Source organism: Plectropomus leopardus, chromosome 21 (genome assembly GCF_008729295.1).
Source record: "Plectropomus leopardus isolate mb chromosome 21, YSFRI_Pleo_2.0, whole genome shotgun sequence".
NCBI lineage: Eukaryota > Metazoa > Chordata > Actinopteri > Perciformes > Serranidae > Plectropomus > Plectropomus leopardus.
The window spans coordinates 18204690-18348868 of NC_056483.1; the positions used below are offsets into that span (position 1 = coordinate 18204690).

At 39.7% G+C, this 144179-nt stretch overlaps 7 protein-coding genes, 1 non-coding gene and 1 pseudogene across 14 annotated transcripts in view; 2 read left to right on the forward strand and 7 right to left on the reverse strand.

Annotated features, from left to right (window-relative positions):
* Positions 1 to 236, reverse strand: part of LOC121960992 (kinesin-like protein KIF20A) — a 9051-nt gene extending 8815 nt beyond the window's left edge. The window contains exon 1 of the mRNA XM_042510892.1: positions 95 to 236. Coding sequence (XP_042366826.1) covers positions 95 to 236 — 142 coding nt within the window. The remainder of the gene's footprint in view (positions 1 to 94) is intronic.
* A 2011-nt stretch (positions 237 to 2247) lies between these two features.
* Positions 2248 to 5615, reverse strand: LOC121960846 (regulator of G-protein signaling 9-binding protein B-like). Its single transcript, XM_042510723.1, has 3 exons — positions 5520 to 5615; positions 3374 to 3680; positions 2248 to 2624 (listed from the first exon to the last, which is right to left on the reverse strand). Exons 1-3 carry the CDS (start codon positions 5613 to 5615, stop codon positions 2248 to 2250), a joined length of 780 nt encoding a protein of 259 aa, XP_042366657.1.
* Positions 5616 to 6518: 903 nt separating this feature from the next.
* LOC121960845 lies at positions 6519 to 14867 on the reverse strand (annotated as a pseudogene).
* A 2258-nt stretch (positions 14868 to 17125) lies between these two features.
* Positions 17126 to 19494, reverse strand: rps20 (ribosomal protein S20). The gene is made up of 4 exons (XM_042510445.1): positions 19387 to 19494; positions 18248 to 18347; positions 17992 to 18065; positions 17126 to 17348 (listed from the first exon to the last, which is right to left on the reverse strand). Exons 1-4 carry the CDS (start codon positions 19387 to 19389, stop codon positions 17166 to 17168), a joined length of 360 nt encoding a protein of 119 aa, XP_042366379.1. The 5' UTR covers positions 19390 to 19494; the 3' UTR covers positions 17126 to 17165.
* Positions 18136 to 18202, reverse strand: LOC121961018. Its single transcript, XR_006107016.1, has one exon. It is a non-coding gene; the product is annotated as a small nucleolar RNA U54 (small nucleolar RNA).
* Positions 19495 to 20152: 658 nt separating the features above from the next.
* On the forward strand, positions 20153 to 33197 carry LOC121960871 (ankyrin repeat and SAM domain-containing protein 6-like). 2 transcript variants are annotated; one of them, XR_006107012.1, is made up of 18 exons: positions 20153 to 20760; positions 21874 to 22092; positions 22212 to 22413; positions 22562 to 22712; positions 24728 to 24772; positions 24905 to 25109; positions 25263 to 25369; positions 26386 to 26537; positions 27111 to 27348; positions 27878 to 27927; positions 28637 to 28831; positions 28914 to 29076; positions 30156 to 30376; positions 30467 to 30659; positions 31095 to 31162; positions 31318 to 31483; positions 31737 to 31833; positions 31956 to 33197. XR_006107012.1 is itself a non-coding variant. In XM_042510756.1 (18 exons), the coding sequence occupies exons 1-18, from the start codon at positions 20432 to 20434 to the stop codon at positions 32003 to 32005; spliced, it is 2802 nt and encodes a 933-aa protein (XP_042366690.1). In that variant the 5' UTR covers positions 20153 to 20431; the 3' UTR covers positions 32006 to 33197. The 2 variants fall into 2 exon arrangements, 1 of the variants encoding a protein (XP_042366690.1); XM_042510756.1 differs by having other exon boundaries at positions 31318 to 31434.
* Positions 33198 to 33859: 662 nt separating this feature from the next.
* ahrra (aryl-hydrocarbon receptor repressor a) lies at positions 33860 to 120997 on the forward strand. Of its 3 annotated transcripts, none has more exons than XM_042510225.1 (9): positions 33860 to 34035; positions 43613 to 43705; positions 45698 to 45879; positions 98972 to 99090; positions 107263 to 107352; positions 113699 to 113837; positions 114163 to 114296; positions 115870 to 116078; positions 118611 to 120997. In XM_042510225.1, exons 1-9 carry the CDS (start codon positions 33896 to 33898, stop codon positions 119752 to 119754), a joined length of 2250 nt encoding a protein of 749 aa, XP_042366159.1. In that variant the 5' UTR covers positions 33860 to 33895; the 3' UTR covers positions 119755 to 120997. The 3 variants fall into 3 exon arrangements, with proteins under 3 accessions (XP_042366159.1, XP_042366161.1, XP_042366160.1); XM_042510227.1 differs by having other exon boundaries at positions 33977 to 34039; XM_042510226.1 differs by lacking the exon at positions 33860 to 34035 and adding an exon at positions 42951 to 43207.
* Positions 120998 to 131887: 10890 nt separating this feature from the next.
* pigm (phosphatidylinositol glycan anchor biosynthesis, class M) lies at positions 131888 to 136190 on the reverse strand. The gene is made up of 8 exons (XM_042510234.1): positions 135797 to 136190; positions 134799 to 134972; positions 134497 to 134617; positions 134093 to 134336; positions 133749 to 133852; positions 133376 to 133530; positions 132727 to 132828; positions 131888 to 132131 (listed from the first exon to the last, which is right to left on the reverse strand). Exons 1-8 carry the CDS (start codon positions 135968 to 135970, stop codon positions 131964 to 131966), a joined length of 1242 nt encoding a protein of 413 aa, XP_042366168.1. The 5' UTR covers positions 135971 to 136190; the 3' UTR covers positions 131888 to 131963.
* A 769-nt stretch (positions 136191 to 136959) lies between these two features.
* Positions 136960 to 144179, reverse strand: part of serpinb1l3 (serpin peptidase inhibitor, clade B (ovalbumin), member 1, like 3) — an 11756-nt gene continuing 4536 nt past the window's right edge. For 3 of the 4 annotated variants that reach the window (XM_042510229.1, XM_042510231.1, XM_042510230.1), the window contains exons 3-10: positions 143958 to 144065; positions 141838 to 141975; positions 141485 to 141602; positions 141218 to 141360; positions 139981 to 140058; positions 139313 to 139402; positions 139037 to 139217; positions 136960 to 137918 (exon numbers count right to left, since the gene is read on the reverse strand). In XM_042510229.1, the coding sequence (XP_042366163.1) occupies positions 137692 to 137918; positions 139037 to 139217; positions 139313 to 139402; positions 139981 to 140058; positions 141218 to 141360; positions 141485 to 141602; positions 141838 to 141975; positions 143958 to 144065 (1083 nt within the window). In that variant the 3' untranslated portion in view covers positions 136960 to 137691. The remainder of the gene's footprint in view (positions 137919 to 139036; positions 139218 to 139312; positions 139403 to 139980; positions 140059 to 141217; positions 141361 to 141484; positions 141603 to 141837; positions 141976 to 143957; positions 144066 to 144179) is intronic. The other variant, XM_042510232.1, reaches the window with a different exon arrangement.

Here is a 144179-nt window from a genome sequence, read left to right on the forward strand (position 1 = left end):
TTATAGCTCACACGGTTTAAAATACAGTTATTTAACGTTTACGGGTAGATGTCGTATTTACGCTTTTGGTTAAGAAATGTAACGTTAACGTTACCTCTCGAGGACGTCTGTGTCACTGCAGAGAGATGCATAAGCTTCCGTCCAGCTCGTGTCTTTCTCCATAGCGGCTTCTCAGAGCTCATACGGGGTGGAGTGATGATACACGGAGATGTGTTGATAGCTGTCAAACTCGACATATTTGGGGAAATGGTCGCTGGCACAAAACTGCTAGCTTTGTCTTGATGAAAAGAAAGGTCATACCACTTTTCTGGACGGTTACCACCAAAACTCTTCAGTCGACACTGTTTAAGCACCATTGTCAAAGTTTGTTTTCCAACAGCTGCAGGGTTGTACTGTCGTCTGAGAGAGCCCTGGACATGTCTCTGTCTCTGTCTGGGACACACGGTAACTTTTCCCCTGGTTAACTATTACCGCCCTGCCATCAGTTACACATCAGAGGCACAAAATGACGTAAAGCTCCCAAACGTCCGGTCAGACGTTTCAAAATAAAGCTCACGCGTGTAACAAATGTTATGGTTAGGCTACATATACCTTCAATGTATAGCGGAAATATATTCATAGTTATTGTATATTAGGAATCGAGAGACAAAGTGTTTCCAAATAACACTGGAATAATTCAAAAATGAAATTTACTGTAAATGGCTCTTTTTCCTCCTCCTCTTTTTACATTAAATATTATTTACATAGGCAGTAACTGTATTGAAGGGGCACATCCCCCCAATGTTCAAATATGCTCAAAATTAGGGGACAGATTGTCGTCCGATTATTGGGGCCAATATTGGACATTTTGCCGATTATCTTTATCGGCATTTTTATTTTAATGATCGCCGATAAAATTAATTAAAAACTGCGAAGAAAGTGTCAACACGGGAGAAGATTTTACTTTGTAAAACCTCAGGGAGCTACTTTTATTTATTCTTTTTTTTTTCACTTTATAAAAAAAAGATTGCAGGAGCTTGCTGTAGTTCAGTGTTCAGTTTTTATTAAGCATTTGCCAAAGGCATTTAAACAAAGTTTTGTGTAGGAGTTTGTAATATACCAAATACTAAATATTGACAAAAATATTTTAATTTTCATTGACAATGCATGTTGGTTCTAAATATTGACTATCTGTCTCATTAACTATTTGTAATGGGTATCAGTAACTGTCCCTGAAAAACCAGTTGGTCAACCCTTACTCAAAATATCCCCAAAAATATCTAAAGAAACAAATCTGTAAAAATAATTGTATTTCCTCCTTCCTTAGACTGGATTTCCTAAACATCACAATAGAATTCTATTTATGTCATCTCATGATAATAAGTTTTGTTTGTTCATAACAAGGCAAAATACAGTTTGATGCACAGTACATATCACAAACTATGCTGATGTTTATAGAGTCCAACTGTATTGGCCTGTTTGAACTAAAAAATAAAAAAAATAATTTAAGAGAAGCCGTGTGATGCCATGTAATTTCAGTACATTTCTATGAATTTTGCATACAACAATTTGGTGCTTTGTGAAGGTTATAATCAGTAAAAATGAATGAAAGAAAAGACAGTGTCATATCAAATTTGATACTTTTATAATGCATAACGATACACTATCATTCTCTACAGTGAACATTATATATACAGTAAGTAACACTGAATCAGAAAGTTATTGGAAATTAATATTCTGCTTATATCAACTACAAAGCATCATCACATATGTCTTCTCAATGGCAACAAGGAATAAAACTTAGGAAGTGTCTTTCTAATATTATCAGGAAAGGAAAATGTACTTTAAGGGACAATGACTGTATATAAAGACCTTTGTATACAATCAATGATATAGAACAAAGGGAAAAATAAGCCCTGTCTTTTTTATTACAAGGTAAAAACCTCCAACTGTCCTTTATTGTAATAGTTGTTTTTATTTTAAACCAGTTAAAACTGGCAACCATGTTTTTTTTTACTGTCACTTTGTTTAACAAAGATAGTTTAAAGTATATGGCAGCTCCGTATTCACTGCAATAAATGGCAAAATGGTTTGCATCCAGATTCAAATCAGTGTATTTTTATACACATTATCTATGCACTAGTGGATAACTAAACTGCTATTTGCAAAAGTAACTTTTTCGGAGTATGTAGAGAGAAAACTGGTGTTTTTGTCAATGTTACCGAGGTTTTACAGAAAAGAAATAGTTTGAGTGTATTAAGGTTTTGCTCATGAGAAAAAGAAAACACAGACAGATAAAGTGGCTGCCACCAAAACAACAGCAAACAGCAATAAGAGCACAAAGATTTGATTGCGCTGGCATAGAGGCTGGTGTCCAGGCTGCTCCTCATCCACTGAGAGCAGAGCCAGAGAGGCGCTGTCGGTGCTGCTGAGTGGGTCTGCATACTGTGGCCCATGGGGCTCCACCATCCAGCGCATCACGTTGACTTTCATCTCCATGTCATCAATCATGTGGTCAATATGGCTGATCTCCTGCTCCATGATGCTGCGCTCCTGGCTCTCTAGTCCAGCAGGGAGGTTTGGGCTCTGAGTTTCATTCAGGTCTGGGAGACTGAGTGCCCGAGCTGCCACCTCACTGCCTCCTCCTGCATGACCAAAATAGAAATAGGTAAAATACTTTCACTTTTCATCCAGTTAAACATGGTTGAACTGGTTCTAACATTGTCAAACACTAATGAGGCCTAATATAACAGTTCTGCAATGAATCCAGCCCAATCCAGTTTTTTAGCAGCTTTTGAGGAATCAAACCAGATGTTTTATAATGACCTGTTGCTCCATCTCCAGCAGCTTTTTAGGAACAGAACATGTGAATATTGCAGTAGCTTAGTGTGTTTCCAGTTAGGCACCAAATGTGGATGTACTGTAGTGTTTTTTAAGGCACAAAACCTGGGTGATCAGTTACAACTTGTTGCTGTGTGTCCAGCAGGTTGTCACAGTTCTTCCTGCAAAGATAGCAGCCAGGAAAGCAATAGTTTTTTGCCAAAACGTTACTAGACTTTTAGCAGGGATTGTAGCAAGAGACAATGTTACTTTTCCCATGGGGTTTGTGCCAAAGAAAATGGGAATTTTATGCCAAAACATAATCTTTTTCTGACCATAACTAAGTGTTTTGGGTTTTTTTTGTTTGTTTCTAATCATGACCACATGCTAACCACATCATTGTTTAAATGTAAAGTTCTAACTTTACCGCTATATAATGCCACGCAAATGCTACATATTATCCATGGTTTGCCAACATTTTTTCTAATGATTCGGTTGCCAAAATCATAACTTAATGATAGTTTTGGTGTTCAAATATTCATATTAATTTCTATTATCTAGGGCTATGATTTACCTTGAAGGCCAGTTTGCACCAGGGTTTTACTGTTGGCCAAAGAGAAGATGTCCCCCATGGTGAAAACTTTGCACATGTCAACATGGAGGAGCTCTAGGCTGGAGGAGAAGGCCACCCAGAGGAGCTCCATCTCCTTACGCTGCTCACCAGGCAGGCTCTTGTTTCGGAGATGTGAGGTCAGATGACTACAGATGGCCACGGCCAACATCTGGGCCTTTTCTCGTGTTTGCCGCAACTCATCCCGTAGCTGCAAGCTGTCCGTGCATCCACCAACACATGAGGCCAAGTGCCGGTAACATGCCACCACCTGAATGAGGGAAAAGATAAAGATTTATTGCTAACATATATGCAAGCCATAGGAAAGAATCTTTTATTAATAGACATAAGCTTAGTCCTGGAGGATCAGCAGCTGTGGTTTCAATGAAAAATATTAAAATTAATCTTATTATCATTGATCTATTATTAGATAAGCCAAAACAACCTTGTGCACTCAGAGCATGGATAGATGAGGAGGGAACATAACCATGATAGTTATATATGCTCTATTATTTGTTTGATTTGTATACTGTATGTGAGGGTTTTTTAAAAAATATTTTTCCATACAGTATTTGTATAAGGCTTCAACCTGCATAGCAAGCAAATATCCATTATTAATTAAAATGTGGTTGAAGACATCCAAAAACCTTTTCTCATTGTGCAAAAACATCATGTTTATAGCAAAAAACATAGTAAATTATGGTTAAAACTGCTGCATGTGCATCGATAACTGAGCCAAAATGCCAGGCATGGCCATGACGTTATCTAACACAGATAGTAGAAGGGTTACAAAGATGCAGTGGACCAAGAAATTCTTTTCAGTGAGAGTGCTTTTTTAGCCACAGGGGGAAAAAAGATGCCAAGATGTCTTGTATACGTTTAGTCTGTGAAATATTAACACAAGGATTAAAACAAGACATAGTAAATACGGTGTAATTGCTGATGCAATACATATAGCTTTGTAAACAGTTTCTTACTCTTTTGCAATATATATATTTTTCATTCATTCAATTCACAATCATTTCCTTATAAGAAGTACAGTGGAAGGTGTTAATATACTCTGACCGGACGGAACTCTAGTTATGAGTTATTGTTATTAGTTTTGTTGTGCTGCTTTCAGATGCCTTTCACAATCATTTAAACCTGTGAAACCTGTGACAATTTGAGATAATTTTTTTGAAAACATGGAAAAAAGGCAATGAGCAACTTTACAAGAAATATCCTACAAATGGCAAAAAAATGTGTAAAAAGTGACAAGAAAATAGAGATAATTAGAAGTTACAAAAAAAGTCCAGAAAACAACGTTTATAATTATATTTACAATTACAGAAGAAATATATATTTTAGTATTTATTTTATTTTATTTGTATTTTTATTAAGGTCATATTTTTGTTTCCTTTTCTTTTTTAAAAAATTAACACAAGGATTAAAACAAGACATAGTAAATACGGTGTAATTGCTGATGCAATACATATAGCTTTGTAAACAGTTTCTTACTCTTTTGCAATATATATATTTTTCATTCATTCAATTCACAATCATTTCCTTATAAGAAGTACAGTGGAAGGTGTTAATATACTCTGACCGGACGGAACTCTAGTTATGAGTTATTGTTATTAGTTTTGTTGTGCTGCTTTCAGATGCCTTTCACAATCATTTAAACCTGTGAAACCTGTGACAATTTGAGATAATTTTTTTGAAAACATGGAAAAAAGGCAATGAGCAACTTTACAAGAAATATCCTACAAATGGCAAAAAAATGTGTAAAAAGTGACAAGAAAATAGAGATAATTAGAAGTTACAAAAAAAAGTCCAGAAAACAACGTTTATAATTATATTTACAATTACAGAAGAAATATATATTTTAGTATTTATTTTATTTTATTTGTATTTTTATTAAGGTCATATTTTTGTTTCCTTGTTTCCCATATTTTCAGGTAATTTTCTTGTAACCTTTTCATTAATTTCTTTATAACCTTTAAGCCAATTGTTGTTTGGTTGCTCATTGCCTTCTACCCATGTTTTTGCAAGAATTATTACCTTTTTACATTCTTTATGTCCTCAACAGTCACAGTTTAAATAAAAACTGTTAAAACATGGAACAGCCTACCTTTATCAGAGAATCCACCTGAGCCTTCCCATCAACCAAAGCCTTATCTGTGCCAACTGTGCAGTCATCACCCACTTTGTTATTTACAAGTGGCATGAGGATGACTTGTGCAGAGTCTCAGACTCTGCCACAGCAGGCGAGATTTCAGCCCGGCTGCCCTTCACTTCTCTGGCTGCCCCTGCTCCTCTGCCTCCCCTGGAAGAAGCTTCATTCAATAGCCAAGGGCTGACTCAATCCCAAAGCTGCATGATATGCTGCGATAATCCACTCCAATGAATAAATTGCAAATACGGATACTAAGCATACTTTGGTGTCTGAAAAATCTCCCACAACGAGCCAAAAGTGGGTAAAAATGGATACAACTGCTAAGCAAGGTGCTAATCCTGTGATTTGACCCCTTTGCACTGACGCAGGTCAAGACGAACTGCTAATCTTATTAACTATCACCGAGACCAGAGAGATACAAGAGCAGCTGGCTGTCTCTACCACAATGGCCCTTTCACTAACTGAGGAAGCTGCTTTGTTACATCAAGCATACTGCACTGGATACACCTCTTTTATTCAACTGTAAAGGTAAACATGCTACATAACAAGTAGAAATATTACGTTTCATGTATTGCATTGGTTGAATATTAATAGATTTTTACTGATATAGACAAATAAGCAAATTGAATAGTGATGCACTTAGGGATTTGAATGCAGGTTTCTTTAGCCTATCAGGGTCCTTTGTGGTTTATTTCCCCTCAGGCACTACATAATGGACGGCCTCATTTGACCAGGTTCACATGTCTGTGTTCAAAGCATGAACTCTGTGGCATGACATTTCTATAGCAGTGTATGTATGCATGCATAACACGGTTTCTATGTGTTAAAAGCAGAGCCCGAGAAATAAAACCATACATGTTGGGGCTATGAAATGACATCACACTAATGGTACTTAGACTTGAAGTCATCCCAAAACCAAAGGAATTGATATTGGGAATAACTGAGATAAATAGATTTCATGCCTAGAAGTTTTGAGCAATTTTATTTTATAAACACACATAAAAATACAAGAAACACTCCACCTGAATAAAATGACGAAACACTTGTTTCTTTTACCATGTACCCTAAAACTGTACAAGTTTTTAAAAAATCTCCTTTAGTGCAGATGCTGGGCTTTTCAGTGATGTGCACTCCGCAGCGTTTTCCTGAGCGTTCGGCTGGTTGTTCCCTTCCTTGGAGAGGTCACCGCTTCCCTGATGTTGGCAAGCAGGCCCCGCTTGGTTTTCATCTGCACAGGGGACTTCTGGGAGAGTTTGGCAAGTTCTGCCTTCAGCGAAGCAATCTCCCTGTCCTTGTCAGCAATCTCCTTGTCCTTTTCAATGTTCTGCCGGAGGACCTCATCTATATATTTTGTCTTGATGGAGTAAAAAGAAACAGTTTGGTTTTTTTGTGCCATTTGAAGTTGTTTGTCATTATTTACGTGTTGAACCTGCCCTGCTGTGTATACCCCTACTTTGAATCCCCTCACCTGATCATCAGCCTTCCTCTGCAGAGCCTCCAAACTCGCTGATTTCTCCATGAAGTCATCTCTGAACTGCTGAAGCGTTTTATTGAGCTCCATCAGCCTTTTCTCTAAGGACAAAATCAACTGAACCGAACATGTAAAATTAAGATTGATTACATAACTCCACTGAGCTGATGTTTAATTGAGATACATAATTAAAATGTTGTCCTTGTTACCTGTTGTTTATCCTCGCACATCCTCTCAATGGCACATTTTTCTTTGTAAAGCCATTTGAATCGATCGTCCCCTGTGGGGCGAAAACAAGCTGATTGGTGTATAATGATTTGAAAATACAACATAAAAATATTTGTAAAAATATGCTGAATATGAATGTCTTTACAACCAATAAGATTGAAAATAAAGTTGTCAATATTCATCCCAGACGACAGTTTCTGTTAGGCTGTGTGTATGAACAGACAGGATGCTAACCTGCTGCTTCTGTCCCTTTAGATGGTTGAGTCTGGCATGACTGATCCACTGCTGGAGCTGCAAACACTCCTCTGATGCTGGACGTTAAGGTCTCCAGCTCCGACACTTTGCGTCTCAGGACCTACACAGTTGGTGAGAGAAAAATATGAAGTTTTAATGATATGCCCAAAATCTGAGGATTCTGAAGGTTTTCTTTGGTGGCTTTACATGGGACAATACCAATTACTATGAGGTCAAATTTGACTATTCATAATACAACAACAGACTTAAGGTACAGGGATTTAAAATGTGCAGAATTTCATAACATATCTTAAAGTAGAAATAAACACTATTTTTACTCCAACTTGTCATTTTGAAGTGAATTTTGATTGGACAATGTAATGGCTCTATAATAATGACACCATTGTCATTTAGATTGGTTACCTATAAGCCTCTCTTTCACTATGTAATTCTGCCTGCCATCAGGTACAATCTTCTGGGAAAAATGAAGGCTCAGATTATGGCACAAAGGAAGTACCTGAACCTTTGTGCAACCAAGACAGAAGAGAATATCCCTTTTGTTGTCCCCTGGTAGTGATCAGTAGCCATCCTCAGTAAGCAAAGAGTATTAATGTCAACTTCTTTGCAGTTACTGTCTCCAGCAAGTAACTTGGTAGTTACTCAGGGGAAAATACAAAGTGATCCAAATGTCTTTGCAACAGTGGTGCAAACAATAACACCATGCAGAAATGCTCAGAAGGGAGAAGTTGAACAGTTCATTAAAAGACATACCTCCACTTTCTCTTGTTCAGCAATGAACTCATCCAGAGGCACGTAGTTATCTTCCAGATTGTTCATAGCACTCTGGTAGGCATGTTCTTTGATAGCGTCCTTGTACATCTCAAAAGTGTTCTCCAGTTTTTCCTGGTAGCTCTCCTTCAGCTCTTCTATCTGTCGACTGAAAAGTTTAACAAATCTTATCCACCAAGTCTAGTGTCATTTGGCCTTTAACAAGGTTTTACTTAGCGAAAATGTGGCAGCATTTTTAAAAAACATATTGAAAATCACAAAAATGAAAACTGTGTGCATATAATGGAGATGTGCATCACTGGCATTCTCCTGCAAATTAAAAAGAAAAGTAACTTACCTGCGCAGTTCTTCACTCTCCATGAGCTGCTGTAACATGGCGTCTCCCATTTCCTTCCGGATCTCCATTTCCTGAACCAGGTTTCGTCTTCGCTCAGCCAGGAGTTTTGTTCGCAGGCTCTCAATCATATTTACAAGCTCCTAGGTGAGGAGAACATTTACTGGAGATAACTTTGAGCTGCACACTGTATCTCATAATGAATGAAGGTTATTCCCCAACTACTGTACCATGTTTAGCAGGTAATTTTACGTCTACCATCTTGTTTTTCTGTTAGGTTAACAATATTTGCTAATTGGCATTAAACACGAAATAGCCTACAGCTGATGTGGATAGAATGTTAGTTTTGCAGTTAATTGGTCTTAAACCAAACATATTGGAGAAATTGAAACTTTGACTGTATGATTTACGTAAATGAAAAGATAAGGGATCATCAAAGTTATTAGAATTAATCTTCGGGTGAACATGAATAAGTGCACCAAATAGAAATCCATCTCATAGAGCTATTGCACTCAAAAAAACACAAATTTCGCCATAATGGTGGTGCGACAGGTAGGGTCAGGGAATCACCAGAGTCAGCCGGATTCATCCTCTGGGCAACCTGAATGTCTGCGCTAAACTTTGTAGCAACCCATTCAATAGTTGTCGAGACACAAAAGCTAAAAATGTGAATGTTATGGTGAACTTGAGGGAAAGTTGGGCGAGTCAGTAGGATTCATCCTCAAGGGACCATGAATGTCTGCGCAAATTTTTGGTGATCCATCATCTGTTTTTGTGGTGATCCACCTTGTCACCACAAAAAGCATGTTGAAAGAATAAACAACATACTGTTGACACATTGCATTCTTATGTTGGACAGACGTTAAATTTAGCTTGGAATGAAAATTGGTTTGACAATGCTTTAAATGTCTAACGGCGTTAGAATTTTACGTTGTATGGACGCTAACACAATGACGTCTTGCAGACATTGGGTTTTTGTCTCCACACCTCATGACTAAATGTTGTTATTCTACATTAAGATAACATTGGCATGAAATGTTTGGAAGCCGTTGGATTTCAGTTAGCACCACAACTTAAAATCAAACGTTATCTGTCGTCAGTTTTCTACATCATCAGTGACATTGGCATAACATTGGTGGTAATCTGGGATTTCTAAAACTATATTTGAATGTGACATTGAGTTATTGGTTGTACATTCTGTGGCAGCACAGTCATGTCACCCTCGTCTTCGTCATCAAGCAGCTCCTCCTCGGACAGGTAGCTCTCCAGGGCCTGGTTGTTGAGCACCACATTCCTCAACAGAGGCTTGCCATCACGGCCGACCAAACAAGGAGCCAGAGATTCCAGAGGCTTGTCTGGGATCACCTGCACCACCTACAGACAGCACCCGGAGGATTAGTGGTTCTATATAGAGACACATCTCTTTGTACACACCAGTATGTACTCTGACTAACCTGTTTGGCTACAGCAGAGAATTTCATAACATGGAGAGTCTCGTCGTAGGTGGAGGCACACTGGTTAATGTTGACGATCATCGACGCTCTTCCTTTGCCGAGGAAAACCGCCTGGAAAAGCTTGGTGAGTTTACTCTCTCTGAAAGGAATGTAGCCGCTCTTCATTCTGAAGATCAACACATAAGAAAAAGAGAACTTTAACGATGCAAAAAAAAAAAAAAAAACACACATGTTGGAGGGATTCAATGATGCAAAAACATCTACAATCACACAGGGTCATTGCTGCCTTGTACACCGATGAAAGCTATCTCTTGCACTACATTTTAACTCTTTTAACCCTTTGAAACCTGGATTGACATCAGTTTTCTTGTGCTGCATTCACATGCCATTCACAAGCTATTTAATCCTTTGAATTGAGCAAATTGGATTGATTTCTTTTGGAAGCATGGGGGAAAGTTTCTAAAAATAAGTAAAAGGTGAAATTATCTGAAATGTTGGAGGATTATTAGAAAATTATCTAAAAAATGAGGTGGAAAATGTTGTGAAAACTATGATTATAATTATCATAAGTATAAATTGAGAATTGCTACGCTTAAAAAAAAACTTAAATATTTTTAATTTTCAGCACTTTCTTTGCTTCTTTTTGTGTATTACTTTTCTTTTTTTGTTTGTTTATTTTCAGATATTTTTCTTGTAAATTTTTACTTATCTTGCTCATTTTTGGGTCATCATTTCCTTCTCCTCATGTTTTTGAAATCAAAATCTCACATTTAAAAGAACGAGCTGTACCTGTCAGTCTGATTGTTGCGAAGGGCAGTGATGCACTTCCCCCAGAATGAGCAGGGAGTTGTTGATGTTCCCTGCCTCCTTCAGCCTCTCTCCAAACGTCTTGGTTTTGTTGCATCTTTCAGAGCCAGCCAGGTCACACAGAGAAAACCTGAGAAGCACAAATCAATCTATAACTCGCTTTTCTGTAGTTTATCTCCTTTAATGGTGCTGTAGCTATCAGAATGGTAATTATAACCATTTAAACTGCTTGTTGTTTTTCAGATGATAATAAATGTGAGCCCTTTAAACTACATTTTTTTTCTCTCTTTTGTTATCATAATTACATCATGTTCCATATTAGCACCATAGAGCCCAGTCTTGCCCCTTGTTCTTTTTATTTTATAACACATTTCATATATTTTAAGTATATGAAGAAGAATGTATACATGAGTACATTATACCTACAAACATTTAGTGGTGATGCACAAATGTGCATGTGGATGCTTAAACAAAGGAGTTGTAGAGGTCCTTCTCTAATACATTGACATTAACAAAGACGTTTATGAGCTCAACTGTCTAATTTTTATTGTACTGTCAAATCTTATATGAAAATTTCTTGGTTTTTATTTTATTAAATTAACAGTTCACTCTAAAATCAAAAATATATATTTTTAATTATATCTGGAGTGCTATTTATCAGTCTTGATTGTTTTAGTGAGAGCTGCCGAGTGTTGGAGGTATCAGCCATAGAGAAATCTCGGTGACTCACACCAAAACATTGATTGATAAATAGCACTACAGGTAAGAGTAAACTTTTTTCTTGTTTTGGTTCAAACTGTCCCTTTAAATCTGTTGTAATGACTATGTGACTTCAGTTTTTCAACGTTGTTTTTAAGTCATATTTTGATGAGATATACTTACTCTGAAATCCTTTTGACTGCACTGTCATCGATCTTCAGTAACTTCATGGTGAATATGCTGTGGCTGTAAGGAAAGCTTCTGTAAGTTGTTAAAACAGAAAATTAATACTAGTAAAAATGTAATGAACAAAAATATTTTGCCTTCTGCTGGATGACTGGTTCATCTTTGTGGCTGCAGCGCTTCTGTTTTTGTTTCCAAACTGTAGTAGTTTGGAGGCTTCGGACAGGGTCTGGATGTTAATCCACCTGAGATCTGAAATTAAAAACACACTTTGTTCTTCTTCAATTTTAAGCCCTTAACCCTTTAACGTCCAGATGGACAGTTTTCTTGTGTTGTGCATTCAGACACTGTTCACAAACACTGACACCTCTGAAACCTGAGAAGAATGGTTTGATTTCTTTAAAAAAAAAAAAGACGGGAAAAACAAAATGAGCAACATGTACCATGAAAAGGTGACAAAAAATTGTCTGAAAATTAGATCGGATGGGTTATTGGATTTTAAATATTAGAAAAATGATAAAAAATACAGGGAACTATATTTATAAATCTCTTCTTAATCTTAATATAATTATAAATTATTTCTTAACAATTTCTCGAGGTCATTTTCTTATTTTTCCAATTGTTTGTTTGTAATTTTTTACTAAATTTCTTTCTAATTTTTGGCCATTTCTTGTTAATTCACTCATTGCCTTTCCATGTTTTTGAAAGAAATCAAACTAATTTGCTCAGGTTTCAAAGGGTTCAGCAGCCTAAAGACTATTGCTGGTATGTTTTCTACCAGCTTTAGAAAAGCGCATGATAAAGTCAAACTCACACCTTTGACATAAGCATTTCCGCACCGTCGTCACACACTCGAAGAGCAGCACGTTTCTTGGACTTGGAGCACAAGGAAGGTTGGAGCAGATCATACACACACTCATTGTAGATTTCAAAGAATGCTACCCATAATGCAAACTGGCTGCTGTCTGCTTCTGTTGGGTTGCTTGCCAACACTTAAAGGAGATGAAGACAGACAAAGGCATGAAACAAAAACATCTACGGAAAAATTGGTATCATGCATAATGGCATCCTTCCTTTTGTCATTCTTGCCTGAAATCCTATAGCAATGGTCTATCATTTCCCTAAATGAACGCACACTGATAACTCGAAGCCTAAACTGTTTTTAAAATGCATGACAATGTATGTTCAGTATGAGTAGAATCAGTGAGGGTTACCGGTTTGATCGTAGGACAAAGAGGAGGATGAGAGACCAGTAGACAAGGTCTCTAAACCAGCACTGGCTCTGAGAGGATCACACTCCTAGATGGGAGCAAATCATCATAATGGTATATCATCACAATATTTTCTGGCAAAGCAGTAGGAAACAACTTAAGTTGAAGGAATTTTCTCACATCTTTGACTGAAGCAAAAATAGCAGCTTTTGAGTTTCTCTCCTGCTTGACTTGGTCAGGATCCAGATACTGTGCATCGTTCCTGAGGTAGGGTTTCAGGTCCATCGCCTCGTACTGACGGCCTCCGATGTAGTGGAAGGTGGCATTCAGCACTCGAGGAAGTATTCCCGGCTCTTTCGGAGTTCCTAAAAACATTTCACAACAAACTTAGACTGGCAGAAGAACTTCATAGGACTTCTGACGAGAGGTGGGAGCAAGTCATTGTTTTGCAAGTATCAAGTAAGTCTTTGCTATCAAATCCAAAATTAAGTACCAAGTCAAGACAGGCATGTCTCAAGTCCTTAACTTTGAGTTTCAATTTTTGCTCTCCAGATGTCTAAAAATGCACATATTTAGATCAGGGAAATACATCAACTGAATGAATTTGGTGTTTCTTGTTATATTTACCTTGTCTCATATTGGAAAAATGTCTAGAACTTTCTCTTCCCAGATTGGCTTGTTGTAATGTGGTAAATGCTTAAGTCAAAAGGCTCAAGTCCAAGTGAAGTCACAATTTATTGGAATTAAAGTCCAACTTTAGTTGCAAGTCCTTTTTTGATTGTCAATTTAATATAACTTTGTGACTTGAGTCTGATGAGTCCAAGTAATGTGACTCGAGTCCATACCTCTGTTTTTGACGGTGACTGGCGCTCATTCAGATGTTTTCTTTCCATCTTACCTTGGATGGTGTAGGTTTTCCCAGCATTGGTTACACCATAGCTGAATATCAGTGCATTCTTCCCTTTCAGGAAATCAGACATTTGGCTTTTGACAGTGTCTTCAAACAGTTCGGACTGGGTCTTTTCAGGTCCAAAAATCTAAAAGCCAAAAGAAAGATTGATTGAAAATTGATGTGTGTGGTGGTCTAAAATGGCACATAGCTGGTCCAGAATGTTTAAGAAATAAATGAGGACCTCAATCATGTTCAGGCAGATAGATAAACAGTACTACAAACTTCAAATGTAGCAAACCTGTGAGAAGGAGAACTTGTGAAGTGACATGCCGATGCCCTTCTCGCTGCTCTTCATGGTTGCAGAACCCTTTGGTGCGTTCAGTGTCACCGTCTGACTATTTTCAATCACTACACAATCCTGAAAGGAAAAAATAACAGTGGTCACATTCACTGTCATGATTATTTTTTGGTACTTTGGTGATGGACTGGATGACACCTTTCATATTCAGTACCTGATCCTCATTGTCTGAGAGCTCCTCTTTGGAGAAGGGCCTGACTCTGAGGTAAACTCTCATGGTCTGCTGCTCAGCACCACCTGGGAGCTCAGTCTACAAATAAAAATGACAAAAGAGGAGCTGAAGAGACAGATTATATAAAATCATGGTAAAATAAATCTTTTTGGGAGCATAAAATGAAATCAGAGCTATGAATGAAATAGCAAAGCATACAGGAAAAAAAACATCACCTGTTGGGAAGAAGCACTGCCAGAACGAAGATCACAAGTCAAGTCCATGTCAACAGGCTCCATTAAGACGCTTTCTTCATGGGTCAAATCAATAACTGTACTCATCATAAAGCCACTCCGATCAAAGTTGTGATCAAGTCTTTGCACAAATGGAGCTCTGACAGTTCCTCACTGTTAAGGGGGGAAAAATCACAAGAAATTCTGAGTCATTTCACCAAAATGTAGGGCTGCTGATGTTCATCCACTGAAAGTCAAGGAGCTTGTAATGAGCTGTAATTGACAGCAGGTGTGAAGTCAAACAAATCACCAGGACTCACCAGAGGACTCAAGCTTTACTAGGTAGAGTTCAACAGAGATATGCAGTCTTATCCAAAGACTTCTGTTTTCTACTAAAAAATAAATTAAAACAGACATTACTGAGTCAGTTTCATGACTTTATGTTATATTTTAATATTTACTATTATCTTTTAATTGCTTCTTGTGGTCAGTGTGGTCCCTCAAGTCAGTATATTCAGTATGTCTGGGTAATGGTGACAGAAGTGCATGCAAAATTAAATGTGACCTTTCTTCTTTGAAGTTGAAGCAAAGTTTGCAAGTTTGAATGTATTTAGTCAACTTAAAAGTTAAAATATGTTGTAAATGCTTCATTGTAGTTGAACTCTTAACCTGGGGAACTGTATATGTCTTTCATGATGTGAGCCATATGATTTTTCTTAATAAAAACAAAAAATGGGGATAACAGGGTGTCTACAGGTATCACACTTCAGTATAATCATTTTCAAACCGTTTCAAGATAATTAACTTAAGTTGGGACAATTTTGGACTAATACTTTCATATTCAAGCATCGCAAGTAAGTATTAAGGTAACAAATATATATGTGGTCATGTGCAGAGGTAGGTTTCATGTAGGGATATGGCTATTAGAGTGAGTCAGGTTTATCCATATTTTGTGAACAGACCAGTGGAAATACTAAGTAAAAAGACAGTGTTGCTTTAAGGGCAGCTTTAAAGATTTGTAACAGTCTAAATGAAGGAAACTAAAATATAATTGGATGTTTGTGGCAGTTAAGACTTCATACATTCAAAATTAAGACTATTCAATCCCTTTTGAGGCCTAATATTTATAAAATTCAACTCGACATTTTAAGACTTTTAGAATCACTTTTAGACACCCTGGGAAAAGAGTAAAAAATAAAATAAAATAAAATAAATACAAATTATAGTGTGTAACTGTCAGATAGCCACACACATCTCTGCTGTGACTGCCCAGTAACATCACCAATTATTCAAATTACAAGTTTAACCTTAGCAAGAGGATGACTGAAGTTGGCTGCTAATATTAATTCATTTTGCTCTCAAAAGTTGAACATGTGACTGATGAGTCCTGCAACCATTTTACATGTACATATCCATTTACATATTTACAAATCCAGGTGAACTAAACTGCCCCAGATGTCATTTAATCTACTAACATGTCAGTCATAGATTTGATAAGCAACTCATTGTATCAACCAGCATGTCAAAAAGTGAAAAATAAGGCCTCACTTTGGACCAAAAACATGTTAGTCACTTCATTAGAAGCCAATTAAAGCACATCATCTGTAAAAAATACCCAAGTTCAATGCAATTTCACAATTATGAAGATAGCTGGTTGCAATCTAAACATAGCACAATAAGTAAGGAGATATGTGTTTGGCGTTTTCTTTGTTGTAACAACGCTTCTTGGCAATAAATCGTATATCGTTGGAAAGCCTATTTCCTTTTTAAATGGTGCCACATTTGTAAAGAACATGCATTTATGGGATGAGATGTGGGTTGCGCCCATGAAAAAATTTGCCAAATCTCCTCTGCCAATGCTAAACAGCTTATTCTTATATTGACTCTTATTTGGTGGATTAGATGATTGAAGAAACATGACATACTAGCATTTTAACAACTTATTCATTTAACAAACAGGAGCCTCAGTAGCATGTGGAAGAACCATGCACAGCCACAACAGCCTGGGACCTCCTCCTCATGCTGGTCACCAGCCCGGTCACACACTGCTGTGGGATGCCATCCCATTCTTCAATCAGCATTTGTCACAAGTCAGCCAACATGGTTGTGCTACTTTTGACACAATTCTTGGAGCAGACACCAACTGACCACTGTAGCAGGGCCCATGCTCACAGGTGCTGACAATCAGGTGCCAACCATTGCACCTGGGGGTACCAAAAACTCAAAACAAGAGTCAATAGAAACAGCAAGTAAGGCTGTTTGGCACTGGCAGAGAAGATTTAGCAAATTTTTCATGGACATAACCCACATACTCAGCTCTGCTGCTCATCCTCCAAATGCATGTTCCTTACAAATGTGGCACCATTTAAAAGGGAAATAAACAGGCTTTCCAAATAATCTACTAAACACTAATTTCCTTACTTTTTATGCGTAGTTTAAATATCCTCCTACACACTGCCTTTTAAAGTATAAAATGTTCTGTGCTTCAGACAAGAAACCACCCAACAACACCACAACTGTTTCCTGATTTGTTTCTTTATTGAATCATCTGCACCATTTATGCGTCTGCGATGGTAACTTCAACCTCTACACCTGGCTCAATGCTGATGGAGGTGATCTGCTTGACGATTTCAGATGGGCTGTGCAGATCAATGAGGCGCTTGTGGATCCTCATCTGGAAGCGATCCCAGGTTTTGGATCCTTCACCACAGGGAGTCTTTCTGGTGGTGATGCGCAGAGTCTGGAGGGTGCAGGAAAAAAATGATTTTATTTATCCAATATACCACATGGTAGCAGTCCCGTATTCACACTGCACTCATGCTGTTCCTGTGCTCTCAAAAGGTATTTTCACGTCAACTTTCCAATATACTATTCGCTTCAGACTCTGTGTCAGAATTATGGAAGGTATTCTAGCATATTTTCTTGCCATTATTTTCGCATGTGGACTACTACATTTATATCTCGCACCTTCTTGATTTGTGCTATACTAGCACCCTGTTAGATAAGTCTTGTGTGTTGCCATTTATAAATGGCAACAAAGAAACTTTAGGAGAACAAAATGAGAGGAGCATGTACAAAAAACATTGTTAAGCTTTTGTGGGAAATGTGGCACACAGTAGATGGTCAAATTGAGATGTATTTGGTGTTACAAAATTAGATCTTATGAATGCCCATGCAAGTATTGTCCAAGAAAGTCTTATATATAGTTAATGTTTAACTCAATGTGCATAATGAGTGTCTGTCTGTCCCTGTCTTCAGAAACCAACACGTGGTAGATGCCAGACTTGGCGATGTTCATTTTAACAGCAAATTCACATCTTAAAACCATGCAGTAGGAAAAAACCCCAAAACAAAACAATTGTCTAGCCCATGTGATTCAGTACCTTGGTAGGCATGCGGACGGGTCCCTTCACCTTCAGGTTCTTCTCCTTAGCCCCACGGATCAAGTCAGCACAGACTGAGGATTATATAAAGAAAAAAACTTAAAAAAACAAGTAATTGCCCATCACTTTATTATACTTTTAAAGTAATGGCTCAGAATAGCGTATACAGTCTTCACTGTTAATAAGATAGAAATTGTATCCTCATAGCTCAAGTTTATGTTCCTTTCTCAAATTTAACTACTTTGAGTTCAGTTACCTTTCTCCAGAGATTTGACGTTGCGGCTGGTGAGGGTGATACGGATGCGGTGAATGGCAACCTCAGTCTCAACAGGTGCCTTGCCAGTGTCCTTGAAAGCCTGCATGAATGGGGAAAAAAAGTTAAACACAGAACCTAACATTAATGTTCACAGGATTTCAGATAACAAGAGACTGCAACGAAAACAGACATACTGGAGGATCCAGAAGAGTAACTGGCTATGGGTTGTACTGTTTTACACTAACAGTAGGGCCTTGGCTAACATCACCTGCATTGGTTTATGGTTTACCATTAACCCCTTAACAACAGTTTTTCTTGTGTTTTCAGTTGCCTTTTACAAGTTTTTGAACTTCTGCAACCTGAATAATTCTATCTAAAAACCATGGGAAAACAAGAAACAAGACAAGAAATTAGTAAAAGCAAACAAGAGAACAGCTTGAAAAGTAATGTTTAAAAAAAGGATAGTAATTCAGGATAGTAATTTACTTGTGCCTTCACATAGTTTCGGACTTGCAGATACTTTTGTACAGTACCTACACGCAGAACCAGCTAAATAGCACGTGGGGCGCCAAATATTGCAATAAATTCTACCAGAAATGAGTGCTCTAGTGTAGGTAACGAAGTCTAATGTTGCTCGTTTTGAAAATACAGCAAAACAACGTAATGTTACTGTCTAGGTGCAAATGGATCCCGTCCAACATGACTTCCTATGAAAAACTACAGGAACTTGCATATATAAATAACCACAAAAAGCTAGAGTGTGCGTTTACAAATACAATTAACTCGTGAAAAATCTACAATATAACCACAAGGGAGCACGAAAAAGGAAATGTTACTGGTGCATTTTTAGATATGCCAAACTATCAGTATATTTGATAAATCGGGAAATTTGATTTATTGTGCACTGTACAGTAGGCAATGTAATGTAATTGTAATACTAATAGATTTTGTATTCAAGAGTCACATTTTTTTATAACTTGTGGCGGGACATCTGCTTGAAGCACCATTAGCTGTGGTAGCTAACGTTAGCCAACAGACTCCGGAGAGTTTCGATGTTCAAATTAAGCTACAAAATTATGACATTACGAAAAAATGAGCTTCGAACGAAGACGTTAAAACTTGTCTCTGATAACACATACCATTTTGATTATTCCTGACCGACTTATTCGGAAGAAATTCAAGCGAACAGCGGTGAGCCAGGAACAGGCGCCACCAACGTGGTTAGCTCTTGACGGAAAAGAGCGAGCAGAGGCCCGCTTCCTGCATATCTACTGTTCATCCGGGTCTCTGAGTCTTCTTCTTTGGTGTTTAAGACCAATTCCTAATCAACAGCGACATCTAGTGGTTAAACTAGTGTTGTTTTTAACCGCGACCACTACAGTCTACAGCAAGGGTTTATATTATTAAAGTCTATGGTCTGCGACCTTTACCATCAGAAATGCAATTTTTGCACAAATAACTACCAAGAAATCTGTCTGGAGCCGCAAAAGCTATTTGAGCCTTATAATGAAGGGAGCATAGCCTATTAAGTCATCATTATCAACGGGTCTAAATGAGTAGTCATTAATATTTCAACTTAATATCACACCCGGTAAAGATTTTTTTTAAAATAAAACATATATATTAACATTAGTACCACTGTGACAGTGAACAAAAGTGATACCAGTGGTGACTTCGTCCCAAGTTTTTTACTCAATTATGGCTTTCAGGTACTTCAACCCCCAATGACTGATGCACGTATAAAACGCAATAATAATCAGGATTAACTATTATAATTTATTAACTTGTAACTATGACGGACAAGGGGAAATGTAAAAGCAGTAACAGCAGTAAGCAGGGCTTTTACTTTGAAAGATGATAGCGGAAGCTAAGTGTTGTAGTTTCTTGACGCTGTGAACTTTCTAAACAAGTAACGGAACCGGGGCAGTGCCGGCTGGATGCCAGAAAGTTGTTTTGTCGAAACCAGTAAAGGAATTACGAAAGTGTTATGATTGTAAAAGATTATTCACTGGGTGAAGAGTTTGAGAAGAAGAGGAGCAGTCACTGACTTGGACGCTAAACTTTATTTTACTGTGCGTCATGATTTCCAGTCCCAGGCCGCCGCCGACTGACAGAGGAAAAGTTGTACCGTTGGACCGTAATCACTGATGAGACCAGCCGGAGTTGAATGGAGTAAACGAGGAGATGAATTTCGGTGTCCCCGCCAATTCGCTGCTGCTTCTCCGTGCCTGTGACGAGGGGGACTATGAAACCGCTCGGGGGATACTGGAGCCCGGAGCCCCGAAGGAGTCCGGGCGGCAGAGCAGGCTGCGGTCAGAAGCGGGGTCTGAGTGCAGCACCGCGGACATGTTGGCTCTGGTGCCGGTGGACTGCACGGACGAGGAGGGAAACACCGCCCTGCAGTTTGCCTCGGCCAGCGGTCATGAGAACCTGGTCCGGTTCTTGCTGCGAAAGGGGGCCTCGGTGGACAGCCGCAACAACTACGGCTGGACCCCGCTGATGCAGGCTGCTAGGTGGGGCTCATTGCACGGTGTTACAGTGTACCGAGCAGTGGTGGAAGAAGTTTTCAAATACTTTACTGTAGTAAATGTACTGACACCTACCTGTGAAAATACTCTGTTACAACTAAAAGTCACGCACTGACAGTGTTACTTGAGTAAATTAAGTATTACCAAGAAAATATGCTTAAAGTATTAGAAGTAAAAGTACCCAGTGCAGGCAAATCTTAAAAAGACCCCTAAAACTCAACGTTATTTTTTTTAATTAAAAAAAGAGAAAAACATCCAAAAACTTTTTTATTATTATTACAATTATTAACCCAAACTTAAATGATTAAAACATTAACGAAAAGAAAGTCATTTCAATAAATCATTAAAAAAACACCCACAAAACTCAGTTTTTTTTTTTTTTTTTAAAGAAAATGACTGAAAAGCAAAATAGCAATTGGCAGTTAATTTTTCTGGAAATTGTCAGCTTGATTAATCAACTAATCATTGCAGCTGTACATGTTTAAACTGTTAGGTGATTTAATTACTACAAAATATATGTTATACGATTTTATGATTCTTTATGCAAAAATCTTAATTTTTAAAGCAACTAAAGCTTTGAGATAAATATTGTGAACTAAAATGTACAATATTTTCCTCTGAAATGTTGTGGAGTAAAAATTTAAAATGCCATAAAAACAAAATGCTGAAGCAAAAAACAAGTGCCTTAAAGTCATACTTAAGCACAGTACTTTAGTGAATATACTTTGTTACATTAAACCACTGGCACTTAGAGAGGAACACACCAAACTCCATGGCAGTTTTATTTGTCATTTCAGCCTATACACGGTAAATTACTTCCTTATCCAGTATAGGAATTATCAGGAGCCACTCTTTAATTCGTTGAATAGAAACACACATTTTAGAGGAAAATAACAGTTGGTTTGCTTTTTATTCTCACAAACATTTTGCACCATAACACACTAACAATGGACACTGTGAGACTATTATAATATTAAAAGTACCCATAATGCTGTTACAAATTTGATTAACTGTTTTAAACTTTAGAAAAAAACATCTCCAAAGTCCTACCTTTTAATTTTTTCTTATTTTTTCTTTGTGCCTGTAATTCTCCTCCAGGTTTGGTCACCTGACAGTTGCCCACATCCTCCTGGAGAACGGGGCAGAGATTAATGGACGGAACAGGCTAGGTGCGAGCGTCTTGACTATGGCGGCCCGTGGGGGACACACTCATGTAGTCAAGCTACTCCTGGAAAGCGGGGCATACGTTGATGATTATGATCATCTGGCTGTTGCTGCGGAGTCAGTGTCAAACGGCAACAACAACAACAGCTGCAGGTTTGGACTGTACTTCAGACTTTAAGCTTGCTCCTCGAAGAAAACATCCCTCTCTTCAGATTTTGACAGACATCTTCAGTCTGTTTTAAATCCTTGTTTGGGAAACCTTTTTTCCACAGCGCGGCTGGTTTTGGAGGTGGTGAAGGTTGTCCAGGTGGAGGAGGTGGCAGAGAATTCATGGACATCATAGCCCTGATGGTGGCATGTCAGCATGGTCATGAGGCTGCGGTCCGCCTGCTGCTAGAGTGGGGCTCTGATGTCAACTTTTCCCAGAAGACCACAGGTTGGGGACCGCTGATGGTGGCCACCCTCAGTGGCAAGGTGGGTTCAGTGGGGTATTTCGTGCACTGTTGGTGTACATTGGTAATGAAATTTTATAGCATGTGGAAATTAAAATGCATTTAATCAAACTCTTTTTTTTTTGTTTTGAGTTATTGAAGCAGCTCACGAATAAAGTTGTGTTTTGAAGGTGGCTGTGGCTCAGCAGCTGGTGGAGCGTGGAGCTGACCCCGACCGAGTCAATGTCCTGTCCAAGACGGCCTTTGAACTGGCCATGCAGCTCAAACAGAGAGACATCAAGGCCTATCTGGACTCCATCACCACTGTCCGACCTCAGACAGGTGAGACTTCCTTCTTTCTTTCAAATTCAAATGAACTTTTTTGGCACAAAGTTTTAAAATTCAGATCTTTATTTCGATCTTACCTAATAAAATGGGAGAGTAAAATAAAATTTAAGCAAGAAAAGCAACACCTAGAATGCCCATCGGACATATTCAGTAAACAACGTGAGTATGTTGTGTCAGAAAAGGACCGGGAGAAAATAAATATGTCCCAAATCTGACCCCCTTTTCTCATTTTTAGCAACAAAACTTAATTTGAAACATGAATATTCCAAACATTTGTCCCAATATTTACCATGCGCACTTCGATCAAATCGAACAAGAATGAAGACAAAACAAGAACACACACACACACACACACACACACACAGAACAAAGAAACCCATCAATACAGAAATAAAGTCACATTATCAAAAGCAAGCTACCTATCATGTATCCCCTCTGTTCTACCACCTCATATCCCTTCAACATGTTGCTTTTAAAAATGTGTTTAAAATTCATTAACTGTTCTACGTGTTTTCAGTTCCCACACAACAGCTGTTCCACAAATTAACCTCCTTGACTCTAATACAATGATATTAAGTAAATACAGCATCTAAACCATGTTGTACAAAGTTTACAAAATAAGTGTAATAATTCTGAACATAAGAGACAAAAAGGCAGAGTTAGAACGAGTACAAAACATTTTTTGTGTAATTTTTCTAATTGTTTTGCAGTTTTTTTGGCAGCATTACTTTTACCCCGAGAAAGTGTTTAATTTAGTTTTGATGTGAGAATTTGTTGGAGTCTTGTTATTGAAATATTACTTTTGATGAAGGTGTTTTTTAAATGTCCTCTCACAGTTTAACAGGGAGTGTTGCTCTGTCTCTAATCTGTTAGCAGTATAGAACACCCATATCTCTCTCACTTCTGTGTTGCTGTCCTGCACTGCCATTAACACAGGCGTGAGAGCGAAACCAACAGCAGTGTCTCTCGGCCTCTTTGATGTGTATTAGCTCCTCTCACAAGCAGCTCAGGCTTCAGCTCAGTTATCCTGCACCGTCATATATTCTTTCAATAACTCTGAGTGTGAATGCCCCACCTGACAGGAATACCTGCAGACACTGCTCAGGGCTCTTTGTACTATAGTGGTTATATATGCAAATACATCATCACTAACCGAATCATATCATACTTACATATTTGCTAGAGATTCAAAAATAGATAGATAGCTCAACTGTATTGTCATAGCAGATATACACAACAGTGTACATGGAACGAAATTTCATTGCAACTGGCTCTGAAAAAGAAGAAACGCTGTACATAAAAATAGAATAAATAGATACATAAAACTGCACATATGCATAAATATATTGCACAGTGGTGATTACACAATTATGAGTAGTGGATTAAAAAAACAATCAATCTATAAAATTATAATAGATTGTAGATTATGGAAGAAAAGAGAGGTGACTGGCTTGCTCTGTGGATCACAATCAAATGAAGGTCATGAAAGATGGCAGATTATATTATAATCGAAAGAAATAAAAGATCACATTTCACAGAATTTGTCTTCATGTGATTTCATGTGACGAATAAATTGAGTTGAATATCAAGATCAGTCTGGCTCAGGAATGAGTAATTAGGCCGTGATGTGCCACATAGCTAATAGCTGGGCTGAAATGTAGGTAAAACACAATACTTTGGTTTTGCAGGAAAGTGTATGAAAAAAAATCACTTTTGCCATTTTTGTATCAGTCTGGCTGCCTTTTCAGTTACAGCATGCAGTTTTAAATGTATCTTACGGATCTCTCAGTTTGTCTTGTCTCTTGTTTCTTCTTCTTTTTCTCTGTGCATTTTTTTTTGTGTGAGAAGTGAACATCGCAGTGATTAGTATTTATTTACATAACCCTCCCCACACACACGCACGCACACACACACATGCACACTAACAGATGATACTGGCTTATGTGGAATCCAGCCAAGTTTCAGTGCACATCACCGCTCTCTTCTGTCTTTGCTTTTTTTCTTCACAGACGACGAGAGAAGAAGACCAGATGTGTTCAGTGCTCTAAAGTTGGGTGAGTTAAATTTAAAACTTAATTCACTCGTGCAAAACTGCAAAAAAAAAAAAATCTGTTTTGGATGTCAGACAGCTGATTGAATAAGTTAATAGTTTTTTACATTTCATTTGTTGTCATATGTTGAATCAGGGAATTCCCAGCTCGTCAAAGAGATCTTGGAGGAGGATCCTACTCAGGTGAATTCATCCAATCAGGAGGGAGCGTCACCCCTTATGATGGCGGCGGTGAGCGGTCAGTTGGAGGTGGTGCAGCTGATGGTGGAGAAGAAAGCCGACATAGACAAACAAGACGGCGTCCATGGGTGGACGGCTTTAATGCAGGCCACCTATCATGGGTAAGAGGCAGCTGCTGGTTTATTATGGTAACCTTTAGTGGAGATATGAAGTCCTCTCATAATGTAATGTTGTATGTACATTATGAGTGCTGCTGACACAACCGTCAATGCTCTCCTGCTCTTTCTTTTGTTTCCTCTCTGTCCTCCTCCTAGTAATAAAGACATTGTCAAGTACCTGTTGAGTCAAGGGGCTGACGTCAACCTGCGAGCTAAGAATGGATACACAGCCTTTGATTTGGTCATGTTGCTGAACGACCCAGGTACCCTCACCATCATCACTGTTTTACAGCCATTTGGGAAAATGTGCTCAGATTGAACCAACAGTTTGTTCCTAATAAACTGTAATAAATAGCAGATATCCACCATCTGTGAAAATAATAGTACCATCTTGAAAATAATGAAAGCTGATGTTGTTTTTTATGTTTACCTATCAATGTACGAACCTACCTTAAGACTTTAACTAAAGCAGAGGTACTCATCATTTTGCAATGATAACCAATAAAAGAATAATTTCCCAAAATGTATAGTAAATATATCATTTGGGACTTAAATCCAACAGATGTTACTCTAACTTTGAATTGCAGAGCAGATACGATTACTCCATTGATCGATTATTCAGTGAAGACAGAGAATTGATTTGCTAATGTATAGCTCATTTTTTTTCTCATGTAAAAATGCTAAAAAGTCACTGGTGTTAGCTCCTCAAATTTGAATATTTATTTTAACAAAATCATTGAAACCAAAGGTCCACTTATTAACTTTCAGCTGTATTTTATGGCCTTCCATTGTTTTGAATATTTGCTTATTTTCTCATTTCTCATAGGTAAGAACAGGAAAACCTTTTTTTTGCTACTTTTGTACATTTTACAGACCAAAAGATGAATCCCTTATTCAGGAGTATAACGCTAAATTAAAATGTAAAGAGAAAATAATCACAGGTTGGAGCCCTTATACATTGTCAAACATTAGATTCACCCATATTTTCACACTCATAAGTGGCATTATATTGCAAAAGGATATTGTTTTTATATATGCGTCAGTGTCTGAACTATGTTTTGAGAGATGTCAGGTAACATTATAATTCTTCAAAGAAGACGGCTGGAAAGCTGAAATCATATTCTAATGAAGTTATGACTAATAAGCTGTTTATGTCTTCACAACAAATAGAAAGTGGCACTTGACACAATCCATGCTTGGTTGTTTCCACGATGTCTGTTAATCCTTTCATTCAGTGAATCCTTATTTATTGTCTCTGTGTCTACTCTGATTTTCCCAGACACTGAGCTGGTGCGTCTGTTGGCGTCAGTGTGCATGCAAGTCGACAAAGACAAGTCGAAACACCGGGGCAGAGCCTTAATGACTCGCTCCAAAAGCAGACAGTCCCTCAACAACGTCCCTGTTCCACCTGACGACAAGGGAGGCCTTAAGGTAAGGGAAAAGTCCTGTTACTTTAATATTCAGTGAAAAAGTACATAATTCTTACATTTGAGTGTGAGGAGCTCCTTTTTGGTCCCTTCAACATCTACAAATATTAAAACAATTACTTAAGAAAGAAATGTTTTTGCCCAGATGCCCCATCCAGAGAGAGTTGGTATGATATCATTCACGATGTCTTTGTAATGGAAAGAATGAACTTTTCAATGAGGCTTCAGTGATAAAAAAAAGTGGAAATTTGGAAGAAGTGGAATATGTATATTTCCCCGAAATACCCTTCTTTTGTTTAAATGTTTATTCAACTTTTTATTTATTTAGCTCAAACAAAAAACATCCCATGTTCTATATTATTATTTTTGGTTTTGCGTCTGTTACTGTAGGAAGAGAAAATGTAAAAAAAAAGAAATTGCATATCAAATCTTCAATCCATACGATGTAGTGCTTGTCGATTATTTTTATATTTCATTTAATTTTAATAATTGCCCAGTGATGGAAACATTGTAAGGGAAAACACATAAGCCACGTCTATAACTCCATGACGTTTCCATGTTTGACACCACTTTCTAGTCCTGGTGGAGTCGGATGTCCAATCGTTTCCGTCGGCTTAAGCTGACTCACACCCTGAGGCACGGTCTTTCATCCAACCGCCTGGCTCCATTTCCAGACGACACTGAAACCTCACTGGACGCTACAATGAAGGCCAATAGGAAGCCTGCTGCCGTGTCTAATGGGGCGCTGGCACAAACTCCTGCCCTGGGAGGGAACGACGTCAGCGCTGCCTGGGCTGTCAAGAGCAAAGACGCTGGTGGGACACAGTCACACCATTCATTCATTCATTGTGATTCTTTTAGAGCATAATTACTGTAGTCTGTAACACATCAGATGTTTAGCTGTAAGGGAACTCCGGCAATGTCGAGTCTTAAATTCAGGAACACTAGATTTCCATTGTTTTTTCTTTTGGCTGGTGAGTAAAGAAAATCTAGCAGCCACTTGCATGTTTTACCAGCATTTGGCTGGTGGCCGGTGCTAATTTCCAACCCTGCACAGATCATGACATTGTTGTGTTCCCTGGCAACACAAAAGTATACGTGTCATTGGCTAACTCTGTGGGAACAGACTTTTTCTGGACTTAACACGCTACGAATGAATATGTCCCGTAAATCTCACAAGTTTGTCCTCAACGCCAGCCAAGAAGTCGATCAGATGAACAGTTGTCATGAAGAAATTGAAGGACAGACAGACTCCTTCCGTTTGAGTTAGACGTCACACAGCAGTTGTATGTTGTATGATGTTGTAAAGGGAATGTGTAACCGTGGTTTATTTTCATTTTGCAGGCCTTTGCAGGGCATCCTCAGAAAAGGAGGACTTTCTTATAACCACAATGGTAGGATTTTTTGGATTTTTCACTGAACACTTTTTCAGCCTCTCAGACAGTGTTGTGTGTAGAATGAATCACCTTGTGCGAAAGTTAACACGCTTGGCTGAAACATCTTTTGGATTAACCCTTTGAAACCTGGAGCAACATCACTTGCTTTAAAATGCTTTTCACAAGTATTTAAACCTTTAAACCCTAAACAAATTGCGGCGATTTCTTTCAAAAACATGGGGGAAACGGCAAAGAGCAACTTTGTTATAAATGTTTGACAAATTGCAGGAAATTACTAAATTAAGAAAATTATATTTTGAAAAAGGCTAGAGAAAAATATCTAAAAAGAAAAAAGCCAGGGAAAAACTATATTTATGACCACATTTAGATATTACCGTAAACATTGTTACAAAATTATTTTTCACATTTTTTTTGTTTTTTTTAAACTTTCTTCTTGTTTTTAGAATTTCTTTAAAAAATTGTAATTTCATGTGTTTTCTTGTTCTTTTTACTAATTTCTTGCTAATTTTTGGGTCATTTCTTCTTTAATTTCTCATTGCCGTCCTCTATATTTGTAAATGGAATCAAGCCAATTTGCCCAGGTTTTAAAGGGCTATAGGTAAGGGGATTGCACTTTATAGCTGTTTCAATAAGTGCCATTTGAATTACTGTTTGTTTGTTGTTAGTAGTGATGTTGTAGTTACAACATGTTTTCCATCTCCTCTAGCTCAGAAGTGGTGCGCCCTTGACCCGGCTGCCCAATGACAAGCTGAAAGCGGTGATCCCTCCCTTCCTGCCTCCGTCCAACTTCGAACCGTGGAACTCTGACCGTTCACGTCTCCTCCGGGAGGGAAAAAGCGAGGTGCCCCGCCTGCCTATGCCACCTCAGAGGAAGCTGAACAGCAGTGGCAACTCAGATATTGTGAGTGTTTGTGGTGAGAAATGTTTCTTCAAGGGTGGTCAACTCTGTCGTAATTCACGTGCCTTTGTTCTCCTTTTATCAGACGTCTATCAGTCGTGTGGTAAGCAGGTCCATAAAGTTTCCCAGCATCCCCAAGGGGCCGTCCTCATCCTCTCCTTCAAACTCTGGTCACTACCACTCCCCACACTCCTCAGGAGGCTCCAATGGAGTGGCGGGGATCAACCGGGACTCTCACAACCGTTCAGGTTCACACAAACATAGACAAATGCAGACATTTTGTGACACAATGGTCCGTATGCAGAAACATTCTCTTAAATTTCTCTTATATTTTCTCTGAATTTTTTTTGGTAAGAGAAAATGTAAGTGTTTAAAATAATAATAATGATGATAAATATAAATTTGTAAAAATAAATCAATTTAAACAAAGTAAGGGAAATGTGTTAAAGTTTTAAAAGTAAAAGTAAGCATTTAAAATGGTTTCTATAATTGTCTTAAATCAAAATAATTTAAATGATTAAAAGGGAAAGAAGGAAGTCCTCATACATACAGTAAATATGAGAAGCTGGAGCCATGACATGTTTTTGCACCAAAAATGACTTACTCTATTATAAAAAGAGTTGCCCATTGATTAGCTAATTAATTAACTAATTATTTTAGCTGCACTTGTACGTTTCCATATGGTTTGTGCGCAAAACTCTTAATTTATAAGGTACAGTATTTATCTAATAATAGTAGTGGAGTAAAAAGTACAATATTTCCCCCTAAAGTGGAGCAGAGTAGAAGTGAAAAGTGGCATGAAATTAAAATACTCAAGTAAAGTAAAAGTTCCTCAGATTTGCAGTACAGTACTTGAGTAAATGTACTATGTTACATTCCCGCACTGGTCAGCAGAGGGATGCACAGTAACTAAAATTATTTATTGGGATTAACGCACCAAGTAGAGCAGTATTTCTGTAGCCCTGAAATTCTGATTACTCTTAAACATTGTCTGATGATAACGTTGATTATATGATAGTCATGCATGTTCCTCAAATGTAAAATGTATTTTTCCTTGCGCTGGGCAACAATTTGTGGTGTGTGAAAATTAGATGTTTTTCTCTTAGTTTGGTAAGAGTGGTCTGGAAATTTTCTCTTACGTAAGAGAAGAGCAAACCTACAAAGAACATTGTAAAATCCCCAAAATCTATGAGTACTACCAAAATAAGAGCAAATAATGGATATGAGCAACAATAAGAGAAAATTTGTTGGTATATTGTTTCTTGCAGGAGGCACAATGTAAACATTAGCATACAAATGATTTACTCTTGCCTCTTTCATCCTCCAGGGGGCAGTGCAGACAGTGTTCTCTCTCAGATAGCAGCTCAAAGGAAGCGAGCAGCAGGCCTGATAGAGGTGAAGGCTCAGCCTCCAGAGAAACAGCCCAGTCAGACACAGAGCCAAATCCCACCACCACCCTCAGCACCCGGGCTGCCACTGCCTGATATCAGCCTTCCTGACATCCACTCCCACCCCAGTCTGGTGGCTTCGGACATCCACTCCAGAAGGGTCTGTGTTTCATTATTCCTGTGTAAAAACAGCTAAAGTGCCTCCTGTCATGTCAGTGAACTATTGCTACTGTCCACCTGTATTTTGCAGAAGATGGAGTTGAAGAAGAGACCTCAGTCAGGGAATTCCTCCACCTCTAAGAGCACTTCGCCCACTTTGACGCCGTCTCCTTCCCCGACACCAAAGCCTCCCACTGGGCCGGGAGACTCTCTGTCCTCAGCCTCTTCCCATCCTCGCTCCAAGAGCAGCGGGGGGTCCAGTAGTGGAACCATAACTGATGAAGGTGACACCATCCTGAATTCAGCATCGACTGAAATTACGTTCCGTACACCGCATACATTTGTCACAGCAAAAGTATTAATTCCACACTTATTCAGCAATTAACACCAGTCCTGTAAACATATAAAAGGAAACAGAAAAACAGCATTTATAGATGTGTTAAATTAACAGTAATTATTATTCAGAAAATTATTAGTGTTCATTCTTGATAACTTGCTTCGATAATTTTCTCAGTTACCTCATCTTTTTTGCGGGTCACTCTATACGACCTGATGTGGGATTCTACCATACACACAGCTTTAGAGAAACCATGCTCCTGTATGTTCACCATGTGCCTCCCACACAAACTAAATCTACTCATAAAAAAAACTCTGGCCACGAGTGCCAATTATGATCACATTTCCTTAGATGAATCTAAATGTTGTTTTGTCTTTTTCAGATGAGCTGTCTGGTATATTGAAGAAACTGTCCCTGGAGAAATACCAGCCCATATTTGAGGAGCAGGAGGTATTTCATCTTCACATCAAAGGGGAATTTTAGAACATTTTATTTCATTTATGAAATATACTTTTATGATTCAATAAGTTTACAAAGTCCAAGTACAGTTGGAAAATTGTTCCTTTAATTAGTTACATGTGTTTTTCTCTGTTCTCTTCTTCTAGGTGGACATGGAGGCGTTCCTGACTCTAACAGATGGAGACCTGAGGGAGCTGGGCATTAAAACGGACGGACCTAGACAACAGATCTTGGCAGCCATATCAGAGCTCAATGCTGGAAAGGTGCATTTGGTCGCAAATGTATTTTGCATCTCCACAGAAACCTCCAGTGGTGTGTTTCCAGGAATCTCTGGGCTTAGGTTATGTGTGTTTTTTCCCACTTCCAGTTTTCCACAGTATAACTCAACAGCATATCATAATAAAATGCCAACACTGTGAGCCAGCAGAGATAGGTAGAATTACTTTGATGGAAACTGGGAGAAACTTACAATAGATACCAGAGGGCTGCAATATGTTGAAGTATATGAAAAGTATCTCTGCCTGACAGTAACTGGTTTATAATGACCGTTGTTGGTTGTTATCAGGGCAGAGAGAGGCAGATCCTTCAAGAGACCATCCATAACTTCCAGTCTTCCTTTGGTAGCAGCGCCAGCAACCCAAGACAAGCTGGTGAACCACGCTGTGAGTGTCAAAGATTAAAATTGAGCTATGAACTCTGGAGGAGACACTGGAGCACTAAGTATACGCAGAAACACCATCATAATCTGTCACTTTTGTCTCTTCATCTGTTTTTCTTTCCTCAGCACCTACAGGCTGGATGAGACACCAGGTTCGTTCGTCCAACAAAAGGTAGCCCTGCAGCCCTGATGCCTGCCAGGAAGTACACCAAAGGTACTTAGAATAAGAGTAAAATGCCGCTGAACTCTAAGCAAAGGCAAAAATAATATGGATGTCTTCTGGACGTCGGTGTCCAAGACCACTAGCGGTGTTAGTGCAAGAGGACGCTGCAGCAAAATGGCCAACCACACCCTGATAATCTGCCTTTGTAGGACCCTCCAGGACCAAACTGCACTAAAGTATTCCTCTTATGGATCCTAAAGCGGGGGGATGGGGCTGGCTGAGTCCAGTGCCCTGCTGCTTTTTCACAAAGCACATGATTACCTGGCAAGTTATTTTTTATGCTATAGTGATACGGTTGCTACATCTACTGTTATTGCTGCACATGGGAGAGTTCAGAAAGATGAGAAGATCAAATCCACAGCAGAGGGAGAGCAAGCGAGAGCCAAGAGAGAGATTATTTTATCCAAACAAATGTGAGAGATATAGCACATGTATTGTAAAAATGGCAAGGTACGTGAGGAGAAAAGAAGAGAGAGATTCTGAGTATATTAATAAAATATAATAATAAAACAGGTATTAGCCAGTAATACTGTGATTGAGACTTTAAAGCAGTGGAGATGACAGTAAAGGTGCACTGATGAGGAAAGAATATGGAGAGAGAGAGGGACGTTAGCTGAGTGATTTTTTTTGTCTTTGACTGCTCGCACTAGTGTTTTGATGCCGTTTGTTTATTGGTCACTATGTAAGAAAATGATTTTTAGTCAGGACTGTGCCATCATAAATAAATAAACGTTAAGCAATAACTATGTTTTTTATTTACTGTTTAAAATCTCATTGGACTGGAGATGAGCAGATATTGGCAAAAACGCTTTGGGAGCATTTTACGAGCAGCGTAAATTTAGATTGAAAGAGTACATTAAGCAATAGTTTCCAGGGAGTCTAATCTATGTTTTGCATCTGGCTGTACCATTAAACAGTTGGGCTGCATGCAGAAAGACTGAGCGTTGTATCGTTTCTAAATATCAGGTACTTATAATATGTATCTAAAATCAGCTGTGGCAGAGTTCAGATATGAGATGCGCTCAATCATGCAATGAGTTTGGGAAAGATGAATAAACTCAAAATTTCAAAAAAGGAATCTGGATGATAAAATGAGTCACTAAACAGAAATAAACGTTTTGCCCAAACTAGCAAGTGAAATAAACTCCGGCTGTGATGAACTGTTCTGTGAAGTGTTTTTAAGCTCCTTTACTGAGGTCTCTTTAGTTGCATTAAAGAGAGACTATGCAACTTTTCAATGAAAAACGGACTTTATCAACAATAAAACTCAAGCTTATTCATATCAGCGCACTTTGGGGGTTTTGCTTTTACATCCTTATCTGGCCTGATATGGTGGTACTCCCTAAAAACGTAATTCAAGGCGTAGTTTTGCAGGACATGGCAGTGCACACAGTGAGCTCTGTGACCTTTAAAGCTTGTGCTTTGAGTGCATGTTCATACATAACATGACCTGCGTGCACCTTTGTAAGAATACACAAAATGTATGTGTGAGTATGTGCAGGTACCAAGTTATGAAGGAGTTCACTGATATAATCAGTACTTTATAGTTGCTCATTTTAGCTATTACAAATTTAAAATGCATTACAATGTGTAACCAACCTGACTGGGTTGTTTTACAGACTTGGTCCTCTTTTCTACTCGTGCTACTGCAACAGTACACTTTAGCACCAGTATGATGTAATGTTCACCTGTAGCCACAGTGGCTGCAACTTTGCAGGCTCACTTAAAGAAATAATATGTGGGAATTCTTGGTTAGTGAAAGCAAACCCCAGATTAACCATCATTTGCTATTTGCAGGGCTCTTTTCAGCGCTGTGTCGGCGATTTCAATAGCTCCCTCTTGGATGCATGCTGCTTATGGTCTGGCACCTGGTCACTACCATTTTAGAAAGTCCAGACCTCACCTGCAATGGGTCCCAGGACTGTCCCAATCATGGCAGAATAAGAAGAAAATAAGAAAATACAGGCAGAGGGCAGAGTCGCTGTAGGTAAATACACCACCCCACACTTCTAGTGTCTCATAAATGATAACTGAAAGGGATTTCTTTTGTGTCTATATGTTCTATACTTTTTTTGGGGGGAAAATCCTAATAATGCACTTTAAAAAACAGATGTTACTGTTTAAGTCACAATTAGCAACCAAGGAGGTGTAACAGCCTTATTTAGGAGCTTAAAAGAGGTTTTCTACAACTTACAAATCCCCTTAAGGCATGTGTAAGGCACATAAAACTACTCTTCTTTGAAAATTATTTTTATTAACTATAGTGCAAGTGGGATAATGCAACTATAAACTGTTAAAACTCCCCCAGAATCTAAAAAAAAAAAGCAAATACCTGTAATTTTTTATTTCAAATGTTTAGCTATTGGACAGAAGACGTCTCCTCCCAAAACTGTTGTGTTGTTATCTGCATTGAGTGTTTCAAGTTTCCACATAATACTTGAGAAAGCTGCATCCTGGACCATGATTGGTTTCCAAACTCAATGATGTCACAAAAAAGTGAAGTAACAGCTAACATTTCGGAGTGTGTTTGGTGGGGGAGGTTTAGAAAGAAACATGTTTAATATACACAGCTGTCCATTTTTTTAAGCTACTGTTGCCATGTCACTAAAGTTCAGAAACACAGACCATCCCCAAATATGACCAAATAGCAACACTCTGGCGTTGCTGAAATGGTTATTGATGAGCTGGATATAGACTGGCCCGACAGGCAGGCGACAGGGTTCCTGTAGAGTTTAATGAAAAGCATCACTCAGCGGAGGAAAGCTGTCCTCTCCAGGGCCGCGGCAGATCGAGTGTTCAGATGTACAGTCACATGTGAGCTTCGAGAAACTGAAGGAGAGAAAAATACATTTGGAATATATTAACATCGCTGTGGCATGTGGGCAGCAAATGGAGTGACTCATTCAATTTCCTCCCAATTGATTTCATCCACATACGGTTTTGATTGGATTGAATAACATTTAATAATATTGTTTTTAGCTGTCAATACAGTAGTCATGTGGTGGGATAAGGAATAGATTATGAGTGCGTAGAGATCATTAAATCAGCGATGTAGATACTGACTCAGAAAGAAGATTTTTGTAATGAACAGATTAATTTCTTTTAAACTTTTTAACTGCTTCGTACTGCTACTGGTAAGATCTCAAAAGTCTAAGCCAAGATGTCTGCCGCATCAGCTGCAAGTGGTCTCTTGTCTGTGGTAAAACGGGCTGACTGAAGGAACCTGAGTCTGTCTGAGTTAAAGCCGACGTTAAGATCCCCAGAAGAGATAAATTCTTACTAAGTGCCAGTTTTCCGATCTTCATCCCCCGTGCTTTCCTATAGCAGTACATACTGTACTCGACAAAGTACAGACTGACTCTGAACTAAACCTCTGTGGTTTATTAAGCGCATACTGAAGAGCATTTAGTCTTAACGTCATAATCAAAAAATATATCATGTTGTCAATACTGTCAAATGTGAAGTGCATTTTACAAAATTCACTAATGCAAAAGTGCTGCAAAATCTTGAAAAGTCACTTGCTCAAGATCATTTAGTTAAAAATCTGCCAGATCTAAATCCATTTCATCTGTTTTTTAAAAGCACTGGAACAAGTGACATTATCTTAGTACAAGGTAGAAAACGGTAAATCACTCCACCACAGTCAAAAAATTCACTCCCATGATTAATTCTCCTTGGAAACCAATAAACTATCCTTCAATTTATTTAACCTTTTTGAAAGAAATACAAGATGTTACAATTAAGGGCTAAACTAAAGGAGTTGGGACAGTTTTCGGACAGTTTTCCACCAGGTGTGCCTGAGGAGATGCTTGGGATTGGACTGAAATGTGAAGCAAGTGACTTTCTCTCTGCCGCCAGGGACACATTTCACACAAGTTGCCAGATATGAAGGATTTTTCCCAGCATTTGGAGTCTTCTCTCAAAGCTTGGGTGCCATTACCATGAAATTCACTTTGTGGCCATTGGCCTTTTCAGATGTGCATCACATAGGGCAATGGCTTTACTACAGAGTGTGTGTGCGTGTGTGTGTGTGTGTCCGTCCTTTCACAAGCTTTCACGATGAGCAGGATCTCATACTCTACACTTTCTGATTTCTTTTTCTCATCAGGATTCGTACAGTCATGAAAAACCTGGAAAGTCATGGAAATTGGCCTGGAAAAGTTTTGTAAAACTAAATACACCCTAAAAGTTATGAAAAAATCCTGGATTTTTGTTTCACAAATCTGTATAATAACACATGATGAGTTCATGGACAGTTGGAAATTTGAAAATCTAATGATAATTTCTGTTTTTACAGGCTTTTTTTGGTGACTTTGAAAGCTCTGAATATATTACTTTTCAAAATAACATATATTTTAAAAAGCTTTTATATAGTAATGAAAAAGAATCCAAAAGAAGTACCGATGGTTGTTTCAGGGAGTATATGGTCTTGAGAATTTGCCTTAGAGTCATGAAAATTTATTGACAAAAATGTGTATGAACCCTGTCTCTTTCTTTGCTTCTCTTGCCCACTTCGTCCTCTTTCTCACTGAAGAGTTGTCGGCGCTTTTACACATCCATCACAGTATAGTAACAGTTGTTAATCAAAGCCCAGCTACATCCAATAAGCTGTGTGCACAACCATCATAGCTTTGCACATTGTTTGCCCAAACTAACAGTTGCTGCCTGATTTCATGGTAGCATTCCATTGTCAATATTCATCCTTGCAAAAGTGACTCATTTGCACCGAGAATTTCCCAGCATCCTGGGCGTTCCACAAGGCTGTGGACCTTTCACCGTCTCACTGTCCTCATTTTTTTTTTCTGTGCAGTTCACACTCGCATACAGACAGGAACAGAGCCACAGATACGTGATTGAGCAGATTATGGACAGCATAGGAGGAACCTGACCTCCATCTCACCCTTGTTCTGACCATAACATGACCTTTGAAAAACCCAAATCCAAATGTCAACAAAAGATTATCCCCACAGAGTCTTATAACACAATTTCCCTCCTCAAACCAATTGACACAGCTCGAGATACAGGGATTGACAGACATGTGACTAGACAGCAGCAGTGTGGAGTGTATTTTGTAGCATATGGCTTTAATGGGTGATATTTGCTTGTTGTGTGAAACCAGCAAAACTCTGAACCACTGAATATGAGTAGAATGAAAAACTACTAAAATGGAATGGAAACACCTCATTCCACATCATCTAGAGCATAAATTAGTGCAGTATTACCACAGAAGAAGAATATCACTGTCCTACCATAAAGTGAAATTTAGTCTGAGTATTTTTTTCTGAAAGTGCAGTGGTTCCTTTGCGACTTCATTTGCTTTCAGGAGTGCACACATAGTGGTGTGTAACAAGGCCTCTGTTTTTCTCTCTGGCGCATTATAATTTTTCCTTGAAGATAAGGTGTTTTAAAGCCTTAATAATATTTGTTGACTTTGCATTTTTCTACAAATCATGGATATGTTACATTTGTACATTGTGTATGTTGCAGATATGTTAAAACGTAACGTTTCTTTATGTTTGAATTTTCAGTTTTATATGGTGATGATGTTGTGGTTAATGTGTCGTTAGGTTGAGGCACAAATACCACTTGGTTATGGTTAGGAAAACATTACATTTAGACTTAAAATATCCGGTTTGGTCACCTCAGACACTTCTGGGCATGTCCCAAACTGCCGTTAAAAACAAATGCTTTTGTCACTAAAAACATGGCTGGACATGTCCCAAGCTGCATGTCCCAAGTCATTAACAAAACCCACTTTTGGCCTACAAACACAGCTAGACTTGTCCAATTCTGTCATTAAGAAACACCTGCTTTTGCCGCTGAAAACACCGCTCGACGTGTCCCAAACTGTAGTTAAAAACACCCGCTTTTATCACTATAAACTAGACTGGAAATGTCTTGAACTGACTTTAAAAAACACCCTCTTTTGTTGTTTTGAATACAGCTGGACATTTTCCGAAATGTGGTTGAAAAACAGCCACTTTGTGGCTATAAAAATGGCTGGACATGTCACAAACTGTCATTAAAAATGCTTTTTTTGCTACAAACACAGCTGGACATGTCCCAAAATGTAATTAAAAAACATACACTTTTGTCACTAAAAACACATCTGGACAGCTCCCTGACTGTCATTTAAAAACACCATTTTGTGGCGACAAACACAGCTGGACATGTCCCAAACTGTTAAAGAATACTCACATTTGTCACTGTAAACAGGGCTGGAGATGTCCCCAACTATCGTTAAAAAAACACCCACTTTTGTCACTCAGAACATGATCAGACATGTCCCACTCTGTCACTGAAACCACCCACTTTTGATGCTACAAACACAGCTGGAAATGTCCCAAACTATGGTTAAAAAAACACCCACTTTTGTCACTACAAACACAGGTAGATATGTCCAGAACTGTCGTTAAAAAACACCTGTTTTTGTTGCTCAAAACATAGCTGGAAACTGTCCCATTCTGTTGCTAAAACCACCCGCTTTTGACGCTACAAACAAAGCTGAAATATGTCTTGAGCTGTTAAAAAACACGCTCTTTTGTTTTTCACAAACACCGGTCAGCTGCTGTCTGCTGATTGTCTGTCGTTTTGCCAAGATGTCACAGTTGTGTGACCTTAAATCATTCATGAGATCAATACTGACGCCGGAGATACTTCCCCTCCATTCAAGCGTTGCATTTCTTCATTTTGTTGTAGTTATGGTTTGTCAAGTGATTTTGTGCATCTTTACGGTTTCACTCTGTGCCTTTCTAGTCCATTGTGTAATTATGTCCTGGATTTTAGTTTCATAGTCTTATGAGATCAAAGCAGATCTATTTTCTTGTCCCCAAAAAACCTTCTATCCGTTTGGTATTAAACACTTCAGGGTCAGTGTGTGATTATTTTTTGCAGCATGTGTACAGTACAGTTGAAACTGTACTGGTTTTGTATGATGTAATACATGTGTGAGTCTACATGTATGTTCTGCACAGTAAGGGTCAGGACATGCTTCCTGTTTTGACCTAACAGGACCTCTTGAGCTGGTCATGTCCATTAACAATTCTCTGCTGTCATGGATTATACTCTGGCTCCACAAATCCTGACAACACCATTCCTATGAACTCTCCGCCTGCGCTCTGAGTTCAGGGTCATCTGTGGGTGAAGTCAGTGGCTCTGACGGTCCCGCCCATTGTTAGAAATAGGCTAAATTTACACCAATAACTTAAATTTCACTATTTCTCAAATCGTTTCCTCACAATGTTACTGATATACATCCACTCATTTGAGTGCAAGGTCGAGGCCATGTTAATTATATTTGAAGTTGTCTTTCCTATGTTGACCATCCCATAAATTATGAATGTCCATTAGAATCAGACCTGACATGTCACAGCTCCGCACGCCTCCTGGCATCCCACAGCGATGCTAACACACATCTTAATCAATGAAAGCCACACTTCCAGCTGGCAGATGGCTTTCAGTAAGTCCTATTTGGCTCTATTGTCATTATTCTGAAATGTGTATTAAACCCCACACGCTTAGTATATGTGCACACACACACGCGCAGTGGACATAGACATGCACTTATGCACACACACACATGGTCGCGTGCAAAGGTCTGTCCCTGCAGCACTAGCAGAGCTTTAAGCCTGAGCTAATCTGGAAGGCAGCTTGGATAGTGTTGCTAGTGGATTTGCATTGATACTAAAGCTCCCTGTAGCTTTAATGGCAGCCACTGACAGTGTTAACACGACCTTACGACCTCTGCAGATCCCCTGCTCCACCTGTCACAACAAATAAAACATCACCTCTGATGGATACTTTGAACACAGTGCTGTTTGCAAATTATCTCAGGTGGAGCCATACCACAGTACCACATACAGTATTGGCCATGTGACTGTAGATTGACTCTGTAAGTATTTACATTTTACATTTACATGGAGTACGTGAGGAATAAAATGAAAGAAAAACTATTTTTCACAAACCAGGTTTTGTATTTGCTTTATTGATAGGTAGAATTGTAATGCTTTAACCCCTTAACACCTGGATCGATATCAGTTTTCCCGTGCTGCGTTCAAACACCTTATACAAGCATTTAAACCTCTGAAGCCTGAGAAAATTGTTTTTCTTTTGAAAACAGGAAAAAAATGCAATCACTGTTAATTGCAAGATATTAGTAAAAGGTGACATGAAAATGGTTGGGGGGTTGGACTATTACATATTATCTAGAAAACAAGGGAAATGTCCCTTCTTACTAATTTCTTGGAATACTTTTGGCCATTTCTTGTGAAGTTGTTAATTGCCTTCTTCCCAAGTTTTTGAAAGAAATAAAGCCACTTTGCTCAAGTTTCAAAGGGTTAATGTAAGTGACGGTGCACCTTTGACTTGTAATTATGAGAAATGGTCACTTTTTAAATGCAGCCTTTCTGGATATGACCATCTCTACTATTATTATAAGTATAGCTCACTCTGTTGTTTTCATTTGTCTCAATTTTCTTTTTGCTCTATTCTAAAGAGATGCTGTAAAAGCCACAGATTGCCTTTGTTTTGTCATTAATGTTTATTGATTTTGTCAAACTCATTCAGCAAAAAAAAGAAACGTACATGAACAGTTAACTCCACCACTGCCCTCAAGGGTATTTTCCAATTTGCGCAGTTGTATGTGTGATCACATGTGGCACAACATCACTAAGGGGATTCTCTTCTACTATGTCATCTTTATTTAAACACATGAAGTGTATCTCAGCCATAAGCTTGCGTGATTTACTCCACATGAATACACAATAAGCAATGTGTGCTCAAGTGTTGCTCTTGACTGTTTGTAATGCATGAGTTTGTACACTAGAGTGCAGTACAGTAGACAGTCATACATACTGTGCATATGATCTCAGGGTATTACTTTTTTGTTTCAATGAAAAGACAGCATATTACAATGGCAGACTTTATTAGTTTTACGTTTTACAAGCAATCATAAAAGTAAAATGGAACATTTGAAAATCAGAGGATAAATTAAATTCGTCTACAAAACTTAAGTACACAGAAAAAAAACCCCAATTTGTTCAGGTAATGCAATTAGAATAGATCACTTATGATTTTTTTAAGCCTGTTTAACACACTTTAAATAAATCTGCTTTGACTTTACATGCATTGTCTATTTACACCATGCATCTTCAGTGTAGACTCACGTCAGCATGACATTATCCTGCCTTAGCGTGACTCAAGCTGCTCTCTGATACCAGAATAGTCTAATACAGTCTGTATCTTCTGTTTATTGCTCATTTGGGCCTATTTATTGCAGACATTTATTTCTGCAGAGGGGAACCTGCATTTATCCAAAGATCTCTCCATTACTTTGGCTTGCATGTTGCAGCAACTGTTTATTGTCTATGGTTCTTACACACGGAAACATTGTGCTTGCTCGCAGTCAGCTAGGCCAAACCTTTAAAAGTGGCAATATTAAATACAAATGTGAGACCTGTGATAAACACATTTGAACGTAAAAATAGGACGTTGGTAAAAACAAACACAACCTAGAGACTAATTAATACCGTCATAACTGAAGCTTTTATCTTAACCACTTTCACGTTATCACTTAACAATCAGGTTCTTAATGCTTTTATTGCAGCTTAATAAAAGTTATAAAAACATCAAATTGGATTTAAATTCACATTGCAATGTTTTGCGGATGGCTGAAAATGAATGTTGACACATCATATCAAGCCTACAAAACTCCCCAGTTTCTATGTACTGTAAGTCGTGTCTTATGGTGTCTTGTCGCTGTATTAATCACTTACTTAAATTCTGTATTCAATTTTTACAGAAGTTTAACCGTTCCGTGAAGGCTACCAGATTGTAAGAGAACTTCCGGTTATGAAATTAAAAATAATAGTGTAAACACGAATATATATACGTTAACTACGGACCCTAGTTAGCCCATTAACACTTTTATTTAGACATTACAGCAAGATTAGTCCTTTCACACTCACAACGGTGTCACATCTTCACTCCAAACACTTTACAGATGAATCCGTGACACAGTAATGCTTTTGTTTTGAAGGCATAATTATCAAATTTCCGGCGTAAACCTGGCAACTTTACCGAGCTCGACGCTGCTGCCAAACCTATCCCCGAGAGCCAACTTGAGTCTGAAAGCTACGTCCGCTGAGTTCAGTATTCGTTAAAAAAAGAAGCCCAGTCCGGTCCAGCGTAGGTTTATATTCAAGTAGAGCGGAGTTTCGTTGTTAAATGTGAGTTTATCTTTCGAAGCCGGCTGTAGAAAAAACTCTCCGGTCCGCGAGCGCCGTCGACCGCGGATAGCCTCGGTGTGAATCTGGAGATTTGTGCTTCTGCTGCCCTTCGCGTGTGATCCCTCCCCTCGCGCTGCTCACAAAATGTGTGTGTGCTGCGCGCGGCTGCAGGCTCGGGTCGGGTTGGGCTACTGCTACTTTCATGGACTCCTCGTAAATATTTAAACTCACGCATTAAAAGTCGAATTATACATACAGTTTACCACAAACGACACCCTTATACAATGTGGTATTGTTGGTGGTGTTTATAAAATGATTTTGTCAGCCAAACAGAAGCAGTAGCCACCAAATTAAGAGCAAATGCTAAACACGCATCTTCTAAATGTCTCTTAATAGGTTTCAAATCAAAGTGTTCAAAAATTAACACCACCCAGATAGAAAAAATGCGTGATTTTGTCATTGGACTATATATAAAAGCGGCTGCCCAAATATATTTGAAACTTGTGTACATTTTAAAAGACGGTAATTCATTTAAGCAGACAGCACCTGAAAGCGGCACACACTAAGCCTCATGTGTGTATGTGCGTGTGTGTGCGCTCGCGCTGTGTTTGTGAGGCAGAGAGTTGCGTGCGAAGAGCTCGACATGTCATTCAGAGGAATCCGCCACCTGAAACGCGAGGAAGTGAAGGCGACTCAATTGGGTATAAAGCATCAGCCAACATCTGCCCCGAGCAGTGCAAAGCTGATGAAAACATCAGCTCGGAGCTCATACAGGACCTCTCCGATTTATTTTATTTCCCTTGGATTTATCATTTGGCATTACCGAGTCGGTGCACCCAAGGAGACGCATCTCTTTTCTGCACTTTATGTGAATGTGACTCCACAACCATCACTATACTGGAATTAACTGATATCCACAGGGATTTTGGGTCAGTGCTTATTCCTTGTCGTTTGCATGATTTAATTCTTTAAAAGCATTGTTTGTTTTTATTGATTCGGGATCTGTGCTCTTCTAAATATTGATTAGATAAGTTGCAACCGCGTGTTATTGTATTTTTTTTGACTACTGGCAACGGTTAGTGGGCTATTAGGTGCAATAAATCTTAATGTTTTGCAAATTCACACCGATTTTTTTTGTTCAGATTTTAGCTTACAGTTATGTCGCTTTAATTTCAGGGATGCTGGGATTTACCGCATTTCACCCCAAGTCATGACTCTTAGTGACATAATATGCAACAACCGGTCTGAACATGTTTTCATGGCCACTGTCTTGCATGTGTTAAGTTTTGTCTCCAGCCATATTTAAGTTAACGTCTTTTCTGTCTCATCCACAGCGCACCTGTTACCTCCACGGAGCGCAAAATCATGATCCCTCCGGGAGACTGCATGTATGCGGGCAGAAAGAGGAGGAAGCCCGTGCAGAAACAGTTAAGGAGTTACATTTGTTCAATCAAGTGCTTGCTGACATATAATTACACACTTTGCTGGTGCATTTTGATCCCAACCTGATATCATGCCTGGGGAACCTCACTCTCAAACATATGGTTTGGTACATTAAGGAGTATTTAAATTATAATGAATCACAGGAAGTTACAGAGCCACAACAGCATGGAGGTGTGAAGATAACAGTATAAACTCCACCTGATGCCAGTTTTAATATATTTTTAGCACAGAATAACATGATAATCACATAAACAGCAGTTTAATTGTATTAATATGCTAGCTGCTATTATAAAGTGATTTTACTATAAGCCTCTTACAAAATATTTGCTGCAGAAGTTTATACGTGTATTACCCCCCCTCTTGATCCCATACTGCTGGCAGCGGAGTAACATTGTTATTTTTTTTATTTTGTATGTACATGTCTTTAGTTGACAGTAATTTAGGTGCCTGTGGTTTTTCGATGTAGAAGACAGTTGTTTTTTGGGCCATCTCGTCAGCTGATGTCATGAATAGTGAATTGTAGCTTATGTAAGATTTTGAAGAGGGAAGTGGTAATTTAACAAGGCCTGTGGCATTTATAAAGTTTTCATGTTTTGCAGCGCCTTCGCTGCTGATCTGAAAGGAAGTCTTTGCCACATCAAATCAATACGGTTTGTGCAGTGGACGGAAATCCACTTTTTGAAATTCTAGTCTGCTGCTTATGCCACTGAATATTTTAGGTCTTTGAATTATTATTCAATGTTCAGATTGTCCATCAATTTTCTTTGTTTAATAACGTAAATAATAATGTCGTTCTGGTACCTTTTAGGTCTTCATAAATACTGTTGAACTCACAAGTGAAGTAAACTTTATATTGTATGAATAATCCAATCAAACCGTGCCGATCAGATGTTTTTCTCTGTATATTTGCCAATAGTAACTCATTAATCAGAAAAGTCAAAGTCGAAGCATTTGTGTTAAAGTTTTCCGTCTCTGTGGGGATGAACAGAAACTCTCAGCTGTGGAAATCGGAGCTGATGATTACATATGCGGATCATGTTTAGTTCAGCTGGTAACGCAGTGGTACCCCATACTAAAACACACAAATAACTCTGTGCCTGAGGAGCATTTTACATGCTTTGGAGCACTGAAAGGTATGGTGAAATAAAATCTGTGTCTAAGAAGAGTGGAACAGCCCCAGTTGATTTAGGTAAATACAGATATATCACCCTAATGTAAACCTACAGGTTGTATATCTGCACGCAGTGACGTTCTGCAGGGGGAGAAACAAAACATTTGTTTTGTCGTGTTGTGAAGGAACATGTCAAATGGCTACACAAAGAGACTTGTCACTGGAGGAGACACAAATGAGTGTGATGCATTGTGTATTGTGGAAAGCGTAGTGAAAAGTAAATTCACTTTAAAGACAGTGACTCACACAGAGTTTGGTTTATTTGGTCATATGTCTCTGGAGAAAAAAATTAAGCAAAATCTATTTGGAACAACTTCTGAAAAATAAGGTCAATTTCTTTAATTTTCCACATTGATCCAAAAAATAAATTCACACTTAACACAGTCTTATGAGTAATTTTTAAAATGTTTCTCTAGAGTTTATATGAGTTCTTTTGGGAAGTTGCGTTAAATACAGGAACTCAGCCCGTGTTTAGAATTTAGAAAATCAATTCTACTAATAATAATAATAACATAATTTGATATCTTTAAACCAAGACTATCAGAGGTTGGTAAGCTGACTGTGTGAGCTTTATACAGTGTTATATTGTGTGGGTGAGGCTGAAACTAACTTTGCCCTAAACAGTAGCACGGCTCCAGCAACTTTCCATGTGCTGCTCTCACTTGCCTGTTGAGGAGTTACTCAGCGTGGTCAAGTATGTCCCCTTTAGCTGAAACTATTCTTATTTTACAGTCGAATGCGTGACACACGGCCTCTGAATTCCCGTTTAACCCCGTCGGTCTCTCTCCCCCTCTGTCATCATCAGGAAGCCGTCCTCTGCCAATGAGAAAACCAACCCGTCCAAGCGGCACAGAGACAGGCTGAATGCTGAGTTGGACCGGCTGGCCAGCCTGCTGCCGTTCCCCCCGGATGTCATCTCCAAGCTGGACAAGCTGTCCGTGCTGCGGCTCGCAGTTTCCTACCTCCGCGTCAAGAGTTTCTTCCAAGGTAGGTGGAGAAATTGATTGTAGTGGCAGGTGGATGTGTATTTTTATGTGTATTTTTGTCTTTTAGTGGGGTTATATCAATATATGGGGGTGATAATGAAATATCTGTAAACTGGAATATAGGTTAGTTATAAGTTGTCCACCTCTGATACATATTTATTATAAAACTGACCCGCAAACAAATGAAGATTGATTATAAGATATGATGCCGCATAAATATTTATATTACAAGTAGCTGTTGTAATGTGTATTTCTTCGAGTAATGGCCCCAGAAGTAGTAATATTCCAGTTTCAGCAGAAAAAAAAGCATGATTTTGTAATACTTAGACAAATGTCCCTTAAGAGATATTCTATATTATTTTTTAAAATATTGCCTTTTAAAAGCTTAAAACAAATATAGTACTCAATGGGTATAAATCCCAGAGGCTCCGTGACATGAACTGAGATAAGAGATACTACCTGATAAGGCAGAATAAACAGCACAGTTTATATAAAAGGAGGTGTACTCCTCTGCATCGTCTGGATAAATAGTATTTTTATCTGTCACATTACTTTGTGGTCATGCCCCCTTTAGCTGACATAACAGAGATTGTGTGTTGTCTCATCCTGCGCTCTTGCCACCTTCCCTTTGGGATTTGTTTTATAATTGAAGTCTTATGAAGTCAGCAAGGATTATTTATGATGATCTGAAGAAGGTGTCGCCCCTCTGTGTCTTGTAGTTACATGTAATTAAAAGGCATATTGAGGCGCACTCTTGTTTTCCCACCCTCTCGCCGTCCATTGAACGCCTCCTTTCCTTCCCCTTGTGTTGCTCCACAATCCCTTCAAATATTCATGGGCTGCTCCAGCATGTATTTCATTGCTGGCTGATTGTCTCTGTTGCTGCCATATCAGCTCAGAGGCTACCGGCACAGCTGGATGCAACAGCTCTAAGACAAAGGTCTTCTTTTTTTTCATAAAGAGGACAAAATAAGCATCTCCCCTCAGTATTTCCAGGGAAAATTGTTGTAAAGTAGAGGGAGGATGAAGGGAAAAGGAGGGCAGTGGACAGGAAGCAGTACAGAGGTCTTGTAAGGTTCTCTAGTCCTCGGGGCTGAAAGACAGTCCTCATTGAAATCTGTTTTCTTGGAGTAGTTGGCGAGGGATTCGTACAGTTCCGACTAGCTGAAAGTTTTGCGGACATCTCCTCCTCGACACATGTGGCTCTCCTCTTTCACCTTCTGATCCTCACAGCACCCTTAATCTCCATCATCTGCTGCCTTGGTTTTGGCATGGCACCCAACAACTGGCATCCTGTTGGCCTGAGTCATGCAACTTCACACACACACACACACACACACACACACACACACACACACACACACACACACACACTTGCTTGTTTTACCCTGAATGCTCATGTAGCTTAGTCATCACGCAAAGTTGCAGTACAGGTGCTAATTGGACTTATCAAAGGTGCCTTACTCGGATAAGGGATCACGCAGAGATAAAGAGCACAACCGCTGCCTCGATGATGAGCGATGCCGAGGAGTGTTAGTGCCGAGCGAGAACTGCAAAGGGCCCAATCTCTCGGAAAATAGAGAAGGCTCAGTCGTGTGTGAAACTGCTAGAAGTGTTAAAAGGTGTGTCGAAAACGAGTGGTGGTGTTTGTTCGTTGACAGATAGTGCTAATAGCTTTCTGTGTCTACCTTCCAAAGTTACAGTTAGTTTTTCGGCATTGATATTCAAACTAAAAGTTGCATTCATCAGGTGTTATTTTATTTCCAAATATGCATTAGTGCCAAACCCCTCTATTTGTTTGCTTTACCTCTGCAGGATGCCTTGTTATCAGTGGCAGTTGTGACCAGCTTAGCTGGCTTTTGATGCTACGCTAATGAGATTAATCAGAGAGGAACACGAGGGATTTGGTTCTGTATACATCTGCAATCTCTGCCCTGCCTCTCTTTGGTCAACTCACTTGACTCCCACAGTAGCCGTTTTTTTCCACTGATATTTAAACATGGAGTGTGGCCAGAGCTCTTCCAGATAAATTTAAGATGACGAGCAACAAGTACATATCCACATCCTTCCTGTGGTTTGGAACAGTCATAATCGTCCTTTTTTTCCCCTCTTCTCTTTCAATCACTGAGTCATCCGCTGAAAACATGCTATAAAAACCACGGAACCTGCAACCTTAAGTGTCGTCTGTATTTATAAACTGTTCTATAGAGGAGGAATGAGGGCTTTTTACTCAAACTGATGCAGTTCTTGTTTGTGTCCACTGGGGGGACTGTGTGAAGTTCATGACTGATGTCCACTTCATTTAGTTATTAAGTGAGGACAGGATTTAGCAACAAGTTGGACTGCATTTTTTTCTTTTTTAAAACACAGATTTCCAGACTTAATTTACTCCAGTATGAGACAGTTGAAGTTTTATTGACAGAAGAAAAGAAGAAGAAAATCATGTGGCAGGTGGTTTTGGAAACACACTGAGATTCTACCGGTTGTCTCTGTTGCGTGACTACTCTGGGGTGGAGCACAGTGAACAGTATGTACCTATGCACTTTATGTAAATATACCCCGAGGCTTTATGTGTGTGTGTGTGTAAATAAAAGCAATATCAGACAGGGATTCACTTCAGCTAGTTTCGCTTATTCATCATATTTTATGAGATTCAGCTGCTCACAGGCACGGTGAGATATATGACCTAAGATGACTCCATGTGCTATTTCATGCCAAAATAAATAAACAGCGGTGTTTGTGTACAGTGAAGCATGTTGACATTGACTGTAAAAGTCTTTTTTGTTTTAATAGATTTGTTTTTCGTCTGCTTGGAGAGTGCAAATATCCACTGGTGTACAAGAAAAACACACTTTCACAAGGATGCCTGACATGTAAATATATTTGAATATAATTTATATGCCAGGACTCACAATCCTCTTGACTGAGAGCCAATACTAGGTTCAGATTTAGACTATTATAAAGTTAAAGTGATTTTATTTTTAAATGGACAGCCCCACGGGACAGAGATTTGTGTATTCACTACTTCCTGTCTTTGCAATTGCAATGCTGCAGTTATCTCCATTTGAAAGGACACAATGGAAATACATATAACAACATCTCAGTGTGCCATGCAGGTTAAGCATGCCGAGCCAGTAAAAATGGGCCAGAAGTCCAGAGGGGCCCCTTTAAAATATAAGAAATAAAATAATACAGATTTTTTTTAAAGTCATCAGTTCATAGCCTACAGGCTGTGTGGAACTCTTTGTCCCATGTTTTTTTCATTTTTATTTCAGGTCAGGGTATCCATATTTTCAGCATTTTTAGGCAGATGCCCAAGCGAGTAGGTCCGTGTTTGTGTGTGTGTGTGTGTGTGTGTGTGTGTGTGTGTGTGTGTTGACAGTCAGCAGGCTATAATTCCCTTCTCTTCCATGTTAGGTCTCTGCCCTCACTGTAATTGCTGAGCTTGTTAAATATTTACCCTAAGGATTAACTATCCCTCCTCCTTTGTCTTTCTGCCCGATTGCTTTTAATTCTCCTCCGGTGTGTACGTGTTTTTTCGGGGTCTGTTTTGTGCAATCGTGTTTCACTGCTTTTTGTCTCATTATCTGAAATAAGAATTTTACTTTGTTTCAAATACCTAATCGGGATACAACCACACTTTCAAAAGGGTTCAGGTAACTTAAGGCACATCTTCAAGGGAATATTCCCTTTATAATGATTTTGTTTTATTGTTGGGATGCTGACAGGGGGCTTTTTTTTGTACTTCAATGATATGAAAGCAATCATGATATCCTCCATCTAAAATAAGTAACTGATGTAATTCAGAATGTGAATCACCTTAATTTTTTTTCTCCACTGTCCTGTGTTCCTGGACTTGTATGAATTGGACCTCGTTCTAACAAACAGAGCAAAAGTCAACTGGGCTTGTGATGAGAATCAGATGGGACTTATAAGACAGAGACCTGGAGACCACATAACAAAGTAATAAAGGCAGTCCCTCCTCTCTAATGTTCAGCTTTCCCTAATATTTATAATGTATATTACACTGCTATAATGATATCAGAAGATGTAATTCATCCTAATACATTGATATTAGCTGCTGGCATGAAAGTATCTCAATCAGTTAAAGGCGATGTTGTCGCTCCTTTTGTGGGCTTTGTTTGTGGATAATGTGGTCCGACATGTTCTCACCACCAACTTATCAAATACAGCAGCTCTGTCAGTGACAAACTTTCCAGCTATAGGTGCCCCTCTGGCATCAGTTTTGATTATCATGGATGTATAAGGAGAAGTGGATACGGCACTTAAGGCAGGGCCCTGTTCATTTCTGTCAATATTACTTAGTGGCACATGAAACCCAAAACTTTTGCTTCCTAAATATAAAATTATCCGGATCTTCTGCATCTATAGGCCCATTGAGCAAGCAAACAAGAGACTTTCACCAACCAAGCAGCTAACTTCCGGTTTAGCTCTCCACCAAGTTGAAAAGGAATAAAATTTAATTGTGCAACTCTTCAAAATGTTAGCAGACTGAATGGATCAAAGTCTGATAGTGAAACAAGCAATTTCAAGCGCATTGTGGTACTCCAAAAAAATGTATCCACAGAGTTAGAGACGTCTCTTTTACAATGTAGGTCCATGGGAAAAATGTTTTTGAGTCCCATGACATCACATGATGCACTCGGAAGTTGTAATTCCACGGTTCATCCACTATGCAAAATTGGCTTCAAAGATATAAGCTAAAACTGTTCCTGGGGACTCAGGGACAACACGTCAATTTCCACTAGTTTCATGCATAGTGTCTTTTCAAAATAAACTTCTATGTTTGCAGGAAAATGTAGATTTCATCACCAAATCTACTTTTATGTCATGTAATGTATGTGAGGTTTACTGACGTAGTAAAAAAAAAAACACACAGGACATGAGCACCAGTCCTTGGTGAAAGTCCTGTGTGTGTTTGACCCACCGCCCCTTCCTCGTGCCCCACTCAGACTGTCATGTACTACATCACTGTTACAAGTGAGGTTACCCTGGAGTTAGTTGAAAGTCTGGTACATCTCGTCCAAACGCTGAAGGCTGCCTTGTGCGTCAGAATCAGGCGCTGGCAGTTTTGATCAAACTGTTGTATTTAACCCTCAGGGAATGAAAACGGGCTGTGTGGTCACATCCACCTTCGTTCCCTCGCACACTCTCTGTGTCTCTAATGAAGCAGAACATTTTCAAACAAGTTTTCTTTGACAAAAGGTAATTGTGAAGCATGTAAACTTGTGACCAGAGGATCAACCGTTCAAATCCCCAGAATAGCTGGAAAAGTTTCACTTGGCAGTCATACTACCATAGCCAACTACTGTTGAAGTACCCTGAGAAAGAGCTGCACTTGTATTTTTGGAACAGAGCATGGCGTTACATTGATATTAAACTCTGACAGTTAGAGTACAATGTGTTATGTGTGTAAACGCTGGCTGTGTGCATTACTGCTTATTTGCCACGATTGCTATTTTGACCGCGTGTGTGCGTTGAGGTGTGATGGAATCTTTATTTTGACGGCGTCTGTCACCATGTCAGGTCTTGACCATCGTGGCACCGCGATCAGATTCCCCACACACCCTTGGGGAAAAAAAGCAGCAGCACTGGCAGTAATCCATATGTATATCTCATTGCCCGTCTAACTCGCTCTGTCCTCATCGTCCGTCATTCTCGGGATCACACACACAAGGAATGTAGCCTTCATCTCTTCCAGCGCTCTAGCTTCTCCACCCGCAGCACTGACTCGCAGAAATATGGTTTTGTGGAGCTTCAAACCACATGTCTTTGTGTTTTTATGCATGTTTTGCCTTTTTCATGTTCTTGCATGTTTCATGTTCTGCCCCAATTAGAGGGCAGAGGAGATTTTAAGCTGATTGATGGGTTTCATACAAGTTTAAAGAGGTTTTTGTGTGTGTGTGTGTGTGTGTGTGTGTGTGTGTGTGTGTGTTTGATTCTGAGGGAATTGTATGACCAACAACAAGTTTCAGTGGTATTACTGAACTCTTTAAATGATTAAAATGTCCAAATTGAAACCTCCTACAAAAGCCTTTTGAACAGGAGTTGACAGTATTTGCTAGTAAATGTAACTTACTGCCTTATTTTGTTATCTTTATACAACATTATGTTGTGAAACTACAAGAAAGTGACTGTTTCTTAGCCTCAGTGGCTATGATTTTAGATCACCATGCATCAACCTTCTTGTCTGGCTTTTTGCTTCCTGTTATGTGTTTTATCATTTGTACTTCTTCACCAGACATTTGTGGTTTGTAATCTCTCTAACATAGTTTTAAGCATTTTTATCTTTTTTACATTTCAAAAACTGACCTGCAACTGCGTGAGACACCAACAGCCTGGAAACCATCTCTATGACTTGAGCGCTGTATTGCTTTGCTCTCAGTAAATGATCTGCCCTGAAAATCATCAATGCCTTGCCATATATCATAACAACCCCTAAAGTTACCACCAAAACAAATTTCATGCCCAAATATAAATGCCTGTGGTGTAAACGTATCCACATCGCAGCTAGGTGTATTTATAAGTGTATGTGTGTGTCTGGAAGCCCTCAATTAAAGCCCCACCTTCCCTCATAGCTGTCAGTCCAGTCAGGGCGTTGACAGGGTACGGGAACACACAAACACAGACACACACAAAATGTGTTGAGAGACTTAAGTGCGAGTATGCTTAGCTACGCCAAGTTTGGTAACGTGACATGCCGATCTCCCCGCTGCTACGCAAAGGCCATACAACAGCGTTTAGATCTGCATTGTGTATCTGTGTTGCTAATCTCCGAACGTGTGTCAGTCAGTTTCAGTATGTGTGTTGTCTGCCTCTAAATGCTGGGTGAGCTATAATAAAAGAGGAAGAGAAAGGCCACAGAGCCCACAGACTCACGGCAGGCGTACGCCACTTGTGACGTCAGCCAGCAGACAGGAGACTGTTTTGTAACCAACCCACCATCGTGAAATAGAGGAAGAAGCGAAGACAAAACAATCAATCTAGATCCGTAGTTTCTCAACTACACATTTTAAGAGAATTTCATGCTTGTAAGCTCCCTCAACCAGACTGTTTCTGTTGATCTGTTTCATGTCAAATCTGTATCAAATTGCATCAGTACAAGCGCAGACCATTCGATTTCTCCAAGAGGGAAGTGCTGCAGTGTGATAGTTGTGTGTCTGAATGGAAACATCGCTCAGGGGTGAAAATGTGTATCTGGTCACATTACAGGCGGACTTTGTGTTTACTAAACTCCCAGTGACCCCACACTTTTTCCTTCCTTTATGCTTTGTAACCCAAAGGCAGACAAGACTCTGGGGCAGAGGCCAAGACAAATCAGCAGGCCACGCAGACTCTAAATGAAGTGAAAAGGTTCAGCATTAGAAAGGTCAACATGTGGTCAATTCACTGCTGTTGTGAGTTTTTTAAACAAAAAGTCTTTGCTAATGAAATCTCCAGTGAATCATAGACTGTACCCAAAAGGTTTGCATAGTATTGGCAGCTAGCTCAAATTCCTCTAGTTCCCTAAAGCCCTTTCCACTATTCATTTGTGCAGGATGTCATCCTGAACTAATAGTTCAGATAGTTCTTTTATCTATTCGTTCCATAAATGAGGTCCAGAGAATACAGGAAACGGAAGGTGGGTGCTACACTACCGCGATGAAGCTGTCCTGATATTAGTCCTAACAGCCCTGCAAAGTGGCGACGAGTGGTCAGCCATTGGGATACGGGACAAGAAAGAATAGATAAACTCAGATTACAACACACACGGAGGTAGAGTGTCTTCATTCTCTGCTCAGGACGCCATTACTCCACCATGTCCTTAGCAAATAGTGGTTTGCTGCTAAATTCATGTTCTGAGGATCGCATAGAGCTAGCTCCTTTATAGTGCTTTTAAAACAATAGTCCAGCATTTTCAGAAATATCCTTGAGATTGACTCCACATGTTCATATGGTGAATATGAAGCTTCAGCCAGCAGTCAGTTAACTTAGCTGAAAGGCATTTTTACCGTCAACACAATATAACATGTTAATTAGTGAGCTTTGGAGGTGCTAACTTTGGACAGAGCCAGGCTAGCTGTTTCCCCCTGCGTCAGTGTTTATGCTAAGCTTAGTTAAGCGGCTGCATTGTATTTGCCAGACAGGTATGAGTGATATCAACTATCTCATCTAACTCTTAGCAAGAAACCAAATGTGCTTATTTCTCAAAATATGGAACTGTATTTTTTATTTTGGTTACTCACTGTCAGTACTCAGTGTGACATTGGCCTGAGGCCTGTCTCAGCATGGGTGGAGGGTTGGTAAACACCTCTGACAGTCCATCACTGTAAAATCTAAAATCCTCTTTTAAAATACTTATGTAAATTGCATACTGGGACAGAGTTAGCATCCTTGTTAGTTTATGCAGAGTTTTGAACAGATTTACGACCATGTCTTAGAAGCACTTAGAAGCACACCTGTCAACATGATCTTGCAGTTTCACAAAACTGCCATTGTCACCTCACGATCAAATAACTAAAGTGCTACAGAATTTGGAAATGAAGAATGATTCATTCACATATGACTTTAAATGTTCCCATCTCATTAGACTCCAAATAGCCTAATTTGGTTCTTTCAAGGAACCTTCAGGTTGACCTGTGGCACTAGTATCATGCGCTCCCAGCTTGTGACTATGCACTGAGTGCACAGCTCATTAACCCATTTGTTGCATCTGTCTATACCTTTTTTGAAGTGAACACTCAAACTCAGTGAAGGTCCAACCCTTTGACCTTTTCATTCACCCCTGTTGTTTGACCCAATCACGGTCTTACGGGGATTAGAAAGTAGAAATCACCAGGAATCAGTTAAACTTCTTGGGTAATTAGTATCAACTTGACGAGCTGTGAATCAATGCTTGCATGCTGATTTCTTGATGCCTTCGCCGTGTAGGGCGATTGCACATTTCAGTCCTCCAGCACGCAATGCTTCAAAGCCCTAAAGGATCCAAGGACTTCAACCCATCAGCCCATCATATCAGTTAAATGTCATATGTCACAACAGGCCTGAGGACAGATCTGAGTAGACTGGCCAGCGCTATTCTGGTGTTGGTGGCACGACATCTCCAGTTCACCCGGAGCTGTTCCATTACATGACTTTTACATTATGAGTTATGAAGGTGATACCATGAATGACATAATTTTCTTTAAGCGGACCAAAGCGGCATTTATATATTTATGTAAGAGTAACCAGCACTGTTGCCAGCAGGCCATGTTCTCATGATTTCTTTCCACAGATCATCTGATGTAGATTCTCATTCTGATTCACATCAATTTTAATGATCAACGCACATCAGGACCCAGTGATGTGCATTGATTAAGAGCATCCAGGGAGACAATAGATCACAACATCCCAATCTGTGTGTGCGTGAATGCTGTTGAAGCGAAGAAAATTTGCTCCCATGTGTGATTATAATCATCAGATGGGGGTACAGATCCTGTCACCCCGTTTTTGTCTAGTTCTTTTATGAATTTTAAAATTCTTTTTTCTTTGACCATGACCATGATAACATTTGTGTCGTTTTCTCCTCCTCCCTCTCCCTTCCTCCCTATGGGGTTCTGCCCTTCTGTTTGTTTCACTGACCTCTGTGAAAGAAAATCACCTCTCATCTCCATGTGCTTCATGAAGAGTGCGTGATCAGGCTAAATGCCAGTGCTCAGGCTTTTCTTCTTCCTCTTTCCTCCACATGCAATGTCTGTAATTCCGTGCTACGAGTTCTATATACAAACGTAGATGTATGGCCGCTTAATACGTTTCCAGTGTAAATGTTAATGCGTTCTCGCTGTTATGACTAACCTAATACCAGTGCTCAGGGTCTTATCATTCCTTTCCTTTATTTTGGCATGCTAAAACCCTGTCCATTTGTTGTCAGTGGGGTCAGACAGAAATAGGTTTATACACTAGTCATATGTCTATAATGAGTTTTGTACATTTAAGTTTCACATAATTATTTGCTCCACATTTTAATATCTTTAAATTTGACCACTGTCATACTAAAAATCACTAGTGACTGGGTTAATGTAGTAATACTGGGTTAATGTTACTGAGGGCCATTGTGACACTCACCACTCACACCTAAGACAATGGGTTGTTTTGACAGTGTTTGTGTCATTTTTAAATTTGACTAAAACAAAAGTAAAGTATGTTTTGGAACTGTTTTAATCTACTCAAGTTCTTCTTTTACTTTGGTTTTCTATATATGCTTAACCCAGTTTTCCATCTGTGGCATATTGACCAGAGGTGCAGGTCAATTTTGACTTTTTTTTTTTTTTTTTTTTTTAAACTTATGCTGTTTGCTTAATTTTTACATTGTCATTATTTACCTAAACGAAAATACAACATTGCTTGAAACTGTTATTTACTCTTAGCTTTAGCTCTTTTACACCACATTTGTGACAGCTTCTAGTAAAACGTAAGTTTTTTGTGTCTAGCACTGGCTTAGAAAAACCCACTTTAGATCAGGAAAATAACCCAACAGTAATATACAAATTTACCACTAACACTGGGTCAAAACAACCAATTATCTTTGGTTTGACGGGGATTTGAGTATGGTTTTCTACCCATGGGTCCCAGCTAAATTCAGCCCGGTATTGCATCTGTGCCATATTGACCAAGTGCATGAGTGGATTTTGACATTTATGCACATGAAAAATCAGTATGTCAATTTTAATCCACTGATATTTAGTGTATATAAATGCTTATGCAAGACTTTGGTTTTTGTTCTTTTTTTCATTAAGAGCACCATCAAAGTCACTCTAAGAAAATTATTTTAAGGTTATATAACAGCTCTGTAAAATGGAGTAGTTGCACTGTTAATGCAAGAAAATAGTACTAGTTACTTGTAGATTTGCAATGAAAATGCTATATATACTGTATATATATATATATATATATATATATATTTCTTTAGAGGGGGCTTACAAATAGTCATTACGCGCCTAATGACTCCATGCTAAATTGCACATTAGTTGCATGTCGGCTCACTCTCCCACCCTCTTGCATGTGTGTTTGCCCCCCTCTGCTGTAATCAGCCACACAAAAGCTGTTAACTAGCGCGACAGGCCAGCCACGCTAATCCCTTGTATGTGTCGAGAACCATGAATGGAGAAGCCGCCTTATGCATTTAGGATCCTCACAGCTAACTCATTAGTTGCTTGAATCAAAGGCATGACACTGGCTTTGTCCCTGCCTGGCCTCTCGTGCCACAGACACTGAACTCGCTTGAGTGGAGTTGGGCTCCGTCGGCCTGCAGGCAGGAGGGGCGGCCAACAGAGCCCCCTGGGATCACAAAAGGCCATAAGTGAATTACTCAAATCAGTGCCGAGGGGGGCCCCCCGTTAGACGCTAACTGTAACAGCTATGTGGCGGCTGCGCAGCGATGGGAGGTGTGTTTGTGTGCAAGTTTGTGTGTGCGAGCAGACGCGGAGAGTGTGTGTTTGAGTTTGAGTGAGTGTGAATAGACAGCCAGGACTCATGCAGAGGGAGCAGAAGCCTTTGTTGGCCCAACACTATTGTTGGAAGCTGTCTTGTGTAATTACTGCCACTGCTACCGCCTAGCGCGCCGCTCTGCCAGAGCAAGAGAAGCTCAGAGGGACAAGGAGGGAAGCAACAAGCGCACCGAAAGCCCCTGGAGTTTGAGTTGATAATTATATTATGGAAGCACTTTGAGCATGCAGCGGTTCTGCAAACACGTTGACAAATCCCAGCTGTTGTTTTACATAGTTTATAAATATCATGACATTCAATTAGAAATCTCACATGCTGCCTTGAAGTCGAGCAAATTTAAGGTTCATGGGGTGTGCAAACTGTAGTTAATCTTCAGTTATTGAATGGTGATATTATTGGCAGACATATTTCTCATTACAAACATTTGTTCTGCTGTTAGTTTATCTGTGCTATTTTTACAAGCACGCCACTGTAGCATGCTTAACCCCAACTACACCCCTTTTGGCTTAGATTAACTAATTTCACATTGCCAATTTATGTCCCTCCCCTCAACACACACACACACACACACACACAACAAACAAATAGACTTTGTTGATCTCCATGCAGACATGGAATATGGCTTACAGGTTCAGCAGCGCCCAAAGCCACATGTTGAAAGCCCATTTGATAACTCATTAAGCCTCAGAACAGTCATTTTTTATTTGTTGTGGCATGCGGGCAATTTTGCACAGAAACGGCTTCCCGAGGTTTATGAAAAAGTTTGGCGGCTGTTTATCATGAGATCACTGAATTTAAAAACTCAAACTATTGTGCAGCAAGGCTGGAATGCTTATGACCAAAGAAAAAGTCCTACATGTGGCCTTGATTGGAATTTAACATGACAGAAGTAACAAAATCAATAGCGGAATCCAAAAATCAGATTTTGTTTTTGTCAAGCCTGTCTGTGTCCCCGAGTTATTCTTTTTGCATGCTTTGGAGACAGCCCACAGTGAACTGATTGATGATAGATTCACTCCCCTGTTGCCTCCAAGTGCACACCCGAGGCCTATTAGCTACAGCACAACCAATTTAACATGGCCACCCGCATAAAAAGCTCACTGGTGTCAGTAATGTGATCTGTTGATGGCTAAACCGAGCGAGTGGGGAGGCTATTCACAGTGGCTGATGAATGAACTCAGCGACACTGCTGCTCTGGCACGATGCTGAGAAAAACCATTGGTGCGAAAGGAAGAAATTACAAGAAATTGACAACTAAATCCAGCAAGATTAGGAGTTAGGAACACAGTCTGCACCCTCATCTGAATGCATTTTTTTACCTGCATACATTCAGTGATGGAAGTGACAGAATGAATGCAAAGCAACTGAAGCATGTGCCTTTTATGAGCAATAATACTAATGCAATCAGGATTGTATTGTCACTGAAGACCTGCTTGGCATTAATTCCACATGTACTACATGTCGTCACATTGTGTCTGTGTGCTGGCTGCCCAAGCACACTGTACACCAGACCGTTTGATTTGTCTGTCACCTCCATTTTCTTAATTGAAGCATGCTTCAATGTGCAACAGTGGCCAGGGCCGGTCCCTGCTGTTGTTCCCCTAATGTAAATCGATATGTTCCCATGCGGTTGGAAAGATCACTAACCAAAGGTGGCATCTGACCCGATACAGCTCAATACGCTAACTACCGTCAGCCAGATGAGGTCCCCTTTCATCAGCATTTGATATGGGAAAACAGGAGCACGTAACTCGCCCGAGTAAAAATAGTTCCTCAGATCATGTCATATAAAGTTAGGGTTATCTGGAGAAGCTTTGCGGGGGAATAGCTTTTTTTTCCCATCCTTTTTTCAATCTCAGACAGAGTGCGCTGTAAAGTCACCATACAAGTTTAACTGATACTGAACCAAGATATATTGCTGTACATCACAGAACATGCATTTCAGTGACAAAAGCGCCACAGTGTGAGCTAATTAAAGATAACTAGAAATGTGATGTAAGAGGATGTTTAAACGGTTTGTGTGTTTTTTTATTGGCTGGCAGGCCTTCACTGCACTCACCCACAGCAATCTGAACTCTGCATGAACTGCTGCTCTCTGCCGAATTATGATCGAATGAGTGAGCCTGACAAAATATTTTTAGGGTGGCGAGAAAGACGTAAGCGGAGAGTAAAGACAATCCCTATCACACATACACACACATACACTTGGGCGCCGCGAAAAGAAAAAGACAAGGGGAAGTCAAACATCAGTTAACAGCAGCAGGACGGTCTCTGACTTGACAGCGTCCAGGCAGATTGTTAAAGAGGAACAGCTCTGCAGGGGCAAATGTCTCACCCAGGCAGCCAGGTAGCCAGTGAGTCAGGATGGTGAGAGAGAGAGAGTGTGTGTGTGTGTGTGTGTGTGTTTGTTTAGGGGGGTGACTAACAGAGAGAGAGGCAGTTGCGTGACTTGTGCTTGGCTCAGCCGTTCAGCCCCCCAGGCATTATTTGTTAGCCAGGAGAAAGGAAGGTATATATCTTAAGTGTTCAACAGTAAACAGAGCTGTGACAGGGCCCTAATGCTCAATGGGATTTTTTTGAGATGTGTGCACTTGTGCATGTATGTGTGTGCATGTTTGCACTGCAAAAAGTGATGGGCAGGGAAAAGGATTTCAACTGGTATCAGCCTCACTTTAAATTTCATCACACTGGTAAGGTCGATGGCAAAATTTCCAGTGAGAAGTGATGATTTAGCATAATCACATATTAGCATGTAAACACACTTAGACACACACACACACACACACACTACAAAAATGTTTGCCAAGTCGCTATTGACTCAAGGCACTCGTATGAAGTGTTTCCCTTATTTATAAATCTGTGGAAATTTTTAATACTGCAGAAAAACTTAAAAACAGTGAAGTTTTCCTGTTAAAAATGGGCCAGAGATGTGTTAGTCAATCTTTTTACTTCTGTGTGTGTGTGTGTGTGTGTGTGTGTGTGTGTGCGTGTGTGTGTGTGTGTGTGTGTGTGTGTGTGTGTGTGTGTAAGCTGGATCGCTGACCCCCCACTGGAGGTTTCCACTAACATCACCAGCACTAAAGGCCCACTGGGAGAGTTCATGGTGAAAAGCTCTCTGCGGCTTTCTGAGTGGCTTAAACTGTAGTTTCCACTGAAAAAAAAAGACAAAAAAGAGGAAAGAGTAAGAGAACGAGTGAGTCAATAATAGAGGAGGGGAATAATTCTATTTTTAAAAGTTATGTCGCAGTCCTTTCTTGAGATGAGCTGTGGTTGTTTCATCCGTTCATGTCATTCTTTGGCTTTAAGGAGGTTACGGTGGTGAAATCAGCCAAACACACAGTTAAACATTATATGAATCTGCTGTCATGTTCCCTTTCTTAGAAACAAATATTGAAATAACATATGCAAAACATACATAATAAATGCATTGTAGTAGTTTTTTGTAAAGATTAGTTTGTAATCAGAAAACTGGTGAGGTACTTCTTTTTTTGCAGCTCTCAGTTCTTAACTCAAAGGTTACCTAATTCGATCAAATGAAATGAAAATCGTCTGCTTTAGCTTTAGCTGGATCTCAGACACACACTCTTTGAGTTACACTAGTTTGGGGCTCATCTCTTACTTTTCAAATGGTGACATTTGACAACTGACATTTCAACAGCATCCGTCTATTTCTCTCCTATACTGACATTTAAACTTCTGTCAGTGCTTACATTTCAACTGCTACTTTTAACCTTCACAAGTCTCAGATCGTTTGCAGATTCACTGCAACTGTTTTCAGTGCTTACACCTCAGCTTACATTTTAAGTGACATCATCTTTTTATTTATACACCTGAGCTGGTAATAGGGCTGGACACGAATATTCAACAATTTAGAAATTAATTCATATTCGGTTTTTAATTTTGGGAATTGGATATTCAGTTTTTTGTTTTTTTTATTTGTATGAGAAATGAGGCGCAAGAACTATTTTTGATTGGTGCTACGCTATCAACATTGACTACACGTAATGATTTTTTGTCTTTTTTTTATCTTACTAAAAAATAATATCTTATTTTATTGTAGAGCTGTGTGCAACATATTGATTCATTAAACCTCCCCTTGCCATGTTCTCTCTCCCTCTGTTTATCATGAGAGCTCCACTTTGTGCCGGGTCAGTTGGTGAGATTTCACCCCAGCACACGGTGGCAGGGCTATCTGTTGGCATCACACGATTACTGTGAGTTTGTTGTGTTAGCTTGTACTAACTGGGCAGATGTTAACTTGACCATTTGCTGGGAGGAGAGGAACTCTAAGGATGGTCCTTCAGCACTGTGTCCAACATTTGTAACAGAAACACTTAGTCGAAAAAATGTAAATCTCAAATTTCGCATTTGTTCGAGCTTGAACACTGTTTCTGCTCTTCTCTTTCTCAGCACTTTGCTAGGTGTTGACTCACATTTGGAGCTTCGAATGTTTGCTGTCGATTACTGCTTAAGCCTCAGAGCCCAAAAAATGGTACTTGGGACAGCCCTCATTGGCACTAATCCCTTTAATTTCCACTTTAACTGACACATCCAGATACAGCAAATGTATCCTCTACACTTCAACTGCTTTCAGTGCTTACACTTTAGACAACATCTCAACTGACACCTTTCAATTTATACACTTCAGCTGGCACTAATCTCTTTTTAGGATTCCACTTTGACTGACACCTCTGGCTCAATTCATCCCCTACACCTCGGCTGACATTTCAACTCCTTTCAGTGCGTACACTTCAGCTGAATCTTTGACTCTTTTAAGCACTTTCACTTTGACTAAAACTTCCCTCAGCGCTTGTGCTTAAATTTACACTTCAGCTTTATTCAGTGCTTACACTTAAGCCACACACATCAACTCACGTTAGTTTGAACTTCTGTCAGTATTTACACTTTGACTGAAACTTTAATTGCTCATGTTCATTTTCTTTAGAACACTTTGACTTTTCTAGTTGAATATGACCTTTTTTTACCTCTAAAAATGTCCAAGAGTTTTATTGTATCTGTGAGCATCGTGGCAGATCTGTTGTCTGTCACGGAGGTTGCTTTTGTGTTTGTGACCTCATTAGAAATGGAGCCACAGGCACCGAGCCTGTGGACCTTTCAGTGACGAGCAGAGCACTGATCGGATGACTTATTCATCAGGCACACTGACACGACCTCTTAAAGATGGTACATGACAGAGAGCAACGGGATCAAGTCAGATCATCATATCAGGTGCAGGAGCTCATCATGGCTAATGCAGCGAGATAAGTGCGGTCTGAGTACAGCACAAGCTGGAGTTTGGATGCTGTGGTGCTTGTCGAATTCAGATTTGAAGTCAGCTCAGAGGCAATGTAGCGGTTATTTGCAACAACAGGAAGAAGAACAAGACGGAGGGAGAGAGAATGAAAAGAAGGAGAGAAAATGACAGACAGAGGTGGTGGAGAGAAGTGTCAGACTCTGTTTCTGTCCCTGAGGATCGTGTTTAAATTGGCATGTTGCAGAGAGAGCACTGTTAGACTGAATTTAAACAGCTGCCGGCTTCACCCACAGCAACACACACACTGGGGCCCTCCCCTGCCCTAAGTTTGCGTGCGGAGCAAGGAAATTCTCCATGCTAATGTGCCAGGGTTTGTTTTCATCATCAAATTGCAAATGTTTTAAATATGCATCACACACGCGCGCGCGCACAGACACACACACACACACACACACACACACACACACACACACACACACACACACACACACACGTATACCCACATTCATCCAGTCAGAGCATTGACAGTCTAATCCTTGTTTTCACACAGTGTCATCTGTCAAATATAGAGCTGGAAGTGGCTTCCACCCATGTTTATTTTTCATACACCACTCCCATAATTTTTCAATCATATTTTATTTCTAACGCGGCATTTCTTGACCTGTAATGGATCTCAATGCTCTGGCTGGCTGTGTCTCCAGATTAACACATGCAAGAGCTTTTCACAGCGTGGGATAACAATTAGCTTGAGAACAAGGAGATTAAAGAGGGAACTGAGAGGAGTCTCGGCATGTTTGTATAGTGACTGTACAGCCTAGAATGTGAAGCTTTTATATCTTAAGCTGTTAAACTGCAAGTTACCACAAAGACCAAGTCTATTAATCCGTTATTTAGTATATTATTGATTCTTTCCTAAAGGCAGATGAGAGTGTTCCTATTTTAAAGAGGACCTATTATCCTTACTTTCTGTCATATGTATCCTATAAAATAATGAAATGTCAGGTGTTCACAGTAAATGTGGCCCATAATTTCAAATAGTGAGCTAAACATATGTAGAAGTATTTCATGTGAGCAAAAACTTCAGGCTTCAGACTGTTCTAAATACTCAGTGTTATCATGATACTGGATTTTATACTTTTGATACAACACCATGAAAAAAAAAATCAATATTCAATACCATTTTCAATAGAACAGGGGGTAAATTACATTAAGGGCATAAAATGTAAACATTTTATTAAATGATAAATAAAATAAAGATCGAACTTTTTTTTTTAAAAATTTCCTTTCCTTGACAGAATGATTAAAAAAATATGAACAATAATTAGACCTACTAACATTAATGAAAACGATATTCTTGCATTAATGCACATGTTCAGTAACTAAGATTTTCACACATTCCAAATGCAGTAATATGCAATGAGCAAATGAGAGCAAAGACAAGAAGACAGCACTGTGAGTACAAGGTGGCGGGGCTGTTGGGGCACTGCATCAGTTTGTGTGTAAACTCACTGTTGGAGAGAAGACAGAACAAAGAAGTAATTAAGATAGTACTGTGAAAAATGAATGTTGAAACTAATTCAAATATTCAGAATCTATACATTTATATCAATAAATTGATGCTTATACAACATTTTTTCTACTTTAGAGACAAGATGACCTCAGCTAGTGCCGGATTACTTTATATGGTCATCTGATCCAAGCAGGCTACTGCAAGCGTTAACATTACGTAGCATACACGTGTAACTACATGAAATTTTTGTGATCGTTGTCGTTAATCTTTTTCCAGTTTCAGACCATATTCCCGCTGGAACATGCCTGTGTATAGAAGGTTTCAGTGTTAATTGTTTTTCAGCAAGCGCTGCTATTCTCCGTTACAGTTGCTCCACGGCTGCAATGACGGTGCACAGACACAGAGACGAGGAAGAACCAGAAATACTGATCAGTCAAACCAGGCTGCGCTTTTCGTAGAGAGGGGGGTGAGGAGACAGGTGCTAAAACAGAGTGTCTCAGACAGAGAGTGAATACAGGTGTTCCAGCACAGAAAGTATGAGAAAAATAAAGAGTTTTTGAACACTGGAACATATAAGCATGTTCTAGTAGAAACCCTACACACAAGTTTGAAGCTGAAAAAAAATCGGATAATAGATGCCCTTTAAATGCACTTTCAGCATTTTGAAATAGATGTATGTTTTGTAAAGAACTCTCACTCACGTCAAGATAGTGTGAAACAGAAATCAGTAACATAAACCTCTATTCGCTTTACACAAACTAAAAACTTACAAAACAAAGTGGGTGTTATTCCATTTTTTTTTCAGGATGACTTGACAAATTAAATGTTATAAAATTGTCATTCTGAAGTGTAACCCAGTTTCTCACTGTCAAAAGTTAGCCCAGCCCAGCAAACATCCTGACACTGAAAAGATTTTGATATGACAGCCTGCGCCGACGTTGAAAGCCTGTATAAATATAGCACCAAAATCAAAACGGAGTCACATCCACTCGTCGTCCACAGCTGCCACCTGCGTCATTTTGTGAAACCAGAACTCCGATATCTGTCTGATATCAGTTCAAAAAAAAGTTGTTTTCACTTTTATTTTATTTTTTACTGTGCTATAGCATCATATTGTAAAAACTTTGCGTTTCCTTGGGATGATGTTGAACTTTTCTACCTCTTGCATATTACCGCCTGTCAAATGTTTGCTGGTAGGCCGTATTTGATTTTCTGGGGAGAAACAGCAAATCTTGGCTTAAAGATATGGATAACCCAGTTTAAAATGAAGCAGTGTGAAATGCTTGTTTGCCCAAAGTTAGGAGAAAAGTCAGTGTGGGGTTATCACTTCAAAAGTTATATGAGTCCATTGCTTTACACCCCACACAATATTCCTCTTTTACCTTTAAAAACATATTATTTTCATGTTGTCCCATACCAGAAAACCCCAGTTACTGTATGATGTCCAATGTTTTTATCATCCCCTTGCTCAATAAAATCATTGTTGTAAAAGCACTTCATTTTAAACAGGATAAATAAAGATAATGATAGCCTCTGGATAATTAAACTTCATTCTTTCTCAGAGGGGGTGATAAAAAAAACAAAACATCCTTTTTAAACTGAAATTGAAGCACTGATTCGTCCAAGTCTTACCATGAATAATATGAGGGTAAACAACAGATCGCTGGAGACTCCTTCCTTGTGACTCATGAGCAACAAGTTCTCAGAAAGGAGAGAGAGAGAGAGAGAGGGGCGGGGGGGGGGGGGGGGGGGCGACCATAATAACATCATTGTGGCTGTTTGAAGTCGCATCAGGCCCATTTCCCAGATACAGTAAGTACAGGCTGTCTGCATGTCTACTGGCCTCTCGCCACTCAAAGGCCACATTCATGGAGGCGCTGCCGCCCTCACAGAGGGCAATTGGATCCACCGGATACCCATCCCTTCTCACGCAATGTTGTGTAAACCCGGGGAAAATGACCTCAATATGTCCTAAACGAGTTAAGGATGAAGATGCCGCACCCGCTCACATGTCTCGGGCATGATAATGCGGTGATGGTTTTATAAATACCCACTCTCATGCACACACAGAAGCAGCGCAGGCTGATTGTCCTGTGTCTGTCAGAGTTTCTTGCTTGAGCTGATGTGCTGTTGGAGCTCTTTAAAGGCTGACAGATCATCCATACCATCTGTTCATATTAAAAGTCTTTGTCTTTAGTGTTGGCCTAAACAAAAGAGTAATCTGTGGCTTCTTATGGAAAACAAAGAGTGGAGAACTAACAAAAAAAATTAAAACTCAACAGGGCAATCTCCTGTGGTGAGTTTAAACTCTACAATAAATAATGAAATAAATTGCTAGTGTTTCCCACAGAATCAGAATGTGTGAATTAGACTTTAAACTTTAAACTTGCTTATGCCCCTTTTTTTATCATGTTGCATCCTCTCACTAAATTACTGACATTATAAATATAATAATTATAATAAATTGTTGGGGATTTGTGTATGCAGGTCAGACTGAGCTTGTTGTGAGTTCTTTTTTTTTCCAGTAGCAGTTTGAGGAACTTGCGTCGCCAGGTGGATAATTGATCCAGACTGAGCTGATCAGATCAAATCGATGGATGAGAGAAGCAGCTGCTGCAGAGGGAATTACAGGAAACTTTTAGAGCACCGCAATGAACGGTTCAGTTTCATTTACACTTCGCCTGGCGTTTTACAGCTCCGACTGTGCCCACAGTGTGCTCTGCTGCAAGAGGTGCAAATATATAAACTTAATATGTGGAGGCAGATGCTTTAAACATATGCCACATAAATGAATGTGTGGGAAACCCCGATTGCACTACAGATCAGAAGTATGTTTTCTTGATCTATCACTTTCATTGTCATTGTGTTCTGATGTCGAGGCAGCTGCATTTTTTTATGTTTTGTGATCTCTGATCTTGCTAATCTTTCATTTAATCCTTCCCCTCTTGTGGTGCCACCCCTCCTTGGCCTGCAGGCTTGGATAACCTTAACCTGACTGCCTTTTGCTTTAGTGACTAATGCTGCTGATTCCCTCTTGCTTTCCTTCCCTCACCTGTTCCATCAAGCTATCCTGCTCCCATTCTTACTCTTACCTTGACCACGACATCGCTAAATGTCTCTATAAATAAGCTTTGCAGCTACGAAACAAGAAGACTCTTGCAATGAGGTCATCATGTCAAAGGAGATGGTGATGATTTTAACATGCCGCCGTGTTCCTGAGAGGTGGATGGGGGTTGCGAAATGCAGAAAGGAGGCATAAGATAGGAGAGAAATCCTACTGCATAATTCATTAACCCCTTGCAGTACCAACTCTCCATCCATTCATCCTTGGACATCTTTGTTAAAATGTCAGATGGGCCAATTCATGTAGAAAACTCTGACTTGACCTAATTGGCAGAGCCATATGATCGCTGATGAGGCCGAGGCCGAGGCTGCTGTGGGACACAATTAACTATGATTCAGATTTTCCAGAAAAATGATCATAATTGTGTTGTTGAAAGACTGCGTATGTTTGACTCTCCTCTATTTATTTACTTGTCAGATATCAACATTTGCAAGATTCTTAGACATTAGTAGAAGGACAGAGGATTACAGAGATTACAGCCTGTCTGTACAGCTGATAGATTTTCTTGTAACACCTCCCATGTTTTTAGTCAGCAGCTGGATGGATAGCAGAGTCAAAACACCTGCCAAAAGCCTTCAGGCCGGAGCCTTTACTCTTGGCAAGCCTCCCCTCCCTGCTACTTCAAGTCCTTCTCCTTCTCATGCAATCTCTCCCGGGCCAAATTCTCAGTCAATTTCCAGGCCATATTGAGGCTGTTTTGTGGCCTCCCCCCCCTCTCCTGCTGGTGATGTCATGACAAAAAACACAAACTGAGATTTGATGAGCTGGAAAATCTCATTTCAGCTTGTAAAGAATTATTGTCCACTCTGTGTAGAGTAAGTGTCAAAGTGTCAGCTTTGATTACACAGCTAGAGTGCAGGTAATAATATTTGAAACCAACAAGGCTTGTGTGTGTTCATACATATTTACAGTACATGCATGCGTTCACAATGCAACAAATGAACATTGTCGAGTCTTCCAGGCAGCGCTAAGGCTGCTATTGTAAACTGCTTGTGTTGTGCAGGAACGGAAAGCTTAATAGGCTTAGCAACAGTAACTAGGGGGGGGGGGTTTAGCAAAAGATCAATTAGCAGCAGAATAATACATTAAAAGTCTACCAATGCCCATTTGCGTCTAATCACCCTAACATATGTTCCAGCGATGCCACAAATGACCAGAAGCTATAGGTAATGAAAGACGCTAAACGTATGTACAAATGCAGTCTGACTGAGATACAGGAAAACAAAACAGTGGAAAGACAAGACAAGTGCCATCTTAATGAGTATTTGAGGAGACGCCTCTGTTTAGTTTAAAGTGTGTACCTACACTGCAAATATGTTTTAACAAGTAGAGGCGCAGAAAAAGGATGTGATGTTATTTTTGTGCACGCCCTTTCAACATCCCTGCCTTTTAATTTCGGGGTCAGGTCACATCCTTCATAAATAAGAGACGTCCAACAAACCAGACCTTTGTAGGAGTATTTTAGAGGTCCAGCAACGTGAATGATCCCTTTGTTTCGCTGTCTTCCTGACCCTGCTCAAATCACTGGCACTCACTTTCTCTCTCTTTTCCTCTGGTTCCCTGTCATCCCCAGTTACTGTATATATCTCCTTAGGCTGTCCTGGTGGTAGAAAGGTGATGAGAGGATAGAAAGGTGTTGGGGGAGGGATGAGACAGAACCAGGAGGACAGAAAGGAGGAGAAAGATGGACAGGACAATGCGAGGTTCTGAGTGCATCACATGGATGTGTTATACACACATAAATAAGTCGTGCACATGGACAGGGACAAAGGCAAAATGTTGCTGTGGAGTTGACACCTGCACTTGCAACTGGGATCATTAAGTCACATGTGGTTAATGAGGTTAAGGCAAAGCAATTACTTCCTAACTATGCACCAACCACATAAAGAGATCGTTTTTATGAATCCCCCCGAGCAGAATGTTACCAGAACAGGCCACTGTAATTAAGTCACTGTATTCCTTTTCTGCTCAGCAAAAACACAAAAACATGATTAAAATATAAACATTTCAAAAAGTCCGAGGTCTGATTTAAAGATCAGCTTCATCTCGTGTTGCATTCCCACCCGTCAGCCACAGGTTGCATGTGTGTTGCCAGCAGCGGAGGAATGCTTTGAGCACAGAGCGCCAAAAATAGACATGCTGACCCTTTAAATGTGGCGTCTGTAACATGTTGTGGCTGCTGGGAGAGAGCCGCACACTGTCTCTTTAAGACAGGCATTTGTGTAGCGTGGAGTAGTATTGCTGTAGTAGTATGTGTGTGTGTGCGTGCATGTGTACATTTGCTGTGTGTGTGTGTGTGTGTGTGCATGTAAAGCTGACTGAGCAGGCGAAGGGTTGCGTGACTACTGCAGACGAGGCTGTGACCTCAGAAAAGTGGTTATGAAAACGATCTGTCGAAGCGAGCAGAGAGAGAGAGTGAGTGAATGAAAGAGAGACGAAGGAAGCAAGTAACGTTGAGAGAAGAAGAGAAAGAGAGAGAGGGACCAGCCCTGCAGAAATGAGTTCATTTACTTCCTACACTTCACTGTCAGTGGATGACACTTGAGAGCCGCAACACACACTTATTCCTTAAGGTATTCAATGCATATGCACATATTTCACACACACATGCCCTCTGGTCTGCTCTATACTGGGGTGACAGTTTCTTTGTACTGTACTTTAACATCGCCACGAGGGAGTGACACTTAAGGCCAGTTCACACAGATGTTAATAGTGTGCTCGGACAGAAGCGACTCAAAAAGTGAAATAAAAAAAGAGAGGAAGGGAATATTTTGTCACTGAGACTCAGGGGAGAAAAACATTGGAGAAAGATTGAGAAAGAAAGTCAGGTATCATATTCCTTCTGTGGCGGTGGCATGCTCTAAATATGCAGGAGAGATTCCTGAGGCCGACCACATGGAAACAATTGGAGAAGATACTTCAGGAAGGACTTAGAGCGTACTGTTGAATTACAAATCTTTTTTTTTTAATACAAATTAATGCACGTAGAAATAAAATTATGTTAAATTAACCTACATCGAGCTCATTAAAGGTTCGACTTTTATTTTTCTCCTAAGTATAGAATGACGTAATGTGTTTTATGTTTCCGGAACATTTAAAATAATTAGAGGAAGAACATCAGATTAGTATCCATAATTTGATTGCGGTGGGAGCAGTGGCTGCTTTTGCTCATTGCTTTGTGAGCGAGACAGGCTATAAACCTGTAATCAAAGAAACATGTAAGGTGGTCATTTTCAGCAGATACTGTACGTTTTCTTTTCACCGCACTTTCAGGACAAATGAGTGTAAATGTGCCTGAGAATGTGTCTGAGAATGTGTGCATCTGTAAATAAAACTGCAAAATAACTCATCAGTAATTGACAATTAGGGGATGAGTTTAATTTCTTGCGTAAAGGGAATGTATGAAAACAAGAACTTGCTATATATTTTTAAACATTTCTTAAGGTGTACCAGTTTCCCCGACTCTGTCTTAAGACAGGAGTAAAAAAAAAATTAAAATGAACAAGGGATGAAAGATGAAAAAAGGGGGAAAAAAATGAAAGAGTAAGGGGGAGAAACATATCGGTGTTCGGCGCAGATTGCGTGTGAACAGTAATGCTAGCCTTCAAAGAGCACAGTGGAGCACATTGTATCCATGCATGAGTCGCTCAACAGGGACAGCGGCATAACGGAGGGAGGGAGGGCATACCAGGACAAGGGCCGGGAGAGGGATAGAGGAAGAGGGAGAGAGCAGAGAGGAAGGGTGAACGAGTCTGTGTCATGACAATTGTGATCTTTGTTATGAGCCGGGTTGCCAGCTCTCACGCTTTTGGCGTGAGATGCACGCTTTTACACTCTGTCCCACACTCTGAGGCTTCACATACTAGTCTTCCACCAAGGAAAGTTTAATCATGAGAGCAAAGCTGGACTGTGTGAAAACATGGACTCTGTTACGTAGCAGGTTTCTTTGTACCGTTACTAATTTGGTTGAGTAGGAAAGACAGGCAGCAGCAATATCAGATGTAGACTGTTAATATTTTTAGTTGTAACCTTATGTTACTGGCATGCTATACTATGTAATCATTTAAGTAGAAATGAAAATGACAGAAAAAATGGGCTTGCTGCAGTATGAAATCGGGGCTTTTCTTTTGCTATCCTGGATAGAACCACTTAAAATGATAGCAATGACTCAATTAGCAAAAAACATATATGCACATGTATCGAGTGAACACCCTCTCCCAAAATCTGTTATGAAAATTGGAAACCTCGTTTATGAACCCTTCTTACAGTAAAAAAGTGCTATAATGAGGTGAGAGGAGGTGAAAAGTAGCTTAGCGCTTGTTAAATCCCAGGCAGCTGTGGGTATCTTGGCAAATGAAAAAGCAATAATAATAATAATAATAATAATAGCTCACTGCTTAAATACACTTGTTACGGCTAACATAGTAATAATGATAATAATAATACAAATAGTTTTATTTAATCATACCTTTCATCAAAAGGCAATGTGCTACAAATTATAAAGCAAAATAGACAGTAGCAGTTAACACAAGTATAGGCACAATATGACTGTGAAGGGCAGTGTGAACCCATTTGTGCACACAACTGAACTTAATAAAATGATTTAGAAGAAGTTTTCTCTGGCTTGCCTAAGCACAAATCTGAACAAATTTCAAAATCAGTCAAATGGATTCTGAGTTGCAGCCGTTATCTTATCACGCTATATTAAGTCTTTGAGCACTTTATGTTTTGAAGGAAAAAAACAGTAGTGCCACTATGACTGAATATAGCATGATAATATAATGACTGTATTTCAGAAACTACAAGGAGCACAATCAAGTGTTTGGTATCTTTGAGCTCATTAGAAAAATATGTATACATATGCAGTAAGGGTGAAGAGGCCCCACAATATGATATTGTTGCAATAATTAAGTCACAATACAATATTTTTGCAATTTTTATTTTTTTGTGTGATACACTAAGTGTTATGAACACATACTGCAATACATTGTGGTGTATTACCTTTTCTTAGCTGCAAATGATGTCCCCAATGGTAAACTTAGTAAACATCTGTTTTTATCTAACAAGATTAAGTATTTAGTCTGTTCATTTCATTTTAATCATTTTATTTGCAGCAAAATGTATCTATTGGACAAAAAAAATGATTTGATTATTCCAGTAGGCCACCAAATTTGTATATGTAATATTAATAATCTAAATAATTCAGAAAAAATTATACTTTACGTCCATGTACCGATACAACATGCCATGCACAAATATTGTGATGCTATGCTGTATTGATTTTTTCACAAACCCCTAAATTTGCAACATGAACAAAAAACATCATATGGAAACCATTGATTAAACACCTGTAGAGTTTTCCCTCATTTTTCCAAAATCCTGCCTTTGACTATTTATAAAAGGGTGAATTTTTTTTTGTATGATCTAAATATTTCAAAGTTGTACTGTTAGATACTCGCCCAGACTTAACCTGTGCCAGATTTCAAGACTTAAGATCAACCAGAATAAATGTACTGGCATTTTTCAGCATTAAAATGGGTTCAAAGGTGCCCATGACAAAAATGAATGCCTTCACTAAAAGGTTTTGAGGCCTCTTTCAGAGGACTCAGAAGTGCTCATAGATGGTGGGGAAGTGCATTCCAATGCTTGGGGATAGTTGAGCTGAAGGCCCCATCTGCCACAGCACGAGGATTAGTCAACGGGTGCAAAGGGTCATGGGTCATCTGATTTGAGGTTGCGTAGTTTGGGAGATTTGAGGCTGTGCAATTCTTTCAAGTGAGCTGCTGCATTTTCGTATAGTGTGCATTGACTGCTCAGGAGACGAATTGTGTCCTGAAGGGTAGATACAGTAAATAATGGCAGAGAAAAACAAACTTCTTACCATCTTGTGTGTAGATTACAGGTTTGTACTGTCGTGTTTAAAAGCTTCTCGGGAAAATCTGAAATTTGTTGTTAAATTGTAACCACTGTAACGATTCTAAAACCAGTCTGATGTTTATCTCAGCCCAGTAAGATTCAGAGCTACGGCATTTTCCAGGCCAGTGAAGAACTTGAACTGTGTGTGTGTGTGTGTGTTTTGGGTGCATGTTGTTATCGTGATATCATTTCTCTGCACCAGCAGGGAAACAATATCACACACGCATCTTGCACTCACATATTGCCCTCCTCTCCAGGGTCAATATTTACAGTTCATCCTCTTCTGCAAAATCACCCTGTCACACTGCCTTACCATCTCCCCCTCCCCTCTCTTCCCCTCTCTCCCTCGCTCTCTCCATCTCTCTCCACTGCCAGTCACTTTTACTGTATGTCTCAATGGCTGAGCGTGATCAAGGCCAATTATGGTTTCTTTTGAGCGTGCAGGGCATCCTGTGGAAGCAATACATTACAGGCAACTCGTGCCAATCCATCTCCCTCTCCATATGTGTATCCTCCCCTCCATCTCTCCATCCCTCGTGCTAGTACTACACGTAGTAATTCATTCTCCACACAGCTGTTGCATCCAGTTGGAATGTGGGTAAATGTGAATTTAATGGTGTGTCATTCGTTATGTATATAGAGGCATTTTTCTCTTGTCCTCGGGCATATCAGTGGATGTTCGATACCCCACTCATGCTTTTCCAAAGAGGATTCCTGTGTTCCACTCTTTGCACGACAGTAAGTGGGTCTGGTGACCAGACCTGATAGAGTTGCACCTTTTGCAGATTTTCTCCTTGGATTGTGCGGGAGAATACATATGAAAGTCACATGAGACAAATTTGGTTCCAAAGAAAAATATCCACCATTCAACATTAGGAACACCTGTTTTTTTAGCCCTGCACATGGGTCTGGAGTTGTTGTGAAACTGCTGCAGCCTCAGAGACCGGACACTAAAAAACAACATAGTGTGAAAAATCCAGATTGCAAAAGAAAACAGATCACAAGATGGCAATAACTAGTTTTATTAGTGCTATCTAAATCAGTGGTTCCAAGCCTTTTTTTTGTCTGATGTACCCCATAGCCCTGTCAGATAAAGTCAAGCAGTACAGCTTTATCAACGCTCGACATCTTCCAAATGTGTTTAAATGATTCAAAACTGGATGTTATTTAACACTAACGATCATTTAAATATTTAATTATTAATTTGATATTAATTGATTGTGTTTTTGTGGCAATGTTTTTTGAAAATGTAAGTATTTTTAGGTCAGTTTGACAACATTTGCAGTCTGTTATTGGGAGCATCAGATGCCAGATGTTTGAATGTTTTATTCATGACTTTAGCTAATTATTTTAACCATTTATTACTTACTGACATGATTGCTTTATATTGATTGATTGCTAACTATTGCTTTATTACACCCAGCTATTTCTACCTTCTGTTACTTTTAGCTAACTATTTTAACCATTACTCCATTATGTCAAGTTGACTATCATATATCTGTTGATTTTTAGCTAAGTGTCTTACCATTTATGGCCATTTGTCCATTGACCTGCTGTTAACTAACTTTTTCAACCATTAGTAAGCTGCTTTTACCTAATGATTCATTAGGTTTATCTGTTACTTCAAGCTTACTATTTCAACTATTTATAAGCTACTTTAAACTATTTTTATCATTTATCCTTTGCTTTTTGCTAACTATTTTGACCATTTATCTTTTACTTCTTGCTAACTTTTATTTAACCCGTTTATTAGCTACTTTAAGCCAACTATTTTTATCATTTATCCCTTACTTTTAGCTAACTATTTCAACCATTTATCTGTTACTTTTACAACTTGATAACCATTTCTGTCTTTTATCTGTTAGCTAGCTCACTTGCTAGCTTCTTTGCGTGCACTCTGCAACAAAGTTTACAAACTCTAAGTTTTTAAAAAATGGTATAAAAGCTAACTTTCAAGGAAGAAGTGTCTCATCCCAGCACAAAGGGGATGAGAGGGTGGGGATGTTGTATTTATAGTTGGGGAAATGTTATTTTAAATCTCAACAGCTGTTAAAAAGATATTCATATATTTATGGATGCATTAATGGTGGTGGAGTGATACAAATATAATGGTATTTCAAAGTGTAGACCTTCAAAGGGTATTGGCGGAGCTCAAAAGAAAAGCCTGCTTTTCATTGTTGTACGTCCGTTTCAGTTGAAGTGTTGTCGAAGCAGGGGGTAGGAAGGAGGTGTCGACACACACTAACACAATGGTATGGTTTCCCTCTTCCCCTCCACAGGATGCTGGCTACATATACAGACATGTGCAATACACACACACACATACACACACACATGAACACAAAACAATGGATCTACACATGTTGCTTTTATTTCATTTACTGCTGCTGACTCTCCTCTTGTAAAAAAAAAAAAAAAGACTCAGCTCACCTGTCGAATCAGCTCTCAAATGTCCCATCAAACTTAGCTCACATCTGTCTCAAAAGACAGAACAGGATATGAAAAATAAGCTGAGGAATCTTGGCTTTTTACAATGTCTTCACACTTCTTTTTTTTTCTCCATCAAGAGTGGAAAATGTAATGGTCATATTTGCTTCAATTTTTATCCTTTTTGCACTTGAGAGAAGTTTTAAAACGTTTCCAGATGACCTCCATTCAGTTATTTTTATATTTTACTCCATAAATATTTATATCAGGCCGGAAAGGTGGATAAACACTACCTAAACTCTCCCCATTCCTAATCAGAACCAAATTCACATGTGATTTTATTCTGGTTGCCATTCTTTGGGTATTTTAGTGTGATGATGCCTGCCAAATTCAAGCCTATAAAACCTAAATTTCGTAATAATACTGGACACCAAAGATTAGAATAACTAAATCACAAAAACACATCCACTATAAACAACATTTGTACTAGCTGGTACCCAAATGAGCTGAATTTTGGCATCCTTTTGGTCAATAATACCACAGTTTGCCCATTTTGAGAATGCATCTTTAAAGAAATGAAGAAATTGTTGTCTTTGTGTGAAATACCATCACCTAATAAATGTAAAGTGTATTATAGTGGTTATACAGTAAAATCTGCAAGACAACTCTCTGTCTGGCATCCTCTAGTGTGGCAACGATTACATGAAAATTACACAGAGAAGAGTACCTCAAAGAAGCTGTCACATGTTTCTTATCTACCATCAAGTACACGCTTTAGTTCAATTGTCTCAGATCATCACCTCATCATAAGGATTGGTGCCATTTAATTTTGTTACATTGTCATCTTTTTAGTTCCTTTCTCCCATTCAGTTCAACTTGCTTGCAGGCCGCTCCTTTTTTCATCAATGGCTCTGACAGTAGAAGACATTGCGTGTCACTGCTGCAGTGTTAAGTCTATTTAAGGCCTCAACTTATGTCAGGAAAAACTCAGTGGCATGTTGCTGAGCTAATAATGTCTGACCGCTTTCCCTGTGAGCTTCACAAGTGCTCCTTTGGGAATAAGAGAGAGAGAGAGAGCAGGTTGAGAGAGAATCGGAAAGAGAAAAGGGAGAGAGCGGAGCAGTTAGACTCTCCAGTGTATAAAATGACCTCGCTGCCGTTGCGTGCCATGGTTTGTTTTCAGTGCTGGCCACATGTTTGAACATTGCATAACTTCTCAGATGTGGTTTGTAAATCATGAAGTATTTTGGGGTATAGAGGTGTGCGTGAGTGCATGAGTGTGTGAGTGTGCCGACAGCCACCTTACCTAACAGCTTAAGCATATTCATCTTCATGTAAATATCCCTTTTTATTAAAATTTCTTGCATGATAATGCATGCAGTTCTCATGAATGCTGATCACACCTTTGAAAATGACTGATTACCGACTGGCTGATGTAAGGAAAAGTAATTTTCCAGCCATTCACACAGTTAATCTCCCGTTTCTGCTGCTGTTCGTTCCACAGCTGTCTGGTTGTGTCTCACTGTCCTAACTGTGGGAGCTGTGGCCCAATTAAAGGCTAATTAAAGGGCCAGTCCATGAAAACAGGGAAGTCTTTGTAGTGCTGTTTGCACAGGTGGCATGCATCACATGCTGTAATGGTGTCAGGTTTACGCATCAAGGCTGCACACATGGATACGCATTAGCGCGTATGCACTGTGCACTTGTGTGCACACTTAAACAAGGCAGGTTGCATGCATGCACCATTTCTTTTTCCTTAATTGTGGTAAATGTGCTCAGAGATGAAATGTTTAACGAATTAGTCAAACTGATAAACTGAACAGCTCTGAGATTTTCCACTCTGGCTGTGACCTGCAGAGCAAAACAACTGTCTACATATGGTAGTAAATCTGTCCGAAGACTCGCTTCCTTGACCTCCTTATCTCTTCTCCCTGTTACTGACTAGTTCAGCAGGTAAGAGAGTGAAGTCCAGTCCCAATAAACATCTTGCTCCTCACACTTAGCCCTTACCTCTTCACTGACAGGTTCATGTCTAGAGGTGGGGTGCCCCAATTCTTGTTGGGATAGAGGGGCAAAGTGTTAGGGATACATGGCGCCCTCAAACTGAGGTTTTTCCACTTAAAACAGTTTTATAAGAAATCATTGGAAAGATGTACAAGCAACAAAGGATACCCACAAATGTATGTTTTTTCATTAATAAGGATTAAGAAAATTAATGATAACCACTGTTCTTAGTTTAATGTCCTTTTCTTTATAACAAGTATAACAAAATAAATCACTATGCGGATGTCTTGGTAGCTAACTAGCAAGCTAACTAACATGCTTTTATTGTCAATTTGTGCCTGACAGTCCTGCATTTGACATATTTCCATGTCCCATTACCACCCATTTGATGGCCTATATGATGCCCAGAACTTAACTGAAGTCCAACAGCAAAGTTGCTGCCCTTGTTAGAGCTCTTCTATTATCAGTGCAGACTGCTAGTTACCTTGTAATCAGGCAGTGTTCTTTTTTATTTTATGACTTGTGCTATTGATTGATAAAAGGAAGTTGTGAACAAATCACGAATGTCCTGACAACCGCAAAAGACTGCATGTAGACTACGCAAAAGAAGATTCCACAACAAAAGCCGGTATATTCGGCAACACTCGTTGTGTCTTTTTATGGAAATGCCTGCATACTGATAAGGGTCTTGAAGGGTTGTACCATTTAAAAGGGGAAGTTTCAACCGCAACCCCAACGTAACTGTCATGAGAGGCAAGGTGGAATTCAAAAATGAGGGGTAGGGCTAAAAATATAAAGTGGGATGGAGTCTATGTCCATCACTTTACATATCCACATTATGGAGCTGTGTGATATTATTATTCATTAAGAGTACTGAACGCCTGATTAAAAGCTCTCTGCTTTGTAACACAACTGCCTTATAACAGAAGAGCTTTTATTCTGGAGGTTTTCACATCTGAAGCTCTTGTTCAGGTGTTATACACCAGAGATGAGCCATAATGTGTCTCAGAGGGCTGGCTGGAGTTGTTCCGACTGACCCATCCCAAAATAAAAATGCTCAACCACAGAATTTCAGACATGGCAGAAGAAATATGTTGACATTTAAAGGCTTGTTTCCAGAACAGCTGCCATGTTTGTCGAGATTTATGACCTGAAGCGAAGACCAGTGACGGCCAGGCAAGTGGTGCATTTGTGTAGTTTGATATAGGATGAGTTCTTCTAGATGCGGGCGTGTAAAAAAAGCACTGCCAACTTTTTATTGTGCAGTGTATGATATAATGCTTGTGCTGAGACTTGCCAGACCACAATGAGTAAAGCAACTAACTTTGCAACTGTACTTTATGTCCCAGACACATAATGAGTTGCTGATTAGTCCTTTGCCCAGTAAAGCTGGGGCTTGGAGAATTTCAGTATCCTTCTGATAAAAGATGATCAACTTAATGCCAAATAATCCACCTATATAGCCTTACACGACCATTTCTACCTAGAAACTGGTTGGGATTCAGATTGCCTTCCACATATAAAATCCAGTTTCACCTGTAAAAAAATCCAAAAAGGAAGCAGACTTTGTTCATCTGCACTTTTTACATCATGATAATAATAATGTTCAAAATGAAAAGTGTTTGACTGAAAATAGTTTGGCAGAGGAGAGCCTACCATTTCTCAGCAATGACATGTTTTGGGTACAGTCGACCATAATAGGCTGCACTCTCACCCTGCGCCCTCCCTCGAACACACATCCACCACCACAACACACACACACACAACAGTTCGACTGGTTTTTCTTGTCAGCGCTCTGATCTTTTGTGGACTGACCACCCACACTGCAACCTCCTCAAACATGTGAGACTCATCAGCTAAAACCTGCTCTTTAACTTCCAAACCACATTTGTCTTGAGGTGTTATAGCCATGGCAAAATCACAAACACACGGAGGATGAATCCAAAGTTATATTGGATCGTTGCTTTCCTATTTACGCAAGATAAGTATCATTCTGTGTTTCTCAAGTGCTGTCGTGAGCGTACAGGGGATATGCATTTCCACTGACACACAGCGTGGAGAGAAAGCAGGGCTGAGGTTAACCAGATGAGGGCTGTTATAGAGATAAGAGGTCTCATTTGGTCACGGAAGGACCAGCTATGGATTTAATGGGGATGACAGGTGAATAAATGGTTGAAATCCATTAACCCTCCCACGACACTAGCTTAAGCTTTGCACCTTACGTTACACTGGCCTTTGTTAGGAGCTGTTGTCTACTGTATGTGTATGTATGTGTATGTGTGTGTGTGTGTGTGTGTGTGTGTGTGTGTGTGTGTGAGTATACGTGTGTGTATGTATGTGTGCTGGGGCGTGGCTTAGCTTGGGAGTCCCACCCTACTGCACGCGATGCCTGGGAATCCGTGCTGGTTGAGGATTTACTGAACACGCTTTAGGGAATCCCAGATCTCTAACGCATACACACATACACACACACACACACACACCTTCAGGATATATAGAGCTGACATAGTTAACACTGATCAGGTGGAATCACTCATAAGAATGGCACTGTTACGCATCACAAAATAGTGATGCGCTACGGTCGTACATGCAAGCACAACTCTCATGCTGCACACACACGTGCACACACACATTCCCAAACACCTTCAGGATGCAGAGCTGTCAGAGCTGACACTGATCAGATGAGATCACACACAAACACAGGCGTTTCACAGAAATGCACACACAAATCTGCACCTGGAACAGGCAATCAGAAGCACCTTCTCTGCTCTCCCTTTCCTTAGTCAAAGTCTTTTCTTCTGCACCTCATAAAAACACTGAAGCATGATGCTGTGTGATTATGTGGCAGATTAAAAATTTACTCCCAACTCACACGATTTAAGTAAGAGTAAAAGGAGAAAAAATACTACATGAAAGATGCCAGAAGCGTAACAGTTTATGTTCCAGTTGGCAGCATATCAACCAGCTTGTTTGGCTTGGAGTCAAGAAAATATGAATTTAAGATACAGGAAGCCAACTATGGCATGTTAGCTATAGCAGTGTTTCCAGCTGTCAAGCTCCTTAAAGCAAATGTTTGGCATATGAGAGAAAAATAAGATAGATGCAAATTTAAATAAATTAGCTGCCAGAGCGGCAAATTATGAAGTCTTAAGTGCGTGTCAAGATTGTCCATGATTGAATTCTTCAACATTATCAGCAGCCATAGTTTCTGTCTTTATGTGTTGTAGATTGCCATTGAAAGTCCAAGGGATAGAGAAAAAATTATGAAAATTCAGATTTTATTATCCTCTATCTAACAGTGGCAAACATATTAGCTCAAAAATAGCACAAACAAAGTCTAATCATTTTTCCCTCCACTCCTCTCGCTGCCTTGACCTCCCTCCTCCCTCAGTGATTCATCACTGGTGATGGGAGGTGAATATCTCTATTTTGGCATAATGACTGTAAATGTTTAGAATGTGAGAAGCTGTGACCGTCGAGCAAGAGGAAGAGGGGAGAGAAACACGAAAGGAAAGGTGATGTCAGGCGCTGACTTTCACATCGGGGGAAGTGTTGAAATGAGGGAGGTGTTACAATATCCTTTGCATTTGCTGGAATTGTTTTGGTTTTTTTTCCCCTCTAAAATACACAGGAACCTAAACAGCACAGTCATACACAAAGTAAATACAATGAACAGTTGCGTTAGATTTTCATTCCTACAGGTGACCCCCAAACGAGTGCGAAATAAGGAATGGTCCGGACAGACTATTATCTTTAAATCAGGGTTCATCCCTGTTTCATTCAGTGTTAGATTAACTGTCAATGTATGTTAACATATAAAAGTCCTGTAAGCAAGGTTAGAACCAGCGCTACTAAGGAGATACAGTCGCACACTCTGTGGTTACAAGCTAAAAACTCATCACTATCTACACATCAACGCTAAAAATGGAGTCTCGTGAAATCTTGACCATAGTTTGATTTTTACAAATGGTTCATTGTTGATGACCTAAAACACATTCTGCAAGGAGATGAAAGGCCAAAATGCAATGAAAAAGCTACATTTTCAAATATGCCAGTGTAATTGTGGACCATGAATTGTATAAAATAATGGACATAGTTTACATTCATTGGCGCCTTGAGTTGGGAGTTTGGCCATTGCAGTTTTTTTTGAAGCCGGAAGTAATAATTTGACGAGAGGAAGGAGCTGTGAAAGAGAGACTCGCACTGTAATTTCAGAATGTAAATTGTGAGTTATTGAAACATTCACCCCCCCATACAGTTGTCATGAAAGTTAAAATTAGCAAAATAGACCAAAATCATTTTTGTACCAGGCTGTAACCATGTTTAATTCTGTTGTAAAGTTGGCCGTTTTTACTTGGGGGTCTATTGCAAACGACCAGCTTCTTTCAAATGAACTGCAGCTTTTGGCAGCTTTTGGTACTTCACTTTGGCATCATTTTTCAGCCCTGCATGTTGCCGCTAAAGCTGACACGAATAGCACAAATATGCAGTAATGATGAGGACTCAAAGCCTCCAAAGCAGCCCAAAGCATTGCAGATAGATCACTCCAGACAGTGATGGTGGTGCAGTGGAATGGCATTCATGTTGGAAGCTACAGAATAAATCAGTACTACTACATAATTTGGTGGTTGGCGTGCACAATTATCTGAAAGATAACTGTACAATTAAGGCCAAAGCTGTTATCTGTCTCTCATGTGCTAACCATCTGGCCCTGCGTGAACATGGGCCAGACTGGACTGGGTTTAATACAAACCCCGGGTCCGCTTCACTAAGACCCTCTAAGTATCACAATGAAACTTGAAGCATGTTTGAGACACATCTGGAGCTCTCTCTGAGTCTCCTTCACAGTACAGTGGAGCCACAAAGGATTTCTCCTTCCTTCTAACACATACTTTTTCATGTTTTATAGTCCGGTGGGAAAAAGACTTTGAATCTCATTCTCTGTTCATTTTATGACAGTTCCCACCCTGGCTTCTTTTTTATCTTTTCCTCTCTCTGCCTTTTTTTTATCATGCAAAAAGGATTCCATTCTTTTTTTCTCCTCCCACCTCTTCTTTGTTAGTCAGACTTCTAGACAATAGCATGGGAATTGGTGCTAGAAATGCGACACCATATCGAGCCACCCTCAAGTGTTCTTCTATAAACAAGTTCATGATGATTATTAGCCCACACCCAAACAGTTTGTTAAGTCATTATCCTAGAGGAACATCAATTAAAAGCTCTTTGTTCTATGAAAAAACACACAGAGCCAAAGCGGAAAGCTGCCAGGCAGTTTTCATTTATCATTCCGACATCATTGTTTTATCAGTTGATAAAACAGTGAGTTGATCTTTTAGGAAGCTGCCCCGTTAAAATTCAGTTTCACACTAGTTAGTTCCTTTTCCACCAGTTGAGCTTCCGTCATCATGTGCTCAATCCTGCAGCTGATCTGGAATCAGATCTGCCAGTCTGCTTTGGTTTCAAACTGCACTATAAAATTCGCTCTGAAACTCAATGTGTCTGTGCTTGAATGGACAGATTATAGCAGGCTATTTAAAGATGAGGCCGCAGTGGAAACAAAGCCTGAATGACAAGACCACACACTGTCATGGGGAGAGAATGGTGAAGCGCTGTCTTATGTGTGTATGTGTGTGTGACAGTTATCTCTTATACGATGGTATGCCTAGTGCTGTGTGTGTTTGTGCAAATGCGAGCATGCATAGCACGGGTGTGATTTGTCACTGATAATTTGGGGCAGGATGCTGAAACTTTTGTTATCTACAGCTTTATTTCTCTGGAGACAGTGATATCATCGGCCTCATTTAAACACCCCCGCTGTGTTCGCATTAGGGAGCCCTCCATCTAAAGTTGCACACCAGGTGTCCTCTCCGCTCATCCTAACCACTTTGGACAGAGACAAAGGTGTTTTGCCAGCCCTAAACGGCTCTGCGGTGCTGGTAATAATCACTGGTGTCAGAGACGAAATGGATCGGCTGACCACAGAGCTTTTCCTGCTGTACTGAAATGGTGATTGGAGCGGTAGACAAAGCATGAGGGTGATCCCTAACATCTATTGCAGTTAACCTATTCCCACTAAGTTTCCATGAAATGCCCTGATGTCGGGAACCAGCTCTCTTTTTTCGGCATTTATTCTATTTTGCTCCACTCTTATTTTCTTTCCCAGTAGTGCTGAACATGCTTCGTTCCTTCTCTTCTCTTCTCTTCTCTTCTCTTCTTTTCTCCTATTCTTTCCTGTCTTCGTTTATCCAGTCTTCTCTTCTTTTCTCCTATTCTCCCGTCTTTACCTAATTTCTTCTTTTCCCCCTATCTTCTCCTTTCCTCCTCTTCTCTTTCTTCTCTTCTCCCCTCTTCTTCGCTCCTTCTTTCTCTTTTCTTCTTTTCTTCTATCTTCTTTTCTCTACCTTCCTCCTAGTTTTTCTTCCCTGATTTTCTCATCTCCTCTTTTCCTCTCCTCTCTTCCACAATGGAAAAAACGCTCACAGTAATTAATAATTATAAGCTGTGGCAAGTGATAAAAAGAAGCACGGGGGAAGAAGAAGAAGAAACAGGTTTCTCTCTTTTCCCTCCTGCCGTCCCCTTTGACATGTAAAGCGTGTAAACTTGGCAGGACCAAATTTGTTGATTGCGGGCTACTGATGTGACCCATCTGGGGTTGAAACATTGTATTAGGTCTTCGCACGCTATTCCCTGCCACTCCCTCGGCTCAACAGCTCACCCCCCTTCTGTCACATGAGAAACAGTTGCAGTACTGTTGTCGGGTGAGGAGGATGTGGGTATTTGGTGTGTTTATTTTGTGTGTGTGTGTATGTGTGCGTGTAACGGGAGACTGCCCCTCGAATGGACGGTCCAAACCCAGCAGCAGGAACAGCTGTGTGTTCTATTGAAGTATCCTTGAGCAAGATACCACATCCCTAAATGACTAAATCATAAATGCCTATAAGTGCCCATGTTTTCATTGTGCTTTTGGGTGTGTGTGTGTGTGTGTGTGTGTGTGTGCATTATTCACTGTAAGTGAATCAGGATCTGGAACAATGTGTTACATTTCCTCCAAACTATGACTCGCTCTTTATTTTTCTGTTTCCTTTGCGCTCAAAATTATGACCACAGGGCACAAAAATCCTCAATTGAAATCCATGAAAATCCCTCTTACTTTATAACATATTAGAAACAATTAAAATAATGTATTAACACCGAATCAATCAACCAGTTACTGGTCATTGTTTTGTATATTCAGATGGAAAGTCACCCCACCAGACTTCACAGCAGAACTGATGAGTAAACAAACAGAAAAGCCACAATTTACGACGTCATTATGCAACAGAGAGGAAAAGAGGCATGCTTTGCCTTGCGTGAGTTGGTCACAGTGACACAGCAGTGTTTTGAGCTGCTAATACTTTCCCAAATCACAGATATTGCTGTTATTCTGGAGACATCCTGAAGCTATTGCAGAGGAATTTATGTGGTCCTGCTCATAAATCAAACTTCAGCTGCAAGCACAAAACATTGGAGGACAGGCCTGCATATTGACATACAGCACAGTGCAATGCAGCTCCAGAGACACTGCTCTGGAAACACATGTTCTGCACTTCTACCTCAAAAGCGTTTGAGGTGTCTCTGCCTGGAAATCACATGCTGTGTTTATAATGGGGAAAAAATACCATCAGTCTTCAAACCACTTAAAATCTTATTTTAGTTAAGGATTTCTCTCAGCAAGAATGGAGGGTTATAATGTGTGATTTATGAAGATGCAAGCTGAGTTGAATGGTCGGTTAAACCGAGGCATGGTGCTGAAGTTGACTTTGGAGCTGTCGAAGGACAAAACAACTACTTTAGTTTCTCAGTCTGGGTTTGAAACCACAAGCAGCCATCTCACATCTCATCCTGTGCTGCAGTTAGATTTAATTAAAAGAAAATCTGATGATTAAAATTTGGTGATTGCAACAACGGAGAAAAAAAGAGATTAGAAAAATACAAGTAGAAGTTTGTGGTAGATGCCACTTCATGGCACTTTGGTTGTGAAGAGTGCAGGAGGTCGAACATGATTTCTCAGATGCACAGTACCAAGTGTCAGCACGGAAAAAACTGGAGCCTGAACTGGAGGTTCAGCTTGACGGGAATGGGCTCTGGTTCAGCGGTGTTGCCCGCAGGTCACAGCTGTAGGGCGACACCAAAGAGCCAAAGTGGAAGTTTATATGCTGCTGAGCCCAAACGGTGGTTTACTGACACACGGTGTAATGTGAGGTTCATTAGTGCAAAGGCGATAATTGCACGGGTAGTTTGAGAAGCGTGCCGCCCTTTAGGTCCTGGTGCATGCAGCATTTGTTAGAATTTCTTCTTGAACCTCTCTGAACCTTGTCCTCTTGAATTCTTCTGCTTGTTAAACTGAATATTTTGAAGTACAAAACCTCCAGCAGTCACGTCAGCACTCTGTGCCCTAACCATTGTTGGTTTTGAAGAGCTGACAGATACATGCATGCACTTCTGTTTGATTACAGTTCTACCTCCAGCTCGAAAACAAATATCAGATGCACATGATCTCATCTTGCATTTCATCCAGGATTTTTTGTAAGCAGCTGTCTTTATAAGTAACGTAAATCCTAACAAATCAAATTATATAATGACTGGATGATACCTACTATTTACATAAATCAAATTAGCCTGCGATATTTCCCCTGAAACTTTTTCCACATTTATCCCTTGCCTCAGCATTGCAGGGTTGCTCTTCACCATCTGCAGAATTGCAGAAGCATGAAGGTTTTAACATCTAAACCGGTCTCCATCTCAGTTCTGTCCCAGCTGTCTATTTGAAACTTCCAGACCTAAACTTTTTTCTGCTAATTTGGCCAAGCTGCATGTCCTAATGAATATATTTTAGACTGACAGACGTCTTAACTTCAAAGCAGTGAAACGTGCAGGCCAGGGTTTGTGTTTGTTTTTGTGATTCAGGGACACAGAATCTCTTGGGTCAGTGGATGGAGACACTCGATTCTGTCTGTTGACCCTGCTGTGCCCTACTGTACTCTGCCTAGCAGTCCAAAACAAAGCTTCTTTTCCTCTCAACCAAACACGCGCATAAACACACACTCTCACTGACCACTGCTTCTAACTTTGCTTCCGTGAGAAGCAGGGTCTCATCTTAAAGGGACGAGGAGGATTAAGCACATGTTGATGAGATCATCACCAGGGTGAAACACACAAACAATTACTGTGTCAATAGCACACACAAACATCAAAAAATAAAGGCAGACCTACCAGTAGACACAAATATAGACTCACAAAACCACAAACACTATCCGATTAAAGGGATAATTCAGGCACTCTGAAGAGACAAATTTAAAGGTGTTCTATATGACATTTACAGTGAACAGCTTAGTGGCAAACTGCAAAGAATGAAGTCATGCTACCTCTCTATTGTTTGTTGTTATCCAAGTTTCTCTGGTATTTGGCTAGCTAATCTGCAATATTAACGCTGGTTTCCGCTGATAACACGACTCCAATCTACATTGGCAGGATGGCATCATAGCATAAGCCCGATGCTCACCTCCCATTCCTCCTCAAAACATTGGATCCTGCATTACCCATAATGCAACTAAATATTCCTCGTAGGAACCAGTTTGACATAGTGACCAACCTATATGATTCCTTCCCAGTCTGTCACGTGATGCAACTGAGCCAAAAAAGACTTTTTCCCATAGACTTTCCCAGACTCATTTGGTCTGACAACTTTTTAAAGTCTAGAAGAGACGCATGATTAATTCATTTTATTGCCATTCAAGTGAGTGAAACTTGGCTGATGGAGGTCTTTAGTGCACTTGCTGTATGGCTACGGAAGATCTTTGTAATTTTATACCCAAGAAGTGAAACTTTTTTTGGCTTTTTGCACCACTCAGCAACTTTCATATGGATATATGGGTCCCTGCCTCCAGCACTGTATCCAGCTCTTTTTATGCATTCATGTGACAGGACAACATCTTTCCAAAACCACACTTGATGTTATTAACATTATAAAATTGTCGTTACCAAAGTCAGATAACCCTGATGACATCACTGTGACATCACTAGGGTTATTCTCTCAGGCTGGACAAAGCTCCTCCAGAGCCTCACAAGTAATTCAACAACTGTTTTACAGGCCAAGGAGTGTATTCAATACTCCCTGGAGAGGCACCACAGCGGAGTGTGCCACAGTTGGCAGCTTTGCATGTAGAGTGAGAAAAATAGTCTTCCTATTCAGAGCGACAGCCTGTTTGGAGAGGGCAGACAAGTCGGTGTTTGTTTACACTCTGAAAATCTCTTCAGTTGGTTGGGAATTAAACATAACACACACATACACATATACACTCATAGCATCACGCCAACACCAGATGCCAGGAAGTACAGTGGCGACTGAGTGGCATCCACAGCAAAGCCCCACCATGCGTGACTCTCTCCTGACTTTGCCTCTTTTAGCAAGCTTGCGTGATCCCACCATCACTCCCCATCAAGCCCTCCGCCCCCTCCCTATATCCTTCCCTCACACACACACACATATACACAACACGTATCGCCTGCTGGGCGATAGCACTGGGGGTATATGTCCTCCCTCCGTGAGCCAAATGAAGTGATCGGAGTAAACACTGTTAGTATAAACGGGCTTGGATTAGAGTGTTGTGATGACATGCAAGGGGCACAGATGGGAGAATGTGAAGTGGACAGTCACGATATGTCCAGACGTGACAAAGGATACTCACTCTAGTCACCTTACTTATTTTTTAACTCCCAGAGCTCACCTCTTGAGCACATACCAGGTTTTTTTGGAAAGCTAATACCTTTGTTGCTGAATTATAGCAGCTAATACTTTGTGTCAGTGTTTAATACTTTTGTAAATCTGTCCTCACTTTTACATCATTTTTGCCTAAATTCCTAAAAACTTCATTTCACAGACATCATGTTAAAGAGCAGCCTGAGATACCCCTTAGATGTTTCCGCGAGCCTCCAGTGTTTGCCTCCTGCCCTGGCTCTAATGCCCCACAACACAGGAACGAGGTGTTAGGAGAGGGATAATCAGATTATTGTTGGGTTAGCGTGTTGCTTAATGAATTAGCTCTGTCACAGGCCAAATTGTTGTGTGATATTGTTGGTGAGAAACGCACCACAACGGGTCAGTTGTGTTAAAGTGAAGCTGACAGGTGATCAAATCAGGCTGAAACTGTGAGGCCTCGCACCGCAAACAGGGTCTTTCCTTAGCTTTTTGGACTTTTTGTAATGAAAAAGATGCCTTTAAAAGGGAACCATGTCACTTTTCAGAATTGATACATGTTATAACTATGGTCTTAGACAATTGAAAATATATTAATCCCATAAATTCAAAAGTAAGAGCGCTACAAGTCAAATTGGTGATCATAAGGTTGTAAGGTATAAAGTCTAGAGCTGCTCCATTGACAATGAATTAGGAAACATGTTCTAGATGACATTTAGAGCACCCGCGGGAAAGTTCTGAGTGTTTGGGTACATTTTCTGTTTCACAGCTGAGAGCACTACAACAGAATAAAGCTCATTTGGGTGTAAAAAAGAAAACAAACATTCTGTGGGTCCATAAAATCAGTCTCCCATTCACTGTCGAAGGAGCAGCTCCAGACTTTATACTTGATGACATCACAAGTTCGAGACTTGCTTTAGTGGTTTCTGGCTTTGAGAGAGATGAGCTCATGTTCACAAACATTGATTAAACTCTCCCAGGCCTTTTGAAATAACATTTTGGAATTCTTAATTCAGGTAATAGTCCCCTTTAATCAATGAAGGGATGTGGTGAGGAGACAACCTTAAACTGAACCGTTGCTGAATGTATGATGAAAGACCTTAAATCCTGCATTGTACTATTGCTCTAGATGACCTGCGTCACAGATTGGTCCTATTTACACACACACACATACACACACACGCACACAGACGTACGGTGGATACATAACACCTCTGATAGTGTCTCCGACTTGACAAGTTAATGGCTTTCATGCATAAAGCATGATCAGCATCATGACTATCACTTGATCCCCCTCAACCTTGGACACATTAGCCACCTCACACCAATTTAATTACACATTGGTGGTCCTCTCTGTATGTATGTGTGTGTGTCCGTGTGTGTAATGTTTTGTTGTGGATTCTGCAAGGGGCATACTGTATACACATATATGTTTACATACATTTTGATTTCACTCGTTCGTGTTTGAAGAAAACCATGTTTAACTAAATTTGGTGGTTTTGGTGGAGGTTTTTATCAGTAAAACTGAAGGATTAAGTGTTGCTTTATGGGCTGAGAAAATTCTCCTACTTCTCAGGCTAAATAAACCATTTTAAACCCCACTGGATTAGCTAAGATGCATTGTCGCAAAGCTCTGTTTTCTTAGCTCATGAAAAGTTGATGCTTTATAGATGCATGTTTTTTTTCACAGGACAGGGACAATTTGGCCATGCAGAGTTTCAGCGAAGCACTGTGAAAGTGCCTCTTAACTCTTTTCTTTCTTTCTTCTGTGCAACTTTTCTCATTAGCAGATCATTTTAGCCACTTTGTACCCCACATTACCTTCACTAAAATGTTGCCTTTTTGAGTGAAAGCTCTGCAAATGAACCCAACTTGTTGATGTCGTAAAGTGCTCCGCGGTTAGCATTTGCTTAGCATCGCGTGCTGCAGCAGCATTAGTGTAGTTTCCCTCCCATATGGATTCAGCCCGAGGGACCATCTGCCCATTATTATTTGCCTCAATGGGCCGAAACGACACCATAATCTTTTTAACAGATTACCGTCTCGTTATGGAGACGCTGCATGGATTTACACAATAAAAAAAATGCTAACAGGATCATAGAGGAAATCAACTTTTTAGATGAAAGGTGCGGTTCTTTTCCAGAAAACCTGTTGAATGCTTTGTTGTGACCACAAAACAAGCAGTGAGGAGAATAGGAGAGGGATAATCTGAGGCTTGCTGTGTTTCTTTCTTCCTGTTATTTTGAATAATGTGAGTGACACCAGTTGGCACGCAACACAAGGAAGCAGCTAAAGTGGAGGTGCTGCAGACTGTAACCTCCGCTCTCCTCTTTTTCTTCTGCCCTCCTCCAGCCTCATGCAGGAATGCTGTGAGACCAAAATAGAGGGCGAGAAAACTAATAATTATCCCCTGAGTTGTTGTTAAGAATTTCCTTTTTCAGTGTGAATAAGCAGGAGACTCAAAGGCACTGTTGCGTTTTGTGGTAAAAAGTGCAGGGCGAGCTATACAATAAACACTTTGTGGCTGTTTATTCTGTATATTCGGAGCCACGGTCCTGTGCTTTGCTGTACATCTGTAGCCTAGAGTTTGATGAAGTGGATTTACTTATTTTGGACCAAAGCCTGGATTAAAATATGTCAATTTATGAGAAAGCCCAAAAATCATTTATGCCTTTTTCAGTCTTTCATTCCTCCTCTCCCTCTCTTTTTCCCCATGCAATTCCAATCATATTTAACTAATTTAAAACACTAAATTCACCTCTCATGGCACATCTGTTTCCAAGCCTCTTGTTTGTTTACAAAGCACGAGAGGTTTTCCTTTTAAATGTATCTCTAATTAAGCTCAAAATCAGTGAGACGGGCTTTACAGCAACTGGCAAAATGTTGCACATAAACTTTACAGTTTAAGAAGGACACGCTGTACGTTAAGTTTGAATCTCAGACAGCTCGTGAAAATGGAGATTGTGCGAGCGCAGAAATAGAATGCTTGCGCTTTATTGTGGCCAGGTGGGGTACCCAAATGCAACTTTTATTAACCGCCAGCTCCTTGAGAGAGCAACAAGCTACAGTCATCAAAGCAGGAATCCAAGGGAAAGCTATTTATAGAGAAACCACGCAGACACTTATGTGCATGCAGGAGCTGATGTCTCTTAGAGTGATGCAGTGTATCTCAGATGTGGATGTTGCGATAAAATTTTTTCATTAGAAATTTATCACTTCTTACTATAAATTTTACACTTGGCTGACCAGAGAAAAAACCTTACTATACACTGATGCTTTTGTGCTTGAGCGGGACAAAAAGTGAATGTCTGACATCCCCCAAAAAGAATTATGTCTCTATTTGAAAGAGCGTATCAGAGGAAGTCTGGGATAAATATAGAAGCAAAGGAGACGAGCTGCAGAGAGAACAGGCCTAACAATGAGGTTTCCCCTCCAAATATACTTCCACTAGGTGTGTTTGTTTCTGCGAGCTGTACATGCGAGCTTCAGAGTGTGCACACGTGTGTTGTCATTCTTCCCCCAGGCAGGGTTATTGCTTGGATATATGTGACTCACGAGGGAGTTTGTATCCTGAGTTCACCCCTGCTGAGAAGGCTGGGGTCGACATCTAATGCTGGTGGAAAACGTCAGATAGCCAGCAACTGCACGGAAAAACTGCAGCGTCTTGTTGTCTTCAATTAGAAAATACACTGTTGCATTCATTTGGGTACAGTCAAATTAAAAGCTTTCCTGCATAACTGGCTCATCTCACGCAACACATGCCTGAATGCAGCCTGTGTGTGTGTGTGTGTGTGTGTGTGTGTGTGTGTGTGTGTGTGTGTGTGTGTGTGTGTGTGTGTGTGTGTCATTTCAAGCCGAAGCACATTCTCCTTGGGCCTCCATCCATTTGCATTCTGTTAGTTTCTCTAATTGTCTGTATAAATATTGCACCACGTTAGCCTTATGTTGTGGTTAATTTTCCCAAGGCTTGACAAGGCAAATTTAGGAGTGTTTAGACAGCCCTCTTTGCTGGCTTTGCACGTGTGTGACACTATTTCAACGGGTTCATCCGAAAAACCAATTTTCCCAGCCGACAAACATCGTGCTCACATAAAACATGTGCGCCGCAATCAGTCATGTTCTCTATTTATAGAAGCAATTAGATGACTTTCACATTATGAGTGCTATAATAGTCTTTCAGTGTGTGGAGAGTGCATGGCGCCACTTTTATGATGCACCATGTAGTCAAGCCACATACAGTAGCAGTATACATGCTGCAGAGCGGTTGCCATACAAGTCTGTTTTGCCCACGGGCTCATGTATGAGACATATCACTCCTGTGCAACATGGTGATTAGTTCGTCTGCTTGCCAACCAAAACAGAGAAGTGGAAACAATCAAGTTTACATCCCAACTTCCAATCTGTGTGATCCCATTTGCTTTGTCATAATATCACTTCCCCTTCACTTCAGTATCAAGGCCCACAACCAAGGCTATTGTTTATTTCCTGTACAGGAATTGGTTTTTTGTTTTTTTTTAAAATAGACTTCCCCTCGCAGCTCCCCTCAAAAATCACTCACTCACATTCTAATCTTCTCTGAAAGATGGAATATTTGTGATTCCTGCTCTGCCTCCATGAAAAGTACTTTTTCTAGATGTTGTTTTGTTAACAGGCAAAGGGAATTAAAAGCTCCAAATCCCACAGTCAAACGTAATCTTATATTTCACAGTGGAAAACATACTCATCCAAAACAATATCGGAAAGATTATAGACCTCAATCCGATGGTAATATTGGAGGATGATTAAGGATCGAATCATTGTAATGGGTACTGTATGTATCCATCGACTGGAACAGTATAAAAGAAGTGGAAAAAAAGCTCCCTGTCTTCAGAAAAAAAATATGAAAAAGCCAAAAACTTTCTCTCAGTGAATCATTTTTTTCTTCTCTGTGCCACATTGCAAAAACAAGAAAAAAGTTGAAGGGTTGGATTTGGACAGGGCGAGATCCGGACATTTGATCTGTGGCATAATGAAGTATTAGCTTCCATTACAGTGCAGGCTTAACCTTTTTGCGGAGCACCATTGAGCGCTTGCCAGCAGTCATCAATATTTAACAGCTGTTGCTATTATGAAATTCTTTATGGGCTAATGTGGCTCGCCGGCTTGCACGCAAGGCCTTGGCCGGCCGCCAGCACCCTGTCAGGAGGAAGGGGGGGAGATTGACAGACGGCTCGCTCGCGTGACAACCAGCCCTTGATCAGCCAGTTTCTCTCTCTCCCTCTCTCTCTCTCTCTCTCTCTCTCTCTCTCTCTCTCTCTCTCTCTCTGTTGGTGTTGCTCTCTCTGCTGTGGATTTCCTGTGCCTGCGGAGAGAGAGAGGCACTGAGAGAGAGAGAGAGAGAGAGAAGAAGAGCACTGAGGGAAGGGGGCGGGAATAGGCAAAGGAAGTGGCTGTAAGCCAACTCAACCTCAACACACACATATGCACACACACACAGTTTTCTCTACTCACGCAAGCCTTGTGGGAGGGGAGGGACTGCTGCGCTGCACAGCGCTCGCATGTTCAGGTCCGGAGCTCTTCTTTACAAGCCAAACACACAGCAGAGCATCAGCTGCCAAGAGATGGCACCCACGCTGCTGGAATCAGAGAGACAGGGAGCCTGAGCACAGATCCATAGCACGGATGTGTTTGATTGTCAGTCCGATATACGAGACATTTAAGACACATAAACCAAAGCATTAAAAAACATGCATCCTATAAGTTTGGACAAAATAACTTCTTACCAGTGGAGGTTTAAGATCCATTGCTTAAGTAAATGTAGCAGTGTTGCAATATAAAAGTACTTGTGTCAAAGGAATACTTTACTCACAGTATGACTATCTGTATGTCAGTTACTCACCCTATGTTACACTGGATTTGTGAAGAAAACTGGTTTGTTGTACCAGTACTTCCCAAACACATACATTTTACTTGTACTGTTTGTACTTTAAATTGTAACATTTTAGCAAAAATGTATGTGATGGGAAGTACTGAGTATACGACTAGATAAATGAGACTTGGATTATGCTGCACAAGTTTTGTGGAAGTTTGAAAATGGATTTTTTGATATAGTTTTGCTGTTGTTAAATGCAGACCCCATTTTAACTCATTGGGAAGTTTTTATGATTTTGGATTCTCCATTCAGTGGAGGCTTGCAAGAAAAATAAGGTTTTCTTTACAATTTCAGCTTAACATGGAGTGACTAACTAATATACAAAGGGTAATTTTGCAAGTGTAATATTCTTTTAAGTAAAGTCCTGTATTAAAATCATCACAATGGAGGTATTGTCAGCAAAATTTACTTAATGAATCGAAAGTACAAATACTCACAATGCAAATAAAGTCTTCTGTGAGTGTAACTATATATTATAGTATTGGATTCTTACTGCTAATGCATGTCTAAGAAGCATTTTACTGTTTTAAAGTCTTTATTACTAGTTTATATTCTGTTAGGTAATCTATAGCAGTGCATCAAACCTTTTAAATCTTGCATATGTTTAGCATACTTAAAATCCACCTTGACCATCAGAACTATGTATTTATGTCCTCAAATAAAATGTACTTTTATAACAGCCGTGGATGACTTTAAACAAGAAAGTAATGAAATGTGTGAATTTAGTGAAATAACCACCTGTTTGACTAGATTTGGAGTAGCATGCATGCAGGTGGGTTAAAGCCATGCAGCAGCTGGTGTTGTGTCTATGAGCAGCCATGTATGAACACTTACCTGCTCCTCGCTGCACAGGAGCATGAGCTAAAGAATGGACCTGGAGTAATACCCACCATTCAGCTCAAAACGCATGCTGCTCTTGTACTCACGATTTATAATGTGCTTCAGGTCATGCGACACTCCTCAGCAGCGCTCCTCAACATATTGTCATGCCATGCCATCTTTGAGTCTAATGCTCTCATGTACATGACTGTAGTGAAATATTCATCTCTGCGTTTCTCATCACTTTGTGAGACATTTCTTTGTGTTTTATCTCCATTATCCCCCAGAATAAAAGCATGTCAGTGACACTGTGGGTCCACAGAGATATCTCTGTCCTCATTGAGGTTTCTGTTTTCTTTTTGTATTTCTCTGTTTTTTCTTCTTTTTTTTGGCTGTCATTGGCAGTATGGGAGGAAGTGGTTTTGAAGGAGACGGTGCTGAAAACAGAAGAACACACCCAGACTGTGCTGTACACATCCATATGCTGCATGGCCAAACTCACCTCACCCCCTAGAGGTTGCAGAAATGAATACTGAAGTCATCTTGGACTGTGTCCTAAAGTCACACATACATCAGGGTGTCTGTCTTAAAAAGTATTGCAATAGCCTAAATACTATTTTAGAAATATTAAATAGTCTGTCATTTGAACATGTGAGATCTTAATTGCCACAAACATTTTATCTAATTCCAGTCATCCATCTTTTCATTTCTTTTTGTCAAAGTGAGTCTGCGCCAAACTCAACTTTTCTGATGTTACAAACCTTTAAAATCTCTGCTTTAAGAGGCTGAAACTACTTTTCGGTTACTGCTCTTTAGAATGGCCTCTGGTGTGTGCTTTGTGCTAACGTTAGCTGCTTTTTGCATTGGATTTGTTTGAGAGGTGCTATTAAGACAAAATTTGACCAAAAAACCTTGACACTGAAAACAGAGAAAAACAGTTTTGGTCTAACTCCAAAATTTGGTACTTGTTGCTGTCAGTCTTTTCAAATGTTTTAAATAATTATTTTCTAACATGTTTTATGTGAAATCAATGAATTTTATTCCTCTGACCCTATTACAGTCTTTATTGTTATAGTTGTATTTAACATCTTTACAAAATATACACTATGTTAACATATCTCATTCTGTTATAACCCGTCTCTGCACAAGACCACATACAAACTACTTTTATACTTACCTGAATGCTTGGAAAAAGAAAAAGATTATTTCTCTAAAATCCTGTCTTAAATTTAGTAAAAAAAAAAATCATCTAGAAAAAATAATTAAAATCATTAAAGTTAAGGGTCTGATACCTGTGCGTACACTTAGCAAATCTTTTTTTCTCATGTGTTCATTCCTAGCAGCCACAGTGAAAGCGTTAACGATGAGGGACACGTTTCGCTTCTTTTTCACCTCAACAGCAGCAACGCAAGTGATTGTTTTGGCACACGGCAATCTAAAGCAGTCACTTCTAAATCATATCACATTTTACAAGCGGTCTTAACAAATCTTTTCTCATTTCTATATCTCTTTCCATCACAGTCCCTTTTGTAATATCAGGTTTTCAACAAATCAGACTAATATGATGTCATTTTATGTTCCGCAGTTGCTCATCCAAGGCGTCCTCTGAGCCAGTTGAAGGCCCTGAGACAATTGCGATTTAAAGTTTACAAATTAAATCACACCGTAGCTTGATATTTGGCGGGTGGTCTGGAGATTTTGTGTACTCAGTGGAAGTGGAAAGACGGACCTGGCTGACTGAAGGAGTGAGACACTTTGAGCCTCACCCTTTGGCAGCATCCACATCCCGCTACTTGTCACTTTTTACTTAACACCCCGTCCTCACACAGAGCACATAAACGCCTCACCATTACCTACTCTGTTTTCCTTCATAGACCAGAGAGGGAGAAAATAGAGGCAAAGAAAAGCAAACCCGAAGACACGAGCACCGATGAATAAAGCCGCCATTGTTGGCAGAGGAAGTGCCTGTGCCGATAATTAATCATCCCGCGTGTTTGTCTTTCCTGACGCCGCATCCTCTCCAAAAGCTGCCGTAAGAGAGAAAACAAAAATACATGAGGCGTTGAAGGAGGAAAATAAAGAGGCTTATTAGATTCATTTCCCTCTGCACCAGTTTCCACTGGTCGGATGATATTGCGGTGATTGAAGAGAATGGTTATATGTGTGTGTATGTGTGTGGGGGGGGGGGCTGTTGGAGTCTGTTTGTTTGTGTGTGTTTGCACCTAGCGGAGGTGATGACAAAATACTTACAATTATTGCTGGCATTTATGAGTTTGCTAAGCTGCCTGTCAGTGCAGTCGTCAGCCTGATTTTCGGCAGCGGAGAGAGGCACACATTGCGGCCTTTATTTTTTTACTTGTAGCTCGAATGAAGCTGCTGTTGGGGGGGTGGGGGGGTGGAGGCTTAAAAATCCAGACGAAATGTATGGATTGAAAAAAAAAAAAAAAAAACGGCTGCATTAGCTTTGCGTGATTCAGAGTGGAATTAAGAGAAGGGGAACTCTTTCAGCATCACGAAATCGGTTGTCGATCGCCTGCGATGCCGAGTTGAACAAAGAAAGGGTGGAGAGATGATGAGGAGGAGGAGGGGAGAGGAAGGGCTGATGATGGGGGGAGGGATGGACAGAGGACAAGAGATGGTAGCAGGTTAAAGGGGGAGGAACGGAAGCCGTAATGGGGTTATTCAGTGGGGGTAGGGACGATATGAAGCATCGGAAGATACATACATACATACATATTTTGATAGTTATTTGTAATGAGGCTATAATTTATGTGTGTGTGCGCGTGTGTGTGCGTGCATGTGTCGCGTGACTAATCTCTGCCTGCTACAATGAGTGACGGAGCGAAGGGCTGATCTCTTAGAGTGAGCCACATGCCCCCTGACAGCACACCCATAAGAGAAACACGCAAACATGTCTCCAACACGCAACACACACGTCACCAATGCACATGTGACAGTTCTGCACGCCACACTCGTGTAGGCTAATTGCATGTATACACACTGTGGCATGGTAGTAGGTAGGCCTTACTCTAGTGTATGGTGAAGGGAACCTAGCATATGTGAAGTGGCTGATGGAGTGTGACTCACTTGTGATATTTTTATAACTTTGGCAGATTTGTCCGCTTTATTGAATATTAGATGGCACAAAGGAGCAGCGGAGTGATGAGGAGGCAGGCTGACAGTGCTTGCAGTATACCTCATTCAGCTTGGAGCCCTCAAGGACTCCCCAGACGACCCTTCTTTGAGATCCATAGGCGAAATTTTCTTTTGTTTCGCCCCCCTCCATAAAGAGGTCAGGCTCAGCCAGAGTGACAGAAGTGGAAATCTTTCACAGTTTTCTAAGTTCAGCAGGGACTAAGCTTATCACAGGGTTTAATGAATCAAAAATATTGCAGACACTTGTTTGTAAGTAAAAAACAGTCAATTTTTACAATAATGATCTCAACAAAAATGCATTAAATGCTGTGATCTACCTCACTCTGTGCGTACCAGTGAGCTCTGCATGTGCGTGTGGCTCTATCGTGTGAGAACAATCCTGTAAAGTCACGAAATCCCCTACTGTTTTGCCTTGTTAGACGGCCCCACCACACTGACTAATACCTGGTGTTAGTGTGGTGCAAAAGGAGACTGATACCGTGAATGTGTCGGCCACATGTCTGAGACTCTCCCACTGCTGTGCTGTAGAGGTTGTGGGAGAATTGGCAAGCAAATTTAATCATTGTTATCATCATCTTTTCCTGAGTTGACGGGGCTCTGTACTCTGAGTACAAAACATCAAGGTCAAGAGGTGTGCTTGATTTTACTTTCCAGACCTTGAATAAAGCATTTATAAGCACGTCCCTGTTTGTATAAAGTCCCTTGTTGCCGATTTACCCTTTGATTTTTCTTTTTCTTTTTTTTTTTTTATAGCAAGTCACGAGAAGCCCTCCAGGAAGCACAGTATCAGCACACCATCCTCTAACCCTGAACCCAGGAAAGAGAGCCTTCCAATGGGCACCACCGTCAATGAAAGCAGCCTCCTCCTGGAAGTAAGAAACCACATTGCTGTTGTCTGTATGTTTGGAATCATTCAGTGATCAGAAAGTATATTGTGTGCACATACCTTCCTGAAGATATTATGATTCTATCTATATTTGCGATGCTGCCGTCATATTGTCACCTTTTTCATAGTACTGTCTTCAAAACGCTCGCGAGCTCTCATACACGCCACTCAGGGGACCGTTTGTGTCAGAGTTTTTATTTGGGGGAAGGATGGGCTTTTTGTGTGCGTGTGTGTGTGTGTGTGCCGTGTGTGTGTGTGTGTGTGTTTGTATGCGTGTGTGCCCTTCGCCCTTTGCCCTGACCTCCTTTGCAGAGCTGTGGTGTTGCGTGACATAAGGGTGAGACAGGAGTGTCAGAGCTGATGAAGGAGGTGGGGACTCACACACGCTGGCGGCTTGAGCAGCCACTCAAGTGTGTGTGTGTGTTTGTGTCTGTATGACTGCATCTCTGTCTGAATGCATGTGGTCGTGTGTGAAAGTGAGCAGAAGAGAGTGAGAAGAACACACCAGGCCTGTCAACAGCAATCAGAGCAGATAGGGGAGTTGTTTTTTGTCAGTTGACCTCAGACCTTTTGTCAGATTTGACCCGCAGATTTGTTATATGTGCACATATTTCAAGGTACGAGTCTTGGAATGCTCATTTATTTAATATATTTTGCATAAAACTTGTGAAAATGTAATTCCTAGAAAGGTTGATGTTTCTGTTGCAGGCATCAGAGCGAACAGGTTGTCACAAATACAGCAGCACGCTACATGGGAATTACTTTAGCATTAGATCATTGCTACACACTCCATATCCTAATGGCTATCTATCGAACAACAAATGACACTGATCATCATCCAACAACGCGCACACACACACACAGAGCCGATCCACTGATGCTTCTGTTAACGTGTTAGGTTGTCTCAATGGGGCGGTAAACAAAAGGATAGATTGACCGTATTGATGTGCTGCCTCCCGTTGCGTGACTCAACCTGCACCGGGGCCTCACAGCAAACTGTGCATTAGTTGTTATGGTGATGGGATCCCAGGAGAGGAAGGAGACGGATGTGTTTGTGTGTGTTCGATGGGATTCCATGTCTTTGTATGTGTGAGGTAGAGTACGTGTGGAAAGGTAGATGGGATGTTTGTTTGACAAGTACGTGGTTGTACGTGTTTGTGTGTTTATTTACGCATTTTGTGTGTCTGTGTTGACCGATATTAATTTTTGGAGAATGATAGTTAAATATACCATATATTTACATTGTCGGAAACACATAGACAGTAAATAAATATATATATATATATATATATATATATATATATATATATATATATATATATATATATATATATATATATATATATATATATATACATACAATACATTTTTAAAGCTCTACAAGTAGTTAGGCACAGCATTGCTTTAGGCCAAGTGTTATCACTGGCATACTAACATGCCAACAATGACAATGTCCATCCACTTGATTTTTATGTTGTCTGTGTTTTCAATTTTTGCATTAAAATACGCAGTAGAGTTTTTATGCTTGGCTGCGGTGGGAAAGTCTGTGTATCAAAAAAAAACAGAAAACAAATGACTGATTAGGACAGATGAGGAACTCAGAAAGTTAATAAATGCAACAAATGCAAATGCAACATTTCCAAGTTTTCCATAACATTTCTCATCTGGCGCTCCTTGAATAATGTCATCTTGTTCTGTAATGTTTAACTGCACAAAGACTGTAGAATAAGCATCACCAACTTCTTACCATTTAGCTGCTTATCTGGATAAACCAATATTTGCAGAACAATAGTGGATAGAAACCACGGATGTATACAGAGAACTGGATACAGCGTTGGAGCCAGGGCCTCATTCCTTCCTATAAAAGTTCCTCACTGTGCAAATGAAGCATGAAAAGTTTGACTTCCCAAGTATAAAATGCTTCTGGTTTTGCTCTCTGCTACCTTTAATGGGAATAAAATGATTTACTCCCGCAGTTCCTCTAGACTTTCATAATGTTATCAGACTGATTGGATCAAAGTCTGATAGTGAGGTGATTCATTTTGCAGAGGTTGTGATGCTAAAAGACAATTAACTGCTGATATACAGATGTCTCTTCACGATCGCCTTTGCACACTGAGTATGTTTTGTTGTTTTTGTCCAAAATTGTCACACATCTAAAAGTAAATACAACCTCACTTGTGTCAATTAAGTTTGCACACTGACTCTGGAACTTTACGCCGTCATTAAAGTTCATCCGTACACACTGCAAAAACCAACTCTAAAAAACAGGGAAAAAAGAAATAAAACGAGAAAATATTACTTAAAATTAGCTAAATTATCTGCCATCAGAACAGGAAAATTTCTCTTAACAAGATTTTTTCTAACAGGTAAAAATATCTTGTCTCAAAGAACCACAGAAATCTAGACACAGGTGTGGCCAGACTAAAAAGAAGCACATCTGTCTAGATACAATATTTAAGAGTTATATTCTCAATATTAAGAAAAACATAGCAAATGCTAGTGCCATTGTCTTAGAAAAAGGTTATATTTTGGGGAACTATCTTAAATCCGGCACAGCTACAGTACACAGAAATGCTGCAAAAGGACAAAATACCTTAAAACAAGTCATAAAATTGGCCCTAAAAACAAGCATATATTGCCTTGATTTAAGATATTTCATTTTACTTAGATTAAAGTTTTTGCAGTGCAAAGCCCAGAGAGAGTTGTTTCACTGAGAAGCAGGACACATGCTCAACAACACAGCAGAAGGGGCGCACAGTATCCTTTCATAACTCAGATAGCCGGCTTTCATCAGAGCAGACTGAGATATTCAGGTGGATGATGGTGAAGAGGAGAAGGATGTCATAGATGATGAGGATTGAACACAGACACTGTGGAGACAGTGAGAGAACAGCTCAGCCTCTTCATGCAGCTGCGGCGCCAAATGCAAAAGACAGGGAGAGTCATGACAGCCAGAGGTAGTAGAGAGAAATTAGGAGGAAATTTGCCTTTTTATTTTGTCTTGCACTGCAAATTTTTGTGATGAATAGAACTATAAAACACATCTGTGTCAATATACAAGGTTTCTGTATATATTTTTTTTTTTTTCAGATGACATTAAAAAAACGCATCTGAAAAAAGCTGACTCAGTTGCAAAGGCTTAACTCTGAAGGGTAAAGTCTATTTGAGCCCAATGACATCACAAGACGGACCCAGAAATTGTAATTCCACGGTTTTGGGACATGTCAGATTGGTTTCAAACCTTAATTCCTGCTCCTGGGACTTCAGTTAAAACAAGAAATAATTAGCATATTTGTTTGCCAGTTTCCTGGGAATTTGATTAAAATTGGCAGTGTATTTGGTTGAAAATTAGCAAATGACAACATGACGATGCAGAGCAGGTTGTTATCATTGTCCTTTACCATCTCCACCATCTTAGCATGCTGACATTTGCTAATTATTGCTTCAGACGAAGCACATCTGAGGCTGATGACAGTAGTTTTTCAGGTATTAAAGTCATGTAGCTGAGATTTTTCTAGGCCAAATTGGTGGAACAAACAACCTAGCCTCACAGCTAGCTCGAATGTGTTTCTTATGTGGGACTGTGCTTTCACTCATTGGCTGATATCCAACATCAAAAATATTGTCAATATAGCAGAATATTATTCTAACCTTATTATGCGTGCAGGATGAGGGTGTGTACCAGATGGCAGAAGGTCTCCATGTTTGTCATGACCTCATCATCACTGCTTTCATCTCACCCTGACAGCGAGACAGAAGGAAAACCAAAGAAACTCTGTCAAAACAATGAGACAAGGCTGCCCCACCATCACCACCACCACCACCACCACCTCCCACCTCTCCTCCTCCTCTCTCTTGCTTCCAAATCCAGTGAACCAATACTTTATTTTGGGCTCTGCGTGCAAAGCACCTCTTAAGATTTGTAAGTCAAAGCTTTTAGTCTCCCAGGGGCGGTTATGGGAGCCGGGGGCGTCATAGTTGCAGATATGTGGCGGCGCAGGCCAGCAGCAGGTGCCTGTTTCCATTACCTAAAGGCTTTAGTATGCAAGCAAGTAAGGGAAATGTGAATGGAGAAAAAACACAAAACAGCATGCTGCATAAATACATCTTTCTCTCTTTTTCTTTCTTTTTCTTACTTTATAATAGATATATAAATGTCTCTCTCTTGGTCTGTAGTTTGTATGTTTTTATGAAGAAAATAGAGTAATAATTAGTATAGCTGTATAGGCAATTGGCTGTTTGTTTTTTTTGCTCTGAAATACATTGTAAATGGTCCGTCCTATTCCAACACAAATTATTGGTGTTCCTATGACAGTTTAGAACACATAAAAAATAAATGCCCCGTATTCATCTATGGTATATTTGCCAGGAATTCCCCTTTGGGATGCCAATTACAGTAATCAACTTACAAAATATATAGTGTTTTTGCCCGCACACACTCTCTTTCAGGTCTCAGGTCGAAGGCCTATTTGTTCCAGAAGAGTAAAAATGTCAAAGTCCTTTAAAAAGAAAATGGGTTGCAGAGATTTACTGTGGCATTTCAATGACTTGGAAGAGGAATGGAGAAAGGTGAACTGGCTAAAAAAACCTAAATGAACCCAACATGTAAATGTAGCCTTTTTATGGCCTAGTTGGACCTCCTAAAGGCAACATCACATGCGAGTGTACACAGGCCGTTTTCATAACCATTCTTTGGAAAACTTCTCCTAATCCTGGATCACTGAGTCATTTATAAGAGCTTCATATGCAAGAAATGTTAACACGTTCAACTTCTTATTGAAGAGACGAGCTCTGTAAGAGGATGTAAATTTTTACTGCTCTTTACTGTGTATGACAGAATTAGATGAGATATCTCAATTGGGGGAGAAATATTACAGTTTTGGGCTTCATTACACAGCTAAAATCCACGCTGCCCTTACACTTTAGCTTTCCCTTGACACATGGTTTCGATACAGTAAAGATCCAAGATAGTTAAATTCTTGGTCCAAAAAGCAGACATTCTCACATTTTCATCACTGATGTGTTGGATTTGGACAAAATGCTGTTTTCTTTTCTTTTATTTTTTTGCCTTTATTGACAGATGACAGAGTAGACTTGAAACGGGGAGAGAGAGGGTTATGACATGCAAAACAGGTCTAAAGGCGTTAGGGTAATGTGGTATGCACTTTAACCACTCAGCTACCAAGGCATTTAAAAATACACTGTTACACTGAATATATTCAATATGGCCCAGACATACTGTTAGCAGATGTATGTACATCCCCAAATGACCAATATATTGAAGGTATACTATGCAGGATTTTCTTGAAAAACAATGTCGTTAAAAAGTAATCTCATTCATTACTTATGACCCACTAGAAGTGTGTGCCAGTGTGTTATTCTGCAGAGACTCTGCCTGTATTTTTCCAGATTTTCTTTTTGCTTTTTTGCTTTATTGTCACTTAAAATGCCTGATTTCACAGCAGCTTTTCTAAAAAATTGCACAGCATGTTGTGGTGATTTTAGGCAATTTTTTTTTGCAATGGAATTGCAGAAGCAAGTCAAAATTGCAAAATCAGGAGCTTACTTTTTGTTAGTAAATGTGAGGCGTTCAATGATTGATCAGATATGCTGAAAAGTTGCAGTGATTGGATGAAATAGCAAGGTTGTGCAGAACTCACAGGGACTGGTTGAATATGCGTTATACTTCGGGCTGTCAGCGTTAACACGTTAATCATGATTCGATTACGGTCTGGACATAATATGTACATTGCATTAATCACCAACGATCCTGACTGACATTCATGTTTTTAAGAGGCTATATCGGGCTGAGTTTTAAAGCTAGAGAAATGATAATAATGATAGTATAAATGTGTTATTTTCCCCTACTGTTTTGGGATATTTCTGCATATTGGGCTTTCTAAACAGTCTTGAAACTGCCAAAACCTGCAAGCTGAGCGCACAGATGAAGCTAATTAGGCTGATGTCAGCAGGCAACTGCATCACCAAAGTCGGCAAAGCATTATTTGGAATGTGCGAATCTCTACTGACCTGTTGATGAAACCAAGTCAAAGCAGTTACAACTACAGGGCTTGCTAAATGGATGGCAACGGTCTGTAGACCAATCAACATCGTGGAAGACTGGGGTCCACGTGACGTCTGCAGGTTGTTGTAACCAGTCATATGCCTTACCATTGTGGGGAACACTAGTTTCACACACACAGGGCCTGTATGAAGTGACAATGCTGTCATTTGATTCCCAATCAGGAGCATTTGGTAAGAATTGCTTTACGTGGTCAATACAGACTTCAAAACAGTTTTAAAATGCAAAATAATTTAGATGTAAGCATGCAATAAAAAAATAGGATTAATCACGATTAACTACTGGAATTCAGCCATTATTTGCAAATTTTAAAATGAATCCTTTAACAGTCTTAGTTATAATTATTGCAGTTGCAATACTGCAACATGCTGGAGGGTTTTGATCCCACTGTGCCCTATCCTCTTTCAAACACATCTTTAATATCAACATCCTGCTTAGTAAAAGCTGAGTTAGGTTAAAAATCAGGTAGAAATGTACTCCTGTAAGTGTTTTTTCTCATCTATGTAGTACAGTAGCATCATTTGTTTTTTAGTGCATCCTGCAAAACTCTGTGTGTCCGTGTTTGTGTGTCTGCGGGGGGTCGCCCGCCCCCTGGACGTCATGAACATGTGCCAGTTGAACTTGTCAAACAGCATCTACATCTACACCACCAAGAAACCTGAGTCATCCTCCCATCCCTGCTTCCCCCTCCCCATCATATATGTTCTCCTTATTATTGTCATGTCATAGATATTTTTCTGTCACAGTGTTGTTTTGTCACAGCGTGACTCAAATACCTCTGGGACAAATTGCTCTATTCACGGACAGGTATCAGAGTCTGTTATGTGATTGTGATGGAGCATGTGCAGCAAGCAGAGCGCTTCACTGCTCGCTAAGGCAATCAGATCAATGTTAGGAGAAAGTGAGTGAAAATTCAGAGGCCAGAGGGATACAGAGAATACACACACACACACACACACACACACACACACACACACACACAAGGGAAGACCTGCATAGTCTCGCAGTAAAATAGAGATGACAGACTCTGGCAGCAGCAGTCACGCAAGTCAAGTAGCCTTGCAGTTGTCACGCTATCACAGCTGTGCACATACACACACACACACACACACACACACACACACACACATACACAGACACTCACACACACTGGAAGACTGCTCCACGTCTCCTTCCCATGTTTTCTTTTTTCCTCTTACACTCTTGCTTCCATCTTCCATCTGTCCATCCCTCCTCATTTGACTGAAGCCAGTCATGTATTTATTTAAATTTTCTTTTTAATCAACACTTGTCTCTGTAAGCAGCGCCGGCCAAACACATTATTCCCCCATGTGTGCGAGGGTGTGTGTGAAGAGGGAAAGCAGTACCGAGACTGTGTTTGTGTCTGGAGTTTTTCTGCTTTTAATCAGCGTGTTTGGTATCACAACTCACAGCATGTTACCAGTCAAACAGACTCAATTATCAAAGTTTCTGACTTATGAAATACATAATTTTAAAGGGGAGCGAATTGGTGTGCATGTCACCCCCCGAGTTAACTGCTCTAAAAATACCATTAATCTAAATACCACCAGAAAACGATCTAAAAAGTCTTTCAAAAGCAATATTTTGCTTTACAAATCAGCAAGTTTTATTTGGCCCACTATGCTCCATAGCCATATGTCTTTCATTCCTTCTCCAGTGTCCAGTATTATTCAATCTTTTGTTCCATTTTTACTGTTATTTGCTGTTCTGAGAATTATGGAAAGAATGATATAAATTGAACTTTGTGCTATAAAAAGTCTGGCTGGAGTTAAATTCTGGCTGCGTTTTACTTTGAAAAAAAAAATGTACAGTAATGACTGTGACCAGTTTGGTCGTAAATAAAACTGTTCAAATGTGCCGCACTGCAATCTTGACATCTAAAGTTAGCTTTGCAAAAATGGCACCCATTAAATACAGTTTTTTGTGTTTGTCAATTATGTATTTGTTGCACTTGAGTTTATTTGCTGCATGAGATGCGCTGAGTCACCGCTTATTCCTGTCTCTCTCTCTCTGTGTTTGTGCGTGTGTGTGTGTGTGTGTGTGTGTGTGTAGTCTCTTACAGGCTTTGCCCTGGTGGTGAGCAGTGATGGGATGGTCTTTTATGCCTCTTCAACCATAGTGGACTATCTGGGATTTCATCAGGTGAGCTGAATTAGCATATTTTAGATGCAGGATACTTTAAGCAATGATCAACTGTATATAATACTTCACTACAGCAGTAATTAATGGGCAGTGTCATCTTCCAAGTCACAAAAAGCAACATTTCTCGAAAGAAGAAGGCGTGCTCAGCTGGTCACATTACTAGCCCAACTTATCATGTTTTTTTTTTGTTTGTTTTTTTATTTATTGTTAGTTGTCCAGTGGTCTCCTAACCTATTTTAGGAATGTAGGGCCCTGATAACAGACACACAGTCTGAGAACGACACAAATGTTTGAGCTTGTGTTTTATTTGCTCTGGCAGATGTTCTTGTCCCTCTTGTGTTTTAACAAATTTCTATCCAATCTGGCCTGCTCTGGGCCAATCACAACTGTTTATCTAATATGGAGCGACAAAGACTGACAACTTTGAGCTTTAAGTAAAATATGCAATGGCATAATTTTTGGCTCATGCATCCCAGTGCTGAGGATGCTACAGAAAATGCGAACTTTATAAAAGGGAGTGCCATTAAGTCGTTTTAGAAAACAAAGATTGGAACTGATGTGGAACTTTCTGTTGAAGTGCTATTTAACTATTTAAGTACTGATGATGGCAAAAACAGCAACATATATTGATGCTCTCAGCTCATCTCTGCATGCTGTAGTCTGTTTACATTTATTAGTCGCTAAGTGCTACATCACGTTTTGCTACCATGATTGGTTGTAGGTCTCTCCAGCTGACTCCAGAGGCATTTTGGTCTACTGCTGTTGGTAACATCCCTTTGGAAATAAAACATGAATATGAGGTTACAGACTAAAGGCCTTTACACACCAGTTGTTAAACAAATAAACAACAAAAACAATATGTAACACTTACCTTCGAATATTAAAATTATTCATACCAGCAGCAATAAGTTTGCAACAGGTCTGCCATTGTCCTGACATCTTGACATACGTTTCGTACAACATTGTTGGTTGATGCCTTAATTCACAGTGCAAAAAAAAAGTTCAATTTTTGAGACATAATATGTTAATTATTGAGCTTTACAGCTGCTGGTAGCTGCATTTTGTTATCTCTGGTGATGTCCCCCCTTGTTTCCAGTCTTAAGCAAACCAGCTGCTCATGCCAGCTTCATATTTAGATTTTTCTCCATATGGTATCAAACAAATTAATGCCCCATGAAAGGTTCCATATTTAACATAAAGTTATGTAAGTTAGGTTTAGGAAAAGAAGCATGGTAACAGATAACTCAAAGTTGACTTGCTTTCACACAGTCCCAAACACAACCGGCCTCCTTACAGGGACTTTATATGACTTCCCTCTTTACTCTCATCAGCTCTTTGGTCATGTGATCGCAGCCTTCCTGATTATTTGGGTTATATCCAAATTACTGGCTCATGATTACATGGGTTATATACTCATTGTGGTGCATTACATGGTAGGTATATGTACAAACAACCTGTTTACTGTACAGATGTGAAAATGGTCTTAGCAAATAAGCAAAAAAGCCAATCAACCAAAATGTTGAAATATTTCTTTAATAGCTTGGATCAATAATAGAACAAATTTGTAATCAAACAAAAGTCACGATTTTTATCATAATGGAGGTTTGCAACACCTGTTGATAAGCTAATAAATCCACGCTGGTAACCGCTAGCATAACCCTTCTCAAAGTTTCCCCTCAACAAGTGTCACGCGTCTCTTCCATTATTCAACAAGTTCACCATTCCCCCTTTTCACCCTCAGCCGATCTGCTCTCTTTCATCCAGCCCTTTCTATTTTTTTCCCTTTTTTATCCTGCGGCTAATGAGCCGGCATAAAAGTCTCTCTTTCAGTCTGCCTGATAACTCTATCTAGAGGGCAGAGTGAACCCACTAAGTCACAGCTAAGGGGCCACAGGAAGGTGAAGACCTCTGTTTCACCCCGAGATACACTCTGTGGATGTCTGTGTGTGTGTATGTGTCTGTGACTGTGTGTGTGCGGGCACTGATAAGTCACCAACGGTTTAACTTGCTTCCTCTCCGGCGGTTATACCCAGCCAGTCATTAATTATGGATGATATCAACACGGGCATGCCTGTCCTGCGATGCTGAAATCATCTCTCTCCTTCAAAACCATGAATAAAGTGCTTTTCACTGTTAAAATCCCTCCTTTGCCCTCATGTCTGCACAGACACACACACACACACACACACACACACACACAGAGCACACTGACACTTTGGGGTAGAAATTCTTCTGCTACAGTGCGCCCACTTGGCTTACAAGCAGATGAGGGCAGTAACCCAGCGCCATGAAATCGACATGAAAACTGAAGCAGTCTGAAAGATCCTGCCACTGAGTGTGTGTGTGTGTGTGTGTGTGTGTGTGTGTGTGTGTGTGTGTGTGCAGGGTGGCACAGGAACAGGGAACACAGACAAAGGAAATGAAAACTTTACGGTGCATAAAATGTGTGTATGCAAAAAAGAAAGAAAACTGTTGAATATTCTTCATATAAGTGTTAGTATTTCCAGCAATGCTAATCAGTAAGAGAGGTGCACACAGGCTCTGAGCAAAATGCTAATGTCAGCATGCTAAAATGTTCCCGATAAAGTGTGCTGGGGATGATGCTTTGGAAGTAAGTGTCGCTCTGGTTCCCTCTTCGAAAAGCCTATGGGATTTTTCTATTTGATTTTGGATCATTGCAGAAAATAAGCTCTGCAGTAAACAAATGCTTATGATACTTCCACGTTTTGTTCAGAAAGATAATCCAATATCAATCCAATATGTGGGAGTCAAGTTGTGTTTGGCACGGCTTGATGACGTTCTGTAGTGTCATTTAGCCACTTGTTAGCAACCGCCTTTTTTAAGACATGTAAAAGCTTCAAAGTTTGCAAGTGGGGTATTTACTGAGGGGTACAAAATGTGAAACCGTCTTTAGCTAATATTAGCCACAGGCCTTATTTAAGGCTTCTAACCAGACACAGGATTCATTACTGGGGTTCTCTTCGGCAAAGCTAACATGGTAAAGACAAACAGGTATCATGTTTATCATATTTACCATCATAGCTTAGCGTGTAAGCATGCTAATATTTGCTCATTTACATCAAATATAAAGTGCAGCTTAGACTGATGGGAATGTCGTCCATGTTGTAGGTATTTGGCGTGTTGGATGAGGGTCCAGATAAAAATAAAATTAGGGGAATGCCACTATAAACACAATGTGTCCTTTTAGTATGCAGAACAAAGTACGTTATGTTAATAAGAAATGTCGTATATACATAATACCATATCATTCAACATCACATTTTAGCTTTGTTCACATACCGTTTTTAGATTCCAAATCCAGATTCAAATACCTAAACTTGTGTACCGACCAATACCGAGTATGAATCTGCTACAAATATGTTAAAATAGAAAATTAACAGCTGTATACCATTAACCCTAAAACCAAAGCCTGTACTTTACACATTGCCTTTCTACTGATGGAACTTTCCACTTTCAGACACTTCCAATAATGCTGACATTTTGCTAATCCCAACGTTTAACTGTTTACCACAAAATCAATTGTTTTTCGCTGCTCTAAAAAGTAGTTTCCAGTGGCTGCACAGCGCAGGTTGTGGGCTACTGTTTTAATGCAGCAAAGAAGAGTTAATCTCTGGGAAAACTGCCATTTTATACGTGTGTGAAACGACTTTTAAATAAATAACAAGGTATCAGATTGGCGCTTTAGAGGAATTTCTGATGCTGGTATCGGAACAAGTCTAAATTTTTTCAGTTCTACAAATGCAAAAAAGTACTTTACATGCTCAACAGAAGAAGCCAAAGCATCCCAGCATGCAAAGCATTTTGTGTGAAAATCTCAAATTATCCACACCTCAAATTCAAATCAACTAGTAAGAACTAAGGATAAAATATAGCTGACTTTGAATATACACTATATGAGAAACCTCAAAATGAATGTGTTGTTAGCAGTAAACAGTCTGTACTTGTAGTACAGAAATATATAACAAATCTTTCTGACTCATTATTTTATATTCAGAGACTGTCACTAAAATACTCTTTTGGCCTTTCCCACATGTTCAGTTTTCACAAAGGAGCTAATGGTTGTTTTTAAGTCACATACTTTGCGTCAAAGGCCTTGACAACATGTCACATAATTGTGAGCCCACAATTGTAGTCAGAAGGACACTTATCCCTAATATACCACAGGAGAAAAAAGAAAAGAGAAGGCTTCACTAAGTAGCACCACAAGAAAGCCCCAGAGAAGAGCAGAAAACCTCCACTGGCCTTTGATCCCATTTGTTACTGGGGCAGTTAGCGTTTGAAGGTCAGCGAAAATATCACTTATTCTCCATTTTTTTCCCCTCTTCTTTTCCTCTCTGCGTTTTTTACGAGAAACATAAACAATAGTCACTCGATCCGTCTGTCTGCCTGACTGCCGGTAGGGAACCAAACCACAGGACGAAGCGCCCGCCGAAGACGGTGGGAACAGATTGTGTTTTCAGAGGCAGGCGATCAAAAACCCTCGCGTGCCACCAGTGTGGAAATTATGGAGAGAGCGCAGGGAGGAGGGAGGGAGGGAAGAGGAGAAGGTTGAACATTTTAGTGAGGAATCTGTCATGGAATGACAGAAAGCAAAGCTATTGCTGGAAAAGAGAGAGAGGCATGACGAGAGTGGGCTGGAAACCGACTCACTTTGTGTGTGTCTGTGTGTGTGAGTGTGTGTGGATGGGGAGGGCAAGCTGGGCTGGACTGCTGTTCGGGAGCCGGTGTCACGCGATGTTTGACAAACACAGCTGCCCTCACTGGCCCTACAGCTGCCCTTAGACTGTTACTGTACTGAGTAAAGGCTCCTGCATGAGTGTGTGCGCACACATATATCTCTACAAGTGTGCATGTATGTGTCTATGACATTGTGAGTACAGTATGGTCCTTGTGTGTGTGATGTGGGAAGTTAGCATGCTTCCTGGGAATCCTGAGGCAGACTGAGTGTATCAGAGCAGCAACAGGAATCTCCCCCTCCAAACTGCAGCTACCAGCTGCACGGATGGCAGCAAATACAAAGTCAGTCTGCGGACGGTGCTGTGAACACGCAATGTCATGTTTCTTAAAGGCCCAGACACACCAGACTGACATCAAAGACTGAGTGGCGACCAAGCCAACTGTTGCATCGCCTCATGTCCCCCTGGGTCTCGGCCAAAAAGTTGACTATACCGCAAAGACTGCAGCCAACTAGCATTTATGTTCTGCTCCTGGGTGAGAAGAAATTACTCCTCCTACCAGCAGGCGGCGGTACTCTGTATTTATCATTCAAAAAGGAGAAACCACCAGTCAGACAGGACGAATTCAAGACTTTTGTTAGTCAGTAAGCACCTTAACAACGCAACCCAGTGTCGGAAGAGCAAATTATATTTACCGTGCGCGAGCAAACAATAACGCATAGAATTACAAACCGTTTCTGTTAAAGAGCTTACCTTACCTAATATTTGTTTCAGTGTTACTCTCTCTTGACTTTGACTGTTTGTTTGATTTGTTTTCATCCCTTTCTCTTCTTGTGCGCTGAGCTGTACTGCCAATCAGAGTAATTTCATTTAATGACAGGCTCCAATGCCTGTGTGAACAGCACTGGCGTGTCTCGGCTGCATGTCAGCCGCGGCACATCTAGAGAAACGGTGTGTCGTGCAGTTGTCTGCAGAAATAGACAGTGAAAATGGTGTTTTGATAATTATATTGTCTCCATACCACCTGTTATTACAGTTAAAATGAATTTATCTGTCGCAGAGGTGAGGAAATACAACTTTATTTGTTTCACTCAAATTACTGTGCTTCCGTTTTAAAGTACAAGTCCTCTGAGAGCGTCTTTGTTGACAGAATCCCATCAGTTGTTGACAAACGGCATTTTCCTGTGAAACATTTGCAAGACCATGTCGTTGAAAATGCAGGAGCTTGCACAGCTTTGTAAATGAGTGGAACGTGTGCTTATAAATGTAGAAATACAGTACTCATGACAGCAGTGTGAGCACTGCAAGCGTGCAACATGCTGCAATTTGGCGAGGTAACCGTCACGCGTTGGTCACACATGCAGTGTCTTCCAGGCGTTAGATGCTGATTCAACATGCTGAATCAGCAAAACAAAAATGACGACGAGGAGCAGTAGTGTAGCACACACCGCAAAAAACTAGGCCTCACCAACAGCCTGACAGTGACCAACCGTCAGCTTGGTGTGTCAGGGCTCTTAGGCTCTCCAGAGATGACATTATTGAAAAAAAGAGTCTAAATCTAAGAAACGTTTGTGCCTGAGTGTCATGACTATATAAATGTTCAAATTCCCTTGACACATGTATTAAACTCCACTCAATTTTCCCCACAGACTGACGTGATGCACCAGAATGTGTTTGACTACATTCACATAGACGACCGCCAGGAGTTCAGACGCCAGCTGCACTGGGCCATGTGTCCTCCACAGGCGACATCGGCACACCAGGACAACCAGCTACCTGCAGGGACTGGTGGGTAGCTTACTTGGAGGGTTTGAGGGTTTAAGTTAACCTGGGAAAACTGTTTGGCTAAAGTGTTCATTATGTGACTTAATTTGCTTTTGAAGTTCTGCTGGTTAATTGTGAGGCACATCTAGAGTATGCCATCAGTATATTGACTGACATGCTGCCAGATATCCATAGATAAATGTAAGAGGAGATGCATTTTTTTTATATTTTATTGTATGCTCTTTGTGTTCTTTTCCCCTTTGTCCTGACTGAGGAGCACTTTGTGCACGCCTGGCACACAAATTGCAGTTCAAATTAAATTCTTCCATCTTCCTCTATTACGTTTTAGGTGAGGACTTTGTAGTGAGCAGCCTGTTCCATTCTCCGGAGGCGGGAGGAATTCCTCCTGAGCTCTCCTGCTTTCTCAACAGATGTTTCATTGCCAGAATCCGATGCCTCTTGGACAGCACCTCTGGATTCTTGGTGAGCGATCTGAACTAAACTGCCAGCTCAACTGAACAATTAACTTCAGTTTTCAGTGCATTAAAGATAACACAAAACAGAAAAGTGCAGAATATGCAAAGAAATTAAGCATGGCGTAATTATTGCCCACTCTCTGGGAGAAGGCCCAGGCCTATAAAAAAAAAAATGTTACGACCCCTTTTGGTAGAGCAACACATCATTTTTAATTATAATATGTACAGTTATTTATAGTTGTATTGAGAGGCATTATGAGGTAATTGGTTGCCTGGACGTAGCAGCAGCAGAATAGGAGCTGGTTCATCCCTCATGGCTGTGACTGGAGTGGTTTGGAGAACAGCAGTGGAAAAGCTAGAGGCCCTGATGACAGAGCAATAAGAGTTTGGGTTTGGACCATTTCATCAGGGTCATTGGAGTTCACTGTCACCAAGTCCGCTCTGGTTGCATCGAGGTTGGCTGCACAACAGAAATTCTAGATGGCAGTTTTATACTGGAAGCACTTGTGGCCAAGCAGTGAGCAAATGCTGGTGAGACGCTTTCCTGACCAGTCAACGTAATTGCAGTAACGACAAAATAATTGTAATGTTATGCAGAGTACTCATTGTGCTAGCAATAAACAGCCAGAAAATCATCTTCCCCGTAAATAGAATCAAAGTAAATTAGCTTTATTTACATAAGGGCTAGCCACCGCCTGGTCCAAACCAAGCAACTACTACATTTCCCATCAACTGTACTTTTCTTTAGCACTAATTAGCAAACATGCTAACAGGCTACACTAAGACAATGCACCTGGCAAACTACCTCCAATTACCAAATTACCTGCCAATCATCGTGCTAGCATTGTCATAGTAGGTATGTTAGCATGGTGTCATTAGCATTTAGCTAAAAGCACTGCTGGACATCCATACAGCCTCAAAGAGCGTCTACTATGATGTGTTTATGACAGTTTAGAGGACAAAATACTTTGAGATTTTCCATTCTTGACAACATACTGTACTACGATGTTTTTACGACATACTTGATGACTTATTCGTTTTTTTTCCATATTTGACAACATACTATACAATGAGATTTTTGTGGAATTTTTCCAGTTTTTTATACTATGATGTTTATATGACATTTTTTAATGACATTTTGTGGCATATTTGTTACAGAATTATTATACATTTTAAGCGCTTTTTTAAAGTCTTGTTTGTTTTTTCCTCATTATTTTTTTATTTGTTTGTTTGTTTTACTTATTCAGGTAACTTTCTTGTATTTTTCACTAATTTCTTGACAGTTTTTTGGTCATTTAGTCTTTTGGTGCTCATCGCCTTGTTCCCATGTTTTTGAAAGAAGTGAAGGTTTAATATGGTCTAAAAAGTGCAATGTGGTAACCAGGACGTGTATCGTTCAGTAGAAGACAAGGTGATTTTAATTTTTAAGGGACAGGGAAAAAATGTTGCTTTTTGTGTTCTATGTTAATCTGAGTGGACATCCACAGAAAAATAGCATGCACTGTAAGTTTTTTCGAAGAGCATTAGATCTAGTGTTGGATATGTTTTAACTTTAAAATTCTTTCTCTTCTCTTTTCCAGACTATTCAGTTTCAGGGCCGGCTGAAGTTCCTCCACGGTCAGAAAAAGAAGTCAGCTTCCGGGGCTCCGCTGCCTCCCCAGCTGGCTCTGTTCTGCATAGGTGTCCCCCTCCTGCTGCCCTCCATCACTGAGATGAAAATGAAGAACATGTTAATGCGGGGAAAGAACAAAGGAGGAGGTGGAGGGATTATCTCTGCACTGGAGCATGGGTAAGAGACCTCACACAGGAGCAACATGCTTGCAACTTTAAAGTTGGAAGGATGATGTATATTCACACGGTGTCCAAGTGTAAATCCTTTAAAATTTAATTGGGGTGCTATACTGTAATTAAAGGTCAAGCTTTTTAACACAAACTTGATGTCAACATTGGTCCAAACTTGAGGTTTGATGCATTTTGGCAGCTTGTTATATCCTCTAGAGATTATACTGATTTGTCTGATGGGGGGCCTAGAATTAAAGGTCAAAATTTTAAACCTTGAAAGGTCACGGCCGCTACATCATCAGTTTACTTATGATGCGCACTGTCAGCGGTCAGCACAGAGATGCCCTCATAATAATGTAAATACATACTAAGTGATGGCCTTGACTAAGATCTGCGAGGCAACGGTAACCAAAAACATATTCAAAACTGTGTTAGACTGATGAAAAACTACATCTGCATCAACCCTCTTGAATTATTTATTCATTTTTGAGTTTATTTTCTCGAGATGGCAGCTTATTACCCAGCAACAGCTTCATGAACACCCAAGCATTCACCCTGGGACCCAGTTACCAACATAAACATAAGCCCTGTCCTCACCCAGCAGACTCTGACACCAAACCAAACTAGAGCTGGACGCCTTACCTGTGGCCAATTAGTTGCAAATACATGCCTCAGCTTGGATAAAACCCTCTGTGCTTCATGCATCATTAACAACTTTGGGAGGCTGCGAAGCCAAGCGTTGAGCTGTAGTGAGGGAGCAGAGCCCTACCACCCCCTCTGCTGTTCACTCCCTCACACCATCATCCACATTTATTTTAAAATATACCAATTACTTCTAAGCGGACAGCATGTTGGCTGGTTGGGAGGCCATGAAGCTGTAAGGGTTAAGTCTTCAGTATGAGAACACATACGTGTAAATACATGGCACGAGGAAAAGTACTACAGCTTAGGTAATAAGAATTTGATGCAATGGGGTCAAAAAGTGTATATCTACATGTGTAATGTTGTTGAATGGACAATGTGTTCAATGTGAGCCCTACTCCAAAAACTTAGATGCTGTCATTATCATGTCATTACAGTGTTTAATAATCCAGTTGACAACAGAGCGGTGAAAAGGAAAATAGCGTATTTTTAAGGAATACTTCACCTCAAAAATGCTAATTTGTTTGTCAGTTGCTCACCCTTGAATTTGTGAAGAGATCTTTTTTCTCGCATGCCTCCAAGGTGAACGAAGAATCCAAAAACAGACAAAATTTGGAAGCGACAGGTGTGGGTGAGTGACAGCAGAACTCAGGGCCAATGAATGAGCTAGGAGGTGGGATTTAAGTGGAATGGAAACAAGGAGAGTTTAATTGCCTGTGCTCTCTACTCGTCCCTGTGTCAGACTGTTACAGCCAAAGTGTTTTAAATACCGAGATTGTAGTGAAAGCGCATGTGTTTGAGAAGTACTGAGCATACGACTGGATAAAGGAAACAAGCATTATACTGAGATATATATATAATAAGCATAGTTGTGTGAGAGTGTATAAACAGTTGTTTTGTTATATATTTTGGCTTTTGTTAAATGCCGACGATGTTTACTCTAATCCATTAAGAATTTTCTCTGTTTTTGGATTCTTTGTTCCCTGTTTAGGCGTGCGAGAAAAACAGCGTTTTCTTCACAAATCTAACTTAACACAAGGTGCATAATTGATATGCACACAGTCATTTGGGGGTATAAGTACTTACAATTGCAGTAATAACCAGGTGTTTGAAATGGTTGTTGATGAGAATGGATTTATGAATAAATCACATAAGCTAATCTTGATGACCCCAGCAAGGGGTTCAGTCATACTGCCACAAAATATGGGTCTGCAACATCCATCTTCTTCTAAAATAATCTTCAGACAGCATGACACGCTAACAGTAGCTGACACCTGTGATGGTTTTCTCATTAATAATTAAGTAAATTAAACACAAGCAAGAGAAAGTCACTGAATTCAGCTCAACCCAGTTGCTGAAATTTGACTTGGTTCATATTGTTTTAAATGTGTAAGTATGTAAAGTACACTCTAGTTCCATGTTTAATAACCCTGAGCCCTTCCTGGTGTCACTCTTACATACAGTATGTACTGTATGATTATAAATGTAATGTGTTTTGAGGTCTTAATCACTGAAAACTTTGAGTGTAAAAGGAGATGTAGTGCACTGAGTGCGGGCCATCACTGATCTTTGGGTTATGGTTGTTGACTCTGTTCTCAATTTTCAGATGAGATGAATCTTGGAAAAGATGAGTCACTTTTGGGATGATTCTCTCATGAACTAAAGTGAACCAAAGCGAGATATTTGAGCTTTGAGTCATTCATCAATCAATAGACAAAAAGATTGTTTGTAGACATTCCCATGTGGATATCGAGGCAGACCAATGGTATTTCAAGAGACCACCTCTTTTTGAATGTCCTCAAGGATTACAGAAACTTTGTATATCATACAGTGATTTATTTGTCTTCTTCTTTTGTGACGAGTGATCTCATTCTCATCCCTCTTTCCTCCCTGACAGTGAGCGAGGGGAACATCTCCGGAGGCACTCCTTCAGTGGGGGAATGGGTGACATTGCAGACCCTCTCCTCCTCTCCTGTCCCACTCCTGGCGCCAACCAACGGGGTCATCACACTCCCTGGACCCCGCTCTCCAAAGACAACCTCAAATATCGCCCTGAGGGTTACTACAACCAGGAGGAGCCCCTCAACTACTGCAAGTCCACCATGGCTTCCCATAAAGGAGTGAGTCCAGGCCTGGGCGGCAGCTGGCCTCTGCGGCCGAACTCAGGCCCCCTGAGAGCAGGCCAAGGTGTCGGCTACGTCACCTCCAACCGCATGAACAAGGCCGGCCAGTACGGGAAGCCGTACCGCCTTTCCCCAGGCTGCCACAGTGGCAGAGGCGGCGAGGTGTTTGTCTCTAAGCTCTACGGGAATGTCCAGATCCCCACAGACCCTGATGCGTACTGCGTGGACCTGGTGAAGAACGAGAACGGATATGGAGAGTGCTACGACGGCCACCTGATGCCCGAGATGCCACCAATTAAGGTAGAGCACGACTCGGACTCTGAGAACGGCTGCGATGCCTACGGGCGACCCTGGGTTTGCCGTGACCCAGAGGCCATCGAGCGGCGCTATGCTAACGGGGTATACGACCAGAGCTCAAGCCTCCATCTCAAATCAGAGGCAGATTATTACGACCCGCAGTACTCGCCATGTCAGCGAGGGAAAGCAGGAATCAGCCCGCCATACAACAACGGCAACTATCAGAACTATGCAGTCAACAGCGGGAACACGACCGGACGTCTGTTAAAATGTGACAAAGACTTGGCCAATAACAACGACAACAGCCAGTTTAGTCCTCAGAGACTCTCTCACTCAGACTCTCTATGCAGCAACCAATCAGTCAACCTCATGGACTCACACGTCTACCCACAGGACCCTCACAAGGCCTACATGCACCCGGACTACAACAAGCATGGCACTTACGAGTTCAAAGGTCACGGGCTGGTCCATTCGATCAAGCAGGAGCCCATGGACTCCCCACCGTGGTCTGAGAGCGCTCACGACATAAGCCAGTCCATGATGGTTGGTCCAAGGAACGTTATGCCCTGTGTGATGAGCACAGGGCACCACAAGTCCAGTCCCTACATTTATATGCCATAAGAGTGATCGGTGCAAACACATCAGCAGATAATTACACACACACACACACACACACACACACACACACACACACACACACACACACACACACACTTAAACAGTCAGTGTGCATAAAAGTACTTTGCATCACGCTGCATGCACCAGCATTACAAAAGGATTCCCAGGATGTCAACACTGACTTCTTGCGTTTGACGAAGAGGTCACAAACAAGGCTCAGGTTCTAGCGTTAGTGTCGTGACAATCAAAAGTAAATACTTTGAATCCAGTTTATGAATAGATGTTTTTTTTTTTGTTTGTTTTTAAGGAATACATTTTGTAGTTGGTTCCTAGCACTTTTGGATTTAGTGACAACGAGACAAATGATGTCTAGAAAAACACCATTTCATTTTGTTTTATGTGTTGTGTACACCTGGCTTTTTGTGGGAGAACAAAGATTTTGCTGTAAAAAGAGACTTTTTTGTTTTTTAAACTTTGTAAACAGGAGATGAGTTACACCCACTGCTGGGCTTATCAAAAGAGATGGCTGATTATGAGAGCACACTTAAAAGTCAGTGATAACTTTACAGATCATCTGCCTTGATGGTAGTTTTGCATGTTTTAGTGCTTTAACTATAAATACATATTACTTAACTCCCTCAAGTGATGTATGAATGAAATCTACTGGTGTCTATGCATTTTAAATTTAACTCACAAAGAGCTGAATCTTAATCAGTTGTAAAAAATGTTTTGGAAAGCAGTTTTTCAATGCATAACCAAATTCATATTATCTTTCTCACAACTAGGGATGGGCATTTTAAGTAACTTCTACTCAAATTCTTGCATTAAATCACCATCGAGAGCTCGCAAAGAAACAAACGGTAGAATAGGAATGTGATTGGCCGACAATAAAAGTGCAAATTGAAATTCATTTATTGAACAACGAGGCCTTAATTGTCCTCTTAAACCATAAATTGAAACTTAACATGAATGAGAAAAGTTAGCCACCTTTCTATCGCCTCAGTAAACATTACATAGGTTGGACGCAGTGCTAAAGGACTGCCTCCAGAGTTACTCTCCCCTTGGTCAGTTTAACTTCTGCCCAGTAGTCACAAACTAACACAGTAGCAGTGGCTAACATCTAACGCCAAGCCATTTAACAAATTCAAATTACAACTAAAACATAACTGAACCGCGGTGGTGGAACTCCCGCCAAAACCCCCATCCAACGAATCACGAGCCACGCCCCTGAACAAGAGCACACTACCGCAGCTCTACCTTAAAATAAGACTTTTCCCATTTATATATTGCATATATATAAACAATAAAAAAAGTGGTGTTCACACGTAGGTGGGCGCTGGTGAGTGAATACTGACTTCCAAACAATGATCGAGTACTCATGCCCACCCCTGCTTACAACACTTACAGCATATTACACAATGCAGTCGTCTTGCTGGAGCGTCCTTGAATACATCACGAAGAATAGTTCTTTAAAATGTTTTATCCTTGCATATTCAGAGTCCTCTGGAAAAATCATGTCATTTGTAGTTAATGGACCAAAACATGTAAAACTGTTGGCCAAAGCTTTAAGTATATTCACTACATCTAATTATGAAACTAGAAACATAAAGGCATAAGTACATGAGGGGGCACAGGAAGTTGGATGAAAAAAAAAAAAACCTATGCCACCACATGTGACTCAAGCATGTGCTCCTTGACCTCCTTGTAGAAGAGATAAAAGATCACACTAGAATTGCCCTTTAAATTGAAGGACCTAAGATGAACATGGACCTAAGAAAGATGGTCTGTTGAATGATAGGACATTAATTATCAGTTGAAGGTTTGTTTGGAAAAGGCAGAAGTGTTTGAATTGAAGGAAAGGAAGGCGGTCTGTTAAAAGGTTCGATGTTGATTCCTCTTTCAGTGCACACAATATTTTTTTTTATCATTTTCAGTCATGCAACATCTGTCAAACATAAAAATGATTTATGTGATTTTATGTCAAAGCTAATGTTGTACAGTTTTGGATTAGCATTTCAACTCGATGCAGCCCGTCTCACTGCAGATGTGACACATTTCCTTTGAAATGAATATACACTTTTCATGTTGTCTTTGGAGTCCGAAAACATCAGTCGTCTTCACAATCAATATTTTTGCACAAATGAATTGAAAGCACCAAATTGATTCAATGTCAGAGTCTCAGTTCTGTGAAGCTACTGTTGTAGTTTCTGAATTGCACTACTGGGAGTAGATCAGTCGAAGTTCAGCCTACCCAGACGAGTTTTTGAGTCGACACGCACAAGTGTACATGGTGTCACTGTTTTGAATTTGTCTTTTTCTCTTTGTGTGTTCATTTCAATAAATGTTTGATGATTGGTATTTATTGTAAAAGGCAAAAGTGTATAATTTAAAAAAAACTACAGTTTTGAAGGCTTTTCTGTTTGACTAAGGTAAATAAATATGGCTTTTTTTTCTTGCGATCTTTTTGATAATTGTACTTGTCTCATGGAGGAGGTAGCTGCAAGGTAGCGAACACAGTGTACATATGCAGTGTCTTCCAATGTTTCTACGTGTTTTTGCAAAGGGGACTTATCTATTAAAAGACTTTTCTTTATATGGAAACTCTGTGTGAAGTGTTGTTCTTTCATCTTTAGGGAAATAATGAACAAGGCAACAAAATACAGCATGCTTGGTGGGCCAGCAAAAGGCAGAGGTACGGAGTAAGTCTCAAAGTTTTAACCCTCAAATCTCAAGCAAGTGCCAAGTTACTGTAATAAAAATTAAACAAGACAAGTCAAGTCACTGCTATTAATCAAGAAAGACAAGACAAGTTATGAAATCTGGTGATCTGGTCAAACATAAGCTTTCTAGCTAATATTTGACCGGCCAGAAAGCTAATAAATTGGCTACAAAGACACATACACTGATCTTTCTTCGTGCATTTTGTAGTAAGGGATGAAGTTGGATGTTGTGGTAGTCATGTCACTGATTTTTGAGCTGCTGACGTTGCATACCTTTCTTCTTACTAGCATCATTAACAACATAAATCTAAATACAAACTTAATTATATAGACTAGCCCTCTCTATAACAGCTGCCTCGCGCATTGGCCATTATTTGTCTACCGTGTCCTGTAGGTAACCAGGTTTGTCGCATTGTACTAGAAATCACCTGATTATGCTTCAAAAACATAACAAGGTTCCATATTTCAAGAAAAATACAAATATTTAATTTTTCCTTTTGAGTCATCTACCTGTCATACAAAGTCAAAGTCAATTCAAGTCTTTTATCTATGTTAGTCATGCAAGTCTTAAGATGTCAAATTAATGACTTAAGTCTGAATTAAGTCATGTGACTTGAGTCCTCCACCACTGGTAATAGGGCTGGTAATCACTAAAAAAATTATAATACCAGTACCCTTAAAGTGAACTGATACCAATGGAGTAGTTGATACCCATTATGTAAATGGAGGCATTTAGTTGTGGTGAACAGCGGTGATTGGCTGTTCACAAAACTATATAAACATTTTTTTCTTTTCTATTTTTTGGATATCTGGGTACAGCAACAATTAAATACAGGTATAGTTTGATTGGAGAAGTTCTTGTCACAGTCCTGATTTCCAGACTTTTGGGGGGACTGGTGTATTGTATAAGATTCATTTAAGTTGCTTTTATTAGTAAGTCTGTATTTCTTTTCACTTTATCACATTATTTTTTGAAAAGATTGAGTTTTCTTGGTTTTTGTGTATCATTTCACTGTTTTCTCCTCCTCTGTGCTGCCTCTCCCTTGTTTACCATTTGCACACCTGTCCTGCATCAGCCTCGTCAGTCCTTCCTGTTCCTCAGTTCCTCTCAGCCAATCAGCTCCCTGCCTGTTACTGCTGCCTCATCAGCTTATTCCCCTCACCTGCCCTTTTTCCTCCACCTGCACGTCATCCCCTCGTCAGCGTAGTTTGTATGTAAGTCCTGCTTTTCGGTTTAGTCTGTTTGCTACTTGATTTGTTGGTGAGGTTTGGTTTGCTGTTTCCCCTCTGACCAGAGCTTAAGATCTATTTGAGCTGTCTGAAGTCTCTTCATCCTCAGCTGAACTCAACAATCCTACTATTTAGTTATTTCAGTTGACGCCTTAAAGGTATCAAATACTGATTCTCAGCTCTAGCAAGTAACAGCAACACGTCCCATGTGATGGCATTGTGTCCTATAACAAAAATCATCCACCGACCACATAACAGACATTCTACGCAGCTGTAAATGACAAAAATTTCTGTTAATCATTTAAGATTTACAACAGATGAGTAACAGCAAAAACAGCATCATGTAAAGTGTAGCTTTGTGAAAGGAACTCAGCACAAACCACCCAACTAAAACAGCTGCTGCAGTCATCTTCAAGAGCTTGATACAATGTTCAAAAGACTTTTGACAAAGTACAAATATCCACCAGAGCATAGATTTCAGAGGGATGCAGGGGACACGTCCCTCTTCAACATTTCAAGTTTTATGCATTTGTCCCCCCCAATACAAACATCAAAATGGCAGAGGACTTTTATTTTGACAATTTTCACCATAAACTGGTGCAGAAAATGCAAAAACAAATGCAGAAAAAAATCATCATAATGCAGGAAATCAAGTGTCTTAGACTCAAAATTTTCTTGGGGTGAACCCCAAACTCTCAGTGCCCCTAATGTTAAAATAAACCTACACCCTTGCACCAGAGTGAAGTTTTTTTTTTCCAATAATGTCATATGAATATAAAAGAGCTCAAATCAATTAATCTGAAATAATGTACAACATAATCAGTCTGCTAATCAAATGGTTTCCTGCTCTCACAAACGCTTTCTAGAATGAAAAATTGTCAAATTCTACTGTGCAGTAAACGTCCTTGTCTCTTTAGTAGCTTTTGAATTTTTCACGTACACCAAATGTGGTCTCATCCTTCAGATTTGTGTCTCTATTAATAATAAATACTCAGCAGAACAGGATACAGAGTATCTCTAGCCACATTGCCTGTATGATTAATGTGCTGTAAAGTTGGCATGACAGCTCCTTCACACGATCTGGGAAACTCAACACCAGTCTCTCACCACTGTCTAGGACAAGAGCGAGAGTCGGGGGAATGTTGGCATCCACAGAGAGGTACAGGGCAAGAATAGCAGCCGGGAACAAGGAGAGAGAGCGATGTAACCTAAAAGCTGTGGTTAAGCCCTGGTCCTCAGGATTCCCAGTAGAGCCTCACTTCAATCCTACTAGGTAGTTAATTATATTCACTTGGCACATCTTGGTACACATTTAAAATAGTCCCTGAGCGGTTACTGTCTCCTTCATCTGATGTCCCTCCCTCTCAACAGAGGAGTGATTTCAAAATCACCTTAATCAATGGATTACAGTAGCTTTTTGTAACCTGTGTCCAAAAAATCAGTCATGATAAAGTTGTTTAGTGACAGAAAAAATCAGGTCTTTAATCAATAATAGGCCATTTTGGTATTTCTCAACCTGGAACTTATTTTCAAGTATTTTTGCTTCAAAGTGACTAATGGGAACAACAATTTTTTTAAATTAATTAAGTATGGAGCACGAGGACTGACCTACAATGTAATCCTTTAGAGTAAATGAGCACTTTCAGTACATCCACCAAATGTGTTTGTTTTTGCCAAAGTAATACCAAAAATAAGAAATACAAAGTAATATCAAAAATGATAAAAAGTTTATTAAAAATTAGTAATGGATATTAAGTCCATACAACCTCATAAATGACCTTTGGCCTTTTGTGGCTGTGTTTAATATAGTGGCCAGGTCAGTGTCAAATACAAATATTTGCCATTTCAAAACTCCAGCTGGTAATCACCAAGACATCTAATTTGCTCACAACTATTTAAATTAGGTCAGAGGAAACTTCAAGGGACATGTGGTTGCAGATAATAGGACACAAAATATAGGTTTAGGAACAGAGCAAATCCTGGGGGACGAACAATTACAACACTGGAACATGGAAACTATGCGTTAAAATAAGAAAACTAACTGAACTCACACCACAGGAGGACCTACTGGAGGGATAGTGTATACAGAATTATTAGTCACATTGGTTTTACCGAAAACCGCAAGTTATATGACACTACTACTCACTGGGAAAGATTTTTGTTTTGATTTTTTTTGCTAATAAAGCTATAACACTAAGAATAAAAATCCCACACAAATTCAGAAATGCTCTTTGATTTATTAAAATTCAATGTATTAGGTCCAGTATACCTACCGGTGTTAATATAATATTATTTTTGTCATTAAATTGCATGAGCACTTGGTCAAGTAGAGCCACAGAGAGATGTTGACATGCATGATTGGACGCCAGAGACGTTAAAACAGCCATGTATCTCTAGCTGAGCCTGACCTCTGCACTCTACAGAGACATCAGATGAACATAGTACCAGTGGAGCTAGTGACTCAAAGTCTTGCTTTCACTACAGTTCTTGAGTAAAAAAAACAGAGTTCAGATTTTGGTTAATTGTGCTCGTCTCGTATGAGCGTCTCCCGCTGATTCCACAGCTATTGTTTCTCCTCTCTCTAATCCCCCGCTGAGGCTCGTGTTTGTTCCACCACAGTCAGAGTATAGCTTATGGGAATTACAGGATACACAAGGATCAGTCAATGTGGGCATTTTACTTATCAGGATGATTGTGAGTGTGTGCATGCTTGTATAGCGAGTAAGTACCAGGGAGCCACATCTTACGCTTGTTTACGAACAGGATACAAATGAAATGACAGGAAATCCTGTTATGATCTTCTCATCTTTAATTATATTATACAATACAAAATATATCCACTATGTAATGAAGAATATAAGTTCCAGGAAAAACATGCATGTATAGAGGGAGAGAGGATATTGGATTTTATGCCGATATCTGATATGCCAACATATAAAAAATCATTTGGCTGTCATATATCCGCTTTTCACCGCATAATTTTAGTGATCATCAAGTCTCTTCTGTAGTGGAATTAACATCATATTATGCAAAATCTTATCATGATGGCCCACCAGCACATGGAGACATGAAATACAGTGCTTTTTGATATATGTACTATTCATTCATTGTACAAAATTTAAAAAAATACTTCAATTTAAGGTTGATGTTTTGTGCATGTTTCCTTTGTCAATAATAATAAAACAATATCAGATTTGTTGTATCGGCAGAAATCATCATGTTGGCCGATTCGGATATTTCATTTTACAGCCAATATCTGCCAATACAGATAACGTGCCAATATTATAGTGCATCCCTACCACACCAATTTGGCAAATCACTGAAAAAGCATTAAATAAATAAATAAATAAATAAATAAGCGTTCCTAATTAAGGTTATTATGATCCTCTTTAGCCTAACACAAAGGGAATGCATAGAACAAACTAAAACTTAGAGAAAGATACCTCAAAAAGGAAACCTCATGTAAATATATTGTGTTTTCAACCTGAAAAGTGCTGTCAATAAAGATTTAGGCTAAAACATATATATAGAATGGGACTTCTGAGGTTAAAATCTAAAACACAGAGTTGATGCAATAGTCAAAGGCTCACATCATCCTGCATCAAAAACCACAGAAGTCACTCATGTGCACATTATTAATTATGGATGTCCATGTTGGCCTAATGTACTGCGTGTGTCACTGTATTGAAGTGTAAATCAATATATCATCATTAAAGTAAGTATTTCTCCATTTAAAACTACACTATACATTTCTACAAATGTGCACTTCCCTTGTTAATGCCTCAGATGAATGGTATTTTGTTGATTCACTATGCAACAACTTTTATTACAGCCACATGCGTGTCAGCATTGATGTTTTGTACACACGGAGACAGTATAGTACAGTACAGTACAGAAGAACTGTTCTCTTCCTCTTGGCTTAAAACATACAATTAAGATCCTACTTCCTCCTCCAGTTGCAGTGCTGAGATGAAACAATGCATCCTTTTTTTTGGCCTTAACTTAAACAGAGACTTAACTTGTATCTTGACAGTTGTTAAGGATTTCCCTTTGCATGGAGAGTTTGCATATAGTTTTGCAGGGTTGTTACAGCTTACTTGTAACTGCCAGAGAATTAATGACGTTCATTACTTGGCAGTTGGCAAGAAGTGGGGAAAAAAGTACAGGAGGAATAGTGAAAGCTAAATGATGTTCATAACTCACTCTGATTCATACAGTAATAAGCAATAAATGATCAACAGACAGCATTGTAGAGTTTAATACCTCTGGCCTTGAAAGCACCCTTTGCAAGAAGTTTTCTGTAAAGCAACTGCTATATTTATTTACAGAAAGAAGTTTGAACAAAGAGTGCTTTTCAGTGGCCTTACAAGGATCATGCTCTATAATATGAATTACATATGCAATTGTGTCTCTTACATGCACACACAGCTCTCTTCATAAGTGAGTAACAACTAACTCATGCGAAACAGTGTATAGTATATCTCTCTCACTTCCCCCCAAAGGAGCACTTTGTTTTTGTCTCACTGTAGTTTCATGACTGATGATGTGACAATGAGGGGGGGGGGGGGGGGGCTGGCTTTAAAATGTTTAATATTCATCATCATGCACGCAACCTTCCATCACGCCATCACGCCATATGACACATGATCTGTACAGAGAGGGGAAGGGGTGACAAAGAAAGGGACAGAGAGAAAGAAAGAGGGAGAGAGGTGGGGAGACAAAACCTGGAGGTGAGAAAAGAGAAGTTAGCTTGGGAAAGAGGTGAAAACAATGAAAAGAGCACAGCCAATCAAAAGACAGGAGCGAGCGCTTAGGGCAACTGTAGTGTAAGCAAAGTGTTTGATGCTTGTTGACAGCTGTATCTGTGAGGGGGGGAAAGTGTATGTGTGTGTGCGTGTGTGTGTGCATGTGTGCGTGCATGTGTGTGTGTGTGTGCAGACCAAGACCTATAATCCTATACCATGCAAGGTTGCGTGACCGTTCATACCCCACTCTTTGCTGCTCCGCACACCATTTGCCCTAATTGGTCACACCCACTCACACACACACACTAATACACACTCATATGGGCAGATGCACCAATGCATACATAGACACAACAATGTCCGCATCTCCTCTCCCCATATCCCCCGGTGACAATGAGGAGAATCCTTGAGGGTATATCACAGACACGCATGTATATACACTTATGCATGCACATTATCATGCACATATACACACACCCTACTAAGCATATGGAAGACAGTCACGCAATCCCCCGCCCATAATGCAACCTTGCCGCATCTTGCTTCCTGACTACAAGCTAATGAACAATAAACAGCACCTTGCCTTTCTGCTCACTCTCTGTAGCTCTGTCTACGCCTCTAAAGCACTTTTTTCCAAGGTTTTTTTTTCTCTTTTAACTATCCGCACAGCTCAAGTAGCCCCTCAAAAAACCCACCATGGTCCAAATATTCATTTGAAATTCTATTATTTAATACTATTGATTGAGTTAGTTTTCATTTGAACAACTACCACATGAAAGCAGGATGTTTCAATCAGTTTGTCCATTTTTTCCCCAGACAATTCATAACTTTATGAAGATATTTCAGCTATTTCTCATTTTTTCATTATTTTCACAACACTTCCAGCACACTATTTAAACATTTTTTCCAACCTTTTAGCTTACACCAACTATTTCAGTAGTTTATGCTACATCTTAAGTTGTCTGTACTTTCACTTTATGTCTGTACTGTCTGTACTTTTATTTTCTGTTTGTACTGTATTTCATCAGCAGGGACCCCAAGAAGACTAGGGCTGCATTTATATGCTTCTAACAGAGATCCCAGTACACAATATCCATAACATGAAGATAATTATTTTAACTGTTTATTTCACTTGTAGCTAATGCTAAGTACCTCAACTGATTACTTTACTTTTAGTCATTATTTCAACTGTTTATCCCTTCGGTTATCCATTACTTGAAGCTAACAAATTTTTAACAATTCGCCTATCACTTTCAACTATTTGAATTGTTTGTCCATTACATGACTTAGCTATTTCAGCTATTTGTACCATTTTAAAAACAAGGGCTAAATACTCCAACTGTTATCCATTGCTTTAATTATTTCAACTACTTATCCCACTTTTAACTAATGCTAACAATTTATGCTGAATATCCATTACTTTTAGCTAACAATTTCAACAGTTTATCCCATTTTTAAGTGACACTATTACAATTTTTATACATTACTTTTAGCTAACAATTTCAACAGTTTATCAAATTTTTAAGTGACACTATTACAGTTTTTATCCATTATTTTTAGTTAACTATTCCAACTGTTTATTAATTCGTTTTTAGCTAACTATTTGAACCGCTAATCCTACTTTTATCGACCTGCTAGCTCGCTAACTACTTTTCAAACAGCAGCTGACTTAATTAAAATTTGCAAAGCAAAAAATCAAAGTCTGATTTTGGCAAATAAATTGAGCTAGGTCTGCTTTACAATTTCTTCAAGTACTCCAATGCAACTGGAGATATAGCTACGCTACCACCTAAAGTAGCCTTGGTTTCCCGTGTAGCTATCAGTGCTCTAAAAAATGAGATAAAAGGAGGAGGGAGCTGAAGAAGAAACAGCATTCATGTTTTCAGTCTTGGGGATTTAAAAATAAACTCCTAAATGTGATGGTATTCAGTGGGATGCAGTGTTAAAATGACATGCTTTATGTATGTGCCCGGAGGCGACTAGCCAGTTGAAAGGTTACCGAGTGCAGCCTGGTGATTCATAAACTCGACATGCAGGCCGCAGCTGACCGTGAGTCATACACACACGCACGCACATACACAACACACAAGCAAGTCAGCCTTTCCTCTTACACAGATACACAAAGTGTATAACAGGAAAACCACTAATTCAACCCTTTTCTGTGCATCTCACATGCACCCACAAATGCATGTTGTTATTATTGTGCACTCCCACAATCAGTCCCACAGGGCAGGGCCAGCAAACATGATCTGAACCTACACGACTAGTGAATGCTCTAATAATTTCCATGTGGGATTAGGGAGAGAGTACAGTGAGATTATGGAGCCACTGCCAGCACTGTCTGTTTTGGGTTGTGTTCATGCTCCAGTTGACAGATTAATCTGAGAGGGTTAGACGAGGATAGATGCTCAAACTGTCTCTTCTGCTGGTGAATGCTTCTACCTACTGGTCACAGCTGCTCACTGCAGCCGAGGAACACGAGTCTCTCTAAAGCACATCTCACGGCATGGTTTTTGAAGCCACGTCTAAAATTTACCAAAAAAAAAAAAAATGGAAGCAGCTGTTAGAAAAGCTCGACTTTGCATCCGTATCTACTTCATTTGGATGGTATTTAATATCCTGTTCTGTGATCTTAACCCCTTGAAACCAGAGCAAACTGGGTTGATTTTATTTTGGGAGGAACAAGACATGCCCCTCAAAAAATTGCCAAGAAATAAGTAAAAAAAAAAAAAAAAAAAAAAAAAGTAGAAATTTTAAAATAAGCCAAAAAACAAAAACAAATCAGAAAACAACCCAAAAAATTGCTATATTATAGAATATTTAATAATATGTATTCTATATTTCCTGTGACATAATTTTAAATGTAAAATATTATCATGATAATTATAGTTTTCTGGAGATTTCTCCCTACTTTTTGGCAGGTTTGTTGTATATTTCCTGTAGAGTTGGTCCCCTGCCCCAAAAAACAGAAATTGAACCAGTTTTCTCCCTCTGGAATGAGAAAGTGCTTCCCATCCTAAAGATGCAGCAACGCCAACCAGAAAGCTCTGAAGGGCGTGTTAAATATTTTGGTCCGGAGCTGTTTCACATCACGGCTGTTAAACAGTGGAGGGGCTGTGTGTGTGATCCCTGATCTACAGCTGGTATTTTGCCTTTGACAGCAAATGGAAAACATCTGCTTCGTTATGTGGCTCGGCCACAGGTGGAACACACTTCAAAGCTTCAACCTAGAGAAAGCAGATCACCAGCAGTTCTCTGCCCTAAGTGAGTCACTGAGGATTTAAGTGTTTTGGCCCACAGTGGTAAGATTTAATCCACTGGTTTAACTCAGGATGACTGAAAAATAAACATAGTCACTCAGGAAATGCCACTGTTTGAGTCAGCTCCGTGCTAAACTTGTTTGAGTTACAGATCGTTATTAAGAGCTGGGGAGACTGAGAATAAACAAAATACAAACTTTATTTTTGACATGCATCCACACAGCAGTCCATCCTCTTCTGTTTCAGTTACTGAAATGTCATTCAGCCTTCACTCTCTGTGCAGTTTGAGTTGGTTTGTAATGGGCGACGATCTGAATCAAGACTGAGGAGTTGATGATCAAGAAGAGCAATCCAGCGAGCCAGATCAACAGGAAGGTGTTGTGGCCTTCAAACTCCAGGAAGTAAGCTGGGCCCAACCAGATACCCTAATAGTGGAGAGAAAATATTAACGTTCCTTCATACAAAAGTGAATTTGAGTGGATTCATTCAAAACACTGCAAAACAAGTTCAGTTATGCCTTGTGTTTTAATGTTGCGAATATAAGAATCTGTAAAGGTAAACAAGAGACTACTGAGAGGAACCAAACAGCAACAGTGATGGAAGGCGTCAATGCACCTGCCACCTAAAATGCACCAAAATGCACCTGAACTCAATGCAAGAAGTGCGCCTGGGCAAGCGCTACTCATATGCGGAGGTGTTTTTTTTGTTAACGTTTTTCATGAAAATGCATTCGTTCTGAGGACATACAATTGTATAAATGAAGCTTGGATTATACTGCATGAGTTGTCTGAGAGTTTGTGAACAAATGTTTTAATACACTTTAGCTGTTGTTAAACATGGACACTTTTTAATTTTCCCCAGTTTTTTTAATCCTCCTTCATTTTTGAGGCATGTGAGAAGTTTTCTTCATAAATCCATACAATTGATCATTTTGCAGGTTAAGTATTGTGCATATATGCATATAGTGCATATTTGATGTCATATTTAACTGTAACCCCAAAATGCAATGAAATGAAATACCTGTCCGGCAAACCAAAGGAGCAACAGTCCCACTCCCTGTTTTAGTGACAGACTCAGGTGAGGGATGACCAGAGGGAGCAGACACAGGTACCACAGGAAGTACTATGAAAGCATAAAAAGCAAACATTGTTAAAGGCTCTGTAAAGGGCGTGTGCTGCAGCTAGATAATAGTATCATATACATGATACTATATGCTATAATAAAATTCAAGACAAAAGAAATTAACTTCTGATGTTGGGAACCAATTTTAATACCCAAACTAGTAGGGATGGTTCAAATGAAAATCTCTTTTTTTCACAAGATGTTACAGGAGTAAGAAATGTCACCATGATACTTTGCAAAAAACATAATAATTATAGGAATTTATCTTTCCATTTTGCCCCCTGGACTTTGACTAATTGGTATGTACAGCTGTGCAACACTAAACTACAAAAATATAGTATTTCTTCTTAGTTGGATTCTATTCAACTAAGCAAGCATCCACTTTCTGTTGAGAGTTAATCTCAAATTACTGAAACAGGGAGAAGAGGAAAAACAGAGGGGTGAAGGATGGGACTAGTATTCTCTTGAGCATAACTTTATCTGAAAAAAACTACAAGAAAATCCATCATCTGATCTGTACTTAGTGGCCTGCTTGTTGTTTATGTACCTGTGAAGTGCAGACTTTGTTGAAAGAGACAAAGATGGCTGTGTGCAGGAAACAGCAAAAGGCCAGGTCAGAGTGAAAGGCCCACGATGCCGCCAACAGCAGGATGAGTTGTGGCAGGAATGCCGCCAAGCCGAGCCACTGGCTCCACCTGCTGTCTGCAACAACATAAGACAAAATAATTTGACCCGGCTAAAAATCTGCATCACATCATGTAATTTTACACTCCTTATTAACACAGAGACGCCACGAAACGCTGTAACTAATTTAATAAACAAGCAAAGTACACATGAGCTTGAACTTCATGCAGATCGTAATTCTGTCTGCGGCAAGTTGCCGCACTAGGAGACTATTAATAGCTGGAGTGGTAAAATACCTGATGTGAGGTAGAGCATGTAGAAGTACGGAGAGAAGTTGTGTCTAATGTCCCGTCTGGTTAGATGGTACAGGTACGTCTCATGAAGGAACTCCCATCCATACCTGAAAATACAGGACAGGAAACAACTGATTTCAGCTTTACCATTTTAAAGTATCATCTATTTTATTTTAAAGAGTATTTCTTCATCTAAGGGACGATGTGAAAGGTATAATGTTAAACCATGTCAAATACTTAAGACATTTCAAGCAACTGAGTCCATGTTTTTCCTTTTATTTTTAATCCCTTTAGCACCGAAAACCTTTGGACGGTGTGTTTGTGTGTGATTTCTTTGTTCTTCTCACATGTAATAGAAGAGCGCTGTAAGAAGACAGAAAACTCCTCCGGCCACACTTGCAAAGAGGAACAGGTTCCGGTTGAGGAAGCTTCCAATAAACCCAGCGATCCTCCTCCATGGCTTTCTGTCCTCCTCTGATTTGGTCTCTGGCGTGCGCAGGATCAGTGCGATGGGCAGAGCATATGTTACAGGGTAGATCTTCATATGGACTGACAGACCATAGAGTATGGCTGCCCACGTCAGATGCCGGGCTGGATGGAAAAATTAAAAAGTAGCACAGCAGATATGTATCAGAATTAGCTTGCAAAATTAGCAGCATTTATATAATTCTACAGAGCTAAAATGTCTTTCTGAAGCTTCAACACCACACACACACACACACCACACACACACACACACACACACCCTTACCTTCCATGCAAAGTAGAGTCCCTAGCACCAGGGCTGCCAGGATTGACTCAGCGTTCCCTCTGCTGGATACTCCCATGGGCAGCGGGTTGAGGAGCCACAAGGAACAAACACGACGTGCAGCCTAAACACAAATCCCCCGAAACACAATTTAATCTGAACCGTGCGTTTCCAAGAAGTCTCCAAACTGTCGTTTTACAGCGCAAAATAAATGAGGTATTTGCAACAACAGCCAGCAATTATAAATAAACAATCCTAATAATCAATTTCTGATTAACAAAGAAACGGACAATCAGACAACATACCTCAGAGCCCAGACCTCGCAGGCGGAGGATTCTGTAGATGAGTAGTCCAGACAGCATATCACACACAATGAAGAGGATCTTGCCAAATACCATGCTGAGATAGATGTTAGGGGTGAGCAGCCAGGCGAGGAGAGGGGTGTAGCGGTACGTTGATCTGTTGTACGGGGTCTCCCCCTGTGGAAATGTTTCCCTCATTGAAATGATGTGGTACAGCACATAAAGTACACTTAAAGTATAAATACTCATTCTGCAGAATGCCCCCAATCATTTTCATATTGTTATTAGGTTTCGGTAGCCTACTAAAATATTAAATGTGACTGGCTATTCTGGCCATTAGATACATTTTTTAAAACTTGACCTTATAAAATACAAACAGATATTGACAATGACATTTGACTTTTTAAAAAAATCTGATCTGATGTGTTGTTTGAATGTTTTAAAATTTTAAGGGTAAAAGTAAAAATGACATCATTAGCATTAGTTATCATTAGCATTATATGGCAAGTATTAGTATTTGAAAAGTGTACTTATAGAAGAGAAATTTACTTGTAGGCTCCTTGAATAAATGCACTTATATACATTGCACCATTGTTAATAGAAATTGATACATTTTAACCATTTTTTCAATTGTAGTCAATAATTTTTTAATGATAGCAGTTGTACAGTATTTTGTTTTTACTTAATATAAATTACTAACAACAACTAACATTTCAACATAAAAATGTTGAAATGTATAAATGTTCTGGAGATGGAAAATTGTTATAAGGTGCAAAGGTGCATTTAAAAAAAAGCCTAAAAAATAAAAATAAATAAATATATATATATATAAAAAAAAAAAAAAAAATTAAAAAAAACAAGGAAATGCCCCCCCGGACCCCCTTCAGAAGTCTGGGCTCAGCCCACAATGTCCTCAAATCCTGGAAACGCCCCTGGCAGACATATCACAGCTTTATTTTGCTGCTTTTCTCCTCTTACAGAAGTTATGAGGCTGCTGTTACCTCTGTTATGAATCTCGCAGCATCTGTGAACACATGGTAGTCGATGTCAGTGTACTTCACCACCATAGTCCTGTCCTGGTAGTCTCCATAGGCGACCAAAGCGAGTCTTATAGCGAGTGAAGCCGTGAAAAGGACGCGTCTCTCTGTGAGCTTTGTTATGAGTCTCTCCATCATAAACCACACAGGGAAACCAGATTAGCACGCAGCACTGGGAGCTAAGCTAGCTAGCGTTAGCTTGTAGTCTTTACGCTGTAATATGTTAACCAAAGTGTCCGCTTCTCTCATTTTAACCTGCGGTTAAAGAGATTTGTGGAAAAATTGTCCGCATATTTTAGTAATAAGAGATTCGTTTTTGAAAATTTACCACCAGGAAGTTATCCGGAAGTGCCATTCCTAACACTTTCTTCTTTGTGGACTTCTTCAACTCAGAGCACCACCATAGAGATGCAATAGCACCACCTACTGTGCTGGAAGACAACACGTAAACTGACATATTTCTCCCAAATTACTAAAAGCTCTGTTATGCATCATATTTTGTCTGATTATTTGCAATGCATTGAAACTGTGTGCTCAGACCAAGCATGTATGTATACCTCTTCCCGAGTTTCTTCATGAAAAATGTTAGCATGCTGATTCTTCTCTGATCAGATGAGAAACTTGCAGGTGAATTTAGTCACCATTTTATTATTATTTAAAATTTAAAATATTATAAGACATTAAATGTTTGAGTAGTGTAAGGGACGGTTCCTTATTTATGTGAGTGGAGGCGATGGTGCAAAATGTGGAGCACTTCAAATAATGTTTTTGGGCAATGAAATTTAAATGTTCATATTTTTGATTTATTTTAAATATCCTCACAACCCAAAATGGGTCTGAGAGACACCTTTTCTTTCGCTTTCCAATAAATAAAGTTAAGTCCCTACCAGCCCCAGTCTTCGGAGTTCAAATTGTGTTCTCTTCCTCACGTAGAATTGATCAAAGTATTACGCTACTGTTACTTCAGGGTTAAACATTAATAGTTATGTGTTTAAGACTTCTCCTGGACAATCAGTGTAGTATTACCACTTCCACAATGACTGATCAAAATGCAGACTATTTATTAATGGATTAAACAGATGAGTAAAATGTCATTGATGGATTCGAAAAAAAAAAGTGACAAACAATACTTTTTAACCACACACTTTTATTCCACATGTAAAAGCATAAGGATAAGGATAAAAATGACATGGACTCAATGCCAGTCCTTTAAGCAAACTCTTGTTCTTTACAGTCTACATTCATTTATGCATGATGGTACAATTACAAATAACAACACTTTATTCTCTTTGGTTAACCGAATATATAAAAAGTTGAAATTGCATGTTCTGTAGATAAAGTGCAGAGAATCTTTTAACTGTTAAATTCATATGGTATAAAAGTTCAGCTCTGCTGGTAGTAGGAAAAAAATAAGCATAATAGAAATGGTGATTAAGGCAAATCCTTTAAAGGGTTAAGGGTGTAGTTTACGATAAGATAAACTTAACTTTAATTGTAGAGATTAACCTGGGTTAGGGTGTGAGGGTGCAGCAAATAGGGCCGTACATGTATGACAGATATAAAGTGAACCAGATTCTAAAAATTAGATTAGGTGCAAAAGATAAACAGTGCAAGAACACAAAATTAGGATAAAAACACAGGATCACTCTGGTAATAAAAAGTAAGGCAGACAAAAACAACACCACAGATCTTACTCATCATTCTGGTGTTGAAAGTTAAGGATGTGAACTCAGGGTGTGATAAGCTAAAGGAAACTCCAGAGTTGTAATTCTCAACATTTTTCCAGTAAATGATAAACTGTTGCAATAGCAGATGTATCGTGACACCCCCACTTCCAGTTGAGAAACACCACTCTGCGCTCACTCGGGGGAGCAGTATCGGCCAGCAAAGAGGATGCTCGTGGAGGGGTTATGTCGGATGAAGAAGAGGAAGGGGTGGTCAGCGATGAACCTGTCTGGGATCCTGGCACAGCGCATCATCATGGCAGCAGCAGTGGCAGCAGCTGCCTCGGTCCCCTCCTCGTTGACCTCCACGAAAGCCTTGTGGACGACTTTGGACAGAACCAGGTCGTTGGCGGGAGACATGCCTGTCACAGAAGAAAAAGATTATTTCAATACATATATATAGTGCTCAATCTCACTAACGAGCCAGTTCAGGGTTAAGGGGCTACAAATACAAAAGAGGGATCCCTCCTCAGCCGCTCTTCCTGAGGTTTCTCCTTATTTCCCCGCATTACAGGTTTTTTTGGGGGAGTTTTTCCTTAGGCGATGTGAGGTTTTAAGGACAGAGGGATGTCGTATGCTGTAAAGCCCTCTGAGGGAAACTGTGTTTTATGATGATAGGCTTTATAAATAAAGTTAAATTGAATTTTTGTTTTTTTTAAGAAGCAATACAAACCAATCACTATATGGATCTATGTGGCTCACACTAGCTCATTATTCATTGTTCTTATAGTTTATTAAAATGTTCAGCTCTTGTGGAATTTTAAACAGCGAAAATAATGTTTAAGGCTAAAAATAATCTACTACCAGAAAATAATTTTAAAAATTGTTCAGCGATGGAGAAGGTGATTACAGTTTAGGGGGAAAATTTAATTTCAAATTGTAGTGTTCACAACACAAGAAAATGTTGTTGTTTATCGATCTGTGGAAGTTAACTATGGAACATTTTGAATGAGTCCAGACATAAACCAGTTTAAAATAATGTATAAAAATAGATTTTCACATGGTACAGGGATGAAGAGGGAGTGTGACAGTCACCATGTGTTTAAAGGGGTTACTGTTTATTTATTTGGTTTATTATTATTAATTTTTTCCTAGTTTATCTTCCTCTTTTTTCTGTAAATAATAATGAAAAATCATAAATATTTGACTTTGAGTATGTGGGTGTATGTGTATATTTCATCAATTATAGAATGGGTTTAAATGAATAAGGAAGCTGGTTAATTAATATTCAATGACTTATCGGAAACAGGTAAGATTTTTACTTCTTCTCACTCCCTTTCCAATATGTGAACCAAGTCGTCATGTGTTTGACTTACTTTTCATTGTCCGTAAATATGACTTTTTGGGCTGTCTGCTTTCGTATAATAATTTCTCTATTTTCCTTTTTTTTTTTTTTTACATGTTTGAAATAAATTAATCAAATCAAAATGAAAAGGTGCGTGTTCTTACAGTGATTATAAATATAGGATTCAATTCTTACCAGAGAAATCACTCCTTGACATATCGAAGGCATCCACCATGCCCATGCTGATCAGGACATCCTTCATGTCGTAGCTCTCTTCCATCTTGAACCGAGGCAGCCCCACCTCGACCTCAGTGTTATCCATCATGTCTGCGCGAGTCCACTCCGCAAAGGTCTCATAGGTCAGCTGCTTCTCCAGCTGGGTGTGGACGCAAAAAAAAAAAACCCCCACAGTTATCAGTTGTGTGGATTTCCATACATATGCAAGTGCAAGTGTGTGTGTGTGTGTCATACCTTCTCCAGACCTGTGGAGCTGTCCTCAATCTCCTTGGGTAAAAAGATGAGCATGCTGAGCTCCTTTCCTTTGTAAGGCATCTCTAGGATCTGTCCAACAGAAGGTTTCAAACATTACTGGAAAAAGAAATACTGGCCTGTAAACCGCTGGGTTAAAACTTTGTCAGACAGTTAGTTTGGTGAAATCAGTTCTCTCTGAATTGTTCACATTCCATCTCTTTAAAGGTCCAGTGTGTAAGATTTAGGAGCATGTATCTGCAGAATGGTTTATAATATCCATCAGTGTATAATCACCTGAAAATAAGAATACTTTGTTTTCTTTGCCCTAGAATGAGCTGTTTATTGTGCTCACAATATTGTCTTTACAGTAGCCCAGAATGGACAAATCAAACACTGGCTGTAGATAGGGCTGTTTTTTGGCCAACGTAGTTCACCTACACTGTAAAATCTGCCAAGTCGATCTTACTTAAATAATATTGGAGACCAATTGCTTTAAGAAAAGGAAAGTTAAGTTCACTCAAAATTTTGTTGCATTTACTTCACTTTGTGAAGTTCTTGCAACTTAAAAATGACATGCCAAATTACCTTGTTCTTTCAAACTGTTTGCAAAGTAAATCAAGTTCACTGACATACAGTAATAAGCAGATTAACTGAATTTGCTACATTACCTGACAGCTGGCTTCTGGGATGAAGGTCAAAGGGAACTTGGATTTTTGGTACATCATCCTCACTGGCTTGGTGTCACTCTGAAAACAGCAGACAGAAAAACACGCAGTGACATCACTGTTGGGTGCTGTGTTGGGGTTAGAGTTGCAAAACAGTCTCAAACCGAATTCTTCCGTACTTATAAATGCTGATTTGAGCACATAAATGCTTTTAAATGGAGAATTATGGCAAAATGCACTGAGTGCTCAGATAGTGCACTCATAACAGTCAAAAAGTGACAATCAAAAGTGAGTGTGAACAGTGGACACAATGGTGGCCATGTGGTCCATGTAGTCAGGAGGAGACTGCCACAGTGAACACCTGAGTACTGTGCAGTTATACATTAGTGCAGTTTTTCACTATTGTCAGATAGAAGCAGTCATTTTTAATGGGTTAATTCTGTCAAATTTATTTTTTGAACTTGAATTTCAGACCAAAAATGCAAATTTGGTGTGCAATGGCCTTGACTCTCCTATATACAGTATTAAAGCTGCATTAAGATACAGTATATTGTGGATATTAGAGTGAATTGAAATTACTTCATTGATATAAAAGGATTGCTGGTCAAAATTGCTGGTGAAAAATATACTTTCGTTACTTTCATCCATTAAGCTCCAGCATTTGTCCACCAGTACAATGCTAAATCACGTTTAGTTTTTTTAATTTGGTAAACAATTTGTCACTTTAGAAAGCAATATCTGATCAGATAGGCTGTACTACAGCATAGGTGTTTCTGTGGACTCAAACTCTGTGCTTACTTAAGCAAAAAAACATTTTCTTCCAAACACCATGTGGTCTTCATAAAGCCATTCCTTTCTCTTTTTTATGTCTTTTTTTTTTAACGAGTGAGGTAATCATGATTTCCCTTTTGACTGAAGTGTTGCAACCCGTGATTAACACTCAGATGTATAAAAAAAGCAGATAGGAAACGCAATACAGAAATTTCCAATAAATGACCTTTTATTGAGTAATCAGATTGCACTCTCTCTGACCCTGATTTCCAACATTTCATTTTGATGTTGAACTCTATTCATTCACCCTTTCTCCCTACTTTCAATGAAGAAGCCAGAATGAGCGTATATGGCCTAAATGATAAATGTTACCGTGCAAGACAGTTTTAAAAAAACAATATTTACTGACTTTAGCTGACTTTTGTTGATTAGTGCTAATCAACTGAGTGTCTTGTTCGAGCCGTGTTACCTTGTTGAGTTTAAACTGAGCATCACGTGTGACGTTCTCCCTAAACTGTTTGTTCCAGTGACCTTTGAAGTAGATGGCGTTGACCAGAACCAGCCGGGTCATGTTATCCACCACACCCTGGGCCAGCAGGTCCTTAATTTTATCTGGTAAAAAAAAAAAAAAAAAAAACAATTGACACATATGTGAAGCAATGTCACATAACCTAAAGCATGTGTCAGATACCATTTTTCAGTGTCTGTTGTGTTTATGTTGGTGTGTTTGATCGACCTTGTGTCTTCTCTTGCACCCAGTTGTTGATTTTGACCCTGGCGGCCTCTGAGCTGGTAATGAAGTCCACAGACTCCAGCTCTGCGTCATAGTGCTTCTTGGTTTTTCCCAAGAAATCCTGCAACCATCGATAACAAATTTACAAAATCTGATCACCCAAATACAATAATCCCTTTGCTTAACTTTAGTTAGTGGAATGAAAAAGTCAGAAAAGTATTCTCACAGTGACACCTCATTTTTCATTCCTTCTCACACAACTTATGTGTGCCTCTCATTCACTGCACCCTAACAAAATACAAACAAAACCGCGCCTATTCACTAAGATGCATGCACACACATGCTGAAACACACACCTCAACAAACTGGTAGGACTGCTCCCCGTACAGCCTGTTGGCAACGCTGAGTGCATATGGAGCATCAGCCTTGTTGATTGCTCTCAGCAGATCTGCAAAGCCAACATGGACATCATCCATGTCCTTGGTTTTAAGGCACTGTGGACAAAGTAGATAAGTGTTACAGAGATGCAGTGAAAGACCAGTCTATCATAGACAGTGTGTGAGAGTGGTCATCTCGCCTCTCAAGTGATGAGACTGTAAACAAAAAAGCAAGGTTGCCTTGTGTTGTTTGACTATGGGGCTTCGTGTTTTGTATTGACTGAGTACGCAGTAGCTTACTGCATGTATTTAGTTGTAAAGCTCTCTCTTGTAAATCCATTCCTCATTTAAAAAAAAAAAAAAAACTCAAAATGGTCAGCTGAGTAAAAACTTGCATATGCAAATGAAATCCGTAAAATAGATTGATTCATAATGACATATTGGTAAAAAAAAAAAAAAGGAATTTCTCACTTAATGGGTGAGTTAGTGTTTAGATATTTGAAATGTTTTTCAGTAATTTATACTTTACATACCATAAACAGCATATTATATCTGAGAAAACCCAAATCATTGGCATGTCAATGTCAAATGCACACTGTCCCGACACAAACTAAGAAATATGGCAAAAGGCAAAATAAAATACATAAAAATCTGATATGGAAAAAGTATAGGGAGCACTCAAACACCTTTAAAGGATAACTTAATATTTTTCAACCCTTGGCCCTTTTTCCCATGTTTTTGTGTTTATGTGTCTTACAGGAACAACAATTTATTAACTTGGTCCAGCTGCAAAACAGAGTGCAATGTAACCATCGATGCATTTTTGCACCTTCAATTAACTAAAAGTGGTTGTTCTTGCCACAGGCAGGCTGAGATTAATATTCTTAGTGTCCGTACACAGATAGACCTTTTTGTTGAAGAGTGTTATCATTTTTGTTTAACCAGAAACAGCCAAGAAATCTCTACTGAAATAAATTCAAATGAGCAGTAATTTAATTCTTGTAATGCACATTTCATTCAAAGTCGTCTGAAACGAAATAAAACTCACAAACACTATCCTGGTTCATGTTTTCTCTGTTCAAACAATTACAGACTCCAGTTTGATTGCATTAAACCCTTAATTCACCCAGTCAGATGTGAAAATATGCTGCCTCTATACACGCTAAAATCACAGTTTATTTAGATGGAGTCTGGTGTTTTTTGTGATAGCAATTTCAGTTTGTATTTCTGTAGGGATCCTTTCCATAATGTTGTCAAACACTTCTGATCATGTCACTTTTAGTGGACAGGAGTTATTACATTGCCACTTAGACACAAAACATTGAAAATAGGGCTCAGATTGAAAAATACCCAAATTATCCTCAAACGCCGCCTTTGAAGAACCCATAGAAAAATGTCCGTCCAGAAACACTGGACACACATATTCCCACCACCATGTCGTCATTTACATGCTTGTCTTCAAAAACACATCCTTTTTTTTATTATTGAGCTGAGTTCAGGATGCTGTGTTTTGGCTGGTGTGCGTCCAAATCAGCAAGACATAAACTGTCATTTCCTTAGAACGTCATGATGACTAAATAAGTCGATATAAAGAGTGTTATCAGAGTAATACACTGAAATTCAGCATATAAACAAAAGGAAACAGCTTGATCTGTGTGTGCTGTTTTTTTTAAAAATGCATTTTGCTGTTATAATTTGAAATTTGTAAGCGAGCTCTAAGTCTAATCACGCTGTGGTTCCCAGCAGCTGCTTCTGAGAGATAAAAGCACACCAAGAAGAAAGCATAAATAGAAAAGCTACATTCCTGTGTATTATATCATACTGGGGTTTCAAGCTGTCGGACACACACACACACACACACTAAACCTTCAGTAAACAGCATACAACTCAGGCCGCTCCCTGACATTTCTGTTTCTTCTTTCCGAATTCACTAAAAGACAACAGCAATTTTAAGATCAGCAAGCACAGCAGAGAACATGAGATTCTGTTTGGAACGACTGCCTCTTTGTCTCCAAGGATCCCTTCACCAGATGACACCAGCGTTAGTAAAATGCCCCTCAGTTAGTTCATCATTCCTCTACTGTTGACTTTGTTACCACCTTCAGGAGATATTCTGGCAGATGGGACTGGACCTGCTGCTGCTGCATCATTTGCATCTGCTGTGCTCCTGCATGCTGCGGCCTCTCTGCCTCAGTGAAGCGGAGGACCTAAAGGTGCAATCGGCAGTGTTCACTGTTAAATCAGACACCGTACGTCTCCGGTCGAGTACAGGAATATCATCCCAGCAGTAATGTGCCCTGTCGAGTCTTATTCCGCAGGCC

Excerpts from the sequence above, each read along its gene's own strand:
- LOC121960846 (XM_042510723.1), bottom strand. The coding sequence starts at position 5,615 with ATGCCACTTGTAAATAACAAAGTGGGTGATGACTGCACAGTTGGCACA. Across the intron at positions 3,681-5,519 it reads AGGTGGATTCTCTGATAAAG|GTGGTGGCATGTTACCGGCA; the intron begins GTAGGCTGTTCC and ends TCCCTCATTCAG. Across the intron at positions 2,625-3,373 it reads GGTGCAAACTGGCCTTCAAG|GAGGAGGCAGTGAGGTGGCA; the intron begins GTAAATCATAGC and ends TTGGTCATGCAG.
- rps20 (XM_042510445.1), bottom strand. Across the intron at positions 18,066-18,247 it reads CGTCAAATCTCTGGAGAAAG|TCTGTGCTGACTTGATCCGT; the intron begins GTAACTGAACTC and ends TATAATCCTCAG. Across the intron at positions 17,349-17,991 it reads CCGTCCGCATGCCTACCAAG|ACTCTGCGCATCACCACCAG; the intron begins GTACTGAATCAC and ends TGCACCCTCCAG.
- LOC121960871 (XM_042510756.1), top strand. The coding sequence starts at position 20,432 with ATGAATTTCGGTGTCCCCGCCAATTCGCTGCTGCTTCTCCGTGCCTGT. Across the intron at positions 26,538-27,110 it reads ACGACAAGGGAGGCCTTAAG|TCCTGGTGGAGTCGGATGTC; the intron begins GTAAGGGAAAAG and ends ACCACTTTCTAG. Across the intron at positions 30,660-31,094 it reads TGGAACCATAACTGATGAAG|ATGAGCTGTCTGGTATATTG; the intron begins GTGACACCATCC and ends TGTCTTTTTCAG.
- ahrra (XM_042510225.1), top strand. The coding sequence starts at position 33,896 with ATGCATGCTGCTTATGGTCTGGCACCTGGTCACTACCATTTTAGAAAG. Across the intron at positions 34,036-43,612 it reads AGGCAGAGGGCAGAGTCGCT|CGCACCTGTTACCTCCACGG; the intron begins GTAGGTAAATAC and ends TCTCATCCACAG. Across the intron at positions 45,880-98,971 it reads CGTCAAGAGTTTCTTCCAAG|CAAGTCACGAGAAGCCCTCC; the intron begins GTAGGTGGAGAA and ends TTTTTTTTATAG.
- pigm (XM_042510234.1), bottom strand. The coding sequence starts at position 135,970 with ATGATGGAGAGACTCATAACAAAGCTCACAGAGAGACGCGTCCTTTTC. Across the intron at positions 133,853-134,092 it reads ACAGCGCTCTTCTATTACAT|GTATGGATGGGAGTTCCTTC; the intron begins GTGAGAAGAACA and ends CTGTATTTTCAG. Across the intron at positions 133,531-133,748 it reads CATGCTCTACCTCACATCAG|ACAGCAGGTGGAGCCAGTGG; the intron begins GTATTTTACCAC and ends ATGTTGTTGCAG.